The sequence below is a fragment of the Anabas testudineus genome, chromosome 24 (assembly GCF_900324465.2).
Source record: "Anabas testudineus chromosome 24, fAnaTes1.2, whole genome shotgun sequence".
Classification (NCBI taxonomy): Eukaryota; Metazoa; Chordata; class Actinopteri; order Anabantiformes; family Anabantidae; genus Anabas; species Anabas testudineus.
Genome location: NC_046632.1, coordinates 9,468,317 through 9,612,495, shown reverse-complemented (window position 1 = coordinate 9,612,495; position 144,179 = coordinate 9,468,317). Strand labels below are relative to the sequence as shown.

Below are 144,179 nucleotides of genomic sequence, written 5' to 3'. Positions count from 1 at the left end.
GTGTTATTTGTCTTGTATCGCTGGGTGAGCCCTCACGTCCACTCAGGAAGAGATGAAAAAGGGATGGACGGTCTGTCTGGGAGAAGTGCTAGCAATGTAGTGGAGGACAATCTGTCACCAGCAGTCATCACTTAACTGAGCCCAGAGCTGCACCACTCACTCAATGAGAACCTCACCAGACTTAAATGGGAGCGCTGGGCAGAGCCAGAGAGAGACATGATTAAAAATATGCATGAAACAAAATGAAATGCAAATCCGTCTTTTATTTTAGTACTGAGCCCAGAAATGGGAAGGCAACAGCCACATGTAGACAAAAGGACAATAACAACACCACGAAACACTACGTCTCACTCTCATTGTGTCTTTTGTGTCCTATGTTAACACTTGTGTTTCACAAAATAACACATAAACAATATTTAGTTCTAATAGGAGCTGGCATCGCGAGTGGAGGTGAAGGACATGCGGAGGGGCCGCCCCGGCTCATGACACAATAAATGACTGTGATACACGTTCCAGCAAAAACAAGGACTGCTTTTCAATTCCACCTCTTTTGCCCAGATGAATGATGAACCCTGGGTAAGAGGTGCAGTGTTGTGGTATTAATATACATCAGGGGCCAGAGAGCCACACTAAATCAGGAGCCCCAGTGCATTTGTTATTCTAATGACATGCAATAACCACGTTCTGGTGGAGTAGAGGTAACTGGGAGAGAATCAAACTATTATAAAAAAGACTAAAAGTAAAAACAAGGAATGGAGAAATCCGCTAAAATGGAAAGGTTTTCAGATAAAGGCTCATCTACAAAAACAATATACAAATGCAATCTGTATGAGTGTTTAAGTTTAAAATGAAACTAAGAACATTTCAATCAAGGCAAGCCATTTACAGAAACCACATTAAAGGCTCTTTACTTCAGATCACTTTTTTTTATCTCTGAGGTGTTTTAACCAACAGCTGCTCATCTAACCGACAGATCATAAATCAGCTTTCAGGAGAAGATCGAGTGAAAAGGACGAGGGAAGACGGACGATTCTGGTGAACTCTGTGGATTGAATAATCAATACTGACAAAAATAAATGACTTGACTATTTATCAAAGTCCGTGTTCAACACTGTAGTAGAATCCTTGTAATGTATATTTCATACTCTTTTATACCCATTGATTATCTGCCCCGTAGTTTGTAAATTACGCGTTTATTGATCTGCTCATCATACAGTTGTGGCTTTTACTGTCGGCCATTTGTGCCACTGATAAAGAGATTAGGATTGAACTGTGCAATATAAATGAAATTAAGTAATTTTCTGCTTTTATCTCAATGTAAAACATATAAAATAGACATGAATACATTATTATTTAATGTATATATTAAAAACATATCATCTTAATTTATTTTACATATGATTGTGAACAATAAGAAAAGTGATTGTTGCATGCCTTCATGAAAATTTAGGTTTTAGTGTACCAGTATTCAAGTATTGATATTGGTATTGATACAGAGGAGGGCACTTTCTGCAGCATCACAAAGTGATTCCTGCACCTGAAGTAAAAAATATTGACTACAAGGATAAATCAATCATGAAAAAGAGAAGTACCAGTGGCCGGCAGAACTGTCATTTATTCTCATTATCTGAGCTTATGTGTATATTCCACAGGGGGATTGGAGTCAAAAGATGAACAGGAGGGTCCGCATGAATCTGAACAGATTATAGAGAGCGAGAGAGAGAGAGAGTTAGGGTGGGAGGGAAATAGGCGAGGTGTGGATCGATGGCGCCAGATCAATGATCAATAGGCCGCTCACACCAATACACTTCCTGCTGAGGCTCAGAGCTCTGGTTACACAGATGAAAATAGGTGGACAGGGCCCGAATGTGATGACGATTTATGTTTGTGGGGGCTGATGTGTCATTTCATAGAGAGACTGAATGTCACCGCCTGGACTCGGAGAGTGAGTGTGTTATTTAACGTTCACGCTGGTGCTGGTCTGCAGGTAATGATAACTTCCAGAGAGTGCAACAAACTCATTCAGTCATTACAGCAGCTCTTGAGTGATGGTCTCTTTTTATAACAGTCACAAATTAAGAACAAGGGAGAAAAGATGATATAATATACATTTTTACCAGATGTTCAAATAATTCATGACTTTTTGGAGAGTCTGAATATCTGCAAAAAGGAAGCAGCACAAGTTAAAAGGCTCAGATTAGGTGTATACCACAGGTAAAGGCAAGAATTGTTATTCTTAGGCCTGAGTGTGCCGTTGCAGGTTAAAATCTCTTCTCTGTACATCAGGATTGAAACAGATTCAATAACTGAAGTGGGAAGATATCAAGAAAGACTTAAATCAATATCAAACAGACTGGATAACCAAGAATAAGGAAGCCAGTCCTCACTGCACTGCAACATAGATGATCATTATGTTTCACAAATATATTATACTGTCTTCATCACAGTTTATTTCACAGATTTGTGTTTGTTTTTATGGAGCAAGTGAAAATGTGGTTGTATTAAAAAAAAGTCTCCAAAAATGCCAAACTATAAAAATCTAAAATTGACCTACAACCAGATATTCGCTCTCCTCATTGTGTCTACTTTTATAGAACAGAGTAGCCACACAGTGCCATCATTATCCTTCCCCTTTTTTAAATGAGATGTGGGGATGTGTTTTGCTCCGGGTTTACAAGGTTACGCTGACAGAAAATGACTCTTCAAATGCTTTTTCTCACATCAAAACAAAACAAATTCCTGCACACCCACAAAGGTGAACAATGTGCACACACCTAGACACACACATCAGGGCCTCGTTGGGACCTGTCAGTCACCCATGCCTCTCACAGCCAAGATCTAGTGACAACTGTTAAATCAGAGCACGCCTTCATCCCTGCCATGGCTAATGCTGTTAACTGTAGAGCAGCATCTTGGCTAACACATCCTGGGTTACTCTAATTACACCCAGATGAGTCCCACTCCTCCTCCGGACCACATGGTGCCCAACTCCACAAAGTGGTGGAAGAACAGATGAGAGGAGACGACACACCATCACTGTATGGTTTCTTTTTCTTGCTAAACTCTTCAGCAAGCGTCTCTAACCTTTATGCTTCTGTAATGGGAGTGGAGCTGACCCTCCCTGCTCCAGAGCCAACCCTAAGTTACCCCTTGAAACTGTGTCCACCCATCTCTTAGCGGCAAATAATTGGGTTAACACTCACTAAGTGTCCCATCGTTAGCGTTGTTAATTGACTAGTGCATGTGATAATTAACACGGAGCGGTCTGCCTACCTTGTTAATCTTATTTAGGTCATTTGCATTTAAAATAGTTTTGGTCTCTCTGGCAAAACTGCATGCTCTTGGAAATCATGCTTGCCGGGCGAATCACTCTGCACAGCCACTTAACATACAGTAAAAGCCTGGGAAATTGCGGTTGGTGCATTGTGTGCAAGACAGAAACTACTTTCTATGGAGAAAAGAGATTTACGAATGTATAGTGAGATTAAACAACCCAAAACTTTAAAATAATTACACTCAGACTTTAAGATTTAAAGTTCTGTAAACTGGACCTGCAAGGTTGTTTACCAAAGACATGCAGTCACATAAAAGTTCACCACATCCCATTTCTCTTGCTAACTATCATTGCAAGCTCTTAATGTATGAGGGTTGATTTTGTTGTCATGCTGTGATACCTTCAGATGAATGTTTCCTTTGTTGAAGCACCTTCTGTCCTATTTTGGCAATGACATGAGCGCTCGGTAGCTACAGGGGAGACACGCGACTGAGCACTCCTCCTGATTCACACCAGCATTAACACAGCACATTAGCTCAGCCGAGTAGTGGGAATGAAAGATGGACTAACACCGCTGCCCCAGGCAAAGTGAAGACGTACACTAAAGCCAGCTGCCATCTATTATGGATAGCCAGTGCCGACCCCCACTGTTGGTGTTACAGGGGTGACAGTGCTGTCCTTGCCGAGGCGTTGACCTTCCTTGGTGGGGAGAGGGCGCTGGGCAGATTAAAAGTGGACTGGCTCACCGTGCAGTCCAGGCGTGCCCCTGATGTTCTGCCCAGATGGTAACCACACACAGTCTTGAACACACACACACACACACACACACACACACACACACACACACACACACACAAATTCTGCAGCATCCTGGGAGGGCAGATGTGGGGTATGAACACAGCCGCTCCTCAGGGCGCTCAGCCTTCAGAGTCTTTTTGCTCTACGTCTACATTTTTCTCTCTCACACACACAAACACACACACACACACATAGAGCAACACACACATGCCTCAGACCTCAGAGGTCTAACCAACCCTCGCCTCCTCCACTCTCCTTCTGAATGTTTCACCATCACTTAATTCTGGCTGTATGTATGTGAATCATCCATCACTCACTCAATCAGTCCATTGAATTTCATTTAGTGCAGTGTTACTCAGGGCATGTGATTGATTCACTGGTACCTTTTCACTGAAGCTTGAATGACACACAATGCTGGTTTGTAGACGCTGGCGCGTGCACACACACACACACACACCCACACACACACGCACACACACACATGCAGTACTTGCGTATATGCTACTGCACTGGGTCTCCGTTGCCAGGGGGGGTGTTGGGTGCCCATGCTGCCAAAGAAGACCCCCTTGAGATTTACTCAAGGTCGCCATGTCCAGCTGGCTGTGCCAACATCTGTTCCGAATGGCCTCAAGACTGGCATGAGAGAGGTCTGTCTACACTGCTTGACCTTGGATCGATGGCCACATTTGGAGAAATAACTGTTACTACAGTGACTAACTCATGCTGTATAACGTCTACGGCAAAAAATGTTTTCCTCTGATAACAAAAGTCAATCAAAGTATTATGGACATGCATAGAGTCATTTTATAAATCTGTACTGTACAACACAAAATTAGGTTATTAGTAGGATTGATACAGTGATTTAACTAACTCCGTTTCTCTTTAGAAGTCAGGAATTGTGAATACTGGCAGATGTAAGGATGCACCTTAGCATGTAAATGTTGAAAAGCGTTTACTGGAGTGAGACCACTTACAGCTCTCTGGCGATAGAGTTACAGCTTTGTGCAAAACATTTCTGTTGAATTGAAGTGACGATAAGTAAATAGAAACATTATAAAGACATTAAATATTGGACAATGCACTTTGAATTTGTACTGAATAAACTTGAAAAATACAAACAAAATGGAATTTCCACATAGCAGATACTTGCCTCTCCCAACAGGTGAGTTTCCATGCATGACTGTTTTAACTCATAAATAAGTGTATGTTTGTAAAAGATGGAAGGGAATCACCTCCAGGTGTTGCTGAGAAATGAACGGGACATACATGAGGCCGCTTTTACCTTGACTCTCGTCCAGAATCCGTGGAAAGTGGATGCTTGTGCCAAGTTTGAAGACCATCCCTCATGGCACTCTTGTGACATTGCATTCACAAGAATGGGATACTGTAGATGGAAATCGCAGTGACCCAGACCTATGACCTATGACCACCAAACCCTAATCATTTGTTTCTTGAGTCCATGTGGGCATTTCTGTCAACTTTGAAGAAATTTCCTCAAGGCATTACAGAGAGGTTGTGTTGACAAGAATGGGGCTGATGGACGGACAACCAGAGAACACAAGGCCTCCTCAGCAGGGACAGCCCTGGTGATAACTGTGGCATGTGCTTTGGGCAACTTACCAAGTCAGTACTTAGCAAGCTCCCTTTGGCAGATATCAGATCTTGCAAACACATTTTGTTGCCAGCTAAACCTTTTGACTTTTGGTTATTGATTTAGGAATTTTCACCCACTCTTGCAGATCACTTTAAGTTTTGAGATCTTTAGGTTGGTGGCTTTGCAACAACAATAACTTTTTTTCAGGGTCACATCTTTTACTGGCTACATGGAATTTTTGTGTTTGGTTGCATTCATTCTTCCTTCTCTCCTCCCGGGGAGATGCACCCCCATAATGCGATGCTGCCACCACCATCAGAGATGGTATTAGCCAGTTGATGAGCAGTACAATTAAAGTAAAAATGAAGAGCAGCATTTGCACTTTTCCAGCTGTAGACATGTGATGTAGGTAACAGAAAAATATACCAAGGCCCTGAATGTGATCATGGTTGTCCCTCTACACCTGATTTTGGCCTTATAGGTGTTAGAAAAATGCAGCTTTGTATCCTCTTCCCTCATAGTAAATAACTTACACCAACCACATGTGAAGTTACTGTCTGTGTGTGCGATCAAGCATGTGAGCAGGCGGCGTTTGAACAGACTCACACAATGTTTTGGTACTGAACGCAGCTGTGATATATAGTGGGAAGGACTTTTGGACTTTTCCCAAGACACTCTTGAAGATGTAATATCAAACAACTCCCCTTTTTCTCTTGCATGATGTGGTGAGTTTAAAATAAATGTTTGTGAGAGGATCTCTGTGTCTTCTTGGCATGTGTTTTTCAGATCTCACCTGCTGCTGTGTAATCCACTTACACTGAATAAATACCAGCTGAGCCAATTATTGAGTAGGACAGAACAAAGGTACCAATGCATCCAATCACTAATTTTCCATATCAGAATAAATGTGCACGGTAAACACGGGAAAATGTACAATAAGCGAAGAGGTTTGAATACTTTCAGATACATCACTGCACCCAAACCAGATCTTACAATAAGTGTATGTGTTCATATTTTTAACTGGACATGCTGAACAGAATTAAACTGAACTGAACCATCTTTAAGTCTTTAAGTTATATGCATATATATATATATATAAGAATAGCCCTCTCAATTCATTTCAGGGGTACATCAAGTTTCTGAAAGGTGAACGACACTTAGCCGCGTCTGCATCGGTAAATGTGGTGTTAGTGGACAGAAAAATGATTGACCACTACCAACACTTTCCTTGTTTTAATTCTTCACAGAGGTTGTTCTCTGCCAGCAAGCCTATCGATTTTTCTATCAAATACAAAAACAGGCATTGTGGAGAGGCTGCAGAGGTCAGTGTGAATTAGAGCAGAGGTGTGTGTGTATGTGTGTGTGTGTGTGTGTGTGTATGACAGCATCCCCTCCTCCTCCCCTACATCCCCATTGTCACTCCCCAAAGGCCTCTCTGTTAAATTGGCTGACAGATAATAAGATCATACAGGAGAGTACAGACACAGAGACCTTTGTCCCACAACCAAACAGTCTTACTTCTGCTAAAGCTTCTGGTCTGGGTCACAAATCCACACGGCAGCAACTGTACAGTAAAAACACAGACGCAATAGAACTTATCTTTTTAATTTCTCTATTCTGGATAATTCCTGAAATGTATTTATTTAAACTGCCGGTAAAACTAATACGAATTTGATCAGAAAAGTTAAAATACATTTGAGTAGAATTTAATTGCAATCTTAATTTCACTTCCAAATGCCAAGACAGTATTTTGAGAACTACTCTAGAACAGTCTACTCATCTCTTTGTCTTTATTGTTAAAGGGTTATAGTAGGGAGGTGTGCCAAGCAACATCAAAATGAAAAGGGTGATGAGTATTATTTTGGGGCTGTTATAGTCTAGTCTAATGCTAGTATGTAAAAAAGACATGTAAATCATTTATAAATGTGTTTGCATTTATCAAACTCTAACAGTCTTCTCACTATTCTGTTTGTGGTGTTAGTATTTTTACTGTACTGCAGTAGCTGCTCCCACTTTCTCTCATTACCTCTACATCTTGTTGCTAAAATCCCAAACGGGCCAATTCTATTCAATCTGCTTTACATTTATCTATATTATTCTTTCCTCACGACACCTCTCAATACAGCCTCACAGTGTGTCCTCGGGCCTTCTGCCCCAAGGGCTCATGGGATACGAATCCTCCCTGGGGCTGCTGTTTTCACAGCCTGTGAGAGACGCACTCAAGAGAGAAGGAGAGAGAACAGGAGAGAGGCAGCAGCAGCATTTCTCTGTTTGCTTGATGTCACTATAATGGAAATATGCATACGTGAGAAAAGGCATAGTGGGCCTTTGGGGCCCAAGAAGTACAAATATTTTAATAACAAACACTTTCAGTGTTTGCCTCCTGTAACGGCACCTGGGTATCATTTCACATTGAATGCAGCCAGTCAGCACTGAATTCTGTATGCATAAAGACATAGATGTTTTCTTCTTTTACTGGAAGTGGTTTTCGTGCTGTGGAAAGTTTTCCTGGTGATATGTCCTTTGGAGAACTGTCATTAATCAAAAGTCAAAGTCACCTCAGATCTCACATTAGAATAGACCAGTTTAGCTACGGCTGAAATTGCAGCTGACCCCTCTTGCCCTGAGCACTTATTCAAAATCAGCAACACGGCCATAGGGGGCTAAAACAACTAAATTGAGTGAGGTTGCAAGAAGCTAGTAAAAGTACTGGGGGAAAATACCCAATAAAGCAGTGCCAACTGGCAATCTCAAGGGTTTCTTTGAGCTCTCTAATGTCCTGATGGGTGACTTATAGCTTTGTATGCACTATACATGTAAACGGCAAACAGGTTATACTGTAGAGAGTAAGGACAAAGAACAAAACAGTAACCAGTGTCCAGTGGAAACGGTCCCTGTGGTCAAAAAGAGACCTGAAAAGCATTTGACAAAGGTGGCGTAAAGTGAAGTTGCCCCTGTCAGTGAGGGATCTAACCCAATTTAAAACTAAAGCATTGCAGGTGATATAATAAAGACACATCCTCCAGTGACTGTTTTCAGGAAGCCAGTTCTACAAGACTCAAATTATAGGTAAATGTAATGTGCTGCCTAAAAGGGATGCAAAGTCTCCTCACATGTTGAATAATATCAACTAATTAACATAAAGCCATGCGTGTAGTATAACAAAGCAACTGGAGGTTGTTCACATTTATTTGAGTTGCACACGTCTTAGATGTTTTTGAATATTTATTATTTTTGCTTCAGACATTTTTTCAGCTGAAAATAAAACACTCAGAAACAATTACACGCCTTAATATTAGTAGACATTTGTGCCCATTTTCACTGTATTTCAGATTGGGAAAAAAGAAAAGAGAATCCAGAAAATGGTTCGCCTGAACAAGTTAGACTCCCTTCTCGGATTTTCATAATGAGCTGTCAGTCATTTCTCAGTGCCCAACAACTTTCATCTGCCCTGATTCCTCCCAACCTCCCCCATTTATCACTCCTTTCTCTCTTCTGCGACGCACTCCTCTGATGCCTGTGTCGTTTATCATGTCCACTGGAATAGAGTTTCTCCAGCTGTCAATTTAGGAAATGGAGTGACGAGCGAGACCCCTGGGACCCCGCACTAATCTCAGACTGCAACGTTATGGAAAATGATGTACATCTTCAGTAGCCAGTTACACTAGTATCCATTGGAGCCTGTGTGTACATCAGTTTCCTGTCCTCACCCAAAATTCATCCTGTCACTAAACAAACACCTAATCAAACGCCGCCGCAGCAGAACCTAACCTAAGTGTTCTCTCACACGTGGCAGTGGCATCACTCAGTACATACCTGCCTTTTTCTCACATGTGTAGAACTGTTAAATTTATAATAAAATGATACTCAAAAGCTGGAAAATGCACTCAATTCAGTTCTATTTTACTCGAGTCAGTGATGGCATTCAATAAACTGCTGTCTGCCCCAGGGTTCTAACGGTCAATGCTGCTGTGTGCTGTCAGAGACCGTGGTGAAAAATGTCTGTGTCACACAGTTATGTGTCCCATGGGGAACAGATATCATAGTTGGTTACATGACAGGTGTGGCAGATGAGCAGTGAGTGAGACCTGTGCTCATCACTCTGCTGACCAGTTATGATGGCAGCAGGCAGTATGCGATGCTTGCTACCTTGCCACAAATCCACTGATAACAGAAATCATGTCTTGTCTGTGGATCATGATGAAGTGTTTTTACTATGTGTAAAAATGTTACTGTACACGATACATTTATTTTCTCCACTTCACTTGTCCTCTACAATGTATTCTTACCAGTCAATTTACAAATACTATAATTCTGCTTGGAGCAGATACCAGATGTGTTAAACAGTATTGTAATGGTCATGGTACAGCAGTTATTCCATTGGCCAGTCACTTGTAATCACCCTTGTGGTTTAAAAGGTCGAGGGGTCAGGGGTTATGGGAGATAAGGACCCTGGAGACCATCATAAAACACTTGCCACACTTCAGCCCTCGTTTGTCATGCCAGAGTTCGATATTATTCATTCATCTTAGTTAGGAAAGCCTTCTCCTATATTAGACAGCTTACGTCCTAATTCTGCACCGTGACCACAGTGTGCACTCCGCAAGACCAGGTTTCAGATTTTATTTTTACAGTTATGACGTGGAAATGGTGTATTTTTACCCCGTGCAAAAATAAAAAAACAAAGCGTACCCTGCTGTAGTTTCAGAAATCTGCAGTGTGTTTACAGTATAACGTGTTAGTGTGACAAGAATCATTCTGTTTAAATTTACAGAAGAATTATTTAAGATCATTTTTTCTCTCGATAACCATAAGACAAGTTTGGGGTTTTCAAAGTCAAAACACTCTTCCTCATATGGTGTGGTAACAGTGACATCTCACCCTCATGCACATCTGCATTGTACTTTCCTGAGCGCAGAAAGGAACAATCAAACAGACGACAAAACAAATGAGATTCCCTTACATTAGGCAACCATGTAATTACATTCCCCATGTTGTCTCTTTCCCTATATGCTATGTCCTGTCAAAAGTGGAGCCAGAAAGTAGGAGCTGCATCACGAGGGTCACAGTGCAGCCTGGTGCAGGCGTCCCCCCGTTAGCTCTGCATACAGAGGCGCACGGTCCTGCTGAGATATCTCATTTAGTGCATCTGCAAACAACATTATAGGTGGAAACGCTTTAGGAGAACTCTTGCAAGCACTAATCCCATTTGTGTCCTAACCCATTTCAAATGCACATTCCACTGCACTCATGAAATGAGAGAGATGCTGCGGTGATCAAATGGATGCAACACAAACATTTACAAGGTCTTCAGTGGACACACAAAGGAGATGTCATCACTAAGAGGATCTGCATTCAGTGAAAAGAAACGAAACTAATGGTTTTAAATGTCGAGCAACGAGATGCTGATCTAATAAAAATGTACTTGGAAATTTATGTTGAATACATTTCAAGAGGCTATTTTGAAATTTGGGAATAGAACAGATATAATATCTATTTAATGGATATCTACATTATGCAATATTTTGTACATATAACTAATAAGGCTGAAACAGGAAAGCTACAGACAATGGTTTGTTTACAAAATGTAACCACATCATATCAAAAAAATCCAACAAAGAGCAATAATATCTTAATTTACAATAGGTTTTTGACAAATTTGTCAAGTCATGTAGGTAAGTTAATTAATTAAATATGACTTTTAACGACTATATGTAGTTATATACCAAAATGTAACGGTTTAATTTATCAACCAATATTTAAAGGCAAACAAGTACAAATACACACACGTCTCTGTGGTTATGAGTGGAGGTTGAAACGACAACACCAACAACTGGACACTATTTCGAGAGTATATGCTAAAAACTTAATTAGGAGCCGCTGTGCTCCAAACGTTAGAGAAGAAAAACATTTGAAAAAGTTCGGTTTTCCAAATCATATAACCTAAACAAATAATGAACACAACCCTGTGAGCTTTTACATCCAGGTGTGAATACTTTAAGTGACTTACAGCCCAAACATCAGACAGCAGGAATAAATATTAAATACTGCTGGTAGTTAAATACTACCCTCTAGTGGGTGTTACATCATGTCTCGTCATTACCTGAAACAAAGGCTGTATTTTATTAGCTACAATTTCAAAATGACAGATGGGTACAATCACTGTTATTAGGTGAGATAAATGTAAAGAAGGACATTTATGTATCAATATCTGCTGGAAATTACAATAAACTATCATAAGCACGAACTGTCGTAGGAGCATGTAAGCTCCTATGACCATCTTGCTCTGATTAAATGAGGCACAAACCCAAAAATTAGCTGTTAATTGAAAGGTAATACTGTGCATGTATGGGCATTGTGCGGGAAGACGGCTAAACTAAATAAAGGTTGTCTAAAAATCGCGGCAACACAGTTTTAGAGCTGCAACAATTTGTTGAATCCCCAATAAGTCAACAATAGAAAAATCATATGGAAAATATTTGGATAACTGTTTTTTTGTTTTTTTTTTACCATTTTCAGTTTTTAATTAACAATCCAGCTTCTATTAGATGTTTTAGTCACATATGACAACACACTGACGGTGTTAATCAGACAAATCTAAAAGAAGTTGAAGACATTTTTGTGGCCTTTACTTGCAACAAAGTTAAACTACTATGATCTGAATGACAGATGCCTCCCAATCACCCATCTCTGCCTACTCTTAGCATTCTCCTCCTTGGTCACATCCAATTAGCGATTTCCTAAACACTCTTTCTCATTGGACTACCCATAATCCACTCATCGTGCTTGGATTTGGCAAATAAATCACACTGAGTTTTTTTCAGACTCCTTTTTCCTCCCTTCCTCCGATGCTGCTGTCTTTTTAAGCTCTGTCTCCCCCTCAGCCTCGTTAACCCTGTCCAGAGTTTCTACGGTGACAGTCTCCTCCAGGCCTCCTCATTGGACATGGCAGCTGGCAATTTGCATGCCAGACTATTTCTCTTCATCATTGGGCCTCTTTCTCGCCGTGTTTCGTTCTCCCTCTCTCTCTCGTTCCCTATGCTAGAAGAATAGAGAATAACTCAGCAACTGACGGCAGACGGCATGCACGTCCTTGTCCTACAAGGTTACGAATCCATTTCATCTGTGCAAGAGGGGAGTGAATTAAAATAAATGATGGCTGGACATTTATTGCATTCTGGGGGTGAAGGAGGGACTGGGGTGGAGAGACACAAGTTGCAGAGTGAGACTGGTGTCTCATACTGAGTCGGAGTGGCAGACAGTTTGATACTGATGGGCATACAGTGTTGGCACAACGAATGAACACAGAGCTCAGTTTGAACCTGCTTGTCTCTGGGCAGATCAGGCTTCACTGATCACGCTGCACATCACAAGTTACTAATCAGTGTATGGACATGTCCAAGCTGACTGTACTGGACATCATATATGTAGGAACCAAACTGATGTTATATGTGGATAGAGAAATAGTTTCCACTTGAATATTTTGCGTAGTTTTGTACAAGGGACAGTGGAGTAATAAAGCCTTTGCTGCTTCCATCTCCAAAAAAAGGTGCTTAGGATAACGAGTCAAGTTGAGCCTTCATGACTGTTTTGGATGGGAAAGTCTAAAAAGGATCAGGTTTCCATTTCTGCAAAGTGGGATGAATGAGGTCTGTTATTATTGATCCAATTACAATACTGATTATTGTGTCACTTGACAACACCGCTTACTGTGCCAGTGAAAATACTGCGGGTGGTCAGAATAGACTACTGCGAAGGTTTGTGTAAGTACTCAACTGTGCACAGGCTCATAAACCTTTTGAGTTTTAAAAATATTTATTATTATTATTTGAGAGGCATCAGAATTCTTATATTTACCATCTGTACAAATTCACACAATGATGAAGACATACCCACCTATAGATGGCTTGTCTGTCAACTCGCCATTGCTGAACATTGATGTATTAATGGAGCAATATCCTGCATCTATTTTTTCCATATCTGATTTCTGCATAATATTTAACCTTGGAATCAGTACTACTGTCTTCATTCAATATTCAGTGCTGTGATGTTACAAAAGCATGGAGGTAGTGTTTGTAGATGTCACTGGAAAAACGCTCACTCTAAACTGCTCCTTGTTTCCGTCTGCGTATTCTAGAAATACATCTTTGGACCCAAAGGATCCCTTGCTGAGTGACTTTTTTTCCTGTTGACCACAAAGCTATCAATATGTCTGCCTCTTGACACTGCCCAATCTCTCTGTGGACACACAGGCGGACTCTGAATGCTGACTACTGCTTGCTGCACAACTCTCCTGGACCTTTTCCAGGACACTCTATTGTAATACGGTTATTTTTAGACAAGCCGACGCAAATAAATATTTATAGTTGTTTTCAGGTCAGGGGTCCCAATGAACCACAGGGTGGATGGCAGTGAATAAACTACAGTATGTAACTATGTAAGCATGAACAAAGGTTTAATAAAGCAGAGCAGGAATAAACTGTGCTGGGCTATTTAGGGTTTGGCACCCATACCATAAAATAGGAGAAAATAAAATAAATAAAGAAATACATGTGTGAGAATTATAATCTATGGAGCAAAATGAAGGTTGAGAACACATCTATCAATACTAATACTGGTTAGATGTCAAACTAACCTAAGTGGAGAGCTTTATTGCAAAGTGGTGTTAGATTTTTACTCACACTTTCCCTGAATGCAGCTTTCTCATTTTCCCTGACATCTGGATGCCTGTGATAATAGCCCTGGCGCTGATCACTTTTACATTAAACCTCAGTCTGAATGGAGATGTGTGTCAGTGGAAATTATTACACTTGTCACTTCACTCCACTTCCTATCAAATTTATACTTTAGAGGGAATATTTCTATGCAAAGACACTGGAATGACCTAGACAAAGCCTTGGCTTGGGTGATGAAGAAGTAGCACAAGAAGGGAAAATTTAAGGTTCAAGGAAATTAAGAAATGCTGAAGAAGCCAAAATGGTGATTGAATGGTAACATTTTCCTGTGGTCTCCCCCTCTGACCAGAATTTGGACAGACTATGGGAGAATATTGTGTTGCTGTCATTGTTCGTCTCTCATAAATGTGAGTCTAAATATAGGTTATGTAAGAAAGGCTCAGGCCACACTTGCAAGCTTACACGCACAGGAACATGCACCCTGTAAGTGAAGCACTGTGTGCTTTGAACTTACAATGTTTTTTCTGCCTTTGGAAATAATTTAAATATGTTATATATATTTTGACACAATTGTAAAAACTGCAATATCTATAAAGTCTACAGTAGATGATTAAAGTGCAATGTCAACACAGCATATGTTAAAATCAAAGTCTAAAGCGAAAAAGATAATACAGCCAAAATGTTCAAAACCTCAGTGTGCACCGTTTCCTTCTCAGTTATTCATCATACAGGAGATTGTCATCAGAGTGTGCAGCGGTCAGACAATACAGAGAATACAAAGAAGTCAATTTTAATTTCTGAAAGTAATAGTGTACACCTCCATGTCTGGGACCACATGTACCCATAATGGATCAGATTCCGCCAGAACATTTTGTCCTGTGCCTTTCTCAATTTTCTGACTCTCTCAATAAAGAAAAAGAATAATAATATGGTGCCCAATCTGCTTTTCAAAACCACATCAATATTTGATACTGCAGTAAAATGACTCATAACAATTAGCAATCTTTAGTTTCCACAGCCTGACACCCAAACATTGGCGCGTTTTGACCTTCCTGCCGTCTACCTGACCAGGTGTCTGTCAGTCAAGGCTGGACAAATGACCCAGCTACTCCAACACTTGTCATCATCTCTCATCAGCATGTTGATTGTTGAGGAGGACAGATCAGAGGGAATGTCCACATACATCCACCGGCCTCTGATGTGACAGCAGGGTTTATGTGATAGCGACGAGCCAGCTCCGCCTGCTTTACCTTGACCCAGCCACCCCACTTCCGACTCCACCACTCCTCTCGTCTCAAGCTCCGCAATCGACCTCGTCATCCCAGGGCCTCTGGCCTCGCCCCTGACGGCTGAGTTATTACCATAATTACCCAGGAGGCATTGCAGGGGGAGGCCACATGGCAGAGGCCATCCATGTTTAACAGAATATTTGGGTGTTTTATCGGCTTTAACTCAGCCTCCGGGGCAGGTGAGAGGGGGTCTGGATGATAAGAAAACCACTCATGTGGGAAATGAAGAGCACCATTTCACAGACAGAACCAAGAAGGGGATGAAATATACTGTTAATGCAGCAGTAGCCAGTGCACATACGTCATATATTCTCTAAGACAAGGTGTAAATATGCTCATACATTCAGGTGGTGTTGAACAACAGGAGTTGGGTGGAGATCGAAAAGTAACATTTCCAACTTTATATAATGAAAAACATACTTGGATCTCTTATGTCAATATCAAATATGTCATGCCCTGAGGTGGAATGCAGGGGCATTATACAAATAATATGTATATTGTTTATTCTTCACAGCAGGGATCATCCAAATTCAATTCTGGAGAAAATGTGCAGTGTTTTTTTATTACACTTCGCGTCCGTCCGACTTACACAGAACTTTTTCATGTCTGTGTAAATTTGCTCATTTCAATTCATAGATGTCTATGGGATGAAAAAGCAACCCCTCTTTAAAACAACATACTTTCAAACTGAACACAGGGTTATAAAAAGGTGTCTGTGAAAAAACAATAAATTCACCCCAAACTGAACTATTTCTCAAAGGTAAATGATTGTTTTCCTCCTTTGACAATGACAAATTTAAACCAGGAGACCAGGTGTGTTTTTGTTTTTGTCAGTTACACAAACCGAACAACTTAAAGTTTAAAGTTTCAACATTTTTAGGAAAGCTCTGCGTAGCCCATGTCTATACTGCCATGTCTAACCGGCCAGGAGGTCATGCATATTCATACAGTTAGAGTGAAAAGTACAGCTCATCGTGCCATACACAGGGCACAAAGGGGGCACTGGCCACAGGCCAACAACACACAGAGACAAAGACTGTAGCCTAAACACACACGTCTATTGCTATATATATATATTAATACTTAAAAGCTCAGTCAAACCCACAAAGACAAATATAGAAACACACATTCGCACACCCGCTGAGAAAGGTCAACACATTAACATTCCAATACGTACAGTATTCAGACTTTACTCGTCCCATATAGCTACCCATCAAACATGTCCAAGATGGCACTTAGCCGTGTGTGCCCATGTCTTATTATGCAGACCCATCTGTGTGGGTTCAAAGGTCATGACCGGGCCTGGCAGGGGCTACAGGTGAGCAGATGAGAACAGTAGGGGCTCGGTTTAATTTAGCTAAGCGCTACAGGATGTGGTGCGCTCCTGTACCTGGGAAGGACAAGTTGAACTTTTCACACTGTGCCTCAGACTCATCGTTTCAATGGGTGGAAAGTTGTGGAAAAAATGAGTAATAAGAGTGAAAAAAAACAACCGACTTGTTTTTTATTTTGTGTGAGAGCTGTTCAAACAAAGACAGACAAGCACATAAACACAACCTACAGCAGACACACACAGTCACAGAGTCTCTGTTTCACCTCACTTTCTTCCCCTTTTCCCTCTGACACACATCATAAGCACACAATACACACAGACATATTGAAAGAAGATGACTGTCAGCAGCCTGTGTGTGTGTGTGTGTGTGTGTGTGTGTAATGGTGTGAGGGTGTGAGGGAGAAAATCTCTAATCTGGCATGGACCAACTTCCTGTCTAGACTCTGCATGAGGAGGCCAGCACTAACCTGGCCAGTGCTGTCTGTGTGTGTGTGTGTGTGTGTGTGAGTGTGTGCACATGTGTGATACATACATTCATTTTGCCATTGTATTTGTGTGCACCCTGGTAATATGCATATGAGCGCAGGTCTACATTATCTCTGTGTCTCAGAGAGAGTATTTGCACACTATCGTTGCTCTGGTCCAAACCAAAGAGCAGACATTAACCTCTGGCTCTCCATAGCCACTGTCCAATCTCTGTTTTTGATTGGATCATTTCCAGTAAAGCTCCTTTTGGTCTTTTTTTTCTATTATCCTCACTCTTTCTTTGCCATGCGTGCCAATGCCGTGGCGATTCCAAAAGCCAATTTCCTCATTATCCAACTTGCAGCACTTACGGGAATACAAAGGTGGGGGTGGGGTGGGGGGGTGGGGGTGGGGGGGGGGGGGGGGGGGTGAGGGTTAAAAGTTGGAGGGAAGTGGAAAAAGGCCTGATGTGGTTTTCTCCAAAATTCCACACAAAGCGCAAGGATGAGCAAGAAAATAACAAAGAATCGCACTTCTTCTCCTTTCTCACTGCAAATATGTTAGTAGAGGCTGTGCATTTTAGCACGAACAGTACGGACATAAAAAAAGGTTAAGTCACTGAAAAAGTATCCCTCATGGTTTGGTAACATGATTAAACTGGGCTGAATCATAACTAGAATCACTGACAGCCTCTTGCCATCCATCATTTGCACAAACGCCGCCATTAGTAATCACAACAAACATCCCTGAGCGCAGCAACTTTCTGCTGTCTTACACACACTGAGTGCTAATCAAAAAATGCTAAGCATGTTTCGCCTCCGCTTTGACAGTATTTGTCTGGAGTGTGAATCAACATCATGGGCATTGCTATTTCATATTCATGCAGAGGCCCAATGACACCTTGTCCTCTGCTTTCCAAAAGGCCTTAACTCAGCAGATCGCCACCCCTTTAGACCCAGATGTAAAGTGAACAGTCTTCACCTCTGTGACATCAGACACCACAATATGCTGTCTTATGGGAGCAAGCTGTCACAGAGGCTTGCCAAACCCCACATGCACGATGATGGCAGCCAAAAAAAAAAAAAAAAAAAAGAAGAACAAATGACAAAGCTGACAAAGGAGGAGAAAAACATAAAACAATTACATGGGAATATTTGGGACTCGTTGTGTGTACTGATATACTGAGGAGACGTTTAGTGCTACAAACCATTGTTTTCAGAGTATAGAACACATTTACTGTTCTTCTGTCTCCCATCAGTCCTATTTTCAGCAAACAAGCCCCGATTACCAAAATGCGGGTGTAGCAAGTCAAACAGCTAGTATGCTAAAACCTAGATAGTTTCTTTTGGAGTTATTGGAAACCAAAACAAGTAAAACGAGAAATAATGGATGAACTTTTATCAGTTACATCAGGATGTCAGTGGATGCTGACCTCTTGTAAAACATGAATCTATAGATCAATTGTACAAGTATATAATAATGATCAAGAGCAGCATATAATAGTTTGGGGACTTCTAGCGGTTGGCGTTGACATTTTTCAGAGATTTAATGTTCAGTGACTGGTAGCAAAGCGATGAACGACAGAGTGAATGCCAGGGGCACGTTTTCTCACTTACATTTAACATTTAACCCTGAGCCTTTAACTTATTATGTGTGATTAAAGTATCCCACATAGGCTACATATATGTAATTAAATCTGACAAGTGTAGTTACAGCAATTTAAACTGTGCACCGTGTGATTACCACGCAAACCTGAAGCATTTTGATAGCAGGAGGCACCGTGATTGGAAGGGGACGGGGTGCGTCGGGCGCACAAAACAAAACAAGCTTAGATCTAATATAAAATAAAAGCAATTACATTATCTTCTAGTTAATTTAGCAGATTCTTCAAAAGTGACTCAGAAAATGTACATTGATCCTCCACAGCAACAAGAACCAGATGGCATCAAAAATTGTAAGTGGTTCAGTGCAGCAGTACAATTACATAAAGTGAGATGAACTTACTGTGGTTGACAGGTATTGTATTGACTGTTGTCTTGCTATAATGTTGCTTTGTTTTAGAGGTTGGTAAATGGTTCATCTGTAGTCAGAAAAGGTTGGTGCAGCAGAACATGGCCAGTTTTGAACAGTCAGAAAAGAGACTTAAAAGATCACAGAGATCAGTCCACAAACGTTGTGTATGTAGGGGCTGCTCATTTGTTCAGATGCAGAGGAAAACAATGATCACACTGGAGTGCAGGGTTTAATCACGACTTGGAAACTAACCTTAACATCTTGCTGCAACAAAGGGCCAAGTACAGGGCGGAAATGATGGAGGTGGAGTGGCATGGAAATACTCGGAGAACAGATCTTACCCAAACATGCACCTGTAAGTGTCTCAGCACTCAACTTTTTTTTAGATCTTCACAATTTAAATCACAGTTTCCTACTGCAACAAACTATAACACAGGGACTGGCCCTTAGTCATGCAAATGTCTGTCATGTAATCACTTGAGCCGTTGTATTTTTGATTTTATTCCCTGGAAGGCTGCAGCAAAATATGACAGACACAGCAATGACAGAGCGACAGACAAGCTTTTACCAACTCCACGTGATCTCACCTGAAGTCATCGTCTAGCCACTGTAGTATTCCTTTCCCATCTACAATACATGTATTAAGGAAACCGATGACTAACAGATGGCGGACGAATCACATGAGTCATCTGAGTTGTATGGCTATGACATATACACATCATTGTCTCCACTGCTGTGGGTTTTAGGGGTCTCCTGTTAGCATTCCTACCCAACTGACTCCCCAAGTATGACTCATATGCTTGTTAGCTCCAGACGAAGCAGACTTTACTGTGCTGGCTTGTCAGAGCGCTGTAGTAGGGAAATCTGGCAGAAAGCTGCTTAATATTTGGGGTTTCAGACTCCGTCTAGTCAGTGTTAAACAGTCGGTCAGGAATGTGTGCATGTGGTCAAATGGTAGAGTCTGGCCTCAAAACCATGCTAAAAACTTAAAAACCAAAAATAATAAATGAATACATAAATGGAAAACTGTTTGTTTTGTGATCGGGCAACACAACACTGCCAAGAGGTGTTAAGCACAACAGTGAGAGCAGCTACTCCGACAAGAACAGGCAGCAGGAATCTAACCTACATTACAAGAAAACGAGGACATATTCCTCCATGTGGCTACCAGCATGTGTTTTTGTTTTCATCCACCAGTCTGCACTACATTCCTTTTCCGTGTGTAGGGCGAGACGGAGAGATTGCCGGGGGATGACTCACTAAAACCTGACCTAGCAGTGAGGTAATCATTGGAGGACGCTTGGAGTAAAAGTGAACTTAGATGATAATGTCTGGGATCATGTCTAGGAATCCCCAGACAATCTGGACTACTACAACGTGCGTGTGTGTGTGTGTGTGACGTGACATAATTTCTGTGCACTAGACAGATTCCATGAGATGGTGTGTGTATGGCCTCCCGAGAAAAGCCATTACCAAGTCTCTCCAAGCAGACTTGATAAGACAAATGGAAATAAGTACTCAAGCAAAACTGGTCGTTCAAAAGGAAACAGAATTTATAAATCTGTCTTCTTTCCCTACAGTTGTGATAAGACCTGAGAGAAAGTGAGAAAATTACTCGGACAGTTGATGCTAAAGATGGCAACAAACAGCAGGTGAAGTGTCAGCTGAGCCATTCATTTATTTTGCAGAATTATTCCAACTAAAAAAAACTAAAAATGTTGGTATTACATTGGATTTGCACAATTTGATCATGTCTAAATAATGGAGGTGAATGTCTGGACTCAAAACATTCTCCTTAGACAGTAAATATAAATTTTTATATGATATGTGTCTCTCTGCACTTGAGTCTGTAAACTGACACGCAGCAGACAGCACACATTGTTTGTTATGCAGCATCACCTGCTGGCTTAATGGAGAACTGCCAACATTACAGTAATTGCAATAGGATGAGACTGAAAAGGCAGCATCACAGACAGAGATAACAAAGAAACCTCTTTTGTACCATCAAAACAAATTGAAGAGTGGAAGGTAAACTGCTGGACTCTATGCATACAAAGAAAATTCCAACAACCCTTAATAATTTGCTAGTTTGCCACAGAAACTAGCAAATTATCTATAGAAACAATCAGGAAGTAGATTGTCCAAGGCAACATTGAACAGTGAGAGAAAACAGTGACAGATTACTGGTGTGGTATCACAGTTTTTCCAAACTATTCTCTAACTCTTGAGATAAGCCTCTAATAAAGTGGCTGTGGGATACCAAGGACCTGGGTGCTTGGCTTTAAGTTGGTTCACAATGTCCAGAAAGACATCTCATTCCCTGCTCAGTCTTGGATCATACAAAAAGCCCCAATGTTCATTTTGGGTTTGGATTCCTCAAAAATCCCCGAGCCAAACATATGAATGAAGACATTTGAGCCAGAGCCTGACGCGACTTTACTGGAATCTAATTTCCAAACAATAAACACACAAGCAAAAAAAAAAAAAAAAAAAAAAGACAACTAATACTGATGAGTTTAACATTAATAAACAATTCAGCTCTCACTGTTCGCCTGCTTCAGCAGTACAATGGATCTTTATTGCAACTGATATACACGTGGGTCAACAAATGACTGATTCAAGCCCCATTTTCATGCAATTGAAAATAACATTCATAAAACCTTCAACAGAGAATTGAAGGCAGTCAAACATTAATTAACACTGTTGTAATAAAATTATGCACATACATACACACATATATATGTATATATATATACCAGGAAAGTCTGTACATAGTGTTAACAAGCACCTGGACATATGGTTGAAAGCCAAACATTTACCAAGTTTGGACATTTTATGAAATCATTCTTGCTATGCAAACTGGTGGGCAAAAGCAACATAGTGAAATACCAGACCCCATGTTTGGGTACAGGGCTTCCAGTGGTTGAGTGAGCTGAGACCTAAAATAGGTCTGAGAAATGTGGATATACTCCATGAATAGAGATAAAACAGACTGCTGAAAGAAAAAAAAATCAAAAAGATAAAATAACTTAGGAGCCTGCGAATAAACCTTCAGACATCAGTGAAGAAAAATGAATTTTGTGCGGATGGTGGTTTGAAAGCATGGGAATTTGTGCTTCACAGGGAGGAAACTTAAGTTCTTTTGAACAGTAATGCAATCACATTACCAGAACGCGAAGATTGAAGGGACTTCTGTAATTTGAGATCAGCCTCTGACAACAGGATTTGGTTCTGCATTGTGTGGGTTTTGTAACAAGGCTCCAGCTGAAGATGTGCAGACAAAAGACCGAACAGTGATTCATCAAACACGATCTTCATGAGTGAGAGTAACAAATACTTTTATTTTTGTTGTTTTAGAATCCTGTTTTTTCACGGTCTGAGACACAATCTTAAGAGTTAAGTTAAAAAACAAAGTCTCAGCACACCTGAATGTGTGACAGGTGCCGTCGGAGGAAAACGCTGACTGGCAAGGAAAGGTGAGAAAACTCCCACGCACCGTATCTACTCGCAGGTCCAAGAGACAGAAAGGTAGTGAATGAATAAATATTAAAGCCAGAGCAAGACAACTTTGGGAGTTATTTCATATTTCTTTGCCAAGATTTAAGTTGAGCAATACACATGTTTATCATATCACGTCCTGGACTGTCTGCCTTTAAAGCTGTTTTATCTCCATCAGTGGCAACACAGTCAAAAGGTAAAGTCCAGCTTTTAGTTTTAGAAATATCTCAACAACGTGATGTCCTATAAGGCTCAGAGAGGAACTGAAGTGAGGAGAAGGAAATAATCTGCAGAAACCTCAGGGTTGTGTGTTGTGCAACTTGCCACTAGAGGGGGCACGACCCGGGGCATTAACGCACCTTTAGTGCGGAAAACTGTACTGTGCCCTTCAACAAGTTTAAAAAAGCTGCACGATCAGCTCTTTACACCGCTTCAGGCGCCTTTACAATGAACCACTGGTGATAATATTGAAACTGAAACGTCCCAGCCTCTCAATAATGCGCATATGAATGACCTGGTCAGAAAACACAAAAGGCTCTTTTACATGTTTATTAGTCACAGCTGATGTCTGGTGGATCGCAATGAGCCCTGTTATGATTTTGGGCTCTCCCGGGTGCCTGCGGTCCCTCCTCCACCAGACGTCAGAAACCAAGTGGTATAAAACACATGTGAGGCCAAACCGACCGCTCAAAGTCGCAAGTACCTCGTTAACCCGAAAGCCTGCGGTCTGCCTCCTCAGAGACAATAAAGCGGCTCTGAACTTGTAATGAGACTGAAACGAGGAGAGATGCGCTAAGCTGCCACACGACTTCTTTCTACTGAGCTGAGCACAAGAATGCAAAAGAGACGTGCTGATTTCTACAGTAATATCTGTGCAGGATAATGCTCATGTGTGCCGGGAGAGTTTCTGTTGTTCGGGACTTTGAGTAATGTCTAATGGGCGAACACACAAAGTTGGATATTTGTTGATAACGAGAGGGACTGCCACGAGAAAACCAAATAACTGAGGGGCTTTTTCTGTTATTATTAAAGGGCTTATCAGTCTTATTAAGAAGATAAACCGACACTGACCTTGGCCGCCCTCCTCTCAATCAGCACATTTCAACTACGGAGCGAACCCAATGTACAGAGAAAGATGCATTTGGGTAAGGCTTTGCTGTTCGTCCTCCTTCTCAACTGCGTAACTTTGTGCTCTTGCCTGTCAACTTGTGCCACCGTGGATATTGACCATGTGAAAAGGAAGCGAGTCGAAGCGATACGAGGTCAGATTTTGAGCAAGCTGCGGCTCACAAGCCCCCCTCACTCCCTCGGACCAAGTAAAATCCCTTATCAAATCCAAGCATTGTACAACAGCACTAAAGAGCTGCTGGAGGAGCTTCGGAGGGACCGGCAGCAAAGTTGCGGTCAGGACAACACAGAGACAGAGTACTATGCCAAAGAGATTTACAAATTCAACATGATTTACGGATCGCAAGAGAACAGTAAGTATCACAGTTCCTAGGCGCCTACGTTTCTATCACTTTCTCGTTTTAATGCCGGTGTCGTGCCAAAGAGTGACTGTGCGCCAGAGGCTCGTTGTCGTCTACGGGAGGTGGTTACCGTCAGGGAACAGGGTGGGTTTTAGCTTAGACCATCGGTTCTTTAGCAGACAATCATTTTAAGCAGGACACCTGTAATCAAGAGGTCGGTTGTGCGTAATTACGCACCAAATAAAGAGTGTGTGACTGAGCCAGCCTAACGCGCTAATTTCAGAACTACAACACATCTCATTGATCACGATCACTGGTTGGTCTATTAATATTCTAATATGTGTCATTTCTAAAGCTTTAACTTAACTTTGAGAATCAGAGTAAATGATGTACTGGACCACAATTGGCTTCTAAACTAGTGTCACCTAATCAGATCCTATCCAAATGTATTAAACTTACATTTAAGGTGTTTTATTATCAAACTCCGTGCAAACCCCATTTTGCACAGTTAGGCCCAAATACCCCAGTAAAGAAACATATTTGTGGTCAAACATTCTCTCTAAAAAAGTGTGTGTCTCTGCTCTTTTGGTTGAGTTCGACTTGTGCTTTGTTCATCTTGTGGTCACCAACCTGTTTTAAAGCCTGCACCACTGTTCCAGGAAAGCCATTCCTGCTCCCGTTCCCTACGTCTCTCCTCCTCCACTTGTTTTTTTTTTTTTTTTTTTTCTCCTTTGTGAATCAAGTCCCTCTCCCCACACATTCCCATTTCCTTTCCAGTCAGGCCCAGATGAAAGGGAAATCTGCCCAGGCGGAGGGAGCTGTCTTAAGGAGAAGGAACAGGAAAAGTTAGATGATGGAAGGGCCTCCACGTTACTCAGGATAGAGAGCTCCCTCTTTCCTTTGGAGTATGTCTGTACAGGAGAAATAGGGTCCCATGAAACCTTTACAAATACTGACACATCATTTCCATCCATCTCCCTGTTGAGATGGGGCATAAAGTGACCCCACTGACTGTCTTGGCTCGTAAATTTCCCACACTGGTGGCTCATGTCCATGAGATCACTTTCTGTAGGTTTAACTTCACTAAATTGAGTGTGAAACTGATTCAGCATCCTTTCCCTTAATCCTGAATGACTCCAGTGTGCCGTCATTTTATTGCCAGTAGGTAACATTAGGTCATGTTTCACTGCTTGGTTAATAATGAGCTTCATTAAGTTTGAGAAAAACTGCAAATTACCGGTAAAGACCTGTGAGTGACCTGTGCAAAAACCCTTATGTGGCCCAGCGATTTCCACTATAGAATTAAAAGCAATAATCTGGAAGTGGGAAAGTGGTGCTGAGAGGGACCGGTTCATGCAGCATGAGAAATCAGAATAGGATAAACGCTGTGCGTGTGCATGAGAGGGCCTCATGGTGTAAAGCAAAGCCAAGACCATTGCATCAGTCTCTGAAATCAACAGGTGTTTCTTAAAAGACCTGTTTTCCCTCAGCAATGTTCTGTTTTGAATCTGACAAAATGGTTTTGACAAAAGAAAATGCCACGCAGTAGGTGCCTGGAGTTGGTGTGGAGGTGTCAGTGCTGGATTTAGAGCCACAGGTGCACTGTGGTACGAAGACGTATGAAAGATATGCTTTAGAGTACAGTGAGGACAGAGTTTTAGTAGAGCCTTATCTCACGTTACCAAAAAACAATGTAAAAACATGCAGCTGAGACTGGTTAATGTGATTTTCATACTCAGCAGCAGGCTAGATGAATGATTCTTTGTGCTTATTTCTCACTCTTCTCTCACTGGTACTATAATTTCTTTGGTTAAAACAAAATGTCAGGAAGACATAATCCTCCCCAGCAGTTTAACACAAGATATTAAGGATGCATTACAGAAGTTATTTGATGTTTGAAATAGTCTGTGTCTTTATCGTGTTTGCTGTTTTATCCATGAAGTAACAAAGTTTCTGCATATTTCTTAACCTTTCTGATCAAAATGCAAAACAAATACAGATTCTACTTAAAGCAGAGCTGATGAGAAACTCAACTCAACTCAACGTTTTTAATAACATACATTTGTTTGAGTGCTGCATTGAGTCATCGTGTCATCCCCCACAAATTATGCTCCTGCTTTATTTAATTTTCTCGTATTCCTCATTCTTCATACAGGAACTGTTGAGCAGCTAAAATCTTGTATTCCGCAAGAATGGGCAAATAAACCTGGTTAGGTTTAGGCACAGCTCTGAAGATAGAAGAGTTACAACAGTGAGATGCCAAAAAATACTAGCAGGCCATAGTCCCAAAAGGGTTGATAGAGATCTGTTGTTTACTACTGAGAAAAAACTACATTTGGTAGTAGAGTAGCTTACAGTAGCTTCATATTCACTGTATTTTGTATTTAACTCATCAAAATTATCATAAGAAAGTGTATTTCCCAAAATGTCAAGCTATTCATTTAAGATAATGTACAAACAGAACTAAAAATGAGGCCCATTATTATGAAGACACAATCACCGTAGGGTGCCCCCTTGTGGTAAAACTAGGATCAGAGTGCTGGCTTTGTGGAATCAATTTTTGACCTGGATTAAGTGGCTCGAGCGAAGACAGTTTATGAAGGTAAACTGTTGATCTTTGGTGAATCTAAGGTGACTCTTTGTGAACCAACACAAATCTGTGAGGCGTTAATAAAGCAGGGACCTGCTGCAGAACTGGCACTTGACTCCATTGAGAGGCCGGGTAACAAACATAGGAAAGATTTCCTTATATAGCATGGTACGCACACCAAATCTGGCATATGTCAATGACCGATGCTGGGTTGTGGAGAAGTCATCGTGGTCAGGAGGGGTTTGGGTCCAAAAAGTTGTCAGTGGGACTGAGGATAGCAGGGCTTTTGATACGCAAATACCAGGGAGACAAAGTCATACTAAGTTAAATAATATTGCTGTTTCAATTACAACATTTTCATTTCCACCAAATATAGACAAAATGTGTTAGAAAAACACTGAGGAATTTTGATAAGGCAGGCAACAACACCAATCATTTCACTGTGGGCTGATAAATGTAGTGCCAGCGACTAAAGACTCAGTAAACCCAAATTCATATTTCAGGTCTGAGTGGGTTTTCCAGCATATAAAAAAACATTTACTGTAAATCTGTGTGATTATTATTTTTATCTCTGTGTTATCTCTGTACTGCATTGCCATCTAAAGTAAAAAAAAAAAAAAAGTAATATAAGTACTGACATTTCTGCCAGCCCAGTTTGCGATACCAGCTAACAGTGTACTTTTCCTCTTTGGACCATGAATGGCATAGCTCTGGCAACGAGGCCGAAGTCTGATCCAAAGACACATCTACCACAACAGACCAAGTCATTCACTATTTTACAGAACTGTTTTCAGACTGAAACAGTGAGGTTTACTGAAATGACTAATCGTTAGGAAGCTTATTTTCTTTGTCTTATTCAGCAGAAAAATGTACATGTCTTGGTTTTAGGCTGCGGGTCAGTCAAAAAAACAAATAATCTGATGAAGTCATCTTGATTTTTAGGAAATTCGGATAGACATTGTTTCACCGTTTTCTAATAGACTAAACAACTAGTGAATTAATAGAGGAAATAATTACTACAATATCTGAAAATGTAAATAAACATAATCACTGCTTTTTTTTAAATGTCCATTCACAGCTTCTACTCTCAGTTTCATACACAGATCTTTGATTTATACGACCAAGAATTATTATTTTTGCATGGCTTCTTGCAAATAGAAGCATGTTTTTTAACGTATAAAGTTAATGCTGCTAGTAACACCTCCTGCTACAGTAGGTCTACTGTGCAAAGAGTCTTATCTTGAGAAACTTCCCATTTGAACTGCATCAGATTACAAAGTGACTGCCTGTGATTACGTTATCAAGACTTCCTATAGTAGTTGAGGTCTGTGTCTGGACATACGCTGCTGGTTATGCATCAAATCCTGATAAGAGTTCTTATGCTTATATTATTCTCTCACTGAAAATATTTTTCTCTCTGTTGTAGACGATCTGTCCTACTGCCCAAAAGGCATTACCTCTAGGGTTTTCCGCTTCAGCGTCTCTGCCATGGAAAGGAACTCAACCAATCTCTTCAGAGCAGAGTTTCGAGCTCTGAGGGTGCCAAACCCCAACGCCAAGAGGAATGAACAGCGGATTGAGCTCTACCAGGTGCGTAAAGGTACCGTTTCCTTGTCCTTTTACGTAAATCAAAGGCAAAGCTCGCCGTCCAGGAAACAACAAGCCTCAAAATCTCTCTTTTTTGGATGTATGCAAGAATATTACTAGAAATTCAATCCTGCTCTGTCAAGAATGTATCTTACATAAGCTGGATACTTGTTCTTCAGCCGTAATTGTTAAAGTGAGCCAACGACAACTGGATTGTGGTTGCAGATGTGGGTAAAAGCCAGACCAAAAGCCAAAAAAGCTCAACAGACCTGTAGAATGTTTGCAGACCCGGGACAGGGGTATGGTTAGTTCAACGCTGGCAGCCCACATCTAATATGGTCCCAATTTCGGTTATGTAGAGGTCTTTAAGATTTAGTCCTCCAAACAACATGCAAAGTTTATTAAGCTGTTAAAAACAGGCTCTGGTCTGCTGAGTGATGAAATGATCTGCAGTAGCCCAACTCGCGTTCCTAATTTGTACTCAGTGTCATCAGGTCTCTGCTTAGAAATCTGCAATGACAGTGGCATTAAGAAGCAAATATGAAGATATATATGGACACATTTATTACAGAATAAGACTCTAAAGCTAAATAAGCATTTCACTTTTTACCAATCAAATGTAGTCGAGCTGTTGTTGCTTATTAACTTGGATTAAGGCTAAGACTTCCATTCAGGGTGTTGTGGTTCATAGAGCTCAGCATCTTTTGTGTTATGCCCTATATTAACATGGCACTTTAACTTTAACAACCCACTTGAGACATTCATGTTTTCTGTTTTTTCTAAAAGTCATCTTTCAGAAAAAAGTGACCTTTTTTAATGGCAATTACAACTTGGATGTTGAAGTTATTATGTTATTTACAAAAGTAAAGCTGGTCATTACAGTAACGCTATCAAGATGTGAATGTGGCTAATATAGCTGTAGTCTTGTTTTAGTCAACTCATTGGGTTTAATGTCATTATGATATGATTTTGTTTACTTTTTGACTTCATCATCCGTTTGCATATTCCAGTAATCTTAGTTCATAGGATGTTTAAAGTAATCAAAACCTTTATTGGGAAATGGCGTCTGCTCCATTGGACTTGTTATTTTGTTGAAGCCGTATAGAGATAGAACTTGGCCGTATTTTTGCCTTGCAGATTATAAGGCCAAATGAACACATTAGGAAACAACGATACATCGGAGCCAAGAATGTGCTGACCAGAGGGACTCCAGAATGGGTCTCCTTTGATGTGACTGAAACAGTGCGGGAATGGCTGATGAACAGAGGTGAGACTGAGATCACTGTCGCTTGTTTCCAAAGCTGTCATTATTCCTAACGATCATCTCAGGATTCAAACGAGAAATATTAATTTCTGTCTTAAATATGATTTTAAAAAAGGGGGGCTGTTGAATTCACTTTAGAAAATCTGACAAGTCTCTTTTCCATAATTGTTTGCCATCAGGAAGTAATTTTGGTTTGGAAATCAGCGTGCACTGTCCCTGCCACACATTCAACCCAAACGGTGACATCATTGACAATGAGAGTGAGGTGCTGGAAGTGAAGTTTAAAGGTGGGCTTCAGCCATTTTTATCATATAGTTACTTATGTCAAGAATCAGTTGCTCTTTTGATCTAATGTCTGTACCATGTCGCATGTCCTTACAGTCCTAAGTCCTACAGTTTATTGGAGTTTTGGAAAAATCTGCCTAAATATTAACAGATTACTTGTGTTACTCTAACTGTTTGATGACCGTTGGAAAAAAAAAAAGATGCTGGTTTATATGCACATTAATCTTGACTATAATTAAGGTGTGGATGGAGATGAAGAGCAGAGTCGCTTGGATATGGATCACCTGAAGAAGAAAAAGGAACAGCACTTGCCTCATCTCATCCTCATGATGATCCCGCCCCACCGCCTGGACACCCAGTCCACACGCCGGCGCAAGAGAGCACTGGACACGAATTACTGTTTCTCGTAAGGGTCTTTAGCAGTAAATGCTGGTACTTTACATGTATCAGCTGTACATTAAATGCCACATAATTAAAAATGTATGTGACAAATTGTAAATTGTCACTATTGTTCTTCTTACTTATCACAGAAACACAGAGGAGAGCTGCTGTGTTCGCAAGCTCCACATCGACTTTCGACGTGACTTGGACTGGAAGTGGATCCACGAGCCCAGTGGCTACGATGCCAACTACTGCTCTGGGCCCTGCCCCTACCTGAGAAGCTCAGATACAACACACAGCTCGGTACGAAGGACCCCAGATGACTGATGATTGTAATGGTGGTCATATTACTTTACGAGTATACAATAAATATTATACGATCGAGTTTCAAGACCACCATCAGTAAACACAGTCACACAGCAAACTTTGCAAACTCAGCAAACTGATTTTTACTAACCAGCATATTATTACAATTGCGTCACTTATTACATAATGACTATAATAAAACATCTCTGTGCTTTCCAATAGCTTCTGAGCCTGTACAACACTCTGAATCCGGAGGCATCGGCCGCCCCCTGCTGTGTCCCTCAAGATCTGGAACCCCTCACTATACTCTACTACTCTGGACGAACCCCCAAAGTGGAGCAGCTCTCCAACATGATTGTCAAGTCGTGCAAGTGTAGCTGAGAAGACGCTAAAGGCGAGGTAGATTGGCAGGATTTTACTAGGTACTGACCAAACCCATACTCATTGACTTTTGGACTCATAGCTGTGACAAATACCTAAACTGACCCTGTGGCCTTGTGGTTTAGATCTGAACACCACTCCGGTGTCAAACTTTATTCAAGGGTGCAGATTCTCTTAAAAACTTGAGGTCAGATGTTTTTTTTTTTTTCATGTTTTGTATTTTTTCCCCTCCCGCTCAGTCACTTCTGGATGACAAGTTATTACTTTAATCTTTAAAGCTCCTACAACAAACGAAACTTATTCAAGTTCTGATCTCGAAAATTTCTGTTTAGATTTGTGAAGATGGACAACACACTAAGGCTGGACTGAAGAGAGCCATGTACAAATCTATCTGTGACAAGAAAAAGCAGTGAATCAATGAAAGAGGCTCACTTTGTGGTGTATTTCCTGCTTCTGAAGCTGCAGCTAATAAGCCACAAAATTATGCTCTCTACATAGTGAGTAGAGCAGCTCTGTGTTTCTAGCCTTGTGATGATATTGTTAATAGTCACTAATATAGATGGTGTTCTGATGAATGGTCAAGTCCTTTCAGACTGGATTTTTCCTTGAACTTGCCTTAAGTTCTCTTCCCTTCAAACAGTGGGCATTATCTTCAAACACAAAAGGAGAAAGGACAGACTTGCTGCTGTATCCAAAGCCATAGCTGTGGTCAGGGGAAAGGAGAGCTGAGAGAGAATGCCTGTTGGATTTGCAATGGAAAGCGAATGAGCAGAAGAAGTCGAGCCAAGCGTTTCTTTCTTTGGCCAGCCAGCAGCAATGGCCTTTTTTTTTTGTGTGCATCTATTAGAGTGGATGGAAGAAGAAAAAGAAGAAGAAGGGACGCGTATGGAAGGGAAGAACTGTGATGGAAGCAAGCCATGAGCACACTGCCATTCACTGGAGGTTTTCATCCCTAGCAGGTTCAAATTATTTTTGGGACATCAAAGAATATACTGGAAAAGAACAAGTGTTACGCAACAGGTTTTTATGAGATTTCTTTTACATTAATAGCAGATTTGGTCTGTTATGCAACTTGTCATATAGTGAATGTTTCACTAACTGGGAAGAAATTTGACATGTATCTCCTATGATGGAAACACTTTTACATTAAACCATAGGTACTGTTACAGTTCCTAGTAACTTAGGAAGCATGTGCAACGTTTTTTGTCTATGTACAAATTAGTTTGACCTGTTGTTTGTGATGCAGTATGTGTTTGACTATTTACTATAAACAATATACTTGCTTTTACCAACGTGTACATGCACACAGCAGCTCCAACCCTCAGTGTCATTGTTCAGATTCTTCTTTGTGTACTTTGTGCCACTGCCACCATCGTGGTGATCCAAAACGGCTGCTGACCTCACTTACTGCCCCCGTTGGTCATGTGCTGAGTTGCATCTTACAGACATGGAGCTCCAGTTTTTTAGGACACACACAAGCAATACTCCCAAGAAACTCAAGATACATGTGCACCTGTGAACACGTAGTTAAAAGCAAATATATAAGTGGATTAAAAGGTGACTCTGCTCAATTAAATCAGAGGATTTTTGAAATGCAGCTGTCCTATCTCGCCTGTCAGCCATCCCAATCCTTGAGCTGATAAGGAGTTGCATGTGCGTTCAGGGCTATAAAAACACTGCAGTCGTTCACTCCCTCTGCCCTTTGCTTGTTTTGGTGCTCTTTTAAAGTGTGAATCCCAACGTAATTAAAAAGAAAAGAGAGGGGGAAAAGTCACAAACAAGACAGTGGCTGGATGTACAGTTAGACCTCGTTTTTTCTCCAAGTCAGATTCTGAATCCCTGTACTGTTTGACATTCAGCCCAGTCAGAGTCATCTAGACTTTAGGTGAGGTTTCTGGGAGCAATATTGTTTAATTGTTTTGATGATCATAATTGTTATTAAAAAACAACATGCAAACCCTGTATGAGCCCTTTTTAGACCATAACAATCACCTCACGAATGAGATCTGCTAAAATATCTAACTCCAAATTAGGGAATGATGAATTTACCCACTGGTCCCGTCTGCCATATTGAAATGCCATTTAAAATGCTATTTTCTAATAATGTTTTGGTTCCATATGAACATAATTTTTCTTACTTGAATCTCACCAGTCCCACCTGTTTCCTGCAGGCGTTTTTTTTTTTTTCTACCAGAGTAATAAATTTAACTTCTCTTTCTCAAGGAGTGTTGCTTAACAGCTTTCCCAGGCAAAAAAGCAATTCTTCTTCCAGAACATATTAATGTGCAAACATCTCTTTATTTTCAGATTTTTCATAAAATGTTTTATATAAATCAGACATAAATCGGTAGCACGTTCTATTTTCACACTTGATTTGTCATTTTATTAAATGTAGTATTTGACTGTTTGACCTTCTGTAAAGTAGCTGTAGAGCATGTGAACCAGAAGGAGATGATCATTTTCTTCACTTATTAACAATTGAAAGTGATTTAATTCATTTAAAATTGAAAAAAGCTAACTTTTAAAGTGAGAAACTTTTAGAGGTGTTTATGATTTTGTCACAGTTTATAACTAGCGGCCTGTGTTATGGTGACATTAGTAATGACGATGAAAGCTAATGAAAGATTGCAATCAGTTGTAAAGATTTGTTGGGGTGAGGTTCTGAGTTGACTTAATATGTACTGACAAGTAGTCAGAGAGAATTCTCTTTCTCTGTGTGCCCGTTATTGTTCCCTGTCACAATCAATCAGAGATGAACCATAATGGAGACACAAAGACCAGAGGGCATGATGAGGTCTGAAAACAGGGTTCAGGGATTTAATGGCTTTGCAAACAGTCCTGTACTAACAAGCACATGTTACTGGTAAAGACCAGCCGTGCCCCATGCATGACTGACTCTTAACCTTCACCAAAATCACTTTCTTACATCCATTTGTTCCTACTAGCACCAAAACCAAATCCAGCTGGCTCTCACAAGCTTAGTATCACATAAACGAAATGCTCTGCAGCTGCATTTCCCTGTTTACTTCAGTAAGCAAATGCAACTAAAACTAGGTGGCTGTTCACGCTCTATAAGGAAAATAATGCAGAGTATCTGTTCCCATGTTGGTGTAATGGAAGCACGTAGAGGGGTTAGCGCTGGAGACTCCGTAGCCTGGCTTAGGTCTATCTATTCATGCAAGGAGTCATTTTGGTTCACACAGCAGCTAGCCACATTGTTCATCAAAGTTTATGATGTGGTGATGGAACGTGCTCATCAAATGCCTTGTCTTCATATTCTGTATTTGTTGACAGTGAATGGTATAAAGTGAAATATACATAAGCAGTAACTGAGAAATGTGACAAATAAAAATGGGTCTTAAATGCTTTATAAATTACACCACTTGATGAACAGTGAAACAGTGATGAGACAGCAGGAAGATCAGCACAGACTGTAATTTTGTCTCTGGACTTTCTTCTTTTATTGTCTACTCCTTTAGAAATTGAAAAACTGCTGAACTTGAATTTAACTTAAAAGAAAAAACTATGGTTTGAAATTGCAGATACAAACATTGTTTGCTACTTTTGGGGTAAAGCTGACCATCTCAACCTCAAACCTGCAATAAACCTATTTCCAGCTACTGGATGAGCAAGCCATAACCTGATTTGAGTTCAGGGTCCATTTCTGGGTTGGAGTCTGACTTTCTCAGAACTTGTGCTCTTCCAAGACTCACCAATGATGAATTGCATGACACGTAAATGCACGGAGGTTTGGAAAACTCTGTCTGCTGCTATTCCCTGAGCAGATTAACAGATGTGGAGTGGGAAAAAAAATGAGAGGGGGAAGTGAGAGACAGACAGAGAGCGAGTGTGTGTGTGTGAGTGTGTGTGTGTGTGTGTGAGAGAGAGAGAGAGAAAGAGAGAGAGAGAGGGGGCTGTTGCTGCAATAAAATCATCAGGTCACATCAGACTAGTTCTCAGGCCCCAGGGTGGAAAGAGTTGTGTAATTCAGCAAGGAGAAGCACACACACACACGCACACAAACACACGTATACATGTCGAGCCAGCGGCCATAGTTACTGGAAAAGAGTGAAGGGGTGAACAAATATGTAAACACATATCAACTTCATAGACCTTTATAGCTAAACAAATGAATGGGAGGTCTGGATCAAACTACGCCATTATATTACAGCAGATTGTGTGTGTGTGTTTCCTTGACAGTATTCCAATAATAGATGGTGTGTGCAAGAGAGAGACAGAGAGAGGTGGAGGAAAAATAGAAACTGTGAGAGAAAGGGAGAGAGACAGTGTGAGATTATAATTTGCACACCCTTTAAATCAGGATACAGTATTACGTAAAATTTATTACTTTGGGAAGAAACGAGCCAAGTTTGCAAGTTTGAATTATATAAGGACGGCTGGTTTAGAGATAGAGAGATGTAAAAAAGAAAAGATGAAAAAAGTTGATGAAGTGCCAAAGAGACAGGACTATGGCTCTGAAAAACGCTACTTAGCAACTTTTAAAAGAAAGGAAACTAATTCTTGCTCTTACAGATGAAAAGTTGAATCTATAAATTACAATGCAGGCTTAATTCACTACATGTATGTTCATGAAAATACTGTGTCAACACTGTGAGATGCCAGTGCCCAGGTTTGTCCCACAAGGAAGGTGAATGTTACCGTTGTAACATACTCAACAAATAAATAAAATAGTTGCTACCATTACAAGTTATCAGAGTTGTAATAGGATTATAAAATACAATGAATCATTCAATCATACAGCCCCATCTGTTTAACACCAGGCTGTATTTATTCTGAACCTCATTTAAACTTAAAACCTAATCTAATTTTCAAAAATAATTTGCAGATAATAAATTTGGAGTTATGTTGCCCAAATTATGTTTTGTAACAAAATGAAGACACAAATCATCAGCTCACTTATTTTTGTTTTCCCGTCAGAGTTTAAGAACTAAAACATTTAGAGATTTTTGTGGTTATTCAAATACTCACAGTATTTTGTTATGGTTAGGGAAAGATCATTAAATAATAAACTAGAATAGCTTTCTTGCAATTGTATGCCTCTGTCAACCAGGCAAGTTGAATTTCACATGTATTAATGTGTTTATACATGATTCCCTGTAAATGTCTGGCCCGTCTATACGATAGGCTATCATATAGAGACAGATTTAAACTCACATTCACACCTATGGGTTATTGAGAGCCACCAATTAACCTAACTGAATGTCTTTGGAAGGTGGGGGCCACCTTGAACTTGTGGATTCAAACATGGGTCCTTTTGCAGTCAGGTGACAGCACTACACCACCATACCACCCAGGTTCATGTCCAGTAAACCAATAATTTGAGTATATAGTAAAGCATACTTACTCCAGGAGGAGCATGGCCTGTCCTTTTCGGTGTAAAAGAAAACTAAAAATGGCAGAAAAAGGAATGCTATTTTCTATAAGATATAGCTGAGAGATTACAGATTTCTTTAAAAGGTGTACACTATAGTCTCCAGAAACATGCTGCAACTGGTTCCAATCAGGACAGAAGATGCAGTGGAAGGGCCAAGTGCACATCTGTCCAAGAAGACAAGTACTTGCGAGTGTCGTCTTTGAGAAACAATTGGCTCGCTGCTCCTGAATTGGCTGTATTGTTGAAGAAAGCATAGAGAGAAACCTGTGTGCACAGACTGCCAAGTAAAACAAAAAACCCTACCAATGTTGGGGATGCTTTGGGAATGCATCCTCAATCAGCATGGATACCACTCTACACCAAAGAGGCATGCCATCCCCACTGGGCAATGACTGATTGGGGATAACTTCCTTATGCAGCAAGACAAGCATTTTTCCTGTTTGTGTAAGAATTATTTGTAGATAAAAAAAAAAAAGTAGCCGCTGGAACAATCTTTGTGATGACTTAGCCAGCTCAATCACCAGATCTGGACCTGATCACACTGATCCAGGAGAAGCTGGACAGAAGAGCACAGCAGACCAGGAAGTGTTGCAGAATCCCTGGGAGGGTATCAGACCCGAATATCTGCAAAAACGGATCAGTTGAATGCCACAAAAAATGCTGTTCACTTTTTGTGTTTATGGATCCATTTACAACTATGTCAGAGTAGCCAAGCATTACAGTGAATAAATTACAGTTTAGCAGTATGTAAATGCAGTTTCTCCCATTAAGAATAGTGTGGTTGTGGTGGTTTCTATTCAGTAAAACATGTACTATCTCAGTCTAAGTTTTACCTTTCTGCTTTTGATTTTAAATTAAAAAAAAAGGTCATTTCTCAAGTTAAGGTTGCAAAGCAGTCAAACTAACAATAAACAATAAAACAGATTGTCGTGTAAGCTGTGTACACTGCCAGGGCTTAGGTTTCATCCAGTTCATTTATTTTGTCTCTTTAGCAGTAAACGCATTCTCCATTTACATGAAGTTATAGGCCCTATAACTTCATGATGCTTTGCCTTCTACTATATAAACTCTCAGAGAAACATGAGCATTATAGCATCCTGTACGTTTTGTATGTGTGCTAAGCTGGTCTGGTGTGTTTTTGTGACCATACATCCACCTACAGTATATGGTTTGTGAGAAAAAGAGAAACTTAAATCATGTGGAAACCTGAGCAGGGATACTCCTTAGAGTACCCTCTAGGTAACTGTAATACCAACCTTCTCCCCTCTACTTATCCCATAAGTGTAAACCAGATTGATGAGGGAAGTCATACCCTCGACAGCCTCATATACAGTTGCCTCCAGTCAAACAGGTAACACGGACAGCATAAGCAGGGCACTTTGCTCTACACCAACTCCACAATGACGAGTTAAGGGTTTTGCTAAGTTTATCATCTTTCTGCCTGTCTGGACATACTGCATGTTCTCACAGTTACTAGGGATCAAATCTATGAAACTTTATGCGTCGCTTCGCAAAAAAGAAAAAGATTTATACCACTTGGATAAAGGTTAAGCAACACAAAACTAAAGAGCCCAAGTCAATGAGCTATAAGGGGTCCTAGCAGATGTAAATTTCTTTCTGGACCTCACTTTCCCTAAAAAACATTTGAACTACCACCAGTGCAAACACAGGTACAGGGCTTTATTAGGGGTCATTAAAATTGATTGCCCTTAATGGTTGTCCATAGAAAGGAAAGCCTGCAGGTGTTTCATATGCTGTAGACATTGGAGTATAGCTCAACAAATGAAAACCAGGTATTTTATAGAAAAAACGGGTGTCTTTTTTCTTTCTCTATGTCGTTGTGATAAAACACAAATGTAATATGCATAATATTCTCCAGCTGCAGTTTGTGTTGGTGTAAAGTATCCTTTCTAGCCCAATTATCATGGTCTACATTCAAATGTGCGCTCACTTACATAGGCTGTAATTGAACTTTAGATGCCTTAAAAGGGGTTTAACAGCAGCTGTTACACTGTTTGAGGATTCGGCCTTTATAGGTTTTACCAATTACTTAACTGTTCAAACAACGAGTGCTTTACACACAACGTTACCGTCATACAACAACGTGCACTATTGCACTTTTGTCCATTAACATACACAGCTTCATGCCAGCATTACTCAACAAAAGTGGAAAAAGTAAATTTTGTACATCTCTAATAGCACTGTAATTACTCTTCTATTAGTAACAAGATATTGCAGCCCTGGTGTTGCCAAGTAACCAGCAGAAGCAAAGACATACTGTTCATCCACAAAGTCAATGAGAAACATGTTTGGTTTGTGCCTCCCCATTAATCTGCATGAGACCTCATGACTCCTTTGGCTGGCTACACTCCACAGACGACGGGCTGCTCTACGTCGTAACGTACAGCAGGCTTACAACCTCTCCATTAAGTTTTTTACTGTATGTGTGCACATATGTGTAGGCTATATTAATGTTTCGACCTTCATACATTAAGATTGGGTTTCAGGCCCACATCTCAGGCCATTTTGCTCCAATAACAACACTGTTTAATATTTCAGAAACTAATTTTGTAAGAAAGTCATTTTGTAAATGCAGCATTAAATCTAAATAATAATAGATTAACAGAAAATGATGATTTGCAAAAACTTTAAAAACTACATTTTATTTAAAATAGTACAAAGACAATATAAAATGTTTTAATTGATTTGATTTTAAATTTGTATTTTTATTTTTAAATGTATCATCATTTTGAACTCAACAGAACAATTGGAACACCTCACAACTAATGAGGTTAATTGGCAACAGGTCAATAACATGATTGGGTGTAAAAAAAGCATCCCAGAGAGGGGGAGCTAAGTCTGCCAGACGTAGGGGCGAGGTTCTCCACTCTGTGAAAAAAATAGTGGGTAAGAAGTTTAACAATTATTAAATTAAAACCATTAAAAAACAGACACAAATCTGTAGTGTACTGGAAATCACTGCATTAGCTCAGGAACGCCTTAAAAAATAGCACAAACATGGTTCGCTGCCTCCAGAGGAGCACATGGAATGGGTAACACCATTAATCAAATTACAACATCATGTTTCCACAGTAAAAAGGTTCTGGTACGGTAGTGACCTGCCTGCAGTCCAAATTTACCACCAATTGAAAACACTAAATGCGTTTTGACACAAAAAGACGAATACAAAGGAGCGAATAATTCTATATCATGTTATAGAAGTGTGTGTTGTAAATCTATGGTGTTAAATGGCTTTTGTCAGTTTAAACACAACCAGTTTAAATAAGTTAGTGATCTGGAAACCTGACAAAACAAAAACCATGACTTTAAAAGTCTGAGAAGTTTCAGTTCAAAAGTAAGTGTAATTATTTTTTTTAATTTCTTGTGAATAAATAAATGGGCTCACCTATTAAAAATATTTTAGATTCAGATTGTATTTATTACGGTTTCAGTAGGAGTGATGAATTATGTGAGGCTTAATGAGTAAGTGGATCAGATCAGGGTTGATTGCATAAAGTTGGAGACAAGAAAAACAGGTGAATACAGGAAGTATTTACAAAATAAAAGCCCTGGACAGGAAGTGGGACCAGGATTTTGACATTTTTAAAAGCATATTTTAATACCGGAAAACCAAGAAACTATCACTACTACAACTACTTCTACAAACTCTGTTTCTTTATACTGTAATTTACACACTGACACCCAAACTGTAAACTCAGCGAAGGTTTTTGCAAACATCATGTGGCAGCAAAATAAGATTTAACTGTAATGGCACATAACGGGGTCACAAAGAACAATATGTTTCAGAACGGGTTTATATTAATACAACAATGTTTATAATCTGTACATCACTTTAATGCTTAAATAAACCTACACTACATAGTTTTGTAGCCACATCCTGTCATCATTGTAAACAGAAACTGCTGGGCAGTCCCCTCTCACATTCCCACTATGTGCTCCAATACCGCACAAGAAGATTCGGCCTTAAATACAATCACCAGTGTCATGATTGGCGGGCAGTACAATGATCGTAACCTTGAGTGATCTTTTGTCATATGAAGGCCTTTCCATAGAAACATAATACCTAAACTGTGGCTGGTTCAGTTTCACTAATGCTCAGATAATCAAATATGTCCAGGTGGCCAAATCGGATCTGTAAACAAACAAAATAGGACGTCTTCTTCCTCTGTCACCGATGTTCATGCCCTCATCTCAAGACCCCAATCTGACTTCCCTTTGTATTCCCTTCCAAATCAAACACTGGTTTCACTGTGGCTGTAAACTGAGCTGATCAGCTGTGTTTTGTTATGTTTGCAGAAGGCAAATAACAAACATCTTCGTAGTCGGGCTACGCGCCATCCAATGGTCCACTTCTCCAACCCAGTGACTAACATGTTTCTTGTATTACACGGATTAGGATCTAAATTCACTTATGCCTTTTCTGCACCACAAACATAATCAGTAATGTGAAACAGAAACCCACCATGCATTAAAAAAAAAACAATCATTTTACTATTAGAATCCCCAAAGATGGAATAACAACTAACTTGAGAAACTTTATTGAGTAATTCAGCTATTTCAATGCATTTCTTTAGTCAGCACTTTTTACAGCATTATGTTTTCAATTAGTCGTTGGCACATTAAAAGACACAGGAGGTCATAGATTTGCCAAATGAACACCACAAACCTGCTAAGCACAATGATGAGAATAAAAGTCTTTACTTGTAATTTCATACTCTAGAAAGGGCCAAATGACCGTTTATTCCCACTTTTTTTCTCAGTTATATTTGTTTGTAATAATTGCTAAGCTAGTTTGGAGTGTCAAGTGTGACTTTAACTTCATTATGTCTCAAACTGTCTTGTTATAATTCCTGCTCCGCAACTAGCCACCACCCATTTCTTCTGCAGGCTCTAGAGGCTGCATAAGCAAAACAGAGCTTTACAATTTCACATAGTTGTTCGTGTTTATCAATCGACATTATCAACAACAAATCCAACCAATGTCTCAAGCTGGAAAACGACAGTGGACAACACGAAAAATCCCTCTATGATGAATGGTTTTATGATGACAACAAATTTCAATTTAAACCAATCATTTTTAAGGAATAAGAACACAGAACACAGTATTCAAAAGGCTGTTGTGTGATTAACATTTATCAGTTAACATTTATTGTACTATACCTGAATGAATCATTCAACAGGACACACAGAGTCAAGCTCAGGCTCTGTTCTAGTGAAGAGGTCACCTGAGCACAACCCCCAAAATAAGTTTTATTATCTTCAGAACCAGTCAGGTCCATGTTTCCAGGACACACTCAGGTTACACACCAGTAGTCTCTCTGCGCTCCCTCTACTTTTGCACACTATATTTATGGTCTTAGCACAGCTAATTTGAGGCGTCAAGGAGAAAATACATAGTCACCACATACACCGGGAAAGATAAGCAACATTTTGTCACAGACAATACAGTCAGTTTGTCTGCAATGAATTGAAGTTTAACACTCCATTGTTATCACTGGCAGTTTGTTGCATGCTTGGTAATATAAACTAAAAATACCATATGCAGCAGATACGTTTCAAGACTCCATGTTTGCTGACTTGGAATATTTCACACATAACTGGTGCAAAATGAGCATTGTGCCAAAACACACAAGATTGTCACAGATTAAATGTGGTGTGAAGTTTGATAACTCTCTGTGAGCCATCACATTTGTAAATCTGCACATTAAGACGAGGCAGCAATGACAGAAGTTTATGTTTTCGAGAGTTCGGGATGAGACTTAATCCTCTGTAATCTCCAAAACACAGCACATAGCCTCTCATTACTCACCACAGTTTCACATGGCCTCTATTTTTGTAAATTTACTTTTCACTATTATACACGGTTTGTCGTACGCTTGCAATTAACTTTGAGCAAAGCTTCCTCTTTTTGGTGTTTTCTGACAGTTTGGAGAACTGTAACCACCACCAGGAAACCTTTCTATGAATGTGTTTGGGAGACAGTGGTGCATTTCAGTAAAGTAACATTACTTATGCTTTGAGGAGGATTTGATTTTCTTTTCAGTCACGACAGATTCGCCTCTTCCCCCTTGATTACATCAGGCCAGTCATTTAGGCTCAGTCTTTTGATCAGTGTTGTAAATGTAGGCAGAAACCCTGGGGTCTGACCATTTTGAAGTCCCATGTGAGCCATAAACTGTGCATTTGGCTAAGATTTCAGTCCATCCATTAAAATCTGATAAGAAGTCAGGGATACTAAACAAAAGATGGAGATCTAAGAGCAACCCTCCCTCACTTCAGGAAATAAAACAGTCCATAGACACTTAAGATGACTTTATCAGGGAATTTCCAGAGAAGAATCCCCCTACTCTCCAGATTATCCTACAATCAGTAGTCCTTTGCCAAGAAAGACTTTTTCACGTATTATTTTGAAAAACATTAATCAAACACCTTGCCACTGAAGTGTTTAAACTAAATGTTGGTCTGTGTTGGAAACATTTCACCAATCTGAATTACTGTACTGTAGGTTGCAAGGACACATGTTCATCATCTTTTACTTTTAATCGCATAATGCCTTAGTGTAGGGTTCAGCCTTCACCAACACACACTGCGCTGATTCATCAGCATTTTTTTAAACGAAAAATTGAGCCAACAGGTCAACCATCAAAAACCAAGAACATTGCAAATGATTATTTTAGAGTAAAATATAGCTGTGCCTCATTTTAAAATTAATTGTTTTAGCAGACTGCCAATCTTAAATCACTGTTATTTCATGACCTAGGCCCCCTTCAGCAAAGATTTGTTTTAACTCTTCAATCTATAGACACAGAGGCAACTAAATAGTGCCATGAAATCCAGACTTTGCACCACACCCCAGTGCGCGCACTGTAAAGCATGAGTCAGAAACTAAACAGTATGTGTATTGAATTTCACAGCAGAGGTAGTTGTCCCATACATGCTGGGTGGCTGTGACATTCAGGCGTCTTCTCTTTCACTCCAAACTTTACTTACTATTCCTATCAAACAACATTCATCACATTTATGTGATAAATTCATCCCAAGGAGCAAATTCTCCTCCAAATCTTAGGCCTCACACAAAGCAATACAAACATGTTGTGGTTTTACTGATACATTTGAGTCAAAAATGTGTCATCTTCCTAATATGAGATAAAATATCAAAGAAAATAAAACCACTGTCTTACATAATCGCAGCCCCTCAGCACTGATCACTCACAGCTATTCAAATGCAACTGGGAGTGCATCCCATATAAAGATCACAACTTCAGCCTGAGACACTGACAGCTACACTGACAGTGCCAGAGCTGCTGGGAAAAATTGGATAAAGAACATAATCTGGCAAAGCTGTGGCCCAGCTCCGCTTGAGAGACAGTGAAAGTGGTGGTGCAGGTTTACCTCTGCCCAGAAAAACGACCCCTGGAGTCATGTAGCTGCTCACTGTGAGCAGAGCTGTCTGTACCTCGGGAGATCAGGGGTGCGTGGCCCCTCATCTGGTTCTGATTTACAAGACTGAAGGTGGAAACGTTTTTTTTTTTTTTTTATCCGTTTTATTTTACAAAGGCTAAAAAAAAAAACCCAAAAGCGTTTCATTTCAGCACTTCTTCTCATTCTTTATTAGCTTTCTTGGATTGTCAGCTATTGGATGCTTTCACTTATTGGAGGTTACATTAACTCAACCGTGCAACTGCCAATTTAATCACAGCTCAATGCCAAGAATTCACAACAAGAATTACAAGAAAGAAAAGTACAAGGAATTCGATTTCATGTCCAGCTTTCATCTACAGAGAGGATCTATTACTGTATGTGACAGTCAACTGTACATCTGATAAATGTATTGCTTTGAGAAATTACCTATTTTTATTTTTACGTTTTAATGTCTTCCCGTTCGAACTTATGGACAAAAACCTTTTGCTGAAAGAATAAAGTCCTTCAATTTGACAGAAACTAAAAGTATTTTATGATAACTACTGACAAGATTTCCTGTTTCAACTCATGAATCCCAATTCTAAATCGTGCCATGTGTTCCAAAAGCTACTTTTTGCAGAAGCACATTCAGCAAGACTTTGAGTTAAAAATAGACACCGGGGAAATTTGGAGGTTTTTCAGGTATGTTTTTGGTTAGCTTCATATGGTAGATGCATTGACGTCTCTGTGTTACGATCAAGTATATCTACAGATGTGGTTGGAGGACAAATTTCTAACAGCCTTGTGTTAAGATTCTTTAGTTGAAATCAGATCACGTTTTAATCTTAAGAACGTAGCCATTACCTAGAAAAACGAAGGGGGCTGTGTTATATCATCTATACAAAGAAAGTAATTTAATATCCTGCACGTTTAGTTCACAGTTTTTGTTACTAACTTGGCTGTTCATTGTGGTAAATGGACCAACCGGTACATGTAGGCAAAGCTTGTTACTTACTTGCTCTGGGGAACATCTTCAGATCTCGGATTCTCTCCTCCAGCCCGGCTCGCTCGTCCTCTTTGCTGCGCCTGCTGCTGAGGCCTCACACAAAACAGTGTCTCTTTATTTACATGAACTTTTGTGAGCTTGAAAGTTTCTCCTAAACAAGTTTGTATTTATTGCTGGGTTGGTGAACTAAACCAAAACATAATGAAACGAACAGAAAGATGAAAAAGTGAATAATTTAACATATGGGGAAACAAAAAACAAGAGTTTGGTCATAATACTGAAAATATCTACACACATTGTGTCTGTTCAACCTCTCACTTATTAATATCAGTAATTCTGGACAAACTAAAAAATTGGAGTCACAGGTTACATTTTCCTATTACTCTGTAACACAAGAACATTGATTTGACATAGACTATTCTGACCTTTTAATACATTTTTTAATTTAATTGTAACATGTTTTATTGCACCCACTCCTCGTACATGTTTTAATTGATTTACCACATTGTTTGATCAATTAAATAAGTAACACAGAGACTGATATTATCAAGTCATAGACTAGTACACGTACCTTTACATTTTACCAACTGTGACCCAATTGTGTCAATAAAAACACCATCAAAATGAATTACATGGAAGTTGATTTGGATTATGGTCTCGTCCCCAAAGACACCAAAAACACACTTGTTCAGTTTGACTCCACATGGAGAAGATACAGAAGAGAGGGGAACATTTTGCTTTGATGCTGTATCGTTTTTTTTCTCAGGAATGAATACCATTATAGGAAGGGCATTAAGATGCCTGCCTGGCAGCTCACTGGTATCCGACTACATTACATTGGCTGCAAGCCTGAAAAGCAAAGAAAACACTAACCCAAGTGATGATCTGAGCTTGGCCGACGGAGGGAGGAGATATATTTTCAGTAACATTACATCAACGAAAGCGGAGTGCCGGTGTGTTGACTCATACATTATCTTGGGTGTCAGCCCAAAGAACCTTTTAATTTCATAGCATCATATCACAGAGTTGTTTGTTTGTTTGATAGAATCGGGTTTGCAGCAGACCGAAAATTAATTATAATACTCGGGCTTGCAGCTACATATGTGTGTCTGTTTAGAAAATATCATTACAGCTGAGCTATAAAGAAAGTTGGTGCACATCATGTTGGGAATTGCTTATATGCTCAGTCATTGTAGACTGAGCATAAAAGATTAGGAGACATGGTTCTTAAAATGTCTTACTACAGGCAATCTCCCCTGACCAACCATAAAATGGTCTTTACATCTCTTTCTCTCTAACTCTGTCTTCCCTGTTGGCTTCATCATCAAGTTTCCATGAGATCGCAGTGCCTTTCTCGCTCTCAAGAGCCTCTAAGAAACCACACAGTAAATGTAAAGTGATAATTCAGCGGGGGAAAAAATGACTGTATAGCCAACTGGTAAAGACATGGTTGGGCTGGAGGACAATGAGAGGTGGATGACAGATTGATAATGAAAGAGATGGAGCATGTACTTCTGTTCTCTCCATTATCATTTTACTGCAAAGACATGCTGTATGTCTGAACCCATAGAATAGTTTGATACAGCACATTGAACTGCCGACTTTTACAGAAGCTCTAGTCTAGTCTGTCGTCTAGTCAGTTTGGATTCATGGCTCAAATTATAGGCTATTCACTGTTCCCATGACCAATATTTACATTTTTACAGAGCAATAGTGCAGGTGGAACACATTGTAAAGGCATAATTCGGACTTTTTGTGGAAAGACGAAATAACAGCATTTCTATTAAGACATATGTGACAGTTTTGAAACAGCAAAGAAATCTTACTTCAGCCAGGTTCAGAAGCAACGGCTCAGATATCAAAAAACAGTAACCTTAACAAAGCGGACATTACAGTAAATGTTGCTGCTGTGGTCACCATATCTGTAAAGTGAGTATTATAAAACACAACAGTTTCTTTTTGTGGCTATTTATAGGTGAACTGGTGGACTCACAGGTGTTAGCAGTCATCTGGGAGGTGTCAGAGCCAAAGGTTTCCCTGAAGTCAGGAGGTTAATGTTGAATATAGAGATGTTAGTGTCTCTGTCTGTTTCTTTCTGTTGACGCAAAGATATTTGTTATTTTAGTGGTGTTGGGGGGGTGGGGGGGGGGGGGGGGGGGGGGGCCCATAGCCATGAATACCTTCAGGCAGAGACTGCTCAAAAACATCCACAGTTTAATCCAGGTGTAGTACGGGTTGCATCAAGACACAAAGGCTTTTAAGCAACAAACTGTGTGAAGGATGTAGTAAGAGCTCTGAGTGTGGCCATTCTGAGCAGGTTCACACACCTCTGCCTTTAGACAACAGATGACGCGTCGTCTGACTTCAGTCCATTCCAAGCTCACTAAATCCTGTATGATTAAGAGCTAAAGCCATGGTTAAATCATCTGGGAATGTGTTAGGTTTCATTACTGATGTGTTCTTCATATGTTACACACGTCTGGTCAGCGACTTTCTGACTTTTAGTGTTTTAATGTACCTCTGTAACTCTTGTCCCTCTAAGTTTTAATTTAACTTTATTATTTAAATTTATTAGGGATGAGTGCCATAAGCTATTTGCTCTCTTTCTAACATCATCCAAGTCACTGAATTTCCCACCATCTTATCTACAACTGAAACTTAACAAACACAAAATATGTGCCCCTTCAGGCTGTTTCAGTCTGTGACTGTGTTATTTGGCATCATTAACTCCACCTTGGGAGCTATTACTGGGCTGAAATATTGCAGTGTGAGGACAATTATCTGGCCTTTTTGGCCTGTAAGGATGATGTAATTAATTGTTGTTCAACCTGTGCTTGTTTCTGTGGTGTCATATCCTGCCGCTTTGTCAGGCCCTTTGGCATTTGATAGATAAGGTATGTAGCGTTGGTATGAAACGCACAGGGTGTCTTTCTCCTGACTCCAACATGGCAATATTAGACAACCAAAGCAGTTGCTCTGGTCCATCCTCAGTAACAGTGCACGCTTTGAACCTGACAAATAATATATTGATTTGTTAGGACTCATAATGTGCAAGAGTTGTTCCACACGAACTCCATGGTTTCTTTTCTGATATCTCCAATATCCCTCTGCAGAAAAAAAAAAAACAGGCGACATTACCAATTTATCTATGCTCAGGTTTTATGTGATGGCCAGCAGTTTCATCTTCATGATTGTTAATCTTCTTTTGGAGAACAGGTTAAAATATGTGACCTTACCAGCATTACAATGGCAATGAACACCAAGAACACAATAGGAGATTTAAAACTATTGTCCTACCCTGTGAAATACCCCATGTAACATTATGTGGTGATTTTTTACAGGCCTCTAACGTTAATGTCAAAGCTCAAAGCATCCAATACTGCTGCAGGTTGAATCCACCAGAAAAACAGCTTTGGGTGTCAGAGAGTGCCACAAATGGGCTAACACTGGAGGTAAGGGAAACACCCTGTGCATCTCATACCCCTGAGGACTTTACAAAGTGACACCACATTAATGAGAATGGGTTGTTGTAGTGTTAGCCATGCATCCAGACTTGGATCTGCAGAAGTGTGTATTGTCAAGCAGCGGCAGCAGTGGTTTGGAAGAGGTCACGGACACACACTGTATGGATGATAAAGACAGAAGAAAGTTGGATCAGGAGCTTACAAATGGCAACGTAATAGCTGGTTTTCACACCCCGAGGACCACTAATTTCAGTGTTGCTGTAGTCAGAGGAACGAGAAGAATGTGGAAAATACATCCTCCCCAATGGTCATGGCAGCCACACTGTGTTTTCGCACCTGCCTGTAGGGAATGAACATAAAAATCTTGGTTTGATGCCGCACCGGAGAGGAGATCGCATCAGCAGTCAGGACAGCAGTGAGTCACTGCTGCATGTTTTAAGATGCATGTAAATATGTAAATACATGTAACGTGACTCAAGCAGAATATTCGATCCGTATTTCCCAGAATTTCCAAACTACAATTTAATAATAACATTTACTGGAGCGCTGCAGCCAGTCTGGAAAATTATTTTTATTCTGACTTGTTTGCATATAACTGAGAAAGCAATCACTCTATTTTCAGTAAAATCTTCATCTTGGCTTACATTGATCCAACTACATTTTGAATGTAAATTGAAGGTCTAATAAATGTTTTGTAAGGCATCCAAAACCAGAAAACACTAAAAGACATTTTCTAGTGGAGATTTCATGATTAGAAATGAGTCTGATTTTAGTTTCTTCTCTTTTACTTGCTTGTGAAGCTTGACTTTGTGTCTACATTCATCCCAGTCGAGCTGTCATCCCTGATATGTATGAAGATAAATTGAGCCTTGCAAACATGAACATGTGACAAAGCGGGATAAAATAATACACCCTGTGCTGCGGTCATCCAGCTGTTCTCTGTCCCAGAGTGGGAATGTGCTGCCATGTGAAACTCCAGAAAAAGACATTCATTAAAGGATTAGTGCTCACACTTTGTACTGACACAAGAATGAGGGCAGTTGAAAGGAGGAGAATGAAATGTTCAAAATTATATTCAAGCACCATTTTGCGCATGAGAGGAGATGCTGGCGGTTTAAGTGGCGGCAATAAAAACAAAGTGCAAAGATCCTCCCTTTTTTGAGGCAGCACCATGCTGGCAAAGACAACAAATGAGGTGGGATCCTGCTGGGCTAAGCCTCTTTAAGGCACGTTTTCATCACATATTTTAAGGTGTCAAAAAGGATGAGACCAAAAAAGCCATGACCACTTTAGCGTTTCGTTGAAGGGAGCAGCGATCAACAAATCCTCAAGAGGCTTGGAAGATGCTTTGTCTCTGGAAGAGCAACAGCAACAGCGAGTTATTCAAAAGATGAATTCGGTACGTAATTCAGTTAGGGAGCATTTCTTGGGAATGCTACTAATCTTCCAGGGCCTTCCAGTAACAGCTCGTATTTTCAATTTGAGATGCCTGTGCTCTCCTCAAATAGTTCATTCTTTCGTATCCTAAAAAGTCTTAAAGTGTTTCATCTGAAGTTCCAAACCAAACAAAGGCATTACATTTCTTTGCTTGTTTATTGAAAGTTTCAATAATAGGCAATTTGGCAGCGACAGTAGGAATCCTCAGTCGAACACTATAAAAGTGGCAGTATGTGTGGTCTGGTGCTGCCATTGCAGTGAACTCCAAAGAACAAGGGGGACCAGGGCCAGCTTTTTTCCTGTAGCAAAACACATGCCGACAGCAGGCAGACATGGCAAACTGGACTCCCTTGTTCTCACACTCTGTGCCAAATTGGGATGAAATTCTTCCAGTGGCAAGTATCAATTACTCACTTTAAACAAACATCCAAGGCTTTTGAATATCAACATGGTGCGTGCATGCCTCCCTATAGGGCATCTGATATGCGGAGACCACACACATGGAGTCACCTTTCAGCATCACTTTTCTCCTCACACTAACTTTATTCCTCATTTGCTTGCTGCATTCATCTTTTTTTGCTCCCCCCCAACATTAATCAAGGTGTGATGTGACAATATCAGCCTACAAGCAAAATGAAAGGCTACATTCTCCATATCTACTGTAGCTTCTAATATTCAAGTGTGGTAAAACAGCCTCTAGAGAAATGCTGTCATTCTTTCATACTATATTGTGACCTGTTTTAAACAGTCGTGTCACATGAAGCATCAGTGGGGAGAGCACATTTATCATTTTCATTCTCAAACGTCTCACTGGCAAATTGTTTGTCACTGAAGTCGACAGCCATGAAGTCTGCACCGTCTGATTCGGGCCCATCTGGTATGAATATACATGCAACATCAAATGGTCAGCTGCAGCTTTAAACACATGTCACGCTGCAGCCACGTGGTCCTCATGAAACTGTGCAAATTAAATATAAAAGTGTGCAAAAGATGTGGGTGGATCACACAGTTTGCGGTGAAGAAAATTCAGCCAAGCGTTGGACACATTAAAATCTGCTTTAGAGGGACCTGCTTTCTGCTAATAATTTGAGGCTTAGGATGAACCACGAGAAAAAGATGTCTTGGCTTTTTGTGCAATAATGAGACGTTTGTGTGCACAAAAGCACACAAAAGTGTTCTAGCGTCGCTAAACCTGTATGTTTCATTATTCCCAGAGGAATTACCAAATCAAACAAATTAAAGTAAAACATTGACCTGCTACTGGTGACACACTTTCTATTTCTGGGTCCATTTGTGGCTTAGTGGTGATGTTTGTATTCCTGCAGATTACTGGACAAATACAGATGACATGATGTCATACAGAGACATTCCCAGAGTTAATTCAGTGGAGCTTGTAGGTAGAAAAAAAAATGCTCCCTTACATACACAGTGAATGCAGGGATTGTTCCAAAAGAATGAACAAGGGGGCTATTCTTGATTCATGAATTTACAGCAACACTCATGTTTGAAAAATAGTTTGTAAAAATAGTTTGAACGTTCATAAGTTTTTTCTTTGACATACTAGAACCAAGAAGCTTAAAGAGATTATGGTGAGATTTGCATCTTTGTGCAACATAAACTGGTTGTGCCAGGCATTTGTGAGTTTGAATTTCACATTTATAACTACTTGAAGTGCAGACTAGAGCTGGTCAGAATATAGCAGAAGGTAGCAGAGCAGGAAGAGAGAGGGCTGCCAGGGTAGAGTTGATGTAAGTTGTATATTACAGCTTCAAGTGTAGATTTATACATCACACTGTATATTAAAATGCTACACACCATAAAATAAAATTATTAAAAAATACTAGCTCGTACTTTAGATTTATTCTACATTTACATTTAGTTATTTGGCAGACGCTTTTACCCGAAGCGATTTACATGTGAGGTACAAAGCAAGCAACTAGCAAAGCCAAGAAAGCCATATCATTTTTTTTTAAATAATTACTTACCTTTAAATTATAGAACAGTATAATACCTGGCTAAGTGACTAAATTGTTTTAATTATGTTATCATGGGTATAATTTACATCTCACTGTAAACATAGCATAAATACTATAAATTCAGTTTAGCTAAAAGGAGGAAATGTACTCACTGTTTTAAGTCAGTCCTGTTGTGTGTAGTTGGCCTGTTTCACACACCACACTGTCTCTGATGAACACACTCAAAGAACATCACAGCTGAGACAGACGTGAAGGATGTAGTTTAAACCAAAGTGGATATTAAAAAGCAAAAAATACCCAAAAAAGAAAATCCTGAATATGAACTTGACAAACTTAAATCTAACATGGTGTCATTACTCCTTAAAAAAGTTGTGCAGCTGTGTCTTAACCACTGAATAACTGATATACAATCATTTTATACTTTAAACGACCAAACTACCTCAGTGTGGATAACTTACCACAGTGATGCACAGTAGTCTTTCACTCCTGCTGCTAAAACACCATCAACAATGGTGTGATGATTATAGTTCTCAAAACTCAATCTGGTGCATGTCAGCAGCTCTGCGGGCTTTAACACACCACATGATACTCTTACATTAGGAGCCTTTTAGAGTGAAATGTTTTGTGAAAAGGAGTCAAAAGTCCAGCAGTCGCTGGGAAATTAAAAACATGAGGGCGTTGTCACGCAGGAAGGAAAAAGGAGACTTTGATATCTTTAAGTGTTGACAGTGCAAGGACACCTTATCCTGAAAGCTCCCTCCCAAAGGCTCGTTAAGCAGCTCCCAGTGCAACAAAGAGTTCAAAAGAACTGCAGGTCATTCAGTTTAATTGCAGCGCTATGAGAAACAAATGCACATGATGCAATTCGCTCCAATGTAGCTGTGATTCTGTAATTCTCACAAGAAAAGGCATTAATGTAAACAACCTCCTGAATCTCCATTTAGAGACAAAAATCAGATCCAGGTGTCACACTGTAACTATCTAAACTTTATCTGCACAGCACTGAAGGTTATGCAAAACCAGTCTACGGCACAGCCAAAACAAATAAGTCTTTTGTGGCCTGTTGGTCGGGGACGGATTTGCGGAAGCACAGGCTACAGACGGGAGGTTGACAATGGACCATGAGAATAGAGATGAAGCTGGGTTTTCATATCAATCTAATAAGAGTCATATGGAGAGAAAAAAGCATCAGCAGCGCACATTTGGGATTGATGTGGAGAGTAGAGGGAGAGAACATAGCAGCACAGTGTTTTTCTTATGCTGTTGCGAAAACAGACACCAGGACTCAGTACAAGTAGCAGCCACTCCATAATGCATGGTTTTAGGAGCAAATGGGCAATGTAACCACTGACTTTGAATGCTGACACCAAGTATCAACATTAAACCAGAGCAATATGCACTGGGTGTTTCACTTCTGTATCAATACACAACAAGTAGGATTTTAAAACCAATCATGCCCTGATTTAAGGATGATATTTTGCTTATTTTATATACTACACATCTCCCCTTTAAGAAAAAAACAACTAGACTTCATAATAAATGATATAAATATAACTGAAGGCTCAGTCAGATCACTTTTCACTGGGAACAGTTTTCTGAAGGGCCCCATAGGCTTCAAGCAAAACCCCAATTTCCTTGCAAATCCCATAAACAATATTAGTTTTAAACCAGCAAAGCATTTTACGTCATCTCAAGAGAATGGTGGTGGCCAAAAGTATAAGAAATAAAGTGGGATTGGTTAACATTTTTGCCAAATGTCTGAGAGAACTGTATGAATTTAAATGTGTTCCTATTACAGGCTCTGAGTGTGTTGTGCCACTATTTTTCACATATGAATCTACATTGTTATTATACCGTGCACACTATCTTCTACCACAGTGACAATTCTGTCGTTAGCGTTTATTCTGAGATGTGCAAAAATGATATTTCTTTGTAGCATTCACTATACTACAGGAATGAATTCATGTGAACTCTGTTAAACCTCAACGCTGCAAAGATGCCCCGTCAACTTTAATTTGAGACATTTTAGATGAGCTTTTATTTGGAACGAGGAGATTTGGCTGCTAGTGCAGTGAGTGATTTTAACTTGATACCAGAACTGTTAAAATGAGCAACAAGTAATTAAGATTAATGCTATTCTTGATAACGACCATTCACACAGGCAAGCGTTAAAACTGGGAGACATTGAGCCACCGGGTCAATAACAGTTAGCATGTTTACTACGTAGACCGAGAGTCTAGAGTGAAATAGCTCATATATCAAATATTACATAGTTTATTCAACGGGTACTGTGAATATATCACATATTCACATTTTTTTTTATGAAGCGTCGACATCATTTTGTCTGTATCTTTCACATGTTTAATACCTACACGTATTATTTGCTGGATATGATGATGTTCTGACATTATATAGTTGTACGGTAGTGAATGGGATGCAAATCATCTGGGGTGTTATAATATTATCACTGGAATGTGAATTAAGTAGAAAATTCAAAGCAACTTGAAATTTGATATTTTGATAATGCTGAAATATTCAAATAAGATAAAAAATACTAATTAATCCACATTTTCTTGAAATATGCAATAACCTTACAATCAGACGTTCAGGTCAGCCTGTACTGAACATTTTATTTAGAGCACGTCATCGATTAACAGGGCTTGTGGTTCGATCGTTGGCTCTCCCTGGCTGTGTGTCAATATCTCTTAGAACTAGACGCTGAACTTCAAATTAGTCATGACAGTTCAGCGTCATCAGCGGGGGCGACAGAGAGGCCTTGTTAGGGCTTTTGTCCTGCAACAAAATTACCATGCCAGTGCAGTCCATTAACTCTCTTTTGTTTTCTACATCCTTTTGCTCTTCGCTGACAGAGCAACCAAAGTTCCCCTCATGGATGAGTTAAGCTCAATTTTATCTTACAATTACTGTAAGTTTGGTAAGGTTTTGCTTCCAGCGAGCTCAGTGGTGAGCGGGGGGAAAATCCCAACAGCAGATTATATGTGATGCCTCATCACTCTCTATTTCTTTAAGCAGCGTATCTGTTGCATCACTTGACATTTTTGTGTGATGACTGAATCAGAAAAGTTCAAAGTACAAAGCCGGGACTAATTGCTGTGTGGGATTAAGATAATAACTTTAGTAACTCTTCTTACTTTAATGTCAGCTGTAAATTAGAATAAATGGGGCCTTAGTAATAATAATACTAACAATAATAATAATAAATAAAGCCTTAAAAAAAGCCAAGAGTTTGACCCTGAGGCTTGTGTTCTATATTTAGTGGTAAACCTAAAAACAAATGTGTACGCAGACCACATCTACATTACTGCATTTGAATACACAAGAAGAAAAAGTTTAATGCTAAATTTATATACAAAACACGCTAAGCACATGCCAGCTAACTAAGCACTGGGTGTGTTAGGAACGTGTCTTTTTTGATAAATTCTTAAAGTAAATCCAACGCTTCAGAGGTGGTGGGTTCGGTAGTTGACTTAACCAAAGTAAAGCCAGCTCTTTGTGGAAGTCTTACACTTTGATTGATCATAATTCACTAGGCTGGCTTATTGCAGGGTTGATGTAACTTCCCCTTTCGCTCTCAGTGATCACATTCACAGTTGACCCTTTCTTGCCAAAGGACTGTTTTCAGAAGAATGGCGTTTTTTTTTCTACCTCACCTAAATCCAAACATGGAGAGTTTACATCATACTTAGCCAGAAAGGCGAGAGGGAAAACATACAGGCAGCTGATGCAGCAAATCAGGGGTCTGTGTGGTGATTCACACACCTGTTTCGTCCAATGGTGAAATGAGCAAATGGGAGTGAGCCAGAGGATTCTGGATCAAGTTTAGTCTGAAGTGGCCAGAAAATGACTCAACAGCAGAATAAATCAAAGAGGACAAAGACTGTACAGCACGAGCTGAGAGCAGGTGTCTTAGAGCGTTACTTTAAATAAAAGTCTTTTTCATTTCTCTATATTCCATATGTGTTCCCCAAAAGCAAATTAGCAGTCGAAAACCAGAGTCCCATTATGTTATATGTTGTACAGTAATGCATTAGTTAATTAGACACAGATTTCATGTCATTTTGTCACCCTAAATAACCCCCATTATTATATTCTTGGCAACGTAGGAGAAGTCTTACAAGCTGTAAAAATAGTATGACATATTGTCCGTTTGTAAAGTTACCAAGGTGAACGTGTTAGCAACCTAGTAAACTGTTGTGCATTCACACATCCAGCAGAAACCCGGTCTTCATTTGGAATCAGGAGTCAACCTACTTTATAAATGTACAGTAAGTCCAATATTTATGCACTTTAATATTAAATAAAATATAAAGAGGTGTTATCGGTGAGGCACACACCACAAAATGATTAAATGTGATCTGCCACTCAAACTCTTTGACTGGCGAGATGACCATTCAAATGACATGGGAAGAGTTTAAGGAAGAAAATATGTTAGCGGTACAGTCTTTTGTAGCAGTGTTAAGGCTGGATCGCTGCCTGGACGTTATCGTCCAACAGCAGCTGTGTTTATTTGGTGAATCACAAACAGGGCGTGTTACGAATATAACATCTTCATCCAAGCAACTGTCAGTTGAGGAATTTTTCCTACACTATGATCAGAACCTGTTTGGCGAATCAAAGTGGACGTTGAGGTGATGAGTGCAAAATTTTCCTTCTATATGAAAGGTGACTGATCTCAACACTGTTTGTGAGGAAAGAGATGTGAGCACATGTTGGTGGGCGTTGGTGTTCAGCTGCGCTTTGGAACAGTGCAGCATGATGTAGTTATAATGAGGATGAAAAGGAAAATGAGGTTTGATTATTATGGTTTGTAGGCACATTTGAGACTAGTGTGGAAGAGAAAAAAAAAAGATTTCTAACATGAGTTGTGTAAGCACACAAGCAAATACCATAACTGGATGATATAGGACAGAGTGTGACCTTTTGAATTTGGATTAACTGTCAATGCTATCAGCTATTAGAACATATTTACTAACACAACTGTATTGAAATAGCTAACACACTGTTTAATCTCAATTTATTTATGTCAATTAAAAAATTAATTAATCTGAAAATTAGGGCATATAAATGAGTTTTAAGTTTAGTTTCAATGACCTCTACAGAGTGAGACTGTCTAATGTGAGCAGGAAAAGGCCCTGCAGCCTGCTGACTCCTTTTTAACATCTGGGAATAGACAAGACACACACCCATCATCAACAATGAGCTGTGTTATGAATGAAGTAAATGTGTTAACTATTAAACAGGACGGTTTTTATAAATTATGCCCCTGTTGTTTTCAGGTAAATACAGGTGTTCCAGGAGCCTGGCGCAGTTTTGATGCATCTTGAATCAAGTCACGATGGGTGTGTGACACATTTAGTAAAAGAGAAAACAAGTTTTTCTTAAAGTAAGTTTCTTTAGTTTGAAGCTAATAAGGCAGGCAAACTTGTCTTTTCTGGGAAGAACACTGAAGGTGGATGATTTGAAGCATACAGGACTTTGCCTGAGGGAAGGTGTGACAGCAGAGTCTGAGGATTTCCTCTGTCCGGTCACACATTCGGATGCCTGCATTTTTCTGAAATGTTAAAAATGTTTACACTGTAGAGAGTTGGATGTTTGATGAAGATGTTTCTGATTCAGTGTTAAGGTGAATTTAAGTTAAAGGTGAATTTGACAAGTGCCAATAAGATGAAAACAGGAGAACAATAGACTTTCTGACAACGGCAGCATGTTTGCTCGCAACAGATACAGAATGGCTTGATGCCATTTATCCATTTACTGACTATTTAAAATACCATCAACAGTTATATTGAACTTTATGATATTAGTGTCAAGGATTTCTGTGCACTGAAGAGCACTTTAGCTCTGAGTAAGTACTCTCTTATTGGATTTGTCCACAAGCAAATGGGAACAGATCCACTGATCTGTGAGTGAGTGCACGGGTCCATTTTCAACATTACACTTCCTTCTGGTTCACTGGACCCAGGCCATAAGTTACAAAAGCATAAAAAGTCTTGAAAGGACAAACATTTTATTAAGTTAGATATTATATTAGTTAGTAATTAATTAGTAAGTTTATTAGGCAGAATGTAATTGAGATGCTATGTGAATGTGTATATTATCTATGGGCGTAAGGTACAAATGTTTTGCCAGAACAAGTACTAGTTTGACAGTTTCCATTAACAGACATCAGTCATTTCTCAAGTCGTGCTCAGAATTAAAATGTGGGTTACTCAAATAATAGAGAACATGCCTTTTTAATACAACTTCTGGTGCAGGGACTGAAGGTCACATTGATGTAGACTGATTGTTGTTTTCGTTCTACAGATGAGGACAAATGCTGCACTGGGTGATTAAATCCAGGCCCTACGCTTGGACTCTTCTAGGGCGGATTTTCCGAGAGCAAGGGACTTGGCGCCGGGGATCCTGTGTATTTTCCATCCCGATCGCTGCTTGGCAGAGGCCTAAATAATAAAGTTCTTTCTACAGAGCTGCCCAGGGTTCCCTGTTTACAAACACAACCCTCCCCCCCTCCTCCACCACCTAAGCTTTTTTAACACGCTACACGCCGTGGGGGTTTACCTCACGCCCATCCTGCAGTTGTCTGAAAAGGCAGCCCCCACTCTGCCACAGACTCACACACACACTCTGGGGTCAGGCGAATTTGGGCTTGAGGTCATTTTACTACGAGCAAAGTGCACAATGCAGGGCTTCATCAGTGAGCACAGGAAGCAGCAAACAACCGACACACATCTAAACGCAATCTTGACAGAATTAATCCCAGAAAATGCCCTAAAAGTGAATTTCTTTTTAAGGTACAGTACTCTAGAGAATTTTTACTGTGGTGCACACAGTACCTAGCCCTCCGCTACTCTATACTCACATATGTTTTTGTGTTTTCACTGTTATTTCTACTTGCATCATGGAGCGCAGTAGGGTGTGAGTCTAGTACGATCACGGAAATGTAGAAAGCGGTGATGAAACGTCCATTCATGCGGCCATGCACGGATGTGTGTTTATTTAACTACTGTGCAAGTTAATCTGGGTCCTCAAAGTCTGGTGCTGTGTGTTAGCGCCAAGGCTCATAAACCCTGTGATCAGCCTGCCAGCTTTGAAACCTGAGGCCAGAGAAACCTCCTCCGAAAACTACAACCCAGCCTTTCCTTCTCTGAAAAGAAGGAAAAAAATGAAGGTAAATTGAAGAGTTTTTTTTTTTTTTTCCTGCAGGTTATTGCATGAATACAGCACTCAGTTAATGACAAGTATTAAGTGAGTGCCGTACAGTAGAAAAAGGTTCCATATGTTGCACAGTACTGTTGGTCATTAGAAAGTGTCACTGACAGGATTTGCTAGCACCTTTACCTCCACATACCCACAAACATAAACCATTTAATAGGGGTCCAGTCTCCAAGCGGGCTGTGTAGGTGGAGGAGTGTGCTCTTAAAGCCAAAACAGTAGTTCTGTAGTGGAAGGAAAATTAAGTGATTTTTCCATTTTTACCAGCTGAGCCATTTTCCCCATGAACAATAAAATGAAAACAACACATACGCCTGGGGGGGGGGGGGTGGAGGGGGGGTGGACACTGGAAGAAACTAGTCGCTGACTGCAGTAGCTAATCAACAGAGCCACAACACACATTGTGACGCCGTATTTTTGTGACAGAATTCAAAGCAGATGCTAGTGTGGCACCCTGACTTTTTGGTGCTGTAATCATGGTGAACCACACGAAGCTCACGATGAGATAAAGTTATTACATTTTTTAAAGAGCTGTAGAGGAGGGATGTTTAATAGGATTATTTAAATGTTGCTTATTGTACTGGAAAAACTGATTTTATGAATATCAGAAGAGTCTAAATCATTTTTACAAGCTGGGGTGTAATGTGTCAATCTGTACTAGTATGTTAACCCACAGAGAAGATACTGCGCGTCTCCTTCAGCTCAACAGTGGTGGATTTTATGTCCTAAGTGCAATCTCCTGCATGCTCCAATCATTAACAAATAACCAAAGAGTATAAATCAGTGTTTGTGTGTATTTTTGTCTGGCCAGAATAGAAAAGAAAACAAAATAAATTATGTGTTTGCTATTTCAAGCGCTCATTATCTAACGGCCACACACAGACACACGCACACAGGGTGGAGGGGGGGGTAAAAAAAAAAAAAAAAGAAGAAGCGACTGAGCTAAGAAAAACGAGCCTTTACCTCCCCTCTGAAGTGAAGAAGAAATAAATGCCGGTACCAAGCACAGCTCCTCAGGCACAGAGCCAGCGCTAAACATCAAGAATCAGTTTGCTGTCTTGACTTCAGAGCACCACCTCCATTCTCTGCTGTCTATTTCTCCAGTATGTGCACGGATGAGGTGCTCGCTCTGCAGCCTCTCCAAAATACACCAAGCGACCATCTGTGTGTGACAAACTCTTCACCGCACTTACTTGTGTTTCACTCTCAGCCCCAGTAATACTTTCATCTCCTTCTCTTTACAGTTGTTTTGATATCCTCTCTGTCAGGAAGACCTTCTCACTTTTTAACGCTTCTGTTTCTGTTTTTCTCATCTCTCTGTAAAATGATTTGACTTTATCTGCTTCTGCTTTTTTTTTCTCCCCCCCGCATGTGTCCATGCTTGGGTGCACACACGACTCCCTCTTTACTCCCATGTTGTACACGTCCAGCACCATCAATCTCTGTTGCTGTTTGAACAGGCAACACAAACAGGAGGCACTGTGTCATGCTGCGTTCACTGCAGCCGTCTCCATCTACGTTTCGCCCTCTAGCTCATGCTTCTCCAGTCTGATTACCATCTCCGCTCTTACTTTAGCTGCTGGTGTTATTGGCAAATATATGGTTTATTTCTAGTTTCTAACTAGTTGTGAGAAAGCCTGCAATCTATTCTGCAAACCTCATTTGAAGCAGCATGCAGCTGATTACAGAATGCTGTTTTCCTCCCACCTCTCTAGACAAACTAAATATAGTGTTTATGATTTTAGTTGTATATTTTCGGTTTGGGGTTTGTGGGTGCAGGAGGGATCATGGTGTGGATAGTTGATAATATCTGTGTAGCGCCAGCAGGCAGATAGGATCGGCCATGCTCTGAGCTATGACGCACTCTACCATCATGCAACAGCATTGCAGAATAACTCATTGTGCAGTGGAGTATTTGTGCTCACAGGCTCTGGCCCCTGGGCGTGAGGTACACCGTCACCAAGCCTACAGTAATACTGGTAATCTGTCACATTACTGTTGTACGAGGCCTAATTTAAGCATTTCTAGGAAAGGAAAGAGTAGGAGGATAAAAATCTGAGATGCCATTAGCACTGATGAAGCCATTCTTTAACACAACCGGTTGACATTGTAGGAACTTATTGACAGGAGATGGTTAGCTTAGCATAAAGTCAGACTACCATTATATATCAAAGCATTGCCTACTTTGGTTGGTTGGCAGAAAACCAACACAGAACATGCTGCCTAGAAATAGTTGGCATGTAAATATACTTGTTTGCCAAAATATATTTACAGAACACTCTCCAAAATCACAACTTCATCTGTTTACATTTCTTTGTGTCTGTGTGTGGGTAAACAAATAAGGCGTAATGTGTTAATTGTTGAGTTTTAGAGGTGCTTTTTTGGAACTTGTATGGGTGGATTTAATGTCACACAAGTATCAGAATCAGGATTATGAAGAATTTGTCTATATTGCCAACATCACATATGAGAGCCTAAGGCAGCGATGTCAGTTTCTGTCTATATAGAAAGAAAGTATAATAATAATGATTTTACTGACAACATAGAAAGGTATAGAACTGTGTATAGACGTTCCCAATCGACATGAAGTGTGTAGACTTTTACAACAAAATATTGTGGCAAGACTTATATTATGATACAGATAAGAATATAAAACCCATGTCTAAAGCTTTAACTGTTCCCATGAGCACAGTAGCCTCAATATCTCTGAAATGTTTGGAACCAAAGTTTGGAACCATTACCACTGTTCCTGGACAAAGAGAACTGGTGACACAGTGGCCTGTAACAGAGCTTATAGCTAGTATAGCTACACAGAACTGCAAGGACTACATGTTAATCACCTGGCGAACGCTGTAACATCCCTGTGGTGAAGCATGGTGGTGGCAGCATTATGCTATGGGGGTGCTTCTCAGAGTAAGAATTAAGGGAAGGAAGAATATAGCCAAATACAGAGAAAGAAGAAAACCTAATCTGAATGTTCAACACCTTAGAAGCGAACCTTTCCACACGACAGTGGCCTAAAAAAATTCTAAAACAAACAACTTAATACTGTCTCACGTTACTGCAAGTGTTTGACAAATGGGGATGTTTACTCAACGAGCCATCTCCATGTGACCTCAGAACCAAAGTGACAACAGAGGAGTTGTCAAACTGTCTGGTAAGAAGCAAGTAACTTAACCTCACATGTACAGTAAGCTCTTCCAAGCAACTCTAAAATGTTATATGCATACAAGGAGCCCTATTCAGACATCCAGCTCTACATGTAGACGGGCCAGCCATCAGGACTTTCCCCAGCAAGCCTGAGGTCACACCCAGCTTGTCCCTGTCCTTTTGTGACCTTCCTGTCTACAGTTAATATATTCCACATTAATAAAATGGCAGACGATATAAAACAATGTTGACACAACAAATCACAGCTGATGTCAGCCTTTTACCGTCTTCATAAAACCAAACACACGTTCACCATTCTATTTCTTTTTCACAGCATTTTTCTCTACTCCATTTCATTTTCTTTAAAAGTTTCATTTGATGTAAATCTAATTTGTTACAATTGAGTGATACATTTTGCACTTATGGACAGCGAAATACTACCTCTAAACAGTATTTCCACAGATATATGCGCTGATGAACTTGTAGTACCAGGAAAACAATCGGTGCCAAGGATCAGTCATTAGCTAACTGGAGAACAATGAGATCATCAGAAAATCAGTCAGATGGGAACTGCTCTTTGAGCACTGGCCTTAAGTCAGGATGATCTCATAACAGAGCTGTTCAGAGGCAACTTTATCTATTTATGCCAATGAGAGGTCTTTAAGTGTGCTTTTATTCGGCTCACACTTCAGATCCGCAGCTCCTTGCATTATACAGGATATTTCTAGACTTGATTAACTCACTGTATAAACAATTAACAGGACACTAAGAAAACAAATTACATCTATGGTGTACTTGTATTATGTTTCTTTTCCCCTGTGCCCTTTACTTGATTCCTTCTGGGCCTTTTAGTTTAGAAAAAGTCCCTGCTGTTTTTATGTAACAATGCTGCCACCACATGGTCAGGATGAGTACAACAACTTTGTATTTGTACAAATACAGTGGTTTTGAAAGATGTGATCAGGATAAGTTATATTCCTACGTTTATCAACATGAAAGACAGATTTACAGTATGTGTTAATGCAAACTGAGGTATGGTGTACATTTTTTTTTTTTTACCTCTAACACACAGTCAAGCTTTGTGTAACTATTTTAACTGAAGGTTGGAGGATGAAGTACACCACACTGCTTTTGTGTCTTGAATACATTCAGTGTTTTTGCTTTATCTTTATCGCACCACTATCTTTCATCGTTCTGGAATCCAACGCATCTCTCCGGAGCAATGTTTTGATTCAGTATTGTTGAATTTCATTGAAACCTCTGTCTCAGCCCCTGCAAAACCTGCATGTAAGTTAATCACCTGATCAACGTCTGACGCATAACTGTGGTTTCATCTTGTGGTTACTGACACAATGATAAATGTCAGTGTCACATTCAGTATACTATGATAATGTACATGTCCCTGAATCCCGGACTTGTTTTGGGCTTGTTGAACCCGGGTTTACTATTAATCTCCTCATCAGATATACAGCAAACATGACACAAAATTAAACAAAAACATTTTATAAAACCGTTTTAATTCATGTAAAATGTGAATGAGGTTACAAGTATCAAATAGCTGTTTTCTCATGGTTACTCCATATAGTTCATTATTACTAAACTTTTAACATGCTGCTGTAAAAATTCTACAAAAATTACTCATACAAATGTGGGTCTTGTATTTGTATCATTAACTGTTAATAGCAAGTGTATGCATAATACTGCATAAAAACAAATGTGTATCTATACTAATCAATTGTACACTCAAAATACTGACATTTCAAAAAATCTTCTCTGTGCAGATTTAGTGCAGAAATTAAATTTACACTTAAATATAAAAAAATACTTCTAAACGGTGAATTTAGGCTCAAAATTGTGCATTAAATATCTAATTTAATACAACATTGTAGCATTTTATATAAATAATTACCATAATATTGTACACCTAACTGTTCTTAGACAGGAAGTAGGTCTAAAAACTTCCTGATTGTGTTGTTCTGTCTCAGTAGGTTATACTGTAATAGTGAGGACACTAGTGTTGTTGATTGTGTGTGTGCGCGAGCATCTAAAACTTGGCTTCATTAATGACAGAAGGTCCTGCCATGCTCCCATCCTGGCAGTCGGAAGGTACCTATCAATCAAAGGAGGCATTTAAATTAAACAATTTTATAGATTCAACTTCAGAAGTCTTCTGTCTGTAGTTAGGCCTAATGATATAACTAGCTCGATCCAAAAGAGTCTTAGAAATGCAAAAGTGACATTGAAACTGTAAACACATTTGTACTTTTAGGCATAGAGACTGTCTGTGATGTCAAAACATTTTTCAGAGATCACCACGTGATAAATAAATTTTGTCATAAGGTGGATTTCTGCTGGAACATGTCAAACCTGGTGCAAGAAATCCATTTGCATTTGGCTTTATAGAAACAAGTCAGGTAAGTCACTAGTCAATGAAGTAATTATTTCTAAAGTAATATTTTTCTGGGAAATACTTAAACCTTATAAACTTCCATTTGAAAGTGGCTCTCATTTTAATGTGGTTGTTGTCACATATATCAGGTCCAAAGGCCATGATTGGATTAATTATCTGATTCAGTGTCAAAATTAGCTGGAACAGCTGGTGAGGTAGTTGGAGGAAATCACAAAGTGAAAAAGAAATAGAAGAAAGGAAGAAATATGAAAAGATTTATATTTACATGATTGTGTTTATATTATTTAGTGATGATCTTGACAGAATAGGCAGGTTACAAGGCAAAAGGTAAAAAAGGGTGTGCAACAGGTGTGAGTGATTATTAACAGCGTGTGCTGATTGCTCTGTGCTCCTACCTTTGTGCATCTGTGAGTTGAGCTAAGATTTGATGAGATTTTTTTTTTGTTTGTTGTGGAAGCAGAAAGGTTTATTGATCAGGCTTGATACGGAGGAGTCTGCGCCTGGGAGATTAGCGCCGTCGCTCCGTAGTCTTGTTCCGACTTCTGCTCCTCTGCCTAGAAATACAGCTACTGATCACTTTTCATTCAGTGCTCATGAAGGTGTTAGTCTCCAGTCTGGGATGAAGTTTGCACTGACAGAAAATCATCTCGGTATTTTTTTAGGTTTGCATATTTCAGTTGAAACACTCTCACACCTGACCATCTACTGTCAGGTCAAAGCAAAGCAGTAGGTGTACAATGAACGTTCATGTTTTCTCTTGACTGTATGTTTTATCAACACTCATCAGTAGCTTCATCCCAGTGCTTGGAGACCCACCCTGGCATTCAAAATAACTTTTCAGATTTTTGCCCATGGTCCCGCCGTCAGTTGTTTGTTGTCGTCTCAGTTTTTGTGAGATAGTGATACAGCAACGAGATAAAACTAGCTGTATTATGAATCAAGACACGATAGGTTCAGAATAGGGGATGGGGTGCGGTGAGTGGGGTGGGGTGGGAGAAATAAAGGACTAACTGCTTATACTATCCAGACAAATGTCAAAAAGTTCATAAAGTATTAGTTACTTCACATTAATCATTCACATTACAACACATAATATTTTAAATCCATCACAGGCAACTTTTCGTAAACAGCAGATGCATTTTTTTTTGTTTCACATCACGCAGACACAGAAGATTGTTGACAAGACGCCTAACATGAAGCACGGTCATGCTGTTAGTTCGCCTAGTTCACCAGTATTTCTTTGCAAAATTGGTACAGACAAGCAGCACGACTGCATACGACAGACACAACAGGAAGCACAGCACCAGACACACTTTGAATGCCTCTCATCCATGCAAACGTACAACAAGCAAATGAGTAACTAATAAGTTTTCCACAGCCAACATATTGACTTGTCATAGTAAGAAAAAAGTCTTACTAATAATATCAACAATGGCTCTGTTCTCTCAGTGTCACAGCATGCAACTTTAAAAAGTTCAACTGCACATAATAACTGTTGCTCTACTGTTCATGACCAACAAAAACACAAAGCATTAAACCCCTTTACACTTACTGCTGCTGCTTTAGCTGACAGGTTTGCATTTTGTCTCCTTAGGTCAGACTTGATGAAGCCTACAGGGAAATAAAGACACATAGAACAGGTAAGGCCAGCATGAGATAATGATATAGCACGTCTGTTACAAAGAAACTGAAAGAATAAAAATTATGGTTTTTACATCTGTACATCCTGATGGTGTAAAAAATCCTAAAGGGCATGAATTTAGGAAAAAAGTTAAGACTGAAGATGCAATAATGGTGAATAACCAGTAGATGGCTTCTGTGCACATACTACAATCAAACAGTGGTAAGTACAATAATGTTAGTATAATTAGTATACTATAGTATAATTTTGCTAAGAATTTCCCAAAACTGTGTGGAAATAAATGCAAATCTAAAGAATATAGAATGGTGGGTTTAACTCAAGTCAAGCATCCAAACTTATCTTCAAACTTCAAACAGCTTGATTCTAATGAAATAAATGTGACTATTATGTTGGACTGAATGTTTTACAGCAAATTATGACCTTTGTAGCTGAATAGATCACTGAGAGCCAAAATTGCACGTGCAATTTACACTAAACAGGTGGAAGTTCAGTTGTGGTTTTCCAAAAAAAAAAAAAATCATGCTTTTCTTTTAAAACTGATGTGAAGGCCACAACGAGAAGTTCGGTCATATGTCTAAATGCTGAGTAAGTTATAAAAGACAGTGAGTCAGTCTGCTGACCTTTGCAGACACAAAACTCTTGGAGTTTTTTTCAGTTGTGCACAAAGTTTAGCGCTTCACTGACTAAAGTATTCTTAAGAGTTATACATTGCTCATAAAGACCAATGTGGCTTTACATTGGCTTAGGGGGTCAACTGAGGCATGACGTCTCACCTTCAATATGTGAAAATGAGCACTATTCGTGTATTTGCGTGCAACATTTGCAAACGTAAACTGACTACCTTCCGAGTGATGCAAATGCAAATTCTTGTTGTTCACTGGTGAGTCAATGAACAACAAAATGTACGTTTGAGTGAGGATGAAAAAACAAAATTAAGTTACACACTGCCCGACTTTCCCCAATCTTCAGCTTTAAGTAAGAGAACTCAGTTATTACTGATCCCTTTCAAAGAAATTAAAGAACTTCTAAAAGGTCAAGCTGTCTTCCTGTAAGAAGGGGACAACCTTCTTTATTAAATATATGCAGCAATCAAAACACCATTTGTCATCGTGTTATCATAACATTCAAACCTGGCATATTTAAATAGTGCTTCAGGTTACACACACTGAATTCTTGGAATTCAACATTTTCCTAAAGGAACGTTACTAAACCCGAGAAAGCAACAGTCACAAACAAATACAATTCTTTCTATTGTGGAATATGACTTAAAATCAGTAGCTTGCTATGAGTTATGACATTTCACAGTCAGAGGTCCTACCTGTCATTATTGTGCCGATAACAAGGAAGACACAGAGGAAGATGTTTCCTGCCCGTGTGCCATAAAAGTCGATGATCTTCCCCTGGCAGATAGTAAATATAATCCCAAACACCTGCACGTGCACAATATGTAATAGGTAAGTAAAGAGCTTGCAAAGCCTGAAGTGTTATAGTGTCACTACCTGCAATCAAGTATGTTCAACATTAGTTTATGACTCAATATTTCTGAGCAAAATTAATGCTATCACTTAATTTCATGCTATCAAATTTGCTGTTGTTCTGGGAGCTCTCGCATTTTTGCGTTTGTTATTATGTGAATAATTCTACAAGAACACCGAACAGTACTTGTGCCGAACAGTTGAGGAGCCCGGAGGAGGTTCCCTCTGACTCTGGATATGTCAGTTCCACTGCGAATTCAAAGCCCAGTGGTAGATAGCCCGTCATGAAGAACCTGGACATGTAAAGAGGAGCACAGAGACCCACAGTAAACCTACTGGTGAACACTTGAAATTTCAATATTTCAGACCGGCTTTGGCCGGTAGAGGATAATAGGACACATGTTCTGTTGTATCATACGTGGATGAAATGAATTTGAATCTAGTAAATGTCGTTGTCTGCCAAGGAATTTAACACTAATGCCTTTGTCGATAAATTAATGACACTGCTGATGTTATACAGGAACAAAAGGTTTTGAAAGTCATCTAATGACATCAGTTATTTTTCTCTCTTGATAGCAACAGGTTGTGTTTCCACTGAAGTGACATCAAGTGAAACTCATTCACAAGGTCTGACAGCTGCAAAACACATCAGCCTGAGTCAGTGCATACTGTATTTCCAGACACTTATCGCTGACATTTACGCAAGCTTCGATCTACAGTATGCTTAAAAATAACGAGAACATCAAGCAGTGGGCGTGATGCTTTTACGTTTTGTTGTTTTTAATGTCTATCAATACCTTTGTTTCTGAAAACCCATACAGAAAAATAAGTACAAAACAAGTGGGAGAAAGTTTGGGCATACTGGAAAAATGTTAAAGCAAAGTAAACTGAACACCAGGAATTCCAGTGGGAACGTTAAGCTATCTGCAGCTGATTAAATCTCAGTCTGAGTCACATAAATCTAGAACACTAGATTCTGGCATGCATGTGTAACCTGTAATATCTGATCGCCAGACTTACTAGAGTGGTATAAAATAATTAAACTGATATAAGGCTTCTATTCATACATATATATATATCTATATTAAAGAATACCCAAGTGCTCCAGCTGTGACGAAGACCACCCAGAGGTGTCCCAGATTGAGTGTAGCAGCATAGATGATCATCCCCACCAGAGACATAAAGTAGACTGCAAGGGTAGTCTGCCTTAAAAAAAAAAATGTAGAAGATACATTGAATTATACTCATAATTATCATCATTGTGATCAGTTGCTGTACTTTTTATTTTCATATTAAAGTGAGTGCGGTGGCAGACCACAGTAACTTCCAAAGCCGACTGAGAACTTTAAAGGCACCCTGTGGAGCTTTTGACGACTAGTGGTGCTATGGAGTAATGTTTTTATGAGTGGGGCTCTTCCTTGTTTGTTTTTTAAGCACATGCACACTGCTGAGAATGGGGTTGACGATCCACATTTGAGGTCAGGTGGCTTCACCGTTTAGCAGCTGGTGGCAGTAGCATGCTGCAGCGCGCAAACATAGCCAGCGAAGCAAGTCAACATTGATGCCAACAATGCAAATGTGTTATTACAGACACCAACTCCATTTACAAAAAAACAGAATATCTTTAATACTCACAAATTAATTAGTGGTACATGTTGAATTATTATTATATGACAAACGTTTGGAGAGAAAACCTGCAAGATATTCACAGAAGCATCCTTTCATTCATTGTGAAATAAGTATTGTCCATAGTGTACATATTTGAAACTGCAATCCTTTGCAGGTTTGCTAGTAATTTTGATATTAATAGGATGGGAAATCAGGCAAGTGTATAGTAATTAAAATATCTGTACTAGACACCAAAATGAGGTGAGACTGGTGGATGTAGGCACCACAAAAATGCCAACAATCTAGGTGAGAATTATTATGTCCTATTTATATATAAATAAGACAGTGGGGGGGCTCACTGTAGGACCACATAGGATGATCACGACTGTCCCTACACAGCCAGAGGCACCATGATGCTGGAGCAAGAGGTCAAAGAGAGTTTCTTGTTATTAGCATGATGCAGCTGGATAAACGGACACACTGTCCCAACACACAAACACAAGCTTTGTGAGGGAATAAAAAGAGAAGTGAGAATAAACTGAAAATCTGAGGAGTCAGAAACTCCGAGCTGTCAGTGAATCAGTCACAATGTTCAATTTTGCGACCTTTTTTGCACTTAGGTTTAAATAAAAGCCATGAGGACAAACTGCTGCTTCTGCGCTTCCCCTTGCTGACATTCGACTTACTTGTAGGTTTTAGTTTTGTCCAACCAAACACCACAGATCAGGGAACCAACCATCCCTGCGATGACAATGGTCAGACCAATCCTCCCAGCATTCACCTCTTCTCCCTTAATGGTCAAGAAAGACAAGGCAGAGGTTAGAGACCTTACATACCAAAGAAAGGGGACAGCAGCTTTTGAGTTTGTGCATTTATCCAGTATCACATCAACTTATCTCAACACATTGCACATAAAAGTCATGAGTAAACAAAAACCTTTTGATTATCAATGAATTAATTCCATTGAATTAAGTCCAGAGTACATTTGATTTATCAGTCTTAACAGTATAGTGCAACTGACTGATGTCCATTTACGTAATGTCTGGGTATTAAAGGTTACAGTTCAAGCTGGCAATATGTGGAGCTGCCAATTTTTGAAGCTGTGCAGTGTAGCTGCAAAGAAAAATAGCAAAATGTAAAAGCTGAACTGCCTGAAATTACATTTTCATAAGCTAAACCGGTAAACTACAGAATGTGTAGCCCTTATATCAGCAGGAACATGGGAGCAGAACAAAGTAGTGCAAATCTCTTATAATGCATCCTTTATGTCTAACTGTAAAGAGACACATTAGACAGGACTTACAGGGTAGTGTTCAATGATCATACGGTTCAGCAGGGTGCTCACAGCATAGAAACACCCCACGTTCAGACCTGTAGGTTCGGAAACACAGTAAAACAATTAAACAATTTCTGGAAAGAAAATAAATCTGTGAAAGCTGTACAATGTAAACATAACCACATAAATAACAGATTTTATCCTATTGGCATCAATTAATGTGAAAATAAGCTGTTACTTAAATGTAACTGGACACTAAGAGCCACAGCTCCTTAACAGACAGGGACAGGTGGAGCTACAGCCTGCAGGAGAGCGTGAGGCAATCACAGGTACATCTGAGACTCAAGGGAACTCTGCATAGTTATCTGGCATCCTAATAACTATATACAGAAAGACAAACATACATGCACACCCCAACAACACACTAATAATAGTCACATGTTTTTTGTCAGATGACATTTACAAATGAGGATGTAGTGTTTCCTGAAACTGAGTTGCCATGACTGGAAAATCTTGAACAACTCAACATCCCAGTCTCTCTTCACTTCATAGAGACGATCTTTGAGTCGCATCGATCAAATGCATTAGTTAAACATTGTCAGACTATAAACAAACTTTGGACCCACTCTCATCTATGTGCTCAGCTAAATAACTAAAGATTGGTGTGCACTTTTATGAGATTTAATAAGAAGATAAGCCCCGTTACACTTTAAAAGGAGAGTGCTGAGTCTTTAAGAAGCCTCAGCACTCTGCAGCGAAAGTGGAATATTAAATACTTAATGTTAACACTAACCATTTTCAATCGGACTGGTGGTTACAGTACCACAAAAAATATCACACCCACTTCAATAAATAAAAAATAAGTGTCTCTTATTATCCCACAACGTTAAAAACTGTTACTGAGGAGAACGGCGGTGGCTGACCGTAAGTGATGATGAGGAGAATGAAGGGCCAGTTGCGGAGCAGCCTGCAGATGGAGGCTATGTAGGAGTACTGCTCTGGTGGGATGCTACGAGCTGTGGCCTGCGCCTGAGTCGGGGGAAGTTCAGGACGCTCTTGGAAGACTGAAATAAAGAAAGACAGACTAGGTTAAACATAGTAAAGAAAGGGTAAAAGCAGCAGCAAAGTCTACACTCACAAATCTTAATTAAAATGCAAGTGTAGAAGTTTAGGTAGCACAAATAAATAGTGTTGAAACCTTCAGACTTGTATTCTAAATTATATTTAATGCACGTACCACAGCACAAATGAGCGTTCTGTATTCAAAACCTGCCAACCATGTGGAATGGGTCTTGTGGAGCATGCCTCGGCACAGTGCATGATGCATATTTCTCTACAGGCTTTCACTATGATTCTTAGGCTGAAGGACATTTGGCAAGTCAGACTGTGACCTTTTAGGGGAATAACTGTACCGACACCTGCATGAGTGTCTTTCTCCTAGGTGAAGGCACGTGCTCTCAGCCTTCATGGAGAAACACAGATGTCAGTCTTTGTGGTTCTTGGAGGTTGGCCAGTCTTTTCTCACACCAGCAAGCCCGACCCGAGGGTTTGTGTACAGTAACCAGCTTTCATTAATCCCACAACATTAAGCTGAACTTTGATACAGCTGTTTCATTAGTGGAAGTAAAGTATTTTAAACTATAACATAGTCTCAGCTGCTTTCGATTGCATGCACGGTCATTGTTGAAGGAAAAGTCTTTGGAGCCATCATTTTCTTCTATGGAATTTTTTTCTTAAGCACCTCTGGTGCCGATTTCCAATATTCATTTAACATCTACTCCTATTATGTCTTAGTTTAGACTGTCTCTGTGGTTAACTCTGTCAATTCGATGAGGAGAGAGCCACAGCCAAACTTCTTCTCTCACCTCTCTTTGCACACAGTTTATGCAAATCTCTAAATGCTAGGACTTTGTCTGCCCTGCTGACTCACTGGCTTGTTGCAGGACTACAGATGGCCTTGCCAGCAGGACAGCCCTCACACATGGCGTCTTGCATGTATGTGTGAGGGTGTGTGTCATATCATGAAACTACTGTGGCCAGCTGGTGTGAATTATCTTCCTGGAGTAAGAGCAGCCCTTTCTTGGTACCATCACACATGACTAAAAGTAGGAGAAAGTCTTTATGTTCTGTAAACTATATGTGCCCTGATGAGTAACAACATTCCAGTTTTTGGTTTCTATTTCTATTTCTATTTGGTTGATTTCTAGCATTTCTAGCTCCTGAGAAAACTACAGTGATTGTTTTTAGGAGGTAAAATAAATAACTGGCTCCAAAGATCTGAGGTTGCAGGATAATTACTGGGGTATAAAATAAGAAAAACAACTTTCAATGCATTTGTCTTATATTATTTTAGGGTTTAGGGACACCTTGCTGCTCTGTAAAAAGCAAAATTAAAACTTACTTCAACTCCAAAAGCCACACAATAAGATATTTCATTTATATTTCATTAATTGAATGTGTATAAAAACCTAAATTAATTCATTGTATCAGCTAATTTCAGTGCACCCCCTTAGTAAAACATCAACTAGTTTATATAATGTGTCAATTACTGAGCTTTAGAAATGCTGGTAGGCCTATTACGTAACCTTTGATCAGAGCCATAGCTGTTCACAGTTGTTTCCAATCTCTATGCTAACCTCAGCTAACCTAGGTTGTAGTTTGATCTGGTCAGCAAGAAAGAAAATGAGGTTTGTTTGTTTTTTTTTTTTTTTACCAAAATACATTTTAAGGTTTGAAACCACTAAAATAATTATGAGCCAGGCTCTTAAAATTAAGCACGCCAGAGCCAAAAATGCATGGATGGCAAAATGAACAGAGAATGAGCTGAAGTCTGCATTAAGAGGTGTAATTTAAACAACAGCAGCCTATAGTAAAGAACACTGACAGTTCAGTCCGTCTGAGCGTTGTGCATGGTCCTATGATGGAATGCTTTCACAAGCATCCTTTTGTCTCTCTAAACACTTACGAGCGCCTCCCCCCCCCCCCCCCCCCCCCCCCCACACACACACTCTCCTCCAGCCCTGCCCCATCACGACAACAGCTCTTTCATGCAGCTCTCTGACCATCTCTCAGCCCAGTGTTTTCTATAGAAAAGTACTGCCTAGTTAAACCATGGTTTACTATCTGCTGATCTGTGACTAACCACTGCTGGTATTAATCATCCTCCTCCTTAAATGACATGGCATATGAAGAGTTTTCTCATTGATAAAAATAGACATGTGCACAGTACAAAAACAAATGTTACTGCTTCTAACGAGGCTCCTAATGTGCAAATTGAAGTGATAATCTCTGAAATAATGTATTGGAAACAGAACGAAACAGACAGAGGGTCAAAATGCATGGTCAACTGTTATGAAAAAGACTACAACTAAGCATTTTTCTTGATGGCTCATTTCCCATTTGTCACGTCAAGTTATACAACTTCCTCCTAAAAGAAACTCCTTTTGTGAATACAGTACCTCTATTAGCAAAATATCAAAAGAATAACGTATACTGGCCACAAAATATCACTATTAATACTAATATGATTAGTATACTAGACCACGTTCACTGAATTTGTGCCCCTTCATGGGACATTTCTCCCAACCTAACTTGCACCACGATAGTATCTTTTTCTGTCCGTCCCCCCTTCAGAGAGGTTTTGTGTTGGTGTAAACCTGCAGGTCAGCACTTCCTTGCGTCCACTGAATGGTGGTTCTTGTCACTGTGCAAGTGTGCTGTAATTTTAACCTAGCGTTAGGTAAACCCACTGAATAAGAAATCCCCAATGGCCTGAGCAAAAGAGGTCCAGACAATCTGCTGCAAAACCTGAGTATAATGAGGGATCATACAAAATGTGGGGAAGTGGAGGAGCTTAGTGAATAAAGATTCCTTTCACTTGTGTTTCATTGAACACTCACAGAAAATCATTGGTTTTGCAATAAGTAAAATTTGTTTTGCTTTAATCTACATTTTATGTAAATTCAAAAACTGGCGAAAGTGCAAAAATCATTTTATCTTTCACAATCTAGTCATGCAGAAAGTTTCAGTTGTATCAGCAGAGGCACTGAAATGTCTGTCTCATAAACCTGCTGCTGGTCTACTGCGATGGAGGTGAAAGGAGTTTCTATCATCATCCACCTGAATTCAATTTAACAGTTTTTATCAAAACTACTTTCTTTTGCTGCGGTTGAAAGATAACCAAACCAATGTGCATTCGAGAAGAAGTAAGGATGAAATGTGAGAATAGTTATGAAAGTGAAATGAGCCTGTAGAAGCTATGTTCATCTTACGAAAGACAACAAGGATGAAGAGTACGGTAGCAACTCCTGCTGTGATGTAGAACATAATACTGATGTGGTGAGCCAACTCGTCCATGTCGTCCACGTTAGGCACCAGAATAGGAGGCACAAGGAACCCAATGGCAATACCCAACTGTAAGACAGTGAACACAAATGAAACAAATGAATGAAGTAGCTTAAACATTATGAAAGTGAATACACCAAGTTTCACATCATTGTTTTACAAGAGATGTGAAATCACAGAGACCAAAGAACAGGAAAGTTCTGCTTTTAATGCCTCTAAATACTAAATCTCCAACATATTTATGAAATCATACAGCACCAAGATATCGTTACTTATTTTGATGTCTTTTAAAATGCACTTTAATTAATATAATATTTATAATTTAGCATTATCAGCACATTTTAGGTATAATAATTGATCTTTAGAAGGAAAAGGGGGTAGATGAAGGTGCCTCTTGCTGTGGAGCTGTATGTCTCATCTAAAACTGTACAGGTTAAGAACGAAACCAACTTAGATAATCTTGTTATTATCTGTTACTAAATCAAGTTGCTATATGAACACTCGATCATGGCATTTGGCCAATTCGACACAGTTTAGAAAGAGCAATTTAAATGTAAACCACCAAATACACCAAGTGTGATGACGAGACACAGTTAACACAATTATCTCTGGACTCTCACGCCAAGACACTGGAGGTTCTATGTGACTATGCAGCCCTGGGTAACCTGCGGACAGCCTCGCTATGTGGCTGCTGTGCTAGAAATTAAATGATTCATTCTATGTTAAGACAAACCTGGTTTCCCAGAACTCCTATGGAACAGGCAGTTGAAACCTCTTTCTCTCCAAACCACACTGAGGCAAGGTAGGAAGGAATACCAAGGACAAACACAGTGGCCACTGAGCACACAAACTGGCCAAGGAAAGTCACTGGAAACATACTGGGGCTTGCACTACCAATTTTTATCCAAGCGCCAATACAGTTAAAGGCTGAACCAACAAGGACAACGTCCCGGATTCCCCTGTTGTCCAGAAGCCACAGGACGGGCAGAATAAGTGGAATGTAAGTGAGCAAGTAGATCATAGCCAGCCAGTCGATGGCCAGAGAGTCGATGTTGTAGAAATACATGAATATGTTGCTAATGATGCCATACTGCAGCCACATGAAGGCATTGCTGGCTGAGACAGCGCTGAAGAGAAACAACATAAACCAGCGCCGGTGGTAAAGTTTGGTCTCAGGATTAGGGACCACTTCTGCATAGTCACCACGCAAAGCCTGGATGTCCAACTGGGAACCAATGGAGATGGATCTGCCTAAAGGTCCTGGACACCTTAGAGAAGCGAGCCCTGGAGCGAGATTCTTTTCTGCCTTGGACTGTGGCCATTCTTCACCACTGAGTTCAGAATTTGCACGGTTGCCTTTCAGAGTATTGTTTTGCGGCATTTCAACTGTCCTAAAGAGGGCCCCTGGAACGTGAGAGGTGAGAGGTCTTAAGATTTCAGAGCTTGTGTCCCAGTAGCTCGGTGTCCTGAGTGCAAACTACTTGTTGGAGATGCGACCGAGTGAGAGGAGCTTTTACCAGTGTCCTTAGTCCATTCACAACTCAGTGCATGTGATTGCACTGAGCCCCTTTATCACATGCCTGTATATTTATTAGCTTCAGTCCTGTCATGTGACATTAATATAGAAAATCCTCCAGTTTAGGTAAACTTCTCGGACCAACTCACATCACACATAAAAACGTAAAGAGCCTAATACTGCCAGAAGAAGGTTTTCTTTTAAAAGGGGAATATTTCTCTGTTGAACTTTTCATTTACATCTCTTTTATAAGCTAACACTTGAATGTAAGGAAGGTTTGGGGGGGTTGCTGGAAGAGGTTAATGTTTCCAAGTCCAAGTCCAAGTTAGTCATCACCTACGGATCACTGCACTATCAAGGATAATACCTATAATTTTACACATAGATCAAAAGTCATTGTTTATGCACGACGTTTAAAAATTAAACAGCATGCCGACACAGTACATATTCAAAGTTTATTTTATGTCATTAAGAAATGCCTATCGTTTTAGTGCCAGCTATACTTGGAATTAGCAGTTAATCCCGACAATAAAGATTCTCATTGTGAATGAGAACTTATAGTGGTGGCAATAAATCCTGCAATGTGTTGTCTTTGAGATATGGCTTAGACTTATATACCATATTGTAGATGGGTGTGATGTGATGAAATGTGCTGATAAAGGTAATTCTGATGCTCTAGAATAACCTATGACATAACCAAACTGAGGGTTAATCTGTACAATAGTTTTACAATATAGCACACTAACTGGAAAAAGAAGGTTTGAATGGTGTGTTAAAGACTAAAACTAAGTTATGTAAACTGCAAGAATAATTGTGGAAAAGCTACTGACTGATGACATTTTAGTGACATTTACTTAGGGCTGACTCAAGTGTTGATTGTTCAGCATTTTTAAGTGTTAAATCTGATGTTTTGTAGCTTTACTGCACAATGCCAGTCTTTGCACTCTTGTGTTAATTAATTCGGATAAACAGGATAGAAAAGAAGCAGTTATTACGTATGTCAAAGTAAAATGAAGACCAGCGTGAGGGATTGTTATGTGTTAAAGTGTTACAAGTTACAGAAGATGCTGTGGAATAAATCATAACTGCACGTTTATCATAATAATAAAAAGATTCTGGTTTATTTATTCCAAAATGCATCACAACCTGAAGACACATCCAGTCTGTTTCCAATTCTTTGTTATACATTTATTTGGACCAGGATCAGAATCTGCAGAATAGCAGCTTTGCTGGAAGAATAATTTAAATCTGAGCATTAACTATGTGAACTTTAATTTATCCCTGCTTAAAGCTGGATCACCCTGACCATGACATAGCTGCATAAACCACAGACTGTCCCTATGGTGTTCGTCTTCAACTTCACTATTCAGTGATCAACACACATTTGGACCCAGTATTAGTTTGTTTCTATCAAACACTTTGTTAATATCCAGTAGTTGTTGCACTTTTTATTACTTTGTGGTTGATATTATGTTCATAGCTGAGCTCAAGTAGAGGCGTAGATAGTGTGAGGATATGTTTAACAAAGGAAAGTTGTTTTGTGTAAACTTCAGCATTTTAGGAACACAGTGACCCATCCTTGCGCTGAGGAAAGATAAGTGTCTTAGACATAGCATATTTTCATATACATCAGGATAAGAGGGATTGTTTTGTTTTCATCTTTCATTAACTTACGTCAGTGTGTCTGTTTGTAGTACAGGTATTCATGCACAATAGTGGTTGTGTAAATGTGAGTGTCTCTTTGCAGTTAGTCCACTGTTTGTAGCTCCCATTTATTTATTTATTCACATTCTCCGCAAACCATGTTGGGGATGCACCTTAGTCGCATGATCGTGCGTAATTACGCAAACGTGCCAAACAGATGTGAGGGTAGACCAGTAGTGGGTTAAATTGCGCACAAGAATGTGATGAGCAACTGGGTCCATTTACTCAGTAGAGAACCGTGTTTGCCTCCCAACCTACCTGATTCCCGAAGACCCCGATGGAGCAGGCGGTGGACACCTCCCCTGACCCGAACCACACCGACGCGATTCTCGACGGCATGCCGAGGATGAACACCTGCGCGAACGAGCAGGCAAACTGTCCCAGCAGTGTCACGGCGAACAAGTTGGGTCTGGCGCTGGCCACTTTGATCCATGTCCCCGCGCAGTTGAACGCGGTGGCCACCACCGCGACGACCCGGAGCCCCTTCTTGTCCAGCAGCCAGGTCACCGGGAAGATGAAGGGAATATATGTGAGCATGTAGATCATAGACATCCAGTCTATGGTGAAGGCGTCCACCTTGTAGAACTTCATGAAGATGTTGTTGATGATCCCGTACTGTATCCATTGGTAGGAGTTGCACAGTGAATATGTGCTGAACAGGAAAACTATCAACCAGCGGCGTTTGTACAGACGGGTCGGTTGCAGCGCTTCATGACCGCCCATTCGACTCCGTTCGTCGGCACACTGAGCCGGTTCTCCCGCCTCCAGCTTGGCATGGTTCTCCAAGTCCGCTTTAGTTTGGTCCACGTTTAGTTTGGTCTCTCCTAATGATTGTTTCTCGCTCATATTAAACTAAACTCTAGTCGATGTACTCATGGAGTACAAACTTCACACCAACGCAAACTAAACCCTCTCCAAAGCGTGTTCTGACCTTTCTTTCACATGTGAAAAGTAAACATCCAGCGCGCAGCCGACTGAAAGGCCTATAGCTTCATGTTTTCAGCCTAACTTACACTCAAAAGTTAGTTTCAAACCTCTGAATCATTCATAAGCATGAAGGCTATACAACTTCCAGTTTATGTGGCACTTTTAGGTCCATTAATTCACTTCCTCCTCGGGCTGAAGTGAGTTTGGAAGTCGAACTATCGCCTAAAACCAAAAATCATTGACAGATTATTTCATGAATGAACATGATCCTCTCAGATCTCTCAGTTTTCCGACTGTCAACACGTGTTGGTGCGCCTCCTATGACCCTCTACCCGGACCTAAAACCGCTTTGGGATCTTGAAACAAGTCGGTCACCTCAGGGAGGAGGGCGGAGTTTAGTTTTCTCGACTCTGTTTTGTGGCGTCAGATCAGCCTGTTACGCACAGATGTCTGACGTCGCAACAGTAAACGCCCAGCAAAGTCAGCGATTCCCTCTCAGACATGTTGCTGCTAATATGAATGTGGAGCAAAGTGAATTTGTAAAAAGATGCACTTTCTGTTATCACTTCTCTTTCAGCCTAAACATTTATTTTGGATTTATTAACTGAGGAATAAAACATGAATGACTTGAGTGAACAGTTATTCATACCCACATATAGCTGTGAATCTTTGTTTGTGCTTTGAAACATGAGCTCTACTCTAACTTTCATCTCTCATACTGGTAAACAGTGCCATCTAGAGACTGTGTAAAACATCAAGGTTTGTCTCCCGTCCCCTCTGTTATCAGCATCAGTGCAGACTCTGCTGAAACAAAAAAACAGTTAAGGAATGAATAACAACTCCCGGGAGGTCAGAAATGATCACCTTTGAGGCGTTACATTTAATAAATACATTTGCTGGTTGGTCTTTGCACATGTCACCATTAGCCTACCAAAAAACAAGACCCTTTAAATGCCCGTTCTTCACAACAAGCCGTTTCTTTTTGGTACATCGAAGCCTTGAGGATCTCGAATCTACATTCTGTTTGTCCACAATCAAATCTGTCGAAAGCTCCTGAGCATGATCAGTCAACATTTACACACTTAAACATATACACAAGACGCTCTAAAATGTGACAGGATGACAGAGTTTCTCCCTCATGACACTAAAAATGATCAATTGACAAAAATATTGTTTGAGTCACCTGAACATAGCCAGCAGTTATTGTTTTTTTTTTCTTCTCCCAATGTAAACAGAGACTGGTTCTTAATTCTACTCATCAAACCATTGACGTTCACAAACAGATCACTGATTTTTATCAGATAAACACAAATGGGTGAGCAGAAGCAAAATAAATAGTTTTGAATACTGCATCTCACAGTTGAAGTTCTGTCTTCATTTGGTAGACTCCATGATCAGTTTTGAACAATGACTAACATTTAAAAACACATGTCCAGTCAGTCTTCCCTTGAGGTCAGTCTTCTGTGTCACAGCACGTCTTCGGCTGTCTCAGTAGTCAGTGCTGGTAGTGTGTGATGTGCTGGTGGTGGTAGCTGCTGTGGTGAGGAGGGTAGAGGAGGTCGGGGGTCTGAGGAGCCAGGCCGGTGCACAGAGGTTCGTGGCTGCTCAGCACGGACGTCAGGTACTTGGCCTCCTCGGTCAGCTGCTTCACCTCCTTCCTCAGGGCTGCGTTCTCCTTCTCCAGATTCTCACTCTCCTGTCAACACAAAGACACAAAGACAGGACGTGTGTCAGCAGAAATGTCTTTCACTAGTGATAAAAGGTTCAACTGGACTCTTATCGGTGACTGGCCAAATGTGCCGCACAGTTTTCTGTTTCCACACAAATATTTTGTGCTTTAACATTTTACCTTTCTACCATTTTCTAAAGCACGACCGATTTATTCAGTCATGGTTCCCAGAGACTTTGGCAAACCTGATGATGATTCTGTTATTTTTAATAATGACATTCCAGCTGTAGTTTAGTGCTGCTCAGTAAATGGTGAGGATCATACTTGAAAGGATTGAGCTTAAAGCACAACTGTGGTGTTGTATGGCTTTACAGCACTGCTAGCATGGCTGCAGACTCTCAGTCCTGTTTCCAGAGTTGTGGCAGTCAGTAGTTTCCATTCAGTTCAGAAGGAGTGCGAATGAACATGTAGCTAGGTGATGTGTGCCGACATCACATCTACCTTCTGCCTTCAAGACCATAGTAACACAACAATAAATAAAAGTAGACAGCAGATGGTGTTCACTGTAAATGACTGCATATCATAGTCAGAGTCATACAGGAAGGAAAAAACACATGTAAAAATATAACTGTGGCATTATTTGAAAAATAGTTGGTAGTCATGCAGAACATATGCTGAAACTCAGGCAACTGATATTACTTTTTTTTAATACTACTTTTCTTTATTTTTGTTCAGAGTTGCTTTCTGGTAAATTGGTAATCTGAATAAAGGATTCTTATTTTTACACTGCAAGAGAACAAAAAATAACTTAAGTGACAAATGATCACTGTCATTGATAAATGATTCAGTTTTCAGATAAGTTATTTATTTTTCAAAAAATTTCTAAAGTGTATTAATACACATAAAATATCTCATATGAATTACCTAAAGTTCACAAAAACTGGCATGATGTAAGTACATTTTCCAAAACAAGGTTTCAGAGCGAGCTGTACGTGTGTAGTTTTTTTCTTCTTTGTGTGGGAATAGAAGGGGAGAAATCTTCCACTTTGGTAATGAAAAGGTCATCACATCATCACAGCATGGTCAAAAGATTATATTACTGAACTATGGGTCCTTACTGTCACAGAACCTTTGGGCAAACCCCAGTGCTTGCGTCACTTAGCCAAATACAGCCCACTGCTATCAGCACTTTACAAGAAGTGACTGCCTTTTTCTCCCCTCCTGCCCACGACATACAATTTCATGCTCACTTACACAGAAGAAAAAAAATACTACTGAAGAAACAGGAAATAAGCTACGGTGTCACAGAGAGGGAAAATTCGCCTTCCTGTTTATCTAGCGAGACGATGAAAGCAAAACCACAGACTGGTGTTCACTGTGACTCTCTTTCAAGAGATTGATATAACACACTTCATGGGAAGGAGTCTAATGTAATCAGAAACAATGGATCTGCTGCTGCCTACAATCTGGCTTTTCTAAAGCCTCAATATCTCTTTTTATCACCTGATAAAGTTCACAGAAACAGTTGCTCTGAAAGCGCAGTGACAGAGTAGAGTACAGCATAATTCATTCTTGAACGAGGAAGTCGCACGGTGACTGGATACGTGGTCAGTGTGTTGAAATATAGGTTAACGTCAGAAGTGGCACCATGCAGAGTTGGTGCACGCGAGACGAAATACTCATAATTACATCATTTCTGAAGAAATCCTCTGATTCATTCAACTGTTGTAGCTTCTCTTTGTGAAATATCTAAAAATCCAGATGTTTGTAGGTTTAATAGATGCTTGGTTATGATTAAAAGATTCATATTTTTCTAAGCCAAACAAATAGAAGCTGAAATGAAGGAGAGATCATTTGCACTGACTAACACCTGAGCACACGAAATGAATAAAGGCACAGATGAACAAAGCGGCTAGCCCCGGACACACTCCTGTTATTATATTCAGCGCTGCAGTATCTTGTGCTGGATTCTGCAGCAAAAAGGGAGTGATTGCCCACACGTGCTAATTTATTCCTTAAGCTTCTGCAAACACACAGAGCAGCTTCCAAGTGTGCAGCCCAACAGAAGCCATGACACATCACCACATGGTCAAGTAGCATTTTGTAAATATAGTACAAATGGTACATTCCCAGAAGCTGCACAGCGCATCATGAAACACCATGCACACAGCTACTGCAGGGTTAAGACCACATTTCATGGTGTTTGATTAGCAAGCAAGCAGTTGCTGCAGGGCCGCCACACTGCACATTCACCAGTGTGCTGTTGTACCATCATTTAAGGCTAAATATTGAGATAATAACTTTGACCGATTGTCATTGAATCTACCATAGATGATCGGTTTTGTAACCAACATTACAACACTGTAAGGCTATTACAAAACACTGGTTGTCAGGGTTTTAAATTTAGCTTCTTTAAGTATAATAAATAAATCCTGTGTTTGTACTACAAAAATGCACAGCAGTACAGGAGCAGTAGTTTAGCATGTAATATAATATATGTAATATAATTGTCTGTTTTGTGTCTCTTGCTGAATTGGTGTTGCTTTTGATATGTGATGTTGGTGGATGCTGCTGAGAAAGGTCTCCTCACCACGTGTAAGCTGTCAGCCTTCTGAGTTTGCCTCATCCTGCTCTTCTGAGCAGCAATCCGGTTCTTCTCTCGCCGCATCACCTTCTTCGCATCATCTGAGGAGCTCTGACAAAATACAAATACCTTCAGTTAGAGCGTGTGCAGTTACATAAACACTGAGTAACCTCACATTTTGGGCACGGAGAGCTTACCGAATGTGAAAAAGTCACTTAGCTGGAAGCTTATTGATTGAGATTAGAAATGGAAGTGTTGTCTGTTTCAATGACAGTTTGACAGATCATCGGCTTAACATTACACCTAATGCAATGGGCTGGGTCGGGGAGTGGCTGAGTCATCGGTTAGGTATAACGCACACCCTGTTTCATGTCCTGAGCACTCGATTTTCTTGGTATCGTAATAAGTAATCCATTTCAAAATGCTGCGTCAGTTGTACATCAAAGAGATAACAAATTAGCTAACGTCTGATTTGTACATGAAAAGCTCTAAAAACAACTGATGCTGCTGGGAAACTGCTCCAGCCACACAAGGCGAAACTCCCAGCTTAATGAGAGCGTTTGAAAGTTTTATTTCCAGAATGCTCTTGAACAAGAAAAAAGGAGCAACAATGTGCTAGAGCCTGGCACACGTGAAACTAGACAGCACTGAGGATGATGGGCAGTGTCTCACATGGACACGAAAACTGTATTTAACACATTGTCTGTTCCTAACAGCTCTCAGATCATTCACAGTTTGAGGACGTGCAAAAACAAAGGATTCCCACAACTTGTGATGAATTGTGCTATTCACAAAAGCCTACACTTGAGGCAAGTCATGCCTCCAGCCCATGTGTGCATGTGAAACACTCTGAGAAACTGTGAAAAGAGCCAGCAGTGGCAGAACTAGTGTGTCCTTAACACACTGTGTTGCTGCGCACCGAATATGCATGACACATTGCAACCTATCAAAGATTTAAATAAAAGTAAGTTCACAGGATGTGTGTTCAGAATGTACTTCTGAAAGCTTTAACCATACACTTGGCAATCGTCAGTGAGAACAGGATGTAACCAAATGATAACCGAGACAGTAAATAAAGAAAAAAGAAGTGTACACTTACCGGCCTGCTTCCAGGTGATGGGGACTTGTAACTTGTGTCATTGCTGTCAGAGCCCTGAGCCATAGCCAATTGCGGCGACTGAAACCGTGTGTCTTTGTCCACTTCTGCTTTGTGTTTTTGAGTATGTGTGTGTGGTGTGTGTGAGAAAGAGAGAGACACACAGAGAGAGAGAGAGAGAGTCCGTGTAGCAGAACGAGTAGCTGAGAAGAACTTGGCTCACCACTTAATGAGTAATGAATGTCTTTCTTCCCTCTTTTCTTTCCCTTTCTGTCACTCCTCCTTCTCTTTCACTCTCTCACGCATGCTTTCTTCCTTTATCTCTCTCTCTGTTTCTGTCTCTCTCTCTCTTTCTCTCTCTCTCTCTCTCGCTTTCTCTCTCCGTCCCTGACACACATACAGTGTGTGACTAGCTGTCTACCTAATTAGCTGTTTCTGATGTGGCTTCTGGTAAGAATCTGGGTAAGTTGCATTAGACTGGAAGTCACATGTCTGATGGAAAGTTAAAGCACATAAGGTCATCTTAAAAAGTCCAGAGAAATAACATATTGAGGGTTAAAGCGACAATGAATAAACATGAGAGGATATATAAACGCACAGATACAGAACAGTTACCCAATTGCCTACACATGAAAATATTTTTATGGTTTTATGGAGTGTTTGGTAGTGGTGCAATCCCCATTACACAATGCATACATTTATTTTAAAATACACTACAAATACAAAAACAAATACGAATACAAACCTTGCTGCAACCCATTTCCCATGTGTGGTTATGTGGGTGTGTGTGGGTGTACGTCTGGGTGCATGTGTGTTAGACGGGCATCATGGGCATTCCCTCCTCCTTTTGTTTTTTTTTTTTTAGCAGCTACATATGAAATCATGTTTCAACAAAATCTTCTAGAGACAGTGCATCCCTAAACTCCACATGGATGACTGGGTCATGATCATTTACACACACTTCGTGGTAATTTCCAGAACTGTACCACGCTACTCTTGCCTAACCAACCAGCTGCGCTAAGGTGAGGCAATGTCAAGGGCATTGAGAAATACTCAAGGGGCTCCCCAAAACCCCACCTAGAAATCCCTCGCTGTCTTTCACTGTAAGTGACTGTTGAAGTGTGGGGAATCTTTTAGAAAGTGTAATTTTTGGTTAAATATTCCCTAAATGTACATTTTGGTGAGGGGGATGAACATACTGGAAACAAAAGAAAAAAAAATCTGATCTCAACTGGTACCTTTATGGCTGAAAAAGCCCAATCTTCTGTGATGCCTTTCACACATACTGATGCTTCAACGCCCGACAAAAATTCACTTACAAATCAAAAGGTGACAACTCTAAAGCTGGCGTGCCCTTTGCTCATGTATTATTTTCATGTTTGCCCCCATCACGAGGTAGCATTTGGTGGTGCAAGAACAAGATTTTCTTGTGAGAAAAAAAAAAAAAAAAAAAGAATCAGGACCAAAACAGATTTGCTTGGCAGAACAGTCCACCCACACAAAAACATGTTCTCCCATCACAGGAATTTTGAAAAGCTTGGGCAAGGGCAGACATTTCTAATACTTGGCATTTAACGCTGTCCAAAAGAGTTGAGACTGTAAAAAGAAAAAAGAGAGAATGAAGAGTAAAGCTGATTAGTCAAATTCTGCTTTAAACAGAACACAGTCACAATACAGTACAAATGCTGAGAGTCGGGAAAAGCAAATCTAGGGCATGGCTTTGACTTAGTATGGCCCGATTTCTATGTTTAGTTTATCTCTAAACCTTAAATGACCTTTAGGCCGGGGTGAGTCTATAGGGGGGAAAGTGGAGGCAGCTGCCCGCTATGTATTGTAGGGTATGCCCCCCAGCTGCCCCACGACTCTGAATCATCATTTAAAGTGAAGTGTACTGTCTGAAACTGTATGCTGTCATCTTGTCCAGGTTTTCATTGACAAAGAGGCTGCTAACCTCAAGGTGATCAGATTAAAAGTAAAACTCATAATAAATTAAATAAGAATGAATGCAACTATTCCAGTGTTAAAGTCTCTTTCAACCCCTTCTGCCCTCCGCAAAAATATCACTTTTAAATAGATGTAATTCAGATTTCTCTGGTAGCTTAATGCATACAGGGCATGTTACTGCAGAATACTCTCTTTGAGTCTGGCTTGAGACCTTTGACCTCTGTCCTCCCATATCTGCCTTCTTGCTAATACTCTACTTTTAAAAGACATACAATTCTTTTCTATTACATTTTTTCTATCCTTAAAACAAAGATAATTATTCCTTACCATTTCTGATTTGTTGCTCAGTGTAGAGTGAACGGCCCAATAACAGCTTATCAACAGTTTAAAGATGTAATCTTTACTTACACAACAATCATCCTAAGGAAGATTTTGTAGAAGCGGCTGCTGATCAGATAACAATTTGCATGAATTTTAACCACTGCTTCAACAGCAGTCTTCGTCAGGCTGCAATTACTTGGAAAAACCTCCAAAAGCCATTTAATTAGATAGAAAACCGACGTGCTCAGATATGTGGTCTGTCTTCCTTGGAAACAACTGTGGGAGGTTTCTAATAAGCAACAAATTATTGAGGTGAGGTGAAAAATCGAGGTGAAAAATCGTGTAGACTTTGTTGACCACAAACAGCACTGACACGTGTTTAATTACATCCACTTTAAAACAAAGAGGTATTTGTAAGACACCCAGTCAGTGTTGATTTTTCAAAACAATGCTCACAAACAGAATTACGTTAATATGAGGTTATTTTAAACCCTCAAATATGGAGAGAGTCTTAGTTTACCATATAGTGAGATATGTGAAATAATTGTGATTATATTATCAATAGCACCGTTTGACGTAACTATGAGAGCCACCTGCTTGTCTACATAAATCATCCTGAGATGTGGGAAACAACACGGTTTCATATTAGGTTGACATCTTCAGGTTGTTCTCTGGAAATTATTTAAAGCAGGAAGGTTTCGGACTTTATCTTCTTCTCTATGAGAAGGTATGCTTCCTCGTTAAATCAAAGCATCCTTGAATTGTGTCCACAAATTGTAAAATCGTTGATTAAGTTTATAACTGTCTGAGCTCTGAGCTGCTGGGAACTGACACTGCAGAGAAGGTGATGAGCAAACTATTATAGAACAAAGGTTAACTGTGGGAAGAAGTGACAATAAGTGATGGAGAGCTGACATTTACACACTTCAAATAAATTCAGTTGATATGCTGCTGATATACCACCAAGTGTCACTGTCACTGCCTCATCTCAGGGAACCTGTTAAAACATAATGTACCAGAATCTAATGAATGTGAGCAGCAAATATGGGAACACACACAGGACAAGTCGTCTCATAGACGGTAACACGGTGTTTATGATCATAATTAATGGTTCCAGTTGAGGTTTTACCTTAACTGCACAGATAACATTAAAAATAAACATTAAACAGATTAAATCTCAAAGTTTGTTATTGATTGATTAACTATTAACTATTGATTAACAATAGTTTCTTTGAGGTTTGAAGTTAGCGCCACCTGCAGGAGCCGGTGAGAAGTGCTGGGTGCAGTTGGTGCAGTGGTCCAGGTGGAGGTGGTGTGGGACCCTGAGAGCTGCAGTCAGTGGAGGTTTGTGGTGGGAGCGGAGTGAAGGAGCTGCAGTGTGTGTGTGGGGGGGGGGCACACATGATGTGTGAGTGTGTGTAGTGACAGTAGTTTGTCGGGGAGGGACTGAAAAAGACTGGGTCCCGCTGTTTTACTCAGGCTGCACTACAGCGTCTATTCACAGGCGCGATCCCACTACTGAGCGGCACGGGGGCTTTGACCTGCTCCGTGTCCGACCTGGGCCGGTGCACCCCTCCTTAGACGACCTGGTGGTCCCGGGCTCCCCCAGGAGCACCATATCGATACCGAGCTTAGTGCGGACACCCGATCGCCATAGTCCGCTGCAGCTCAGAGCTCCTGAGCTCAAACGATCCTCCAGCCTCAGCCTCCCGGTAGCTTGGATTACAGGCGCGCGCCACCGCACCCGGCGAGGAGCTCACGAGCTCATCGGGCTTTTGACTCTGACTAACATGACGTCATCACGCAGCAGCGGCGACTCTCGTCACTCGTCAGCTGACTGAGAAGGTTTAGGTGAACACTCACAGTCACAGTAGTCTACATAAAACATCTAAATGATGAGATGACGTCATGACATTCAGGCTTATTACGTCATGATCTGATCTGACAGAAGGAGGAAACAGAAGTGACGTCAACTCTTCACAAAACAACAACAGCCACAGTTTCACTGATCTCTGTCAGTGAAAACACAGTTTGCACAGATTGACCTCAGTCACTGAAGTTCAGTGTGTCAGAGTGGGACGACACGTTCAGGGTTTTAGTATTTTAGCAAAATTATTATTATTATTATTTTTATTATGAAAAAAAGACACTGAATGACATTAAACTTCATTTGATCAGTGAACAATATTCATTATTGTGGTTTGATGTGCATACAGCAAATGAGAAGCAGATAAATATTAAAGAAACCTTTAAATCTGATGCAGTAACCTATAAACCCTGCAGATATTTTCAGGTTAATTAACTTTAAAAACGTGTTTGTGGAAGCTCACGGTGTTTCTGTGTTTTTTATTTGATGCACGTTTCACTGAGATAAAACTGTTGTGTCTTTATGAGTAATTCATCTAGAAGCTTGTTTAATGTTGTACTTTGTCTCCTCCTGCAGGGCAGATAGAGACAGTTTTACTTTGAAAGATGAAAAAATCTCCAGGATATGTTAAATGTAGTTTATTAAAAGCAGTGGAGGAAACAAAGCTTCATCAAAAATGAAAAACTAAACCTTGAAACAACCCAACCTGTTGTCTGCTACTTCATTAAATGCTTGTCAGCTTGAATCACAAACTCTAACTTCTGCAGAACTGATGATCTCTCATTTTGATTTTAAATGTAAATAAAAATAAAACAACATGGAGAAACCTGTGGGTCTGTGTTTGTCCCTCTAACAGTTTCCACCTGCTACTAACTCTGAGCTGAGCAGAGTTAAACCCGTCCTGTGCTGGAGGCTCAGAGGTGAAACTGATCCCTTCTCATCAGACTCTGGGTAAGATGACAAACAGCAGCATTTCCCAAACACAGTGGAGACATTGCTGTAGCTGAACACATTATAAATACTATATTCTACATATTCTAAAATATGCACATTAGCAGAGAGCTGAGTTTATGACATCACAACCATTCACAATCCAGAACTGCTGAGTTTAGAAGTCCCAGTCTCACTGAGAGACCAGATTCACTTCAACACTTGAACTAAACAAGAGCAAACACTTGAAGTTTAAGTCACTAAACGGATCAAATCAGCATCAAGATGTTTGGATTGCGTTTTTTCCCACAGAGGGTTTGTCTCACTGATGAATTACACATATTTCTGCAGATTCTGTATCATTAATTTGAACTTGTGAACTAGAAACGTTGGCATATTCAGACATTTTATTGAGTTAAATGTCTTGTAGGTGATTTCTGTCCAGTTTGCTGCTACACACTTTATTTTTCAGTCAATATTTTACAATTTATTCTTTATTCTGAACAGAAAAAACAAAAACCTTCAGAGGATCTTGTGGCAGATGAGAGCAAACAACATCTCAGCTCTCACACAACGTAAGAACATTTATTACTGTTGTTGTTTTATTATTATTTTAACAACTCCTTGATCCTCACATTAGTTTCAGTAGCTAGTTACCATCTGAAATATTGCTTTTTACAAATGATTACTGACTTATTCCCTGGCTAAATGACTCTTTACCAACAGTGTTGCTGCCACCAAAGCTCCAAACTCAGCAAACCCAGCTGAGAGTGGAAGAATTAGCAAGAAGAAACAGTGGAGGAACTGTCTCTTCCGTCACGTAGCGGTATGACAGAAATCATCAGATCATCACATTAACATCATTTCATACACTGATCTGTTGAGACTTGTTGTAAGTGACCATTAAACATAGTTCACTCATAATAATGATTCTTCTTTTTACTCTGCAGAAGAAACAAACTGATCAAACAGGAGGAAAGACAAGGTAAAAACTATCTTATCACTGAGTCATTTTTTCAGTTTGTGCAGTGATGTTTTTACAGTTTTATTTAGTGAATGACTTTGTTTAAAAGTGTGGTAGAGCATTTATTAATAATTTATTATGATTAATGAGGAAAAATTGAGACAAAAACAGTTTTCTGCACCACACCTTTATTTTTTTTGACTTTGCTCATTTTGCAAAAGGTTTACAGAAAAATCTTTTTTCTTCTTAGCAAAACTGAGTCAAATCAAACCACCAAAAACACTCGTTGGTGGCGTCGATTGTTGAAATGCTTAAAGGTATGTTCGACAGAAAGGACCCTGAGCTCAGTTTTAACCAGTTAGCTCTGTGTCCAGACTAAATCTGATGTCGTTCCATCAGTCTGTCTTTAAATAATTGAACTCTAAGTGAATTTTTCCTCCAACAGAAAAAGAATCGGGTCAGTCCTGCTGCCGACAATAACAAAGATAAGGAGAAACCTCAGAGGAGGTGATGAAATTGACTTAATGTTACTATGAATTAGCTTTATGAGAACCATTGTCTTATTCGGACATATGATCACAGTTCTTTGGTAAACGTGATGTCCATCTGAGTCGACTCACGGGACGTTTCTTTAAAATCTGTTACAGTTAAATAAACTCTGTAGTAATGTGTAATCCAGTTTAATATTTTATTTATTTGCATTTTCTATAACTTATCTTGTCTTCTTCCATCAACAGTCCACGAAAAATAAAGAAGCTCCCACAGTCAAACTCTGACCAGGATGAGACAGACTACTGGCTGCCTGGTTTGCCCAACTACAACGATTTAAGGAGGGAGGCCGTCATCCAGTCACTGAACCAACAACACTTGAACATGTCAGTAGAAAACACCCCCACACGTTGTACTGATACAGTCAAAGTCAGCGTCTCAGAAATCAAACATTTAGCTGTCTCTTCCCTGTTTATCTGACATTAACAACCTTGCTGAAGGTTTTCAAAGACTGTCAGGGTCTCTTTAATAAGATAACACACTTTAAATTCTTACTGACTGTGTGTTTGTGTGTATTTATTTCTCTGTGTAGCTTCACACACAGTTCAGCTGGTTTCACTTATGGTGCAAACATAAGAATCATCAACTGCCTCGGGTGAGAACAAGAACCAAACTTGTAACAAGATGTAGTTAACGAAGAATTGATCATGTTGATGTGTGTTTGACTTGTTGTGTTTGTGTGTCAGGTTTCCAAACACAGGACAAAGCTGCTATATGAACTCCAGCCTGCAGAGTCTCCTGGGACTGGGGGACTTTGTGAGGGGCTTCAGCTGCCAGAAGTGGCTCTGGAGCTCAGTCCCTAGTGCCCGACTGTTGAGGTACAGAGGACACACACACACACACACACACACACACACTCCACAAAGCAGAAGAAAAGTTTCAATTAGAGATCAGCAGTAACTTCTCTTTTCTTTCACCCTCTGCAGAAGATTCATGGCCGTCAGAGACGCCCACACCTCCCTGGACTACCAAAGAAAAAGCCGCCTCCTGCATTCATTTAAGGAAGTGCTGTCAGTCCAGGTGCCCGAGTTCAGGGACCAGCAGCAGAAAGTGAGTCAGCTGGGGTCCTTTTTTAAGATTCCACCTCCTCCTGATTTTTCCCTTCTGTGTGTCAACTCCTTGTTTTGTCACTGTGACTTTAGGACGCTCACGAGTTCCTGACCTCAGTCCTGGATCAGATGAGGAATCTGGCCCCCCTGCTTCAGGACTGTGCAGACATCATGAGCAGGACGTACACCTGCCCCGTTGAGGGTCACCTGGTGTTCAACATGGAGAACACAAGGACCTGCAAGAGGTGAGACTACAAAAAAAAACATCAGACACACAGCAGGACAGAACAGGGGTCAACACACCCCTGGTCTGGTCCAGCAGCAGCCTGGTTGCTGTGTTTTTATGTGTATTATTGATTTAATGTGCAGGTGTGGGATCCAGTCAAAACAACTAGAAACATTCACCAACCTGTCCCTCGACCTGGTTCCTGGAGGCTCTGTGGTTCAGATGATCCAGCGGTACCAGATGGTACGACCCGTCTGTTCCTGTTCGGTCACATCAGCACCGACTCAACACACACAGAGTTCTGTTTGTGTGTGTTTTGGTTTTGTTACACGCTTTATTTCACAGAGTCTGTTTTCTCTGTGCTGATCTGCAGGAGACAGAGGTGGAGTACAACTGTGAGTGTGGAGGGACAACATCAGGCCAGAGGTCAGAGTTCAAGAACCTGCCAAGGTGAGCGACATCACAACTATCACCAGTGACCTGAGCGGTTTCCAAACTGGACTTCACTGTGCATAAAGACTCCTTGATCTTCACCAACGACAACAAATCGTATTCTAACAATCTGCCACATTTCCTACAGAGTGCTCGTCCTGCACCTGAAGCGCTTTGGCTTCACTCCCTCCTTTCAGCTGGTGAAGGTGCAAGACCCAGTCATGCTACAGAGGGACCTGATTGTGTCCTCCAAACAGGTACAGACAAACGGAGGTCACCTAAGAACAATCTGAAACTATGAAGTGAGTAAGTAAGTGAAGTAAATCTGGGTGTGTGAATCTAACTCCTGCTGACTGTGCTTCTTCTCAGGAAAACAGCTGCTACAGTTTGGTCAGTGCCATCAGCCATTTTGGGACCGCAGAAATAGGTAAGACCATCAGACATCTTATTGAAACAGATCACAGATGAGTTAGAAACTCAACTAATAATAAAAAATGTTTCGATTGTCTTAATTCAGTCACAGCAGCATTTAATACAGTACATTTTGCAGCATATTAAATCCATTGAAACCATTCACTTTGACTGAACGTCTGGTTTCACATAAGAACAATGACTTTCACTCAGTTCTGAGACAGATGTAAATAAACTGTGTGAGGATAATGTCTAATTAAAGTTGTTAACTGTCAGAGCTTTATTACACAAACTGAATCCATCAGGAAGTCAATTCTGTCTGGTCTCAGTTAAAATAAAGGAGCCTACATAATCTCTCCTCGTAGGACACTACATCTGTGACCGTGTCCACCCGGACAACTGTCCTGACGAGCCAGCTGACCGCTGGCTCACCATCAACGATTTACTGGTCCAAGAAACAACTGGTGCGTCCGTCTGCCAGCAGCGCCAGGACTCGGCCTACATCCTGTTTTACCAGAAACACGTAAGAAGAAGACACACAGACAACGCTCGGACGTCCATCTTAACACACCAGCAGAGTATTTAGTGAGACTTCTGTCTGTGTTGTCAGATGTAAAACACCTTGAAGAAAGTGGGACAACAAAAACTGATGATGTGACTCCAGGATCAGTGACTCAAAAACACCAGAGGTAAGTCTGGCTCTTCTCTCTGAGTCATTAATCTGCAGGTGGTGAACATGGAGGTTGACAACGAAGGACCACAAACACAGACGGATGATGAAGATGCCGCCTGGACAAGAACAGCTGGAGGTCCCACAGCCCACAGGAGGATGGGCCACCACCCTCAGAGAGCCTGGTTCCTCCCAAGGTTTCTTCCTCTGTCAGAGGGAGTTTTTCCTTGCCGCCGTCGCCCCTGGACAGCAGAACAAGTCCACCTCAACTGATCAGCTGTGTCACCCGAGCTGTGCAGTGCAGAGATGGTTCTGTGTTGTTCCAGTATTTGGCTTGCTCTCTGAGGACAAGAGTGAAAACTAAATAAACCTCTGCAGATTTTACTCTTTGGGGTTTTTATCATATTTTTATAAGGTTCAATTTAAGGTCAACGTGTTCCTATCCTGCACACAGAGCTCACTCTGACTGATCTTTATCATCTACCTTTCTGATAAAATAGTCTGTGCACTTCGGGACTGAAAACTGATTCACGTTGTGATGTCATCAGTTCACAATTAGAAATAATTTGTGACTCATTCTCTGGTGAAACTTACTGAACACAGCGTCAGTGTGTTTCTGTTATTTGAACCAGAACAGAACCATCAGAACCAAAACACAGATTCAGGTGAAAGAAAAAGTTTGAGAGCCGCTGAATGTTTGTAGTTGTGGTTTAGCGCCACCTGCAGGAGGCGGTGAGAAGTGCTGGGTGCAGTTGGTGCAGTGGTCCAGGTGGAGGTGGTGTGGGACCCTGAGAGCTGCAGTCAGTGGAGGTTTGTGGTGGGAGCGGAGTGACGGAGCTGCAGTGTGTGTGTGGGGGGGGCACACATGACGTGTGAGTGTGTGTAGTGACAGTAGTTTGTCGGGGAGGGACTGAAAAAGACTGGGTCCCGCTGTTTTACTCAGGCTGCACTACAGCGTCTATTCACAGGCGCGATCCCACTACTGAGCGGCACGGGGGCTTTGACCTGCTCCGTGTCCGACCTGGGCCGGTGCACCCCTCCTTAGACGACCTGGTGGTCCCGGGCTCCCCCAGGAGCACCATATCGATACCGAGCTTAGTGCGGACACCCGATCGCCATAGTCCGCTGCAGCTCAGAGCTCCTGAGCTCAAACGATCCTCCAGCCTCAGCCTCCCGGTAGCTTGGATTACAGGCGCGCGCCACCGCACCCGGCGAGGAGCTCACGAGCTCATCGGGCTTTTGACTTCGACTAACATGACGTCATCACGGAAGCAAGGCGACACATGGGCGGAAAAATAAAAGCGCAGCTGCAGTAACTTCCGTTCAGTCACATATTTCACCTTAATCTTAGTAAATGCGGGGTTTTTTTTTTTGTTTGATTTAAACTTAATTTACTGTTAAATACATTAGCGCACTATATTTACAAAAGGAAATTAATCCAGACTTCATTATGAGTATTTTGTTCTAACATTTAGATCTAGGAGACCCAGATCTTATAATCGTGATTAAACAAATCCACAATTATGAAGTTGTTGTTACTGAATGCAATGAGCTTAGTAAAGTGTAATTTACCTCCTCCTGTCTTGGAAAACACCACTTTGGAAAAGGAACTGAAATGAATGTAGAATAAATACTAAAGAAGCCAATAAACTACCAGGCTTAAGTTCCTCGTTGATATTAAACACAGAAAAACACAATCCAAAAATCTATTGCACACGGTAAACCACGTTATATCTGCTGTAGAATACTAATTATTATTTATCTATATTAAACAGTTGCTTATAATAGGTTTTTATTTTTTATTAGAATGAGACAGTCACAGCTCACAGCTGCAGTGTTTAACGCTCCTCATCTCAAACAAAGTGAAACTAAACACTTGTAAACACAAAACGTGACTTAAACCATGAAATTAAGTCTGATACAGTATGTTCATAAAAGAAATGTATACAACTCATGGTAGAGAAAAAAGCAGAGTACCACAGCCAATAATTTTCCTCAGCGACTGCTTCAAAAAGTAAATGGAGAAGATGTACCGCATTGTAAAGAACATACAACAAATGGTGAGAGAAATGTAAAGTTCACTATGGAGTATTTTAATATTGTCAGAGCATCAGCAAAAACCTGACCATTCATCTTACAAAACAAACAAATCTCTTAAAATCAGTCTAAACAATAAAATGAAATAACAGTTAAATGTAAGAATGATACTCCATCGACACAGATCCAGAACGTCTTCCATAGCTTCACATAGTCAGAGTTGGTGGAAATTATTAGCTGTAAGACAAAGAGAAAACAATTAGTAGATGCAGTTGTTGGTAATTGGCGTTTGGGGGGAGGGGTTGTGTTATTTGTGGATTGTGGATTTAGCATTATGTGCCTTGCACTGTTCACCTGCTTGATGCTTTTGTCCACTTCAGGGCGTGTCTCGGAGGCACCGATGTTGTTGGGTGATAAAAGGTGCATCCAGCACGTTTACACTGTGCAGCGAAGCGGCAAGGCTGCAGGCAGAATGGTTAAGAATTTGAAAACGAATAAAAACGCAACACCAACACAACAAGCTACACAATTACACTTCAGAATGTTTTACCTTGGGATGATAAAACGGGCAGTCCACCTTCTTGCACTCTGGGAAGAAGCGACACACACTAGTAGTCTGGACTATTGGCGGTGCTGTGAACACAGTGAACACTAGTTAGAGTTGTATGATCAAAGAGCTTAACACTGTTTAATTTAGCTAAAAACTGTGTGTGTGTGCTGTGATACACACTAATGAGAGGGAGAGCACCTGGTTTAGGTGGAGGAGCAGCTGTGCCTCTGCGGCTGACATGAGTGAAGGGGCAATCTGGCTTGGTACACCTGGCATCGTATTTACAATTAGGATGGATAAAAAGGCATTTATCCCCAAACTTGCAGTTTGGAAAGGTCCTGTAAAAAACAGACACGCAAAAAAAGTAATAAGTAACTCACATGTGTGATAAAATCTTCTCTTTGATTCTCTCAAATACTCACTTGCACTGTGTTGTGGGGTGATGGTACAAACACGCATCTCCACTTTTACAGACAGGCCAAAACTTGCACCGCTCAGTAACTTTCAGCTTCTTTATAGGGCCAGTGTCCTCGTCTGCCATCTCAACATCCATCACGTCTTCTGTCAAGAGAGTGTAGTTGGCGTATGAGTGATAGACTACACTGAAAGCACTTTGTAGGGTTTTGTATAAGATATGTCTATTGTTGTTATTAAAGTACTATTTAAGTACAGGAAAGATTTTGACACGACCTCATACCTTCAGATGATGTAACTACTCCTTGTAGTCTGTGAAGGATGCTGACTTTAGGCATCTTGACACCCGCCTCTGTGACTTTTGTAGGTGGTCTCACATTGTCAAGTTCCATGTCACCGTCTGCAAGGTTCCCCAGCGGGCTAGGTACCCCATCTAATGTCACTATGAATTTGGGGCTGGCGTAGTTACCTTTCTCCTTACTAGTGTCAGACAAAATATCCAAAGAAATGACAATGAACAAAAACACAAAAATGCCCACAGCCCATATTTATAATTACAATATCTCTGAATGGAGAGATGTGTGTTTGTACCTGGCCTGGACAGTACGTGGTAATGCAGCCTGGCCGTCCTCTTTGAGATGAAGACGCTGATGAGTTCTGGTCTGTGCTTCTTCTAGTTGAGGTTGACTCATTATGAAGGAGCGGGTATCAAATGACTTGGTCTCGCTGCCTCCAGCAACCTCAGGACCTGGACGTACACCCAATGTTGACACTTGTAATTGTGAAAGATGAGTAAACTTTGTGAGACAAAACTTTTATTAAAGTTCTTTTTTTAAAGTTGCTCTATAACAGCACAAAATGCTCACCATAGTCACGTTGCTCTCTTCCACCACTGCTCTCTGCTAAGTCCAACTGGAGGCGTGAGGCTAAAGATCTGGAGCTTGAAGCTGGGGGGAAAAAAGAACACCACAAATTAATAAGACAAGAACCTGGCCCTCCAGTTACTCATTTCTTTTAGATTAATGGATCATCACAGAGTAAAATACCTAAAGCAAAGTTGGGACCTAATGTAACGTACAAAGAATTGCAGTATTTCCAATACTCAACTTAATTGTATTTTTTGCCAGAGTCAAAAAACTCAACTTTTATAAACTCTCAGTACATAAAAGTCAAGACCGGAAACCACTGCTGAATGTTTGCTGCCTTAGAGTATGTGAGAAACAATCATGGTACTTTAGTAAACATATGAACACTGGTTTAGGATAGCAAGGTGTTTAAAGCAGTGCACATACCAGGTGTTCTTGAAGGAGGTAGTTCTGTAGAGGAGTAGGCCTGCACACGGGGGGCCAGGCTGTGGAGGTGCTCCTGGACTAGCTGAATTGCTGCCGTCATCTCTTCACTGCTGGCTAACCGAGTACACGGTGCGACAGGAAGTGTCTGCCTCTGTGGTACTGTGGCAGGAAGGTCAGTGTACAGTAAGAAAGTGGCAATGATTACTTTTAATGGCCTATAGTTACATAAAGAATGTTCATGGTTTCATTTATGTCAATATGAAACATACTTGTGGAGTAGGCTGTTGTTTTGGTGATTGAGTCCTGAGCCTCAGAGATAGCCTTCAGTATCAGATTCCTGTTGGCTTGTTTGGCTGGAGGGAGAGTAGGTCTGAAAAGAAACGGCAAGTGCAGCAAAGAATGTCAACTGTTGGTTTAACTTGTTCCTTCTAACACAAACAGTAAAAGGAAACAAATTTGTATTTTGAGAACAGACTATTTTACCGCAAATGGTCTTTGCTGATTTGCATTAGTTTGGTTATTGACAGTATCCTCTAATTCTGACTTAGCATGATAACAATAAAATGATTCAAAATATTGAGGTTTTAACACTAACTTTCGTTCTGGTTTGGAGGGCAGGGACACTCTACTGGACAGGCCTCTTCCTCCATAGTTTGCATCCTCTTCTTCCACCTCGTCACTGTCTTCATCCGAAGCCCGGTTCACTCGCACAACTGAACTCGCTACAGGCGCCTTACGCTTCCGTGACAACTCCTCCTGCTGAACATCATAGTACAATCATTAGTATATGTTTACACCTGATTAGTATTGAAACAAACTCCACATAATCCTGTTTTAAAACAAGGACTAACTGTGCTCCTGTTGAATCACAGTACCTTACTGGACCCGGTTCTGGAGGTTCTACTGCTTCTGTTGTCCTGCTGCCTGATGTGAGAGGATCCCGTTGTGGGTCGACCAGTGTTCACAGAGCTAACTGATGCAAACTTGCTCTGACTCGGTCTGTAAATTTCAGCAGTGGGTCTACTTGCTGTGCTACGTGCACGACCATGGTTGGTGCCTACTTCTAAAGGATCCTCAGCAATAAGGTCGTCATCCATCTCTGGTTTGATGTCAATAATAGCCTCTGAGGGTAGTAACTCCATAAGGGGTTTAACAGTGGAGGTAAGTCGAGAACTCTTCTCAAAGGTCCCTCTCCTGATAATAAACAGATAAGAATACAGGATTTCATTCACAGTATCTGGCATTTGTGCTGTTAAAGACAAATGACTGCACAGTGCATACGTTACCTGCTATCATGAGCAGAACTAGACACACGTGCTTCAGTCCTGTCAAAACCAGAGCTCGTTACGGTCAACACTTTTAACTCCTCTGTCCCGCTGTCTTCATTTAGTGATGATCGACCCTTCCCAGCCACAGTACTGCTGTCAGACTGGAGCTGATGTTTGTGAGATGCAGGCTCTAAAACAACAATGCAGCAGGAGAACAAAACGTTAAAATATAACAGGTAGTGTGAGCAACAAAATAGCTGGTATAAAGGTGCAGAAAGGGTTAAATGCATGCAAGGACGTTACCAACTGCAACAGAGCGTAATTTCTCCAGGACTCCATGTAGCCTAAAAATTATGAAAAAGTACACCTTGTTACAAAGACAGATACAAGAAATAGCTAAGAATAGCTGTGTCTATAAATATTGCATACTGCAAAAAGAAACAGCTAGTACTCATGTACTGTATCATACCAAGCTGTGAACTTAATGGTGTTGTTTCCAAGGAAAAGGGATAGATCGTCAGCCATCTGCTGGGAAGTCTTCTTGTTTGCCACCATTACCATGATATAGTCAGGCAGCTCTTCGTCTAAAACGCATACATGATGTGATGTTGGATTTGGGTAATTTTAGTTCCTGTGAGCAACAACTACTGTACATTTTGTCCACTTACCAATATATGCGCCGAGTTCTTGAAGCTTGCCTTTGATAGCAGACTGAAAAAGACCCAAAATGACGTTAGAGTGATGAGAGATATCTCATGAGGTGAGGTGATATCATCTAAACATCTGATGGACAGTTTGCAGGCTGCCCCTCACCTCAAGAGTTGCTTAACAACCGGAAAAACAATACGTTGCGTGCTAAGATATAGTCGTTATGATTACCTGTATAAAATAATTAGAATTAAGAATTAAGAATGACTCCGTCTTATGCCTAATGCTAGACTATATAGTAAGTATAAAGTAGTCATCCATAACTGCTTTTTCAAGCGCTGCAGAAAAGCCTTCCTCAGCCTTGTAAATCTAAACCTTGCTACCATTCTGCTCGACTGACTAACTAAGCTAGCAGGCTAACGTTAGCAAGCCGTGTCTATGTAGCGCTAATTTTAAACAGACACTAAAGTCCAGAGCGATTTATTCATATTCAGCGTGATGTTACTCACTCGTATTTTCTTGCTGATCTCGGTTCCGATCTCCATGACGATCGTTTTAGTCAATAAAACAAGTTACAAAAGAGCGACAGTTTCCCAGCTCTGCTGCTAACCACCAGGGAGAAAGGAGGTAGAATCACGTGACTTCGGAGGCCGAATAGGGACAAAATTATCTTCTTCGCGTTTCTGAAAAACAAATATATACTCATTATTTAAAAATGTAACTATTCAATGTAATAATCCTGCTAATTTCGTTTTATTCAAGAGTGCATAATTGGTGTGTTTTAATTTCCTGCGCAAATAAAGATTAAAACCTACGAGTTGAAAAAAACAGACTTAGTCTCACATTGGTTTCTAGCAGTGTCAATGTAGACACTGTTAATTACACATGTGATTCCTGTTTATATGATGTTACTATTACATCAGTAACTAATTAAACCAACAACCAAACAATAATACAGTTGAAATAATACCTTTGTTGTACAGTATTAATATTGTTCCATGCAGTTAAAATTAAACCTGAAGCTGTTGAGAATCTCTTCACCTGAGTGTTTTTTGGCAAACATATAGGTAGTAGTAGCATGATGAAGCATCACCAACTTCAGATTTTTTGAACTGTTCCCTCTGAACAGAGATTAAAGTGAGTATAGGGCCCATTTCCATAAGTAAATCCACAAGGTGGCGCAAAAGACCATTAAAAATGTACCTGTGCTTTTGTTTTTCCCTAATAGTGTGTGGCTGTACTTCAATAATGAATGACCTACTTTATTAAACACAGACCAAATCGGACTCAAAAACATCAGTCTTGAATCAAATAGTGAACCATAGCGTGAAGCACAGATTGATAAGATACATATTGACCTATGACTATTATATATTTGTAAAACTGACATAATCTCAGACTTTGTACCTTATCTTTGACAATCTAGTTAGACATCCAGGGGGTGCAGTTAAAACAGATTTGTGGTGTAAATATTAGTTAGGAAACAGGATCTATAAGAACCAGTCCAGCTTGTGCCGTGTTTAATAACTCGGTCGGTGTATCAATATAAATTAAACTAGCACAACATTCTCAAAACTTTCACAGCATGTGCCTTGACTTTCTAATGTTTATGGCTGTATGTTTTCCCCCAGAGATTATTTCCTGTTTTGCAGCCCTTCAATGCCAACTAACAATGACGGGAAGGATCTAGCTTGCTGTCTAGACAAGCGTCTAACACACTCTCAGGCATGGCCGTCTGCTCTGTTTCTCTGTCTGCTTTGTTCACACCGTCTGATGTGTGACATGATTATACAAGATCTAATACCAACCTGTCTTTCCTTTTGTAGATCTATATATCTATTGTGACTGTGACTAATATTGTCCCTACTGACATACCTCGTCTACCAAATAATGTCTTTTTTCAAATTTATGCAAGTGATGACAGATAGGAGGTGGATTTAGAGTTCACACTTTGACCCACGTGAACCTAATGCACAAATACTGGATGGAACAACAACCCACAGTTGACCATTAAAGTGTCAACGACTTAACAGCTTCTCAGAGTTTATATGGCTACTGCTGCAAGTCAGTTAGTCAAACCTAAGCCTGGGCGTTTCAGATGAGAGGTGAAATGTTTCCATGAAGTTCAAGCAACTGCACCATTGGGGATAACCATGACCTGGTGTGGATTAGGGTGTGAAGAAGGGAGACTTTCCTATGTGTTCAATGAGAATAATAAGAAATAACTGAGTTGGCCCCAGTAGAAACCATTCATTCAGACCCGGTCGTTCTGTCTCCTTCTTGTTTGTTTTTCTTTTGAGTAACTGGATTGAGGGTGACGCAGAACCAGTGACTCCTTAATAGTGGTAGTGCAACAACCATCAGGAGAGCCAAAAGAGCGTGTTCTTCCTGCGTCATCATTAAATACATTTTCTTCTTCAACATTTCTACTGTACTCCCACTTACTGTGGCATTCTGGTGCCATGTAGGGCACAGCTATTAGCATACACAGTCTGCTATCATCAAATCATGTGATGCCCCCGTAAAACTAACTGAACGTATCCTTGCTGTCACTGTGGTGTCACCATGCTTGCTACCACCATAAGCTGTTGTTTGTCAAGAAATGTTTCCTCCTAAAAGCACCTAGTGTCCTTGTTACATTGCAGCAGGACAGACTTGTTTGCTGTTTGCTCCTGCTTCTAGTCTTTGTGCTGCACCAATCTACTGTAAACCTAGTCTGAATGTGTTGTGATCCCTTCAGTACCATTTAACTGTGTGTGCTTTGTCACTCCTGATAGCATACTATTATTTAAGAACTGTAAGTGACTTCTCCCTGTAGTTTTGCTTGTAAGGTTTTTGGTGTATTAAGTTCCAGGTACTGCATACATTTGCATGGACGTGCTACTTACCAGTAGCAAACGATAGGAAGTTTGAAAAACATTTCTGAGAAATTTTGTGTGATTTCCAACTGCGAATGCATTCACTCGCCATCTGCACTGTACATATGTGACCACAAATCTTCTATTCTGCGGCCGGCGTCGGTCTCCCCCTACACCTACACAGAAGGCTGTGGTGACTCTACTTCCCTTTTCTATGAAATGTTGTCATAAACTAAGAGGCTTTAGTTATGAATCAGCTGATAAACTTCCGCTAATACTCCAACCACATGTGCTGTGATGATGATAGCTCTGCCACTGAGGCCTCTTATCGCTTCCTAAGACACAGTGAAGCTCTCTGAAACCTGTCCACCATCAAGTCAAGCAATGCTGCTTTAGAGTCAAGTTACAGTTTGGATAAGTCAAGATCCTGCCTTCAGGCTGGAAATGAGAAAATAAAGGATGGGAAGGTAGAATGTTACAGAGAGAAAAAGCTTTCACAAAGACATGCAGTAGAAGATAATTCATTGCACCTGCTCTGACAATGTTAAGAAATCCAACACCAGATTTCCTGGACAAGATGACACCTGTATGAATGAAGCTGCTGCAGCTGCATATCAGCAGACGATCACACTTACGGGTGCACACAAATAGACTACACACACAGAAAGGAATTGAAACAGCAGAACAGTCTCTTAGGCACTGTGCACAAACACAAACAGAAAGTAGGTAAGTAAGAAAGAGCTGATGTTAGAAGAATTCAGCTGGGACAACAACAACAAAAAAAAAAAAACACCATACAGTCAGTTAATAGTGTAATCTAAGCTTGTCTGCATGAACCAAGCATGAAACAGTATATAATCTTTGTTCTCTGAACTGTCTTGGCTTTTGCATTAGAGTACATATTTCTCATAATATTAGATTTAAAGCATTTTTATTTGCATCTAGTTGTTTGGCAGATACTTTAGAAAGGTGAAAGTGGTGTGATGTGTGTGCTTTTCGCTGATTGAAAATGATAGTTAGGACAAAATATGACTGACTAGCATCTGCATAAAGAGCTGGGCAGCATGTTAAGAAAGGCACCATCTGATTGTTCTGCATCTCTGAGATGTTATAGGGTTAACCTAGCTTTGAACATTTGAGCTGCAAAGCTTTTACTTATTAGTCTCATAAAGAAATATTTAGAGCTGGTCTAATGGCTGCTGTCAAACCTGCTCAGGGGACTTAGTGGGTCACTGCAGAGTCAGTCTCTAGCACTGACTGAATGAGTCAACGTGATACGGCTTGAAACATTTCCAAAGATCCAGCTTTGAGTTGTGTAGGAGTGCAAATCAAGTTTTGACTTGGTATTTAAAATAGTCGTTACAGAGGAAGACAACCTAGAAATTTGCCCACACTTGAAACTCGGCTTCAAAGAACTTGATGAACTTTATGAACCGTGTAGTCTGTAATATGTGAAATTATGTTAGATTGATCGGTTCAGCGAGTAGCTCGTGTCATTACATCACTGCATCTACATTTATTATTAATTGGCCCTCAGGAGAGTAGCATCATTTGTGAGTATTGACTTTTTTTGTTGTTATTGTTGTTTCTCTCTGTATGTAACATCTTTTTACTTTTTTAAAAACACACACTGACCACCCACACAAACTGGGTATGTGTTGGTAGTTTCTTCAGGAGATATGAGCTGTTCAGAACATATTCACACCGACAATCCTTTTCTCTCATTGTTATCTGAGTGCAGAGGGGATTTTTTATGGAGTTTGTGACAGAAGTCAAATGCTCTATTGTGGCAAACATTGACTAGCTTAGCTTAGCAACAGTATCAATATGTACCCATAGTGCTAGTGAAAAAAGTATGTGAACCCTTTCACTAATGATCTAAAAACAAAAGCTAATTGGAGTCAGGTGTCAGCATAAGTGAAGAAAGTTAGTTTGAGGTGTGGACTAGAGCTACTTTGACCGACAAAATCCACTCTGACCTTTTGAGTTTGCTCTACACAAGCAGAATGTGCTTAAGTGAGCCATGCCTCGCCAAAAGAAGCTTTCAGAGGGTCTATGATCAAGATTTGTTGATTTACAAAAAGCTGGAAAGGGTTACAAAGTGATGTCAAAGACTTTAGAAATTCACCAGTCTACACCAGTCTACAGACAAACAATCTACAAATGGAGACGCTTTGGGACTGGGGCTACTCTACCAAATGGTTCACATACTTTTTCTTGCCACTGTATATAAACCACCCAAACAGACCGAGCTCTTAGTTGTCACATAACAGATTCAGCCTCCAGATTTTCTTATTTTATGCATGTTTCCAAAATAAGTGTGTAGCTTTTTTTTTTTTGTTGTTGGGTTCTGGCTCGTGTTGATGCTGTGCGACAGCCTTTACAATGCCTTTGCATATAATTCAAAATAAGGAAACTTTATGGAAGTATCGTGAGTTGCAAAGTCTGAGAGCACAGTAAACTAAGCATCATGGGTAAACGTGGAGTGGTTACATGACAAACCACATTAAAAACAAACATCAGGTGCATTGTTGTGTTTATGTGAAACAACATGGCGTGAAAATTCTGGTAAAATACCCATGTTAATGAGACCTGACAGGAAACTAGATGCTGCTTTACATATCATCTACATGTTGTACGCTGTCAGTTTGTTTTTCTTCTGCTGGCTGCACTTCATAACTCAATTTACTTTCAGTTCGATAATAATTGAGTAAACTGTAAATCTTTCCATGACAAAGTGCCATCTTGGCTGATGACAGGAGTCATTAAAACTAAATGATCTGAACACAGGTTTTCTTAGTTAATGTTTCTTCTCCAAAATGCAGTTGATGCCTAGATTTGTATTTGTAAAGCACTTTGTGAAGCTTTGCACAAGTATCAGATATTCCAAACTTTGTGCACATGACCTCTGATATTACTGCTTCACTTACTTTTCTCTCTGGAACATATTTTGACGCCAGTCTCGAGACTACAAGCCTGACTTGTGCACAGTTACTGCATGTTTTGGGGAGATTTTGATCTGAATCAGTTGCAATGGCAGGTTTAGTTTGTAGCATCCTTGCACACTTTGAGCTGAAGCCCATTCACAGAACCTTCACATGTCCTATTGAGATATGTAACAACGTCCTCTGATTGCATTTGCAGCTGGTTGGTATTAACAATTGCAATTTCTGCTTTTGAGTGGACACCATATGGTGACTCCTTTTGTTTCAAATAAGTTCTGTAACCATCTTACCCTTATATGAACTTTTTGATCCTCTAAGGTTGTGACCCCCAGTCTCGCTGTTGTGTAAAATTACACACAGACGACAGCCGACAGATTGTTGCAACAATAAGTTGCAACATATATTCCAGTCTTCTTAGATATCAGGAATGCTTTTAAAGAACTGTTGTATTTTTCAGCCAAGGGTTTTCCCTGACCTTTTGAACAAAGCCTTTCTCTCCCTCCTACATTGCAAAGCAAATCACATACTGACTATTTTAACTAGTAATTTCCTTATGAAGACAGAATAAGACACCATTGTGAAAATGAATCTTGGTGAAGGGGGTTACTGATTAGGTGGTGGAGCAAGCTGTGCGCCTGTTTGGCTTTAATTAGAGTATTAGCAGGATGCCGAGCTGTGCTTTTCATCAGTGGGCTAAAGGAGGAAGAAGTTTCACATTGAAATGTCCTGCAGAGCTAGTTTAGTATTGATGTTGATAAGACTAATCTCCTCTATGGATCTTGAGATATGATCTTTGCTGAAAATCTTAAAACAATAATTAACATGATCCCGTTGAATATGTCAGGAGACATTATTAGGCTGCAAGACAGGCAATTATTTTTCAGTTCATGGCTAATGGCATGTGGTCTTCTAGTTTTTGGCTATTCATCTACTGGCTCCTTGCTTCTGATTTTGGAAAATATCCATTATTACTATTGCAGTTTTCTACTGAAAAAAGTTGATCTCAGGTTTATTATTTCATTAAAAGTATCTATCACTTCACGCTGAGCTTGATCATCCTGACCTGTAGCACTCTGGGTATTGCATGTGTTGGAGATGCACTTACACCCACGTGGAGGACTTTTCCCTGCAACAGGATATATTCATTTAAGCAGGTTGTGGGTGTGAAGTTTTAACTGTGAGTGACTCACTGTGAATACACAACAACGTTTCCTCTAACTTCCAGAACCACTAATAGTTATCACTGGTTTCTGTATTCTGTATGTATCTGTGTTCTCTTTTCATAGTGAACCTATTATTTAACTAATATTTATCTTTCTACATTTTTTATGTTAGCTACTGCATGTGTAACTTTATACCTGATATTATACTGTATTTCAACAGTGTGATTCACGACTATTACAGACCAATTATAGGCAAATCATTTATTCTGCTCTCCAGAAATACAACGTGTTCTGCAGTGTTAAAACAGCCAATTAAAATTTGATTTGCAGAATCAGCAAGTGACAATAATTCATAAATCATAGATCATCATAGGTTTACCAGAGCAGGATGTTACCGCTCTGTGAGTCTGTTTAGTCATTGTGACTTTGACCTTGTTTTCAGAAGGAAACGGTGAGAGCAGAACGGATACAGAAATGGACTAATAATACATTACAAAATTCACGTGTCTAATGCTGGGTGGACCGGTACCTAAAGGATTGACATTACACGTACAGGACTGTAAATCCTGTGTCAACATGGTGTAAACTTAAAACCATTTTAACTGTCTTCAGGTTATAATAACATGACTACGTAAAGAGAATAGCAAAGTTTTGACTAAGCACTGATCACTCTGTGCTTTTAAAATATTTTCCGATAATGAAATGATGATTCACTACATAAACAATGACATGTCTCTTCTTTACAAGATAGGAAAGTATTATAATTGCTGACATATGTGTTTCTGGCCTTGGTATTACTTAGTAGTAGTGGATCAAAACCAGAGTTTGTGAGGTCACCTCTGTCTTCTGCAGATGAATGTTGTAAATGGTTAAGATAATGAATGGATGGATGCCTCCAGATTTTAACTGTGACCCTGTCCTCTCAACCCATCTATTAACACTGTTAAAAAGGCCAATGCCACTTGGACTATTCCGTCCCCCCCTCTGGAAATGGTATGTTCCGATAGGACCAGCCCCATGCATGAGGAGGTCACGGAGCGAGGGCAGTTTCGCTGAGTTCCAGCAAGTTAATTAAGTTAATTGCAACTGTTAATGTTTATGCAGTGTGTGCGTCCATTGAACTAAACCACACACACACGCACATAAAAACACGACCATGAATATGATTGGAATAAGGAATTCCCTGAATAAAGCTTTCCTAAGGAAAAGAAGGAACTCCAAGTGTTTGAGTGATCTAACAGTCACTTCAGTGGTGGGCAGTAAAGCATCCGAACCCAAGTACAAGGGAGAAGCCAGTGTCAGCCATCTTCATTTTCTCAAACACCATCATTAGCACATTTCAACACTTGCATCCTCTAAAGTTAAACTTAAAAGGCACAATTCTTCTTCAGAATGAAGATTTAATGATTTAAAGCTTGATTTTATGTTCTGAAAAATACAAATCATAACCTTAATGTTTTCTCCTTTTACCACAGTAAAATACCTCTCCATCCCTCCAAAAGGCAGATATTTAAAGAAAATGAAACACACTAAGCTGAAATATTGGATTCTTAGTCATGTTGACAAGTCTGTGTGCTCTCAAAATGGTTTTTGCAGTGTGGAATGTCTGTTTCTAGTTTGGCCTGTGTCATCCTGCCGGCTGCACACAATCATAACTAAAATATTTAGCTTGGTAAATATATTACGCATTGTTCCTTTAAATGAGAGAATGAAAAGAAAAGGAAAAGAATGAAATATCTTTTTTCAGTCTCTGATTTACTCCTGTTTTGCAGCATTTTCATTGCCCTTGTACCCTCAGAGGCCTGTAGCTATAATTATCTATCCAGTGTGCTGTGAATGGTGAGTGGCTTTAGGTTTCCAGATGGATTACCTTTGCGTGAACATCACAGCTTGTGTTACTGCAAGAATAAAGCTGCTTGACACAGTAACCTGAAGGCTGGGAAAAAGGGAGGCTGAAGAGCTAGACTTATGTTAGACAAGCTCTGCAAGATTACAGGTGATAAATGACGAAGAACAGACGGAGAAGCTTTTCTTATTCCATGTGATTTATTGCCACATAGATAATAAAGATCTGTTGTTTAAATGCATTCAGAGGCCCTTCCTGCACCCTGATGAACATTATGTTGTTGACAGAGATTTAAAAAATGAGAAATTATTTTAATTGATTATTATAAACAGCAGCAATTACAGTTTCCCAGTAAAGAGATATGTCTTTTTAAGCAGCCAAACACAGACACATTCTAATTTGTCAGGGCTGTTTGCAAGTTGTTGGCCTGTTTCGATCATCTCTACTATTTTTGCTACTCTTGTGACTTCTCCTGTAACCTCCAGATAGAAGATTGAACTTTAGGTGGCATAGCTGATATGACAACAATGATTGATAACCTGAGAAAAGTGGTGCCAATGTATGCTTTTTGGTTAAACAAAGGAACTACATTAAGTTTATATTTTTTGAATAGGCCACAGTGACTTCATACAATGGTCAAGGACTGAAATGTAAAGCTCAACATAATATTTCTATTCATATTGAAGGTGGATGCCAAACTATGTGATTCACAAGTGGCGTGTGCCAACTTTAAGTAGAATGGAAACCACCCCCATCCAACCCAAACCGGTATGGTGCTGATTGGGCTTAGGTGCATCAAGGCAGCCGTACCAGGAAGGAAAGGAAAAGCAGGGACAGCTAAATCTAAAATTACAAGGGGATCTCAGAATGAGAAACCAGGAAGTTAAAAGTCTGTAACAAGTTTGAGAGTAGGTTGTGAATGATCATCTATGAGCATTTGTGAACATCAAAAAGTGAAAAAAACTTGAACTTGAACATAGTTTTAAAAAAACGTCTCAGTTTGTTCTGTGGGGAAACCAGCAACCTTCATGTGTCACAGCATCCTGTCTGATGCTGTGACACATTAGTAGGTAATTCAAGATCACACTGCAGGGTTAATGAAACATGTCTGTGCATGTTAGTCTGAAGCACACAATTACTCGTGCGTTTAATATACCATGAGACGTGTAGAAAGTAGCTTTTTATCTTTGAGTATACAGAGCCAAAAACACCACAAATGAACTGAGCGTGAAAACATTCAACTGGTTTTTGGGTTTGTCTGCCAAAGCAGTGTGGGATTTCTCACTGCACCATATGACCATGGTTTGTGTTGGTTGGTTGTTTCTTTGTTTCTTTGTCTCTATCTAAACCATTATAAAACCTACAGTAATGGAAGAACTTATTAAAACCAGATTTACACAACTAACATGTCAAGGAACATTATTTAAAATAAAAATTCCATCACACATATGATTTTTCTGTCTTTTAGGAGATTGTTACGATCCTCGAAATGCAATCACATCACTTACACCTGAAAAAAACTTTGGGAAAACACAAAAAAGGAATTATTTTTATTTTCAATTCATCCACACTCTTCGTCACGGCTGTATCAACATGCTTAATATCCACGACGCAGACAAAAGGGAGTCAGAGGAGTCATAGGAAGTCATCACCTCAATCTGGGCCCAGTCTGACAACAACAGAGTCAGAGGCCTTATTGTATGTCTCCTTCCTACTGAGGAAACAACTGTCAGTAGTTATTCACTGTATTTTAACCTCATCCATCAACACAATGCCACAGGGCAACAACAAATGAGGGTAGGATGACTAACAAAGGGCCTGCATAGTTTCCTACCTGAAAGTTAGTGTAGTAGGAAGTATAAAAGACAGCGCTGTGATGCGCCAATGACCCCGGTGCAGTGTTGGATAACTTCCAACACCCCATGTGATCCAAAATAGGATATGCAAACACAACACACCACCTTATAGTGGTGGAGAGGTTTGTGCGCCTAAATGACGTGGGCTGCATAAAACGTTTCAGACACTGACCTGTTGAAGAATGCGCTTTAGAGCATTTCAACATCTTTCAGCTCGCTGTTTTGGGTTAATGGTCCGGCAACCTTACTTTATTCAGTCTCATCACTCTTATCAACAACCCACCCAGTTTCAGCAGGCAGCTGTTTTCTGTCTTCTGATAAGCACTACACAGTATCAACCCAGACACAAATCAACACTGGTAAAATGCATCTGTCTTCATAGCGGAGAGTGTTGCTAATAGAGTTCATGACTTTTATGTCGTGGCATGCTTAGCAGTTTGCATATCTTGAACAAAGTTACACTACAGCTTCAAAAGGCTGCATTATTAGACACCCCCTCCTCTGTCTTATCATCTTCTAAAGTGTAAAAAAAACACAAATAACATTTTATTAAGTGTATTATTCTGCATACTACGGACATGAACTGCACATTAAGTGCAACACTGAATCTGTCAGCTGATCTTTTGTCACAATGAAGTTAATATGAGCTGCATCACTAAGGTTTCTTTTTATCCAGCAACAAAATGTGTCAGATGAGTGAAAAAAAAAAATCAGCTTTGAGCCTCCTGTGTAAATCCGCCCTGACAGGACTGCTGAGATGGCTCTGCGTCTACGGCAACGCTCAGAGAACTGCCTGCCTCACTGTCCACACAGCAACAAAGCTTACACAGTGGGCCTCAACCAATCAGGATGCTCCAAAGGTGACAGGCCCGGGCCAGGTCTTCCTTTGCTCTCTGTCGCTATGGCTGCTGCGTTTTTTTTTTTGTTTTGTTTTGTTTTCCTGAGAGAAAAACCTAGAGAGAGATGAAGAGGCTGAGTGACAGAGAGATGAAGAGAGAAAATAAACCTCCCATTCAAATATGCCCCGTAAAGCTTCCATACTGTAAATACTCAACATAATCCACTCACACTCTGATGTGCACATGTGCGGTTAAATCTGTCTTACTTCAAGTTTTGTGTTGACTTGCATGATCGTGAAAGTTATATTTGAGGATGACGTGTGGATAAACGTGTGATTTTCTGTGGGTGGCCCATTACTATTTAGCCTGCACCTTTCTCATTTTGTGGTTTGCACATTCAGATCCCTTTTTTACATTTACATGTTCATGTCTGTCTGCATGTCTCCATTTGTCTAGACATTAGTACCACAAGTAGATATCATGGGTAATGATAATTCAGCTGTGTAATCATTATATCATGCTAGTCTGCTACTGTGTTTACATAAACATCACGTAGAGCAACCTGTTTGAGTTTGCACACTGTCCCATTAGCATAGATACACACCGCAGACCTTACAGAGCTTTGACTTTCACCATATGCCTACAGTTATTGGAGAGCAATTAACTACTTAAATTTACAGTATGCAGTGGTCGGATTTGCATGTTATTTATTTGTACAGAGAATACACACAGATTAAAATCAACCAACTATGAGTTAATACCATATATATTCATTTAAAACTCTTTAATTCATTTAGATGCACCTTCGAAGTTCAAAGTGCAGTGCTAGCGCACTTGTATGATGAATCTTAGCGAGAGCCACTAAAATCTGTCTCGCATTTAGTTAACCACAGCATATAATTTAGTCTCTGTTTAGATTTTAGATGAATTGTTCAAAAGAGGTCTCCTCTGTGTGCTGAGGTAGATAAGGTTTGTGAGCAGTGGAATATCTTTGAAAAGAGACAGCCAGTCACAAAGGATTTATTGTGTGTGTATCCTGAGGTGACCTCTATTCTCTGTCGGTGTGTGTATTATTGCTGGAGCCTGTCGGAGTCCATCTGGGTGCTTGGATTTGGTCGCTTCGATCCATGCCAAGAACAATATTCCTTCCTCGTATGGCCTGGCCATTGTGCTGGCACTGCTTCACTACTTCACTCTCACATTGAGTCTTGGCATCTACCCTGACCAATTAAGAGATGCTGTCCATAAAATTTACAGCCGCTTCAGGTTGGTAACCTTTGGTCTTAATTATTGGGCCTTTCTACTCCTATGCTTGGTACAGGCAGATCCATGGAAATAACCAGTGCTAATGAAGCCAGTGAGTGGTAAAACATAGTCAAAAACTCATATTCTGAGAAAATCCCCAACCAATACAACACAACATATTAGAAGTTGTAATGATTAGTTAATGGATTTCGTTTTTAGTATCTGAAAAGCTCCAGCTCCCATAAAATAAAATACAGTAGAGTGGTTGTCATTATAACATGACTTAATAATCTTTGCTGTCTAAAAACATCTTCAGTGTTCAACCCACTTTGACCTGTTACTACAGAAATGTCGCAGCTCACTCTGACTCATACACTTGTTCATGGACTGCCCTCATGTGTTGACCTACGATGTCAAGTTGACAACTAGGGTTAATGGTATTCTTTAAATGCTGCTATAACCCTGCATATTGGATAGAACCAATATATAATATTAAATAAACAATAGTGGGTAGTGCATGAAAAAGTAGGTAATGTAAATGACTGTACATAGCTGAACTGGTTCTAAAGGTTTCTTTATTATTCTAATGTTAGAAATTACTATAGGTTCCTGCTACTGCCTACTCATAGGAGTATATATTGAAATAAGACTTTGACAAAAGGCAATTTGTGAAATACATAAACATAAACATGGTTACACTATAAGCGCCATAACCTCCAACCCAAATGCCTGTAAGGGTTGTTTGTCCCTACCCATACAACCCATAGGAGCTTCTCTTTAAACAGTGAGCCTATTACAGTGCGTGTCTGTTAGAATTACACTCTAATGACAGCTGAGAAGTGGTGAAGTAGCACCCCTGTGGCAGCAGGGTATCTCTTTATATACAGTAGTACCATAATGGTGACTGGTCTACCGAGCTTTCATTTTCTAGGAAACAGTATTAAACCATTGAGGCACAAAAACTACATGGTACGGGTTAGTGAAAAGATTGTGGTTTTGGGTTAAAAGAAGTACTTTCTTTATGTTACAGGATGCAGTGGCATTATTGGTAATGGTATCACACAACGCTTCACACTGAACTCGAATGTCAGCCTCTTGTGGAAAAGTCTCGGGTTTTGTGACCGAACTAGCAACCCCAACTTCCTTTTGTAACCCATTCATCCTTCCTAAGCTTCTCCCAAAGCCTCCATTTAAGATCAGACGAATATATACACAACACCAAAATGGAATTTATTATTTTAGCTAGTAAAAAATCAGTTTGGCTGCTTGATTTTTTCAACTACCAAAAAGCTTATTTTGGCTCCTGATCACAGTGATGCATCAGGAGAGAGGGAACATTTGATACAGCATCATTGGGTGTGGAAAATGCTTGACCTCTAATGTAATAAATCCTACACCGAATTCCCACTAAGTGAGTGAAACATTTCAAGCTCATGAGATCTTTCAATAAAAATGTTTTCAAGTGTTGGTTAACATGAAAGTCTCCACCTTAAGCCACATGTCACTGCTGAGATGTAAACAATTCACTTGAGAGCTGTGGTAGACCATGTGCATCCAAACTGAGACTGTCGATTGACATCTCTTCTTCACCATCCATGTTCAGACAGTGTGGGTGAAGTGTGAGACGTGGTGTGCCAAACCATGTCAGCTGTCTCCTTGTGAACCACAGCAAAGACAATAAACTGCACAATTGGCAGTTTCTTCATAGCATCATCAAAAAAAAAAAAAAAAAAAAAAAAAAAAGATAATGTGTTTGCATAAACCACAAAAAGTGCTTGTCTTAACAAGCTACTTTGGTTGTTTCTGGTTGCCAACCAATAAAATATAATACCTTTTAGTTTTGTAAATCTAAATGCATGTTTATTAATAGCTTATGTTAGTTATTCTCACAATAATCTCATTGGTTGGAATGATAATAATTCTTCCCAAATTGACCTGTCATATATTTGGCAAGTCCTGCACTGGACTTTAAATTTAGCCCATTTTTAAATTTTGGCAAATCATATCTCCACTCAGCTGACACAAACTAACAACCCATCACTGTGCAGCACCCTCTGAGTTTTCCCATGACCGTCTGTCCTCGACAGTTGGCCCTGACAGTTAGCAGGACAGGTGTACATTTTTCACCATGCGGTGCATATGGTGTCAGCACGGCTCCACCATATTGACCTTGAGTCATAAGTGAGCAGATCACCTCTCTGTTTGCATTTATAAGAACTACCATTAAATTGACTTATGTTTACTTTGTAAAATTACAGGATTTGATGCTACCCCATACTTACGCCCGTCTGTTTGGACAGAGTCTGCGCTCACTCACTAATATTGTGTGTTTTGTCTGGATCTTCAGTTTTGTTCTGAGGGATTAAATATAGCAGGGATTAATAGGTGTGTTCCTGTGTGTACCATAACTCCATAGATGCACAACGTTATGGGTGCGACCTAATGTTCAGACATTTACTAATGAAACCCATTACAGACTACAAACCAAAGTGAAGTTCAGTGATAGCTCAAGACTCATCTTGTGATAAGTGTCTGCACACAGGGTTAGAGGACACTGTGCATATGCATGCTGGAAACAATCCAGTTTGGCATCAGTGTTTCTACTAGACTAGATGGTGGATATTGTAACAAACACAAATAGAAAATGGACCCCAAGCCAAATGGATCAAACACCATAGCCTCTATGGTTCCACAAGAACTTACAACACATCTTCACCTTGGCAGTTCACAAACTCTTGAAGAAAGAGGAGCACATTCACTGGGAAGGACTGAGACTGCCACACCATCCCAAACCTTCAGCCCAACCTACCCTCCAACCGTAAGTTTTGACCTTGCCGTTCAAATTTCTGACTTTTTAACCTTTGCTGAGGTTTGCATGTCCCCTGCATATGTGCACAATGCCCCTGGCCTGGGGCCGTATCACATGCCACAAATACCTGCAGTGTGGGTTTACTTAGGGAGTAAGGCGTGCCAGCAGTGCACACATGAGCAGTGCAGCAGCTGCTGCGTAAAGCTTCTTGTTATGAGCCTGTAATACTTTCACATGCCGAACTATCAGTGAGTGTGGATATGAGAAGGAGCGTGCTCAGGGGAGTGACACAGATATGTACGGGTGAACTGTGAATGTGTCTCGTGTGCATGTCTGTGTGTTTGTGATGCAACACTACAGCAGTAGAAGCAATGTGCAGAACATATAGCACATCCATGGGATTCCTATTAAGATATGCACTGCAAGTGCACAAGCGGCATGTTAGTTCATGTGTCAGTATTATACTCACTTATAGCTTTGAAAGCACTGTTGGCAAAACTCAAATACGGCGGTTGTCAAATGTTAAGAGGTGCGAAACGTGTGCGTCAGTGAAGTGCGTGATTGTACAATACGCTGTTCTCTATATGCTGCAACAACTTAAGATAAGGCAGGGGGTGGGGTCGAGGTAACATTAGCTGATAACACTGATATGGTTTCTTAATAAGACAGGCAGTGCAGGACAGGAATGACAGTGTTATGCTCTCGGCCACTTCAGACCTTAGTCTGAAAGGAAGCCTGTCAGAAAACAATAAGGGATGTTTCCTTGCCACAGAGACCATTATAATGCGGGCTGTGATAAGAGCCTTAACGACCTCTCTGCCATGTTGTGCTATTCTGGGAGAAGTGGGCGCTGAAAAAAAACAGGATATCCCCCTTTGTTTTCATTGGTGTTAACTGTTTTGTGTGTGTGTGTGTGCATGCAAAGCAAAGTTTAATCTTTTTATGTGTCTTAGCAACAATATGTTTTTGTATTAACGTTAACTGTTCTTACTGTATATGTTAACCCTCTCTTTTCCGCAGGTCAGAGGGTCATGAGGATCAAACGTGGTTATAGCTGGTGTCCTCAGTGCTTAGTGTTACTGCACTCTCCTTAATAAACCTTATAAAGAGGATGGAGTCACAATATTCTATGAAAATAAGTAAATCTTTTTTTAAATAGCATAACAAGTCCAAAATTTTACTTGACAAAACTTCAGTTTTGGGCAACGTATTTGTGTTTGTTACTCGGTTGGAACTTCTGTTTCTCACATACTGTATCACATGCGGTTACATAATCTCTCTCAAATCTCTGATAAAGTATGTGGGATTGTATTTTTTTGCCTTTTTAAATTCACAGGCCCATCATCAGTTCATAACTAATGAACACATAATTCATCATTTACTTCATAAGTAAAGTAAAGCCCAACTGTGTAATGGTGCATTTAGATTTTAGTAGCACATTTATCTGTTTCTTTTTGCTTTTCTTTCTCCAGGAGTCACCTCCTCTACTGTTCTTTGTGTCTTTTGTGTACAAGCGTGCAGTTATCTGGCTGAGAGGGGGGAAGGAGTGCTCCACCCTCCCCTTCATGCACTAATCCAACTCTACTCTCTTTAACACACATTGGCAGCATTGGAAGGATTTGTTTTTCTACGTCCCCTCCCTCTTACTCCCTCCATCTCTGATCTTAGGTTACAGTGTCTCTATGTTTTACTGTCAGCTCTGCAAAAAAGAATAATTCCCAGCTGAGACTTTGGCTTGGACAGGGGGACACAGCTGGTGCCCCCAGATCCCAAAAAGGACTGACACTGAAATTAGAACCCGCTTTAGCCCCTTTATTTGAGCTGAAGCATCATTGTCTAAGAGCTTTTGAGATGTGAATTGACTAGATTAAACTCTTTAAATAGCCTGTAAGTAAACTATAGTTTATTAGTTGTTTTCCACCTGATTCCACATCTAAACACAGTTAATTCTCTACAGGCTTGAAGTTTGTATGTCTATTTGATCATTCTGTAAATAGTGTAAATACACTGATTACATTGATAAATGATAACTTTGGGCTAGTTGCAAAAACAAACAAAAAATACACCCAAGACGTCGATGAGTCTTTTTGCATGCATGCAAGAAAACCCAAGGCTAGATCGCAGTCTGTAGAACCATAAAGAAGATTTAGTGATTTGTCAGTCACAGTGTAATTTTTACATTTCTGTCCCTTATGACAACTGGTCATTTTAACATTTGTGCAGCTGTGTTGTGGGGATTTCAGAATCCCAGACTACTGCAGTAGAAAATAATGTGTTATCAACTGAAACTAGACCTAAATGTTTGTTTTTCTGTGTCCACACTAAAAATATAAAGCAGGGTTAGTGAACTGTGGTCCTTGAGGGCCATTGTCCTGCTTGTTGTGCAACCGTCCCTTCATGTTCAGCTCCTGATTGGATGAACACACCTGATCCAGGTAATCAGCAGTGGGTAGGATAGGAATAGTTAGAAAAACACAAGCCAGACAGTGGCCTTTGAGGACCGTGGTTGTCTACCCCTGATCACTTTCTTTATGGCTAAAGAAAGTGTGGTGTTTAAATGAATATAAGGGCAAGTAGCAGCAAGGTAGCTGCACTATTTCACACAAAGAATATTACCTTCTGTTTTGATGCGTACTAGCATACCTCCTGCTATGTTATAGATCTTAGACAAACCATAATTTACCTTTAAAACAATAAACAAGTGAGAAGCGTGACTATGTGAAATGAGCACTCTCATACATCAGCTTTTGTTCCACTGTCCTCACCACTGTAATAACAAGAAGTGAAACTCTTCAGATGCTCTACCTTGCGATGTGTTCGATTGGTCTCCCTGGATAGTGATGTCACCTCTCAGTGTTAGATAAGAGCTGCCTGGAAAGTCCCCCCCCGTGTGGTGTGCGTGACTGTCCAAGCTCATTTAAGAAACTGGTTAAGTGAGGACTCTTATCAAGAAAAGTCAACATGCTCCCGTTTTCTGTTTGCTCCCAAACCCCCCACCCCCCTGCACACGCATAATTACAACAGAAATAAGTGAAATTAGCTTATATATTGCTTTTTGTTTGACACCTATGTAAACTGCTGTGTGAAACAGAAGTAAAACAGTCACCAAACTATAGGTACAATGTCTCTTGTGTGTTTTGCAGACATGAGTGTGATCATTAGAAACCACAACGCGGGCAAAACAAGGCGTTCGGCACAAAACCTCAACACCCACAACTTTCAACCAGGCACAACTGTGACGTGCTTTAGCAAATATCCTTTTTATGCAACAAGCCAGTATGTGAGTGTGGGAATAAAGATGTTAAAGAAGGTACGTGATGTGTAACAACATCATATTGTCGCACGCCCACTATATCATAGTGGGCGTGTGACAATATGAATCTAGAGCTTACTGAATTGTGTTGTGTTGTTGTTGTTGTGCATATGTGTTTGTGTGTGTGTGTGTGTACATGAGTACACCAGCAGCTGGATGTCATTACTCATGTTTTTGTGTGTGCCCTGCTCAACTCCTCTTTTGGCGTGTGTCTATGGAGCTCAGGGCTGTTTCCCTGTGCAATGCTGGCCTAGGCCAAAATAGACAACCTTCACATCACTCAGTGTCTTGACAGTCAGTGCAGTTTGTTTTATTTTAATTAGGCCCCTTGACCTCTCTGGGAGATTCGAGGTAAAACTCTTACAGAGTTCAGTATTAGTCAGCTGAAGAAAAGTCGCACGGCTATTATGAGTTGTTATGTGAGAAGTTCTGGCAACAGTGTTTATGACATCGGGAAACTCTTAACGGCTAAAGTGGAACGTGGCAGTGGAAATGAAATATTGAAATGAAAATAAAGGTGTGAGTATATGAGTACATAGGCTCCTACTCTGAAGTTTCCATGGAGAAATCATAGTATTACTAGTGGGATTTGTAACTATTATAAAATATTTAAAACAATGGCATTGATATTTTACACATATTCTACACATGCATTAGTACTTGTAAAGTCTCTATAATACAAATGTGAAACTCATGATGGTGCTAGAGGAAAGGTCAAAGGATTATGTAGGTCAACAGTGTTCATCTTCTGGAGTCTATCAATATCTGTACAGGATTTCATGGCAGGTTCTTCGAGCAAAGCAAACAGGACAGAGGGACTGATCAGCATTAGAACCTTAGCACGAGATAAAGGAAAAACACATTGTAGGCATTTTACATAAAATACTTCAAATAGCTGTGACAGTTTACACCCTGATGCTGTGTCACTCATGTTAATTTATGGCCGGCAGTGGAAATGTTTCCTGTGGGACTATGTTTGCTGTTCGTGTGCGTGTGCAAGTGTGTGACAAACTTCAGAACATCTTGTTCAACAGCATGTGCAGTGCATGTGGGTTTATCTGAATGCTATCTATGTGGATATCCCTTTGAATTCAAATGTTTAAAACCGCAACTTTATCAGCAGCAGTTGGTGTCTGACACGAGGTTTCCATGTCTGTCAAGCTATGGGAAAGTGTCTGATGAGAACATGTACTCACACTTACAAAGATAGCATATGGGAACATGCTACATGTGAGCTTGTGAAACTGTCCTATTTATACAGTAGGTTCACATGTGAGCCTTCTGCATCATGCACTTTATTGATTTTGGCATTGACCATATTAGTGGACATGTTTCAGCATTTGTTTTTCCAACCATGGTCACAGTGTATATGAATAACCAAAGCAAACCAGACCTTCGTGACTTGAGCAGTGATAGAGCAGTCAGGGCTCATACAAGTAGCTTCTTCTTTCTGAAGAAGATCAGATGATAAACAAGAAAGTCCAGTTGCCAAGACTCTACTTCCGGGTAACCTCACCGAATGACTAAAATGCTAAGTGACAAAAATACAAGACCATTGACTTCTGATTTAAACCTATTTCAGGTCATTTGTATCAGCAGGTTGTCGCTGATAATGGTCCTGTGAGTCGTACTGTTCTAATCCACTTGACTCGAGAGGATTTCTGGGAGGCTCATTATACTACCATTGAGCAAAAATCCAGATGTTGTTTCCTCTGGAGGTGAGCCAAAATACATCTGAGATAAACCAGAGACCAATCTGTGCTGAGTGTCAACGCCAGGGCCAGTGTTTGGCCCATGTATCTGTCTTTACAGTAGATAGCTCCGACTCATAACATAAGAAGAATATTTTTACTGAAGTAATCTCTCATGAAGTGGCCTATTAGAACAGCTGAAGTTAATACCAATGTGCCACGTTCTACTCTGCAGTTGGGCTGTCTAAATCGCAGACATTTCTTGACTTCCAGTATTATTAACGTGCTCATCAAAGACAACCAATATAAAATGAACTTTGTTTTAATTCTATGGTGTTGCCCCTCGTACAAAGCAGTCAGAAATATGCAGTTCGAATTGGTGGGTTGCTCAGGAAAGTCAGATCAAACATTGGACAAAGAAGCCAAAAGAGCTCTTTAAAAAACTTCACTTGTACATGACAAATTAGAGATTTTCTCTGTTTTTCGGTGACTTGCGTGACCATGCGATGAGCTGTCAGTCTGCAATGCTCACATTAAAAAAATTAACATCTAATTTCTGTGCAAGACTAATTCAGGCCATCTTAAAATTCAAATTGAAACCTGATGAGCAGGATTATAACGCAATGTAAGCCACAGCACAACCTCTCACGTGTTTTATAGCCACTTCCCCTGCTACTCGGCCCCTCTGTTAAACTGCATCTAAACTCATTTACCTTTTGATTACTCTCTGTGGTTGCACACAGTATGTCTGTCTATGTATCACATTATGTTTATTTACAACAGGTTTCCTAATTAGCAGTTTTAGGATGCACTTTTTTTGTGCTAGCCCCTACCTCAACGTATAAATCCTCAGCTAACTTTATCAAAGGAAGTCCAATGACCACTCTGTCACCGTTTCCTTCCGTACCTTTATTCAGCTGCCGTCGAGTGGCCTTTTGGCTCAGATAGAGAAAGGATCTCTCAGCTGCGGCTCACGTGCCACAACTTGATAAAAAGCCTGAGGCCGAGAGTTGGAAGTGAAGGAGTGTGAACAATAAGCCGTCGTGGTGACAATGAAAGCTGCTCCCTCGCCTCTTTTCCTTCCCTTCCGCTCTTTCCCTTTCTGCTGATAGCACTGTGGGACACAGCTGTGGAACATTACTACATTGTTTCAGCTTCTGCTTTCTGTGCTAAGCTGTATAATTAATTGTAACTAATGTCATGTGGACCCACCTGTGTTGGTCTTACATTGTGTTGCACTTGTCAAAGTCTTGCTTGTCAAGAACATTGTGCGGTACTGTGGAATATTTGCCAAAATATTAAGCCTCGTGTATTTCTGGTTCAGCAGGTTATGCAGATGTGTTGAGGGCTGAAAAACAAAACAGGCATTGGTGGGGATATAACAGACAAACTTCCATGGGATGGGATGTCTGAGGTCGTCTATAAGACTAAGTTTTCCCCGATGGCTGAGCTGTGGAACGATGTGCTCCTCCGTGTCTGGACGTACGTATGATTTTTGCATGTAACGTGACCCTTCATAAAGCCTCATCCCTCCCAGCCAATAAAATGTCAGCTTGCCCAATCGGTCTTCTTGTAGACATAGCCTCTGGAAGGGCACGTCAGAATGATTTAATTTGACTTTGCTCCAAAGAGATTGCAAATGAGTTTGTTAAAATATTAGGCGTATTTCTCTTTTGCCAGAATACTAATAAGGAAATTACTAAAAAAAAAACAAACAAACAAATAATCTTTATGAACAATTTAATATATTTTTAGACTGCAATCAGAGTTTCTGGAAAAAATAGCTCTTTGATTGTACACTGGTTTAACAGTTTATATTTATGTTCTAAAAACAGATTAGACAAAAAGAAGACATCAGACATACACTGCTGCTCAAACGTTTGGCATCACTTGCAAATTTCACATGTTCATGCATTACCCAAACAATTTAAATGAATGAGATGATTTGAGGCCTATTATTAACCATTGTCAGTTGTCTGCATCAATCTCCTGGTATGGCTGCTAATGTACTAATGGAGGGAGCGTGATGTTCCTCGGGTTAGTTTAATATCTGAACATCAGCAGTTTGTTTACAGGTTCCAATAGGTACTAATGGCCAGAAAGAAAGAAATTTCATCAGAGACCCATCAGTCTATTGTTTTACTTAGGAAAGACGTCTAGAAATGCTAGAAGTTGCAAGGAGACTTAAAATGTTTTATCACACTGTTAACTACTGCCCTCAGACAGCAGCACAAACTGGTTCTAACAGGGATAGAAAAAGAAATGGGAGGCCTTGATGCACTGAGAGTGTGTAGTTTAAGACAAAGACGCCTCACAGGTCCTCAACTGGCAGCTGCACTGAATAGTACACGTCAGCATCAACAGAGAAGAGAAGACTTCAGGATGCTGGCTGTCATGGCTGACTTCTCAGACCAAGGACCTATCTCAGACCGGCCAATGAAAACAAAAGACTGAGATAGGAAAAAGAGTGCAAACATTGGACGCTGGAGGACTGAAAGAAGGTATTGTCTGGAGAGTTTGAGGTCTTCGGCTCAAACAGAAAAACATTTGTGAGATGCGGAAAATATGCTAGAGAGAAAAGATGCTAGAACAGGGCTTAATACCTTCAGTCAAGCATCATGGAGTCAGTGAAATGAAGTGGTGAAATTGGAGATTTGTACATAACAGAAGGGACCTTGAGAAGGGAGGGTTATCAAAATAGACAGCTAGAATGCTTACGGTCTGCCAGCTGTAATTGCTGAAAAATGTGTTTGTTTTTGTTTTTTTGATGAAGGCAATGTTTAAAAAAACGTATTCATCATTTCCATCCTATTCATGTGTGCTTCCTTGGAAAACAGTAAAATATCTAAGTGATCCCAAACCTCTGCGCGACAGTGCGTGTCTTGAAGGGCTCTAACAAAGAAGCTACAGTCCCTGTTGTCTGTGCATTTTGGTCTTGGTGTTGGAGACGTTATAAGCTTTCCAGAATGGAACAGGATCACATAGCACTTGTGTCTCTTCGCTTGTTGATTTGAATTGCTGCCATGTCAGAGTGCCAGGTCAATGTCATAGTTTGTTAGCTGGTTTTGGTAGGGTGGAGTCAAAACTAATGTGAGGGCCATTGTCTGATGGTCTCTAGAGGTGGTGTAGGTTTCTCCTCTCTCGCTGATACTGTTGATTGAGATGGACAATCGGCATCGCAGCTCTTAGTGGTGTTAAAGTGGCTCCTAAAGTCACAAGAAAAGCGACAAATGGTGGATGAAGTTAAACCAAAAGAAGGATCTGGCTGCACTAGTTGGTTCGATCTATAATATTTACTGGATTTTACTTTTTTTACCTTTGATATGAATACATAAAACAAAAGTACATGTGTGTTATGAGTTGGCTTCACACTAAATTACTACTTTCTGGCCTTTGTGTACCTTTAAGATAAAATATACAGTATATGTATATAAGTAACTGAGATGCCAAACTGAATCTTCATCAAATATGACAGTATAGCTTTCTCATAATAATATATAACAATATCATACTAATGTGCAACAGCAAATATGTGTTAGAGAAAGTATTTCAGATCCACTCATGTAAAACCATTACATTTCTACATTTGACAGATGCTTTTATCCAAAACGTACTTTTACACACACAATGAGTAACTTGGGGTTCAGTGTCTTGCTCAAGGAAACTTCAACATGTGGCCAGCGGGAATGGGGTATTAAATTACCGACCCTGCAGTTTGTGGTTTGTGGTGTTTTCACAGTTATGTGCGGGCACTCATACAATTTGGGGTTAGGGAAATATTGTAGTCTTGGTTAGTTCTTGAAAACGTCTGAAGAGGTGCAGCAAAATGACGTGGTAATCTAGTCTCACCTGTGATTGTCTGTATTATTTAACCTTGGCACTCTGCAAGGTTTGGTGTGAGACATTCAAGAGCTGCGGCAGATGTGTCTGAGAGTGCATTAATTAACTGACACACAAAGTAACTGACACCGCTCACAGTTTTCTCATTAAAAAACCAAACAAAAACAAAGAAACTGTGAATTTGATGGCTTTAATGAAGGCGTTTATAAGTGATTCTTGTCTTTGGGGGAGGCTTCCCTTTGCCAAGGTTTATTCTGCATGTGATTGAATGATCTTGTAGAGAGACACTACTGTAAATCTGGCTCTTAAGACAGACAATTAGAGGCAGTTACTGCCAGTGAAGGAAATCTGACAGTGATCAGACTATCTGCGTCTGTAAGGCAAACATTAGTGCTCATTTCCTGTAATTTTCTGTTCCAGCATGCAGACGTGACACCACATAAAACCAAAGCAAGAGGGACAGGTCTCTCTTTCTCTCTCTCTCTCAGCTACCAAATCAAAAGAAAAGTGCAGTCTCATACAGCCAGGAATAAGTTGGCAAACTCAGTGAACTGCCCCCCACTTCATTTAAAGAGGCAGAAAAGAGGTAGAAGAGGCTCCTCATGATCTATAAATTCGAGCCTCCCACGGAGCGTCTCGAGTTGAGATATAAGCGGGCGCTCATGCTCTCCCTCAAGTGTCCTCATAAACCACATTGTTTGCAGCTTATTCTCCCCTCTCCCTGGATCGGGGCAGTGCGAAAAGTTCCCCTCACAGGCCTGTCCTACTGGGCTTGTTTGGGGACATCTGCTGCCATGTCCAAATATTGATTTTGGCTGAGCCATCGCTTGCCCTGCTGTGAAAGAATAGAGCTGGGAACTATTTTTACCTCAGCGGGATAGACTGTGTTAACATAGAAAACAATACCTCTCTTCCCTGCTCTTCCAGCTGCAGAGCAAAGCAGTAAAAGCTGGAGAGTAGCGTATCCACAGAGCACCTGAGCTAGCTGCTAGTGATCTGGGAGCGAGGTGATGGTAATAACAGCGTGTGTGACCTTTTCACCTCCTCTGTGTTCTTTGTGGTTGTGACTGGTACTTAGTACTAGTCACAGTAGTACTTAGTACTAGTCACAGGCACTTTCTTTTTTAAAAGTAAGTTGTGAGTTTCAGATTATGTTTCATGTTTCATTTGAAGTGCGTGGTTTGTATGAACTGAACTTATTATTATAAATGACTGAAATGCGTCACCATGTCATATGAGATACAGTAATGAGTTATAACAACGGTCTTAAATGTAAATGAAATGAAATGCCCCCAACATGTTCACTTTTATTAAATAATAATGTATAAAAAAAGCTATTTTCTGTTTAATTTTGATATGTTCACTCGGGATATTCAATTTATATATTCAAAATATAGTGCAGTTATTATTTTTTAAGTGCCACCCATCCTTAAATTATGTCAGATGTTTGATAAACATATGTAAAATAAATCAAACTATTTTACTACTAATGTACTCTTTCATCACTCATTTAATGAGGCTCCTTTATAAACACTGATAAAACACAATTACTTGGCCAGAGAAGAGAGTTCCTCGGTTACTCCTCCCAGATTCTACACATCCCCTTGAGGCCTGAAGTCATGTTTCATATCCGTTTATTGCTCTAAATGAGGAGAGTGCCCAATTCATTCTCTTTTAAGTTTACAATGAACTTCTTCAGGCCACAGTTAATGCGGAGACCTTAGATATTTCAGGGCACTCAGAGGAAATTATGCTAGGGTTGAGTAATTGTAATGAAAACATTGGAAGGGAAGACATAATGACTGCTCACGTTGTTTTGCCCTTCACATTCACTACAGTATTAATAGGCCACTTCTGGTCCAGATGGTAGTGAAGTGGAGATTTACACTTAGAAATAACAATCAAGTGGTCGGCCTATTTAAAAACTAAATGACAGTTTAGGTATTTATGATACTTGAGAGAAGAAGGCTGTTTAAATACTTCTTATCGTCGTGCAGATTTTGTTTTTTTAGTGGTTTGATATCTCCCTGCATTGTCTCAGTATCCACAGGCTGTTTTACTCCTGATCTGTCCATCTGAGACACCACTAATAAGATTTACATGTACATCACTTTGTATTAACTTTTCTTAATCAGTATTGTCAGGACACAGACAAAGTGTGTGCAAAACATGGAAGTCAAAATAGTATACGAGACGTGTCCCCCAATGAGCTTTGGTGATCAACCATGACATGTAATGATGCAGAATACACTGGCTGGTGTGACATGCTCTTGATTTCATGTTAAAAAACAAACAGATGCATAGACAGATAAGCCAAAGCAATGGAGGTAAAACAGGGTTTGTGTGACTCTGACAAAGATCAGCTAGCAGCATTTTGCACAGCTGGATGATATCACAAGCTTGTATAGCTCTTGTGTTTGTGATCCAGGTTGTAGTGCTACGATGCATCACATATTCATCTGACATTCCTCAAACTAATATTGTACACAAAAGATTAGTTCAGGCTGGTCTAGTATTAGATGTCTTAGTGAGACATAATAAACTTACACAGCTGTGTGAAGTGCCTTTAAAGGGGAGCTCGCGTTGAAGTATTATTCTTCATGTGCTGTGACCCTTGAGGGCGTGAATTGAAAAAGTAAGCGAAGAACAAAAACACTGGATCCTGCACTAGCATATTTTATCAGACCCTTCCTGCCTGGTAAACACTCAAGTGTTTTCATTTACCATAAAAGGCTTTCGATCATGAGTTTGTAGTACGAGAAGTCAGACTGCGGTAACCCCGATGACATTACTGTGACATCACTGGGGTCCTTTCATTTAGAACTGACAAATCTTTCAAAGCAAAACTGATGTTCATGTGTACAACGACAATTTCCATATAATGTAAATGTATCATGGAAAGACATACAACTGAGAGAATCAATGGGTTTGTATTTATGCCGTGTTAAGTCAACTAGTCTGTGTCTTTGTTCCTATGTCATGCTCAATCATTTCCACGAGCATTATACTTTCTATAAATAGCTTGTCTGTCTACATGTACTTTCTGAAAGAGCTGCATTACTTATGTGTTGTTTGCAAAGCTAATTCATCACATCTGTGATTCAAAGGTTGACGGCAGCCTAGATATTGTTACTCCACTGTTCCTACTCAATTGGTTACATATCACACAAGGACCTGACAAGCAGGGCATCGTGTCACCACGTTATTATGTCACTGTGTAAACTGATACTGCCAACTCAGGTTTCTGGAAGTATTCATGGATGTTTGCAGAGTAAACAAACATGATCATCAGAGTTTGACCCTCATCAACAGGCACAATGTCATAAACAAAAGTTTCTGGGAAGTGACAAACCAGAGGCTCACCATAAACATCATAAAGAAAAAAAAAAAAAAGCCCTGTCAGATAACATCAGAGAGTGGGGACCGAAGATGCAAATTAAAGTTCAGAAAACGCAAAGCCTGTGTTCTGGACACTAGAAGAATGCAACAAAGAATGTAATGCTCAGAGAAAGTGTATAATGTTTGAATCCTTAAAAACCAAATATACTGTGGTTTACTATCCAACTTGGTGTTGATCGATATCTGCCAGAGATAATGGACGGAGAGATGTGAAAGAATTTAAAATCAAAACAGTATATATTGACTGTTTCTTTTTGCAAATAAACTTCTAAATATTACCATTGGTAAAAAGTTTCAGCAACATATCTTAATATCTACTGGCATAAAACTTTCAATATTGTCAAGCAAGTCACAAGGTGTGGGGTAGCTGTCAAAATAATGTATGTACCGCGAAACCACAGGCCAGAGTTTATCCTGTCCAGTATCTGCAACTATTACGTTTATTGTCAACATGTCCTCATTATGTTAAGAAGAAGTGTACTGTTTGTTGTTTTCAAGTGATATGATTGTTTAACAAGAATATTATGGGGAAGCTGTGGCTCGAGAGGTTGATCTGTAGTTTAGATTTGTTCTCCAGTCCACGTGTTGATATATCCTCATGCAGCACATTAAAGTCACCCCCAGTGCTGAGTGTAAAGTGATTTGTCCGTTAAGGCAGTAAAGTGCTATACAGTGCAGTTAATTTACCAACTAATGCTGTTGTCAGATCAAATAAAAGTTCTAAAACGTAGCCTGCTATACTGTAGCCTGTCCTCTGTCGTGTCATCTAATAACACTGTGAAGCAGAGGAATAAAACATTCTATCATTTTATTTGATCATATTTGTATTTTTATGCCAGATAGACAGACACATCATGACTGAAAGAAGAGATGGTTTGTTTATCTGCTGCGGCCTCTTACCACTTCTCTGTCTTGAATTACACGGCAGTCACTACCATAAAAATACCCACTTATCATCTCAGTAGTTTATCCTCCCCTGACATAGGCCTGAGATGACAGAGACAATAGTGGACGCTCCTTGCACCGAGTCCCCCTGGAGGCACGTCTCAACTCACAGGCTGCATTTAAGTTTTATTACCCAAAGAGATGGATTGCATGTTCCCCACCCTTATCTGATGGTGCAGCGCTTGCATGCGAGGGGCTGCAGTTGCAGATTGCTCATTTTTTGAGTCATGGAAAGAAGCTCTCACCTCCAAAAAAAAAAAAAACAAGTAGGTTTTCGGATGCAAGTCAGTTACTGTAACAGGATCACATGATATAATAACAAAGCAGAGACTCATCTATGAAGGAAGTCATGTTATTCCCCAGAGCCACTTCTTAGCTGCAGCTGCACCAGCGTGTTTTGACCTAACACCCTGCTACCCAGTGCTACACCTGACATGTGTGCGCATTTAGAGAGGCAACTCATTTCCTCAGAGGATGGAACCACACCTACTACATTTTATAAAACTATATTATTATTGTTCCCCGAGATGTTATCTACTTCTGTTCTGCATGCTTTTCTTTGTATAAGAAGAATATGTCATGTATATTTACTTTATTTCATTTTTATTCCTAGTACTGTAGTCAGATTTTAATATACCTTGAGGCATATACAATACTCATCAGTGAAACTGAATACAGCCTCATAGGTGTTGACAGAGTTTGGAAATCAATGATTTCCTACAGCAAAAGTGGATGTTTACTGACACTTGCAATGCAGGGAGATATGCCCTCGTTTGACCTGCTTCCCTGACAGCAACCATAGACACAGAAAGCTTTCAGAAGGTGATAATTGAAATGTCATCACTCTGCGTTACAGCTCATGAGCTTGCTCTGTGGTTTTAATAGACCAGGCAGATACTAAGCTCATTTCTGTCCTCGCTTCTTCCACAGCAGCCACACAGAGTACACAGAATAAATAAATGAACAAAGAAATGTGGTGGCGGTGGTGGTGGAAACGTGGTTTCATGGTAAAAACAAGACTATAGCAAGCTCAAGACTTTAATGTAGAGCATGTGCACATTACATATAGAGTAAAATCACATAATAGCAGAGGAGAGTCCGGCAGAAAACCCCAAGTCCTCGTGGCTATTACTGACTGTAGCACCGCTCAGGCTACAGTTAGGCGGCAAAGGGTTAAAATGCGGAGTTCTCTTGCAAAAAGACAGAAGTAAACAAAAAAGGCCAGGGGCTGGAGCTTCTCTTAGTGAGTGCTGAAGTTCAGGCGTGACCCTTGAGATAGGCACCAGGCTATCATGAGGGCGTCTCCCCGAGTGACTGGCCAGGAGAACAGAGAGCCCTTTGTCAGAGCTGTGTGCGAAAAACTGCTGAGCCAAGCAGTCCCTAACATCCCTGTCGCCCCTCCTCCCTTCCCATCCTCTCACATTTTTTCTACTTTTTTTTTTTTTAGTTAACTTTAATAACCCGCTGCAAAGAATTTCTAACAGTCTGGGTTTGCAGTTAAATAGACTTCATGAAACATAATCCTGCCTGGCAACATGTCAGTTCTTCATGGCTAAACTATTATGAGGATTAAAATAACTCATGCCTTGTGCACAACAAACTTTACTTTGCAAAGAGCACACAGACGACAGGGAACATCAACAAACACCAAGAAAAAAACTAAACCAGCATGTCTTTTGGAATTTGTTCTTGGGCAAAATGGAAATCAGCTCATGAAGTTATAGTGAAATTAGAAACAGGAGTGAAAACAAGGCAGCATCTCATTAGCACCATGTACACTGAGGACTTCTGGGAAACAATATGGCATGATTCTTTGAAGTAACTTGACAATTTAAAATGAGTAATTTGTCTCACAGTGTTCTTAGGTGGCGTGCAGCTTGTCTGCAAGTGATTTGTGTTTAGTATCTGTGTTTAAACATGTTTAAATGTACTGACTCTCGCCTACCGATACACTGTTTGTGAAAGAAGAAAGGGTGTACTGTGTAGTAAAAACTGGAAACAGCTTTTGCTTTTGACTTGTTCTAATGTCCACTCATATCAGCTTGCCCTGCAGCTCAACACACTGCGGTGTGTTAATATCTTTACGAGCTCCAGGTCAGGCCCCCGTTGAAAACATCAGTGCTCTCTTTTCCTGAGGCCATGTGTTTCTGCGCTCCCCAACCCCACACACATGTATACATCCTTTAACTTTCCTTGCTGGCCCTGTCTACACAAAGCAGCTGCCTGGGGGTGACTACGTTAGAAACCCGGTGAGAGAAAAGTGAGTCACAGTTTATGTAAGTTTGCACCTTTACCCCCAGAGGGCAGAGCTTAAATTAAAAAAAAAAAAAAAAGCAAAGTAGGGCTGAGCCACACCATTGCCTGCAGGGCTTAAAATGCATGAAATGCTTCTATTGTTCAAGCTAAATTGACTTTTAGGGGACTTTCAGTGGGGTTAAATCACTGGTGTCTAGTAATAGGAGAGATATTTATTTAGGGACATGACTTTTTAGGATTGTTGCAGAGTGTGGAAACAAAAGCTTGTGAAGTGACACACACAACTGATGACATGTTTTCATGACCTACATTTATTATTGCAGCTTCATTGAGGAAGTTTCTATGCACATTATTATCCCAATATCTGATCCTGGTTTTGATCACATGTGGGATTTGACCTCTGCAGAGTTTGGTTATTCAGCTCAATCTGCTTACTACTTACTACTGTGGAACTTGAGACGACAGACCTACAACCATGGAAGAGAGTTTAAACCAGAGCAGCTGAATGATTCACATGGAATTCCTAAAATTTGGCACAAATGTCTAGTTTGACTCAAGAACTGTGTGATTTGGTGATTTTGGCGGTCAAGCTTACTGTGACCTCACTTCTGTCTCATTCTCACCAACTTAGTATCTCAGGAGTAACTAGAGTGTTAGTTACTGATCCATCTGCCACAAACATCCACACGGACTCATGGGCTCAACTGTAGCTATTCTATTAACTTTCCTGTGTAGTCTGTAAAGCAAGATTGCCTCTTTCTATCAAATGTGAAAATATAACTAAACAAGTCTCGTCGATTGTGTTGAGTAAAAGAAATAAAGAACAAGCCATGTCAATTGTTCATAAAGATTTAATGAAAAAAAAAAAACAGCAATGTACCCATTTAACAACAAAAGAAATTAAGAGATATTGTAAGATTTTGGGAGCCAAGCTCTTATGTACAGCATATTGCACCAGAAAAAGAACAAACATCCCCCGTCCTCCTCCGATCCCTCCATTACTCCATGTCCTGCGCTGATTGAAACCTGTGCAGTTGACACAGAGCAGTCCCAAAGATAACACAGCCAATGTTTAAACAAAAAAAAAAAAAAAAAAATGCTACATCTGGACTGGGTCTCACTTCATAGGACACATGGATGTGAAATCCTTGAGACCACTCTGAACATAAAGAAAGCAATGTGAAGACAATACAAACTCGCCGCACATACAGCACAGGAGTCTGCAATAAGTTCTACTGTTCAGCTCATGTATTAAAAGAGATATCGCGATTTTTACTCCATTAAATTACATTCAAACCCTTATACAGATACAGATTTTTTTTAGGAATGTTGGACATGCATTTTTACTCCATTTACATATTTTGAAAAAGCCCTTGAACTGAGAGTGACACCGCATACTTGGCAATATCCCAAATTATAAATGCCACAACATTGGAAAAAAAAAAGCAGTTATAGAAAAGCAAAAAAAAAACAGCTGTATTGTTGTAGGTTTCTTCATCTTACAAAAAAAGTATGGAAAAATGTTGCTAAAAATGTTTTTTATATAAAGATAATAACAACGGCTGTGTCAAATTCATGTCTAATGTAGAAAAACACCAAATCATAGCACTTGACAGTAAAGATGTACTCCTTGAATATAAAAAAAAAACTGATTGAAGAAATTTAATATTAAAAGACACTGAAGGTTGAACATATAACAAATGTTTCACTTGAGTCTGGGTCGCAACAGTGGTGGGTAACAACAGGCTCATATCGACTCCACACCACACGACTGAGTGGCTGTTCAACCCATCTCGCGTAGAAATAATACTGGGCACCACGGTGGCTCATTCTTCCTTCAAATGTAAACCCACAGCCCTACTAGATTGTAGATAATAAAGCACAAAAGCCCAGACGAGCTGGGCCAATCCAGCATTTTACAGATCTTAAAAAGTTTCAAGAACCTAGAGGGGAAGTTTAGCACAGGAGTAGAAAGAGAGAGGCGCAAAATACAGTATACAGGCTTTAAAAAAATTCCTTTTTACAGTGCACATTGATTGCAAACAGTCATTTCTGATATCGCAAAAGGTTCTGCGTAGTGAAAATCGCCGTTCGTGCTGAGAGATGTCAAAGGTTGAGCCTGTGCCTCGTGAGCTGATGCGAGGGACCAACAAGGTTTTGTAGCAAGGCACAACGGACACGCTCTACTGTTTTGTGCCAACTCTATCGTATCAGAGCATATTGATCTCACAGAGCCCAAGTGAAACAAGAGCTGTGACCAGTGACTTTAGGTAATTGTGCCAAGTACTGATGATGATGATGTGGCAGGTCTGTTACTCACAAGGCACATTTTGTACATTTTGATTGTCTGTTGTTCACGTGATTTGTAAATACTCACACAATTGTGTGAGAACGCACGAGGCACATGGCTTTAGTCCAACCTCCCCACACACAGGCATCAAACACACACAACTGAATGCACATCAAGAATGAGAAGAAAAAGACTGTACACAGTGAGATAGCATCTATACAGTAGCACTGAGCAAATATACACAAAATAAATTAGAATAAATTATCTCGAGGAAACCAAACAAAATGTTCTCAATAAGGACAGGGAGTAGTTAAACGTAGATGGATGAGTTAAAGAGACTGTACTGAAGACCAGAGAGCGTGTCACAACTATCTGAATTGGCTCAGCGTTCAGTGTTTGCAGGAAACAAACATTTGGTCCAGCTACTCATGTAGTTGAAGATAGAAACACTTCCTGGATACCTGTAACACGCTTCCATGTTTATGTTAAGGAAATTGTAAAAAAAAAAAAAAAACGTTGTTGCTTGTTCAGCGTTGTCCACCACAAAAAAAAAAAAAAAAAAAAGCAATCAAAAATGAAATGTTCACTTAAAGGCAGGTTTTTAGCAAACACATGTTGTATGGTTATTAACTACTCCCCGAAGAAAACATAAAGTTGAAAAAAAAATACCATCAGTGTCTTTAAAAGTTTGTATCATCAGTCTACAACAGACTGAAAGATTCAAAGTAAATGAAGAATTGTTTAATATCCTATTTAAAGACTTGATAAACCTCAGATTTAGAAAAGGTGGCTGTGTCTTTGCTATAATGCTAACGTAATGCTAACAGTTGTCACGTGAGCATGTATAAACTTTCTCCTATATCCAAATGTGTCTTGTGTGTTAATTAAAAAAATTTTTTTTTTTTTCAAACTGTACAGAAGTTGGTGTAAGAAAGCACCTGAACGAGGTGATACTTGAGCTGTCATACGCATGTTTGAGCGGATAAGGTGGGAATCAGTGCTTGGGACATTGAACCTCTGGAGGGAAATAAAATAAAAATGCATCTCTGTAAATTCAACCTAAAAAGTTTCTGTAACAAAGATATTTGTGAAAAAAGGGGTATTTCTCTGACAGCACTGCTATAGTTTGGGAAACGTCTGTCCACGGATGCCAGTTTGACTATTGCTCACACCTTTCTCACAGGTGACCCACAATGCAGCTACGGGCAAAAATTGCGATTGTCAATCCAGCCAGTGAAAGAAATCCTGAAAAAGCTCGAGGAGACGGTGAAATTTGTCCAAGGCTTTTCAGCTGTCTGATTGTTTTCCAGTTCCCTGATCGTGATCTCGCAAAGGAGAATTGTTTAACTTTGTGCTTATTTGGTTTCACAATTACTGCACATTTTGGAAAAACCAAGCACACACTCCTACAAACAGATGATCACAAATTGAAAGAGTAATCACAATTACGATGTCAGGTCTTGCAGTTACTTGACTACGATCTTCAGTAAACCTAAATTCAAGTACACATTTAAATCAACAGGATCGGAAATCTGCACGTCGGGTCATCAGGCCACTTCTCTGGGCATTGAGTGGTACTGGAGATGAGGCTGATGGATGACACCGGTGAAAAGACACTGGTTGATAAAATGCCCCTACGTCTACAGTGGAAGTTAGTAAAATATGCATTCAAATCAACAGTGCAACACCAGTGTGCAACACTGTCACTGTGTCAAGACAACCATGTTCAAACTAGCCAGTGTGGAACAATACAGGATAAGAACAGGGGTTATTGTTTCCTCTTAGAATAAATTAGAAATGTGCCTCAAGTTTGAAACCAGTATCTTCAGCACAGAAATGTCCACAGTTTTATGGGTTGTTTTTTTTTTTTTTGCCAAAAAAGTGGCCTAATGGTAAAATGTATCTCTTTCATAGGATTTCCTTGATGCAAAACAGTATGCAGGAGAGAATAAGGCATTCCCTGGACTGATGGAGGTCCTTCAAGACTTGAAATACCAAATAAAAACAGCAGTTTACTGTACAAAATAGGTAATCTTACAAATATTTAGAAAATATCTCTTCAAACACAATGGCTTCTTCTCGGAGAGGCGAAAAAAACGTAAAAAAACAAAACAAAACAAAACAAGAAACAAAAACAAAGAAACTAAATGAAAAGAAAACTGTCATAAGTCTCCGTCCAGCGGTGACCAGTGTTTTCTTCATGTCATCTTCATATTCAATTAGAAAACAAAATCCAAACCCGTGTTCCACCTTACAGTGCCATCTCTTCAAGTCTGGTCCCTTGTCCCTGTGTGGGGAAAGCAAGGGCCGAGGCAAGGGCCAGCAGGTCCCCTTATCTCTGCTCTCCTCTCAGGCGGGGGATGAGAGCCTCTCTTGGAAATAGAAAGCCAAACAGGGCCATAGTAAGGCGCATCCAGATTGGCAGATTTTGTCTCTGGTGCCTTACAAACTGTAAGAAGACAGAAGAAAAGATATACAAACGTTATTAGCGTCAAAGAAATCTGGATGATTTGAGCTTTAATGTGTCAAATCACAAATAACCTGCTCATCACAAGTGATGGAAGAATGACGAGGCTTCATCAAAACACGTTTTTACAGTAACACCTTTTGAACTGTGGTAAACCTGTGTGAGATAAATCATATGATCAAATAGACTGGATGTTTCCACAACATTAGTTTGTGTCTAGCAGACCTGTCTGTCACGCACACATATCCTCAGACGAATGTGCAGCACCGGACAGAAGTTACCTGTAATACATACTAATTTATTTTTAGGTTTTCTCAACTGAAGGGATAAAAGAATGAAAGTGACCATGCTAACAAGTATAAAACAAGAGACGTTTAAACCCCAGGAGCTGCCAGTCATGTCAACATGACTAACATGCTCCCTCAGGTTGCAAATAATTCCTCTTATTAAATGTTGCACTGTTGACTTCTAAACAACCTCAGAACCTCAAAGTGGAACACTTTCAGAGAACGTGCCGCCTATTTCATCACAGCTCTCTTATTATAGCAAAGTCAGCTGAATAATTACCAAAACAAAGCAAAGGAAGCTGCCGTCTCCCAAGCTCTGTCATTTTCTATTGGGGTGTGCAGCCCTCGTGGACTACAGATGAAGGGATCCCTGCAGCATCCCTGACATCTCCTCTCTCCCCCTCCACATCTCTGATCCTGCACAGCTCCCACTGGCTTTCTGAACAGCCACGCTCGGATATTGCAGCCTGTTGCATAAGCATTCTTGTTACAATCTCCCTCTCCATCAAGGTCTCTACCAGCCTAGCAATCAGAGTCAGCCACAGGCTATTTGATGCAGAACTAGCAGCCTGAACTGAATTGAGCCAGCACTGCTAAATGTAACCCTAATTGTCCTTAATTGCCTTAATTCTACACTGCTGAGCTTATTTAAACAGTACCCTGGTTTGTTCCACGTGAGGCTCATCTTTCTGCTCTCATTTGTGTGGGTAGTGGAGAATGGTGTGGATTTTGTTTGCCCCTTTTTAGATTAACGCACCCTTAATGGTTTAAAAACCTGACAGTGTGCATGTTTGCTCCTACAGCTAATGCCGGGGTTTGTTTAAGAAGTATCAGCACTTTAAAAGTCGTCCGAATTGACAGATCAGACTTAAGACCAATAATACAACGTGCTTCACATACACAAAAACCCACACGTTAGCCCACGCTGGCAACTTCTGCTTGGAGAAGCAAGTGAAAAAAGTCTAACAATAGCAACAGAGACCATACAGTGAAGCGATTGGATATCATAAAGGTTCACTTGTGATTATCCTCCCTTTGGAATATTCCTACAACAGCAGTATCAGATCTTGCAGGATAAAACCAACTCAAACACAGACACCAGACAAAAAAGGCTTTTTTTTCCTCTCTCTCTCTCTCTTATCTCTCTGTCACAGAGAAACACTCGCAAACCAAAAGACACACAAGGACACACACGCACGCACGCACACACGCACGCACGCACGCACGCACACCGAGACAGTCAGCGGGACAACTGAGGTATTGTGGGTAGCCGTCATGTTACTGGCTGCGTCTATAAGTGTGTGAGTCAGACTCTATTTTTAGACAAGCATATAAACAACCGGCCAAGTCTACCCAGACACAGACACGCTGCTCGCTCCTGTTCGTGACAGTTGCATCGATCTCACCTGCACTTCCTCACTGTTTGTGCAGACTTTGTCAAAGTCTCTCACCATCACTGTTTCACTTTCTTTTTATTCTTTCACTCTGTATTTCTGTCCTCTTTACTTTCTCTTCTTTGTCAACTCGCTCCTGCTCCAATAACAACACAGTAATAAATGCTTTGCAGGACTTATCAGCCACACATTGCTCTTAGCACAGACCCCATGGGCGCAGATAAGAAACCTGATACCCCTCCCGTATTTGTAATTATTAACTAAGTTTGTGGGCATATGGCTAATGTGGACTCTAAGTCAGAGCTGTAACTGCTTTTCAAACACTGATACAAGAAACCCTCTGACCTGTTATCAAACACACTGTGATAGCAAATCTTTCCAAAGAAGAACAGAAAAGAGAGCGTGAAGCCTTGACGGTGGGAACACCAAGGTACAGCTAAGGGCATCTTTTAGATTCTAACACAACTTGGGCCATGTTTATTTCTTGGCATGCACAATAAACTGCATATATATATCATGATCTATGCACGGCATGTGTGCTTCATTAGGCTCAATAGTCAATTCCCTTCATTGCTCTTAAAGCATTTGCAATTCCCATATTGCTTCATGCTTTATGTTCAGTGTAAACTGAGTATAAACCCATGGGAGGAAAATTTACATTTCAGGTAAAAGACACAAATAACAAACAGAAAATGTACTTTTAAATTACAGCATGAAAACAAAAGGATGAAGATGAGACATTGGACAGTGTTATTGTAACCTGCTGTTTCCAGAAAACTTTGGGAGATTTAAAGACGAGGGCATGGATTTCATTCATTTTCTATTCCAGTATCTCTGTAGACAAGGAACTGCAACCCTTATATCACTATTGACTGTAATGACAAGGTATTAGCTCTGCTGTGACACAGTATTGGCAACATAACCCTCTGCCCCAGAGAGAAATATATGTTCCCAGTTTTTTTGTATTATGGTCACAATGACCTTGACCATAATACCAAACTAGAAATTAACATCAGAATGCTAGCAGTTCCTCTACAGAGTGAAATCACTTTTTTTGTTTTGTTTTAGTACCGCATATGACTTTCTAAATCATGTGTTATTAGTGATTTAGGATTTTGCCTTGAATGTGGCCAAGAAAGTGGTTGAATCGCTGCACAGGGTATTTTTATCCAGTGTGGGTTGTGGCAGACCCAGCTGGCAATATACTGTGTCACTCTCTTCTCAAACGTTAGCCACAAACTGGCACAAGTTCACTTTAATTTGTGTCTCCAATCAAATAAAAGCTCACATGCATAAGCAGTTGAGCAGTAAAACACAAACACAACATAGTTTAAAGTCTGAGCAGCTCATCAGAGCCAGTGTTCTTTGCTGCTGACTCTTCTTGGTGATAAGCAGAAGCTAATTTTCATGTGAAGCAACATAAGAAGTCTACTGTGAAGCGCATACAGTCTCTACAGCAGGTGTGAGGTCATGAATGGATCCACTTGGGAGTGAGGCTTACCAGTTCAAGGTGATCCTGTTGAAACTTGTCTCCGATCTCTCGAAGTTTACGGCCAATTTGCACCTCGACGCTCACCCCTGCCTGATCCTCGGGCCTCTGTGCCATCCTGTCATCATCCTCCCCTCTGCCCTCTTCCTCTTCCTCTTCAATCTGCCCCTCTCCCCGGTCCTCCATAGGCTCGAATTGAGCGGGGAAGTGCGAGCGTAATCCAGAGTTGCCTAAGAAGGAAACATCAAGCTTCTTAAAACTTGCCTTGATACTGGCTTTTTCAAATACAAATACATTAATAAAGACCTGTTTGACTTTAGTTAAACCACTTTTGATCACATGTTAGACTGTGGAAACCTCTGATAACACTCCAGATAAAGATAAGCCAAATTATCTTAATTACTATTAAAGATCTCAAACACAGCTGTGTCTGGCCGGCTTAGTCAAATATACAGTATCTGATTTACACTGCTGCTGTTATGCATCCTCAAACCCAGGTTTTATCAGATCTTCTCTGTGTTTATCATATTTTAAGGTTTGTACTCCAAGTACAACTGAAGAGTCCACAACAAGGAAGAAGGAGAGTCTTGGTAGGTGGAAAAGTCGTACACCTTATTAAATCACAGCGACCTCAGTGAACTGCAGCATTCTGTGGCCTGTGTCATAGAGTTTACTCAGCGCTCCTACCATGCGCTTCTGCAGTCATGTTACACGAAGGGGACTTTTTTTTCTATGTTGTCATGTTTGAAGAATGCCCTGCTATTCTACCTCACACGTGGTTATCACTCATCTGTTAAGAAACCGAGCGGCCTGGACGAAGTGGCACAGAGCCAAGTGCATGACATGCATTACTGGTTGGGTTACAATGAACGACAAGGTAATAAAAGTCAGTAGTGTTGTGTATTGATAATTTTAAACCCAGAACAATACGAACCTCTCACTCACCGAGAGTCAACAAACAACATTCTACTTCAACATTCGTTCAATTCAATTAGGGTGATGTCACACTGATTTGATTAGACATGGGAAAACACTATTGGATTAAAATTTATGGACTATCTTAGTGTGTGTATGTATGTTTATGCATGTGTGACCTTATTGTTTTTTTGTTTTTTTTAATAAAACAGGCCTGAATGGAATTATAATTAACCAACTTTTTCTAGGCTTGTCTGCTTTGCAGTACGATATCAAACTGTTTGAAAAGAAGCAGCAGGCTCACCACATCTGTCACACTATCAAACCAGACGTCGAGTTTCAATCACTCTGGTGTTTAATGAAAGTTTCCTACGAGGAACCTACAGCACAAAATCAATAACTAGCAGTGTGAAGATGCAGTACATGTGAATAGGGTCACTGCAGCAGGACCTCAACGTGTAACCCCTTCTTACCGTGAAAGGGTATGTGAGGCTGCCGCTGCAAGCTGCACGGCAGCGTGTTGATGCCAATGCTGTTGTTGTTGTGGCTCTGTGACGTGGGCAAGGCCGCGGTGATGCCAGCAAGGGCCTGTCCGGCTGAGATCTGTGTGGGTAGGTCTTCGTATTTGACGTCCCTAAAGGGCGTTCCCCAGTGCTGCGAGATGGGCCGTGACATGTCCTCCTCCTCATCATCCATCCGACGCCTCAGCGGTAAACTCCCTGTGGAGAAGAAAGACACGAGATAGAAACTTTAACATGAGACGACAAGTGTGTGTGAAGGTGTTTTGATAGTGTACAGTAAATATAAAAGGCACCTGCGGGGAACTGCCTTTTACTGATACCTATGTATTTATGATCTTCAGCTTGCAGGTGATTTGGGTGTGATTTGCTTCAAGACCAACCAAAAGCGTCAAATATTATCCTGTTATCACTGGAAACTTTGCCCTTTAGCAGATGGAAAATTATCTCAATGTGTGTACATTAAATTAAAATAAATCATTAGTCATTATAATACCCGCTAAGAGGCTTATGTTGTGTGAGGTAATACCGAAAACACACACGGGCTGATAAATCGACTCAGAAGCATAAATGGATCTGGCAATGTAAATGAATGAACACAGTAAACATACAAGACGCCAGATGAAGCTACAGTGATAATCTTTTTTTTAATATAGTGATGAATAACAACAGGAGCCAAATGTATGGAAACACCCTGTGTACGGGGGACCCAGTAGGCGTCCAAAAATGCTACGCCAGATCTGCCACACTCCCACGGCAAATTTTGCCAAGCTGTTCTTGAGAACATGCCAAATTGTAATTGAGTGGTAAAAGATTCACCGGAAAGGCTTTTTTCCCCCCTCCATTAAATTACCTTAATCTGGAACAGTGTGGCACAAAGCAGAGCACAGTCAGGGAATTATCGTCCTCCTACACAATTCTGCTGCCGAACATTAACATCAGAATCAACACCTCGGCTACTGGATAGCTACCTCTCTACTCTATCAATGCACACACACACACACACAGGGGAAGTTTGTGTGCGTGAAACCAAAGTTCTGGCGAGACTGTCATGTGCCGCCTGCAGCAACCGTTTCTAAACGAGATAACGAGTTTCGCTCCATCCTCAACTGCGCCTGCTGAACACAAACACACTCTCTTCCTCGTTGGCCACATGCCACATTAATTACTGTTTCATCTTTTTGTCGAGGGTGTCTTTTCCTTTTCTTATGTAAGTGGAGACAAATGGGCTGGGTTGACTGGCAAATGCAAAAGCTGAAACTGGATACACTGGTATTGTGTTTACAGAGCACCAAGGCAGCCCCAGTCTCCCTGTGAAAGTGTCCGTTTGCATGATGTCATATCATCCTCAGTCAAAGGAGAAAATTACATTTTACAACTGAGCCAAACTACATTATTCCAGTATGATGTCAAATACAGTATTGACCTACACTTTGTCTGTCCCTTAAAGATTGAATTGGTCATTTTCGCTAATGACTAATTAGTTGTGTTTAAATTGAAAACAGCCCTAATTTGTATTAACTTCTCCAGGAAAGTTAAGTAGAACATTAATTAAGGCCATGCAAGTCTTAAGGGCTTCTCGGCAACTGTGCCTCAAGTTACACTGAAATCAAATGTGCACTTGAGTTGTGTGTTGATGGCAATGCGAGCCCTGTCTTGAATTTCTACTGGCAGTCAACAGAGGGCTGGCAAGATCGCCATCGTGTCAGACACGTATAAAACAAACATAGACTGGGAGACTCACAGGAAGACATCACACACACACACACACACACACACACACACACACACTGCCTGGGGCTGCAGGGAGGCCTGGCAGCCACCTCAGTGCTGGTCAGAGGCTCAAAGCTGCAGCAGAGAGTGGCTCCCTCTGCTGCACCATCTGTGCACTGGGCTCTCTTCCATGCAAAGCTCCGAGAGAGGTTGCACACAAGGTGAGCTCTGCTGCTATTTCATTTAGTCACTAACACTACACAGCCTGTGGATTTCAGTGTGTGTGTGTGTGTGTGTGTGTGTGTGTGTGGTATCCTCCAAAGATGTCATAGGTGGCCACTTTGCCAATAATTGCAAATGGCAAGAACAATGTTTTTTATGTTGTTAGTAGATGATGTTATTGTATCACCGCGGTGAGGAAACTGCACAATTAAGACGATGATCTGTTAATGAACTTCACAGTGGCTCCGGCTGTTCGTATGTGGGCTCCAGAGGACCAGATTCATCTCTACCCGCATCGGGAGCACAAGGCTCCGGACACAACATCCCCCAACACATCAGATCCTCCTGTTCAAACAGGAGGCTGACACATGCTCAGAATAATAACACACGTATTCAAACTTAAAGAAATAAAAAATAAATAAATAAATAAAAAAGTTGGCTCCCAGCTTTGTGGGTCACGGCTCATGTGACAACAACAATAAACGAGCGCACATTTCAGCAGCATGTAGGACAGATCCCATCACTGTGTCCACTGGTCCCCCACCGCAAACAGCCCTGAGGTAAGCAGAGATGAGCTACACATCCACGAAGCTGGTCAGCTCTAATGTTGTGCACGAATAGAAAATATAATAAGTAAATAAATAAAGACACAGGTGTGTCTCTCACAGAGAGGGCGACATCAGCCGGGACGCAGAGAGAGCTGATGGTACCGGAGCCCCCGACGCATGAAGAGAGACAGAGTCAGGATGTGAATCTATCTACGTCTCCATCTATCAATCTATCCCTCAGCAGCCCGGTAGCCTCCGTGCGTCCCGTCTCTGCCCGGACATGCCTCAAGTTGCTCCGCTCGCTTGTTGACAAACTCCCGACACAGACGCACCGTGAAAAAATTAAAAAAAAAAAAACCCCGAGTGTCCAAACTCACCGCCAGCAAACGCGTCTGTCGCTGTTGTCGGTGGTATCTTGATGACTTGTCGTTAGCTCGTTTCCTATGCTGTGACTCGTATCCCTCCTTCCTTTGCAGCCTCTCATGGATGTTTGCTGACCGGAGCGGGGACGTCTTCTCCTCTCTCCCTCTTCTCTGTCCCCCCCCCCCCCCCCCCCCCCCTCCCCGGCCGGGACCCGCCCCGTAATAAAGGCACAGAGTCAGCTACACGGTTGTTATGCAAATAGGACACGGTGACATTATATAAAACACAGTCACTGTGAAAAATCACATCGTATTTGGATTTTAAACACAAACGCTTCATGCAGAACGATGACTTTTATTATGTTACACGATTATATCGCATTCACTGATAATGGTTGAGCAGCACAGCTGATCGAGGTTGTGCTTGTTTTAATAGTATTTCAAGCAATAATGAATATCTTAATCTGTATCAATTAAAAAAAATCACATTTTGTATGCAAAAATACATTTGTAGTGAGTCTACTATACCTGTTGTACCAATAACTGTAGTAAATACAGTACCTCTGAATTTTAAAGTGTAAAGTGGCATCAGAAGTAAACACTATAAATAAAATTAAATTACCTAAAAGATGCTATCTATGAAGTTGTACTTCATGCATTATGACACCACTACAAAATGTCCATAATTTCCAAGCTGTTTCTTACCCATTAGTTTAACCATTCAAAACAAAACAATGTAAACCTGCTACAGGTTTAATTTAATCTCTATATAAGATGTTGTGCTCATGCTGAGCTGTTGTTAAGGTTTAAAAAAAAAAAAAAAAAAAAAAAAAAAAAAACCCAAAAAAACAAGGTGCCTGG

General features: G+C 40.2%; 6 protein-coding genes and 2 long non-coding RNA genes across 17 annotated transcripts; 4 read left to right on the top strand and 4 right to left on the bottom strand.

Moving 5' to 3' along the window:
• The first annotated feature begins 23,644 nt into the window (after nucleotides 1–23,644).
• On the top strand, nucleotides 23,645–34,614 carry LOC113149807 (transforming growth factor beta-3 proprotein-like). The gene is made up of 7 exons (XM_026342113.1): nucleotides 23,645–24,420; nucleotides 28,425–28,588; nucleotides 29,723–29,852; nucleotides 30,029–30,136; nucleotides 30,375–30,540; nucleotides 30,665–30,818; nucleotides 31,044–34,614. The coding sequence occupies exons 1-7, from the start codon at nucleotides 24,075–24,077 to the stop codon at nucleotides 31,200–31,202; spliced, it is 1,227 nt and encodes a 408-aa protein (XP_026197898.1). The 5' UTR covers nucleotides 23,645–24,074; the 3' UTR covers nucleotides 31,203–34,614.
• Nucleotides 34,615–63,772: 29,158 nt separating this feature from the next.
• On the bottom strand, nucleotides 63,773–79,560 carry flvcr2b (FLVCR heme transporter 2b). 5 transcript variants are annotated; one of them, XR_003297571.2, is made up of 11 exons: nucleotides 78,519–79,559; nucleotides 74,968–75,109; nucleotides 71,620–71,760; nucleotides 70,724–70,791; nucleotides 70,107–70,210; nucleotides 68,908–69,018; nucleotides 68,000–68,105; nucleotides 67,656–67,767; nucleotides 66,248–66,306; nucleotides 65,091–65,249; nucleotides 63,773–64,395 (listed from the first exon to the last, which is right to left on the bottom strand). XR_003297571.2 is itself a non-coding variant. In XM_026341389.2 (10 exons), the coding sequence occupies exons 1-10, from the start codon at nucleotides 79,104–79,106 to the stop codon at nucleotides 64,330–64,332; spliced, it is 1,497 nt and encodes a 498-aa protein (XP_026197174.1). In that variant the 5' UTR covers nucleotides 79,107–79,560; the 3' UTR covers nucleotides 63,773–64,329. The 5 variants fall into 5 exon arrangements, 4 of the variants coding, with proteins under 4 accessions (XP_026197174.1, XP_026197173.1, XP_026197176.1 ...); XM_026341389.2 differs by lacking the exon at nucleotides 65,091–65,249 and having other exon boundaries at nucleotides 78,519–79,560; XM_026341388.2 differs by having other exon boundaries at nucleotides 63,773–65,249.
• Nucleotides 79,561–80,037: 477 nt separating this feature from the next.
• Nucleotides 80,038–84,825, bottom strand: batf (basic leucine zipper transcription factor, ATF-like). The gene is made up of 3 exons (XM_026340737.1): nucleotides 84,540–84,825; nucleotides 83,447–83,551; nucleotides 80,038–80,883 (listed from the first exon to the last, which is right to left on the bottom strand). The coding sequence occupies exons 1-3, from the start codon at nucleotides 84,600–84,602 to the stop codon at nucleotides 80,683–80,685; spliced, it is 369 nt and encodes a 122-aa protein (XP_026196522.1). The 5' UTR covers nucleotides 84,603–84,825; the 3' UTR covers nucleotides 80,038–80,682.
• A 5,280-nt stretch (nucleotides 84,826–90,105) lies between these two features.
• Nucleotides 90,106–90,574, top strand: LOC113148916. Its single transcript, XR_003297530.1, has 3 exons — nucleotides 90,106–90,173; nucleotides 90,325–90,424; nucleotides 90,549–90,574. It is a non-coding gene; the product is annotated as an uncharacterized LOC113148916 (long non-coding RNA).
• A 242-nt stretch (nucleotides 90,575–90,816) lies between these two features.
• Nucleotides 90,817–92,752, top strand: LOC113149618 (ubiquitin carboxyl-terminal hydrolase 37-like). Its single transcript, XM_033325893.1, has 9 exons — nucleotides 90,817–90,879; nucleotides 91,008–91,069; nucleotides 91,300–91,437; nucleotides 91,644–91,706; nucleotides 91,798–91,929; nucleotides 92,038–92,161; nucleotides 92,254–92,405; nucleotides 92,530–92,629; nucleotides 92,732–92,752. Exons 5-9 carry the CDS (start codon nucleotides 91,826–91,828, stop codon nucleotides 92,750–92,752), a joined length of 501 nt encoding a protein of 166 aa, XP_033181784.1. The 5' UTR covers nucleotides 90,817–90,879; nucleotides 91,008–91,069; nucleotides 91,300–91,437; nucleotides 91,644–91,706; nucleotides 91,798–91,825.
• A 7-nt stretch (nucleotides 92,753–92,759) lies between these two features.
• LOC117152831 lies at nucleotides 92,760–93,230 on the top strand. Its single transcript, XR_004463367.1, has 3 exons — nucleotides 92,760–92,836; nucleotides 92,967–93,075; nucleotides 93,188–93,230. It is a non-coding gene; the product is annotated as an uncharacterized LOC117152831 (long non-coding RNA).
• Nucleotides 93,231–95,971: 2,741 nt separating this feature from the next.
• On the bottom strand, nucleotides 95,972–100,733 carry zc3h14 (zinc finger CCCH-type containing 14). Of its 5 annotated transcripts, none has more exons than XM_026342061.1 (17): nucleotides 100,618–100,733; nucleotides 100,129–100,171; nucleotides 99,930–100,044; nucleotides 99,764–99,804; nucleotides 99,479–99,650; nucleotides 99,068–99,386; nucleotides 98,788–98,951; nucleotides 98,462–98,562; nucleotides 98,193–98,351; nucleotides 97,767–97,847; nucleotides 97,492–97,672; nucleotides 97,184–97,380; nucleotides 96,909–97,047; nucleotides 96,685–96,824; nucleotides 96,487–96,569; nucleotides 96,291–96,397; nucleotides 95,972–96,173 (listed from the first exon to the last, which is right to left on the bottom strand). In XM_026342061.1, the coding sequence occupies exons 1-17, from the start codon at nucleotides 100,651–100,653 to the stop codon at nucleotides 96,170–96,172; spliced, it is 2,082 nt and encodes a 693-aa protein (XP_026197846.1). In that variant the 5' UTR covers nucleotides 100,654–100,733; the 3' UTR covers nucleotides 95,972–96,169. The 5 variants fall into 5 exon arrangements, with proteins under 5 accessions (XP_026197846.1, XP_026197847.1, XP_026197849.1 ...); XM_026342062.1 differs by having other exon boundaries at nucleotides 96,909–97,044; XM_026342064.1 differs by having other exon boundaries at nucleotides 97,492–97,648.
• A 31,236-nt stretch (nucleotides 100,734–131,969) lies between these two features.
• LOC113149830 (bcl-2-modifying factor-like) lies at nucleotides 131,970–143,453 on the bottom strand. Of its 2 annotated transcripts, none has more exons than XM_026342166.1 (4): nucleotides 143,334–143,453; nucleotides 140,429–140,674; nucleotides 139,053–139,270; nucleotides 131,970–135,852 (listed from the first exon to the last, which is right to left on the bottom strand). In XM_026342166.1, exons 2-4 carry the CDS (start codon nucleotides 140,649–140,651, stop codon nucleotides 135,736–135,738), a joined length of 558 nt encoding a protein of 185 aa, XP_026197951.1. In that variant the 5' UTR covers nucleotides 140,652–140,674; nucleotides 143,334–143,453; the 3' UTR covers nucleotides 131,970–135,735. The 2 variants fall into 2 exon arrangements, with proteins under 2 accessions (XP_026197951.1, XP_026197953.1); XM_026342168.1 differs by lacking the exon at nucleotides 143,334–143,453 and adding an exon at nucleotides 140,797–141,266.
• Nucleotides 143,454–144,179: the final 726 nt, after the last annotated feature.

Coding starts and splice junctions, on each gene's coding strand:
- LOC113149807 (XM_026342113.1), top strand. CDS start 24,075: ATGCATTTGGGTAAGGCTTTGCTGTTCGTCCTCCTTCTCAACTGCGTA. Junction 30,137..30,374: donor GCTGGAAGTGAAGTTTAAAG/GTGGGCTTCAGC, acceptor ACTATAATTAAG/GTGTGGATGGAGATGAAGAG. Junction 30,541..30,664: donor GACACGAATTACTGTTTCTC/GTAAGGGTCTTT, acceptor TACTTATCACAG/AAACACAGAGGAGAGCTGCT.
- flvcr2b (XM_026341390.2), bottom strand. CDS start 76,421: ATGCCGCAAAACAATACTCTGAAAGGCAACCGTGCAAATTCTGAACTC. Junction 70,211..70,723: donor TGATCATTGAACACTACCCT/GTAAGTCCTGTC, acceptor TTGACCATTAAG/GGAGAAGAGGTGAATGCTGG. Junction 65,250..66,247: donor TGTCAGCTAAAGCAGCAGCA/GTAAGTGTAAAG, acceptor CTGTATTTCTAG/GCAGAGGAGCAGAAGTCGGA.
- batf (XM_026340737.1), bottom strand. CDS start 84,602: ATGGCTCAGGGCTCTGACAGCAATGACACAAGTTACAAGTCCCCATCA. Junction 83,552..84,539: donor CATCACCTGGAAGCAGGCCG/GTAAGTGTACAC, acceptor GTATTTTGTCAG/AGCTCCTCAGATGATGCGAA. Junction 80,884..83,446: donor AGGCTGACAGCTTACACGTG/GTGAGGAGACCT, acceptor TTGTGTTGACAG/GAGAGTGAGAATCTGGAGAA.
- LOC113149618 (XM_033325893.1), top strand. CDS start 91,826: ATGAACTCCAGCCTGCAGAGTCTCCTGGGACTGGGGGACTTTGTGAGG. Junction 91,930..92,037: donor CCTAGTGCCCGACTGTTGAG/GTACAGAGGACA, acceptor CACCCTCTGCAG/AAGATTCATGGCCGTCAGAG. Junction 92,162..92,253: donor TCAGGGACCAGCAGCAGAAA/GTGAGTCAGCTG, acceptor CTGTGACTTTAG/GACGCTCACGAGTTCCTGAC.
- zc3h14 (XM_026342061.1), bottom strand. CDS start 100,653: ATGGAGATCGGAACCGAGATCAGCAAGAAAATACGA. Junction 100,045..100,128: donor AGAACTCGGCGCATATATTG/GTAAGTGGACAA, acceptor TATGCGTTTTAG/ACGAAGAGCTGCCTGACTAT. Junction 97,048..97,183: donor AGTAGTTACATCATCTGAAG/GTATGAGGTCGT, acceptor CTCTCTTGACAG/AAGACGTGATGGATGTTGAG.
- LOC113149830 (XM_026342166.1), bottom strand. CDS start 140,651: ATGGATGATGAGGAGGAGGACATGTCACGGCCCATCTCGCAGCACTGG. Junction 139,271..140,428: donor GCCTCACATACCCTTTCACG/GTAAGAAGGGGT, acceptor TTTCCTTCTTAG/GCAACTCTGGATTACGCTCG. Junction 135,853..139,052: donor AACAGGATCACCTTGAACTG/GTAAGCCTCACT, acceptor GTCTTCTTACAG/TTTGTAAGGCACCAGAGACA.